The 142,470-nt window shown below is 43.2% G+C and overlaps 5 protein-coding genes across 6 annotated transcripts; 3 read left to right on the top strand and 2 right to left on the bottom strand.

Annotated features, from left to right (window-relative positions):
• Window positions 1-11,163: 11,163 nt before the first annotated feature.
• LGI2 (leucine rich repeat LGI family member 2) lies at window positions 11,164-22,426 on the bottom strand (the record flags this gene model as incomplete). Its single annotated transcript, XM_081332758.1, has 8 exons — window positions 22,236-22,426; window positions 20,833-20,904; window positions 19,174-19,245; window positions 17,566-17,637; window positions 16,260-16,331; window positions 15,284-15,453; window positions 12,855-13,019; window positions 11,164-11,981 (listed from the first exon to the last, which is right to left on the bottom strand). The coding sequence occupies exons 1-8, from the start codon at window positions 22,418-22,420 to the stop codon at window positions 11,164-11,166; spliced, it is 1,626 nt and encodes a 541-aa protein (XP_081188884.1). The 5' UTR covers window positions 22,421-22,426.
• Window positions 22,427-34,187: 11,761 nt separating this feature from the next.
• On the bottom strand, window positions 34,188-58,060 carry SEPSECS (Sep (O-phosphoserine) tRNA:Sec (selenocysteine) tRNA synthase). Its single transcript, XM_081332485.1, has 11 exons — window positions 57,904-58,060; window positions 56,432-56,586; window positions 53,040-53,158; window positions 51,677-51,835; window positions 51,038-51,191; window positions 45,338-45,440; window positions 44,875-45,004; window positions 43,305-43,396; window positions 39,589-39,682; window positions 38,073-38,163; window positions 34,188-36,323 (listed from the first exon to the last, which is right to left on the bottom strand). Exons 1-11 carry the CDS (start codon window positions 58,015-58,017, stop codon window positions 36,053-36,055), a joined length of 1,482 nt encoding a protein of 493 aa, XP_081188611.1. The 5' UTR covers window positions 58,018-58,060; the 3' UTR covers window positions 34,188-36,052.
• Window positions 58,061-66,607: 8,547 nt separating this feature from the next.
• On the top strand, window positions 66,608-83,597 carry PI4K2B (phosphatidylinositol 4-kinase type 2 beta). The gene is made up of 10 exons (XM_081332487.1): window positions 66,608-66,966; window positions 67,130-67,287; window positions 73,273-73,473; window positions 74,527-74,658; window positions 75,647-75,800; window positions 77,175-77,242; window positions 77,589-77,688; window positions 80,709-80,842; window positions 81,110-81,169; window positions 81,580-83,597. The coding sequence occupies exons 1-10, from the start codon at window positions 66,693-66,695 to the stop codon at window positions 81,751-81,753; spliced, it is 1,455 nt and encodes a 484-aa protein (XP_081188613.1). The 5' UTR covers window positions 66,608-66,692; the 3' UTR covers window positions 81,754-83,597.
• Window positions 83,598-85,335: 1,738 nt separating this feature from the next.
• ZCCHC4 (zinc finger CCHC-type containing 4) lies at window positions 85,336-100,983 on the top strand. Its single transcript, XM_081332486.1, has 13 exons — window positions 85,336-85,503; window positions 87,388-87,506; window positions 88,631-88,713; window positions 90,247-90,522; window positions 91,597-91,677; window positions 92,120-92,192; window positions 93,752-93,902; window positions 95,093-95,193; window positions 95,372-95,493; window positions 96,680-96,755; window positions 98,435-98,486; window positions 99,055-99,199; window positions 100,185-100,983. Exons 1-13 carry the CDS (start codon window positions 85,419-85,421, stop codon window positions 100,288-100,290), a joined length of 1,470 nt encoding a protein of 489 aa, XP_081188612.1. The 5' UTR covers window positions 85,336-85,418; the 3' UTR covers window positions 100,291-100,983.
• A 2,677-nt stretch (window positions 100,984-103,660) lies between these two features.
• On the top strand, window positions 103,661-140,404 carry ANAPC4 (anaphase promoting complex subunit 4). 2 transcript variants are annotated; one of them, XM_081332791.1, is made up of 29 exons: window positions 103,667-104,010; window positions 104,867-104,991; window positions 105,896-106,001; window positions 107,806-107,938; window positions 111,185-111,259; window positions 112,218-112,244; window positions 113,127-113,171; window positions 115,241-115,325; window positions 117,277-117,387; window positions 118,758-118,841; window positions 120,570-120,656; window positions 122,023-122,087; window positions 122,190-122,232; window positions 122,316-122,392; window positions 125,566-125,666; window positions 125,749-125,800; window positions 126,037-126,092; window positions 127,439-127,485; window positions 128,737-128,793; window positions 129,530-129,586; window positions 130,719-130,812; window positions 132,684-132,781; window positions 134,398-134,459; window positions 135,763-135,801; window positions 135,888-135,989; window positions 136,706-136,783; window positions 137,432-137,602; window positions 137,913-138,036; window positions 139,593-140,404. In XM_081332791.1, exons 2-29 carry the CDS (start codon window positions 104,884-104,886, stop codon window positions 139,740-139,742), a joined length of 2,334 nt encoding a protein of 777 aa, XP_081188917.1. In that variant the 5' UTR covers window positions 103,667-104,010; window positions 104,867-104,883; the 3' UTR covers window positions 139,743-140,404. The 2 variants fall into 2 exon arrangements, with proteins under 2 accessions (XP_081188918.1, XP_081188917.1); XM_081332792.1 differs by lacking the exon at window positions 137,913-138,036 and having other exon boundaries at window positions 103,661-104,010.
• Window positions 140,405-142,470: the final 2,066 nt, after the last annotated feature.

The raw sequence follows: 142,470 nt of genomic DNA, 5'->3' as shown, positions 1-142,470 counted from the left end.
AAATATTAAAAGGAGATTAAATAGTTGCCCGTTAAAACAATTAATATACTACATTTATAACAACCCCAAAAATACAACAATAAAAATACACACACATACACACACACATATATATACATATATATATACACACACATATATACACATACATACACATACACACACACATATACATATATACATATACACAGACAGACACACACACACACACAGACAGACTGGTCTAGTAGACCTTGGTTTTTAACTGCTATATTGTAGTTCTACTATCATAATCACTTTTGCCTTGCAGCCCCAGCCTAGGACCGTTAAGCAGGCTCAAGTCGCAGCTGCGATCCACTACAAATTGGAATTTCTTTTTGCTGACAAAGAGTTAAAGATTTTAAATGGGAGACTAGAATAGCTATTTCAGGCTTATTATATCCTTAGGATATCTGTGTATCTTTAAAAAATATTTTAAAATAAATAATGCTATGGAAACGCTAATTTTATTCCCTGTTTTAAAACTAGTGCCAAATCTCTCTATTTCCAACGTGCAGCGTTTGTCAGATTTGTGTCCTCTAGGGTCCCCCAAGTAATTTTTTGTGTGTAGGAATGTGCGCTCCTTTTTTAAAGCCCGTTAAGCAATTGCATTTATCCCTGTGACTATAAGGAATTGAGGGGAGGCTTGGGCTTAATGAGCATCCTGCACAGTCTATAATTAGGGAAGCAAAATGACTTGTGCAGCTGCGTGACGATCAGCTGTGATTGTGCAAAATGGCTCCCTTGCTGACGCTGTTCCACGCAGGGCGTCCTTCCTTGATTCCTCCTCCTCTAGTTCCTTTCTTTCGTCTGGTCCCTTAGTGGCTTTAAGGGATAAATCAGTATCTTGGCTTTCAGAATAGAATATGGAAAGAATAGAATAGAATAGAATAGAATAGAATAGAATAGAATAGAATAGAATAGAATAGAATAGAATAGAATAGAATAGAATAGAATAGAATAGAATATAGGAATGAAGAATAGAATAGAATAGAATAGAATAGAATAGAATAGAATAGAATAGAATAGAATAGAATAGAATAGAATAGAAGAATATAGGAATGAAGAATAGAATAGAATAGAATAGAATAGAATAGAATAGAATAGAATAGAATAGAATAGAATAGAATAGAATAGAATAGAGGAATGAAGAATAGAATAGAATAGAATAGAATAGAATAGAATAGAATAGAATAGAATAGAATAGAATAGAATAGAATAGAATAGAATAGAATAGAATAGAATAGAATAGAATAGAATAGAATGGAATGGAATGGAATGGAATGGAATGGAATAGGAGTAAATAGAATAGAATAGAATAGAATAGAATAGAATAGAATAGAATAGAATAGAATAGAATAGAATGGAATGGAATGGAATGGAATGGAATGGAATGGAATGGAATAGGAGTAAATAGAATAGAATAGAATAGAATAGAATAGAATAGAATAGAATAGAATAGAAGCTGGAAGGGACCTCAGAGGTCTTCTAGTCCAGCCCCCTACTCAAGCAGGAGACCCTATACTACTTCTGACAGATGGCTATCCAGTCTCTTCTTTTATATATATTTTTTCTAGTTTTACAGTCAAATACTTAATAGACAACATCTTCCATTAGTAATTCAGTGGTCTATATTAACGTCTTCAGTCTAGATCCAATATTAGACCATCAAATGTTTCCTCTCTTTTTCCGGTAGTACCTCTTTTCCTCCTCTTTTCCCCTCTCTCTTTCTCTCCCCTGTCTTCCTCCCTCTCTCTTTCTCCTCCTCTCTTCCCCTCTCCCCTTTTCTCCCCCTTCCTCTCCCTCCCTCCCACTCTCTCTCTCTTCCTCTCCCCCTCTTATTGCAGAAAGGATAGAATGGTCTTGTTTGTACTGCCAATATCTGTTTTTCCCTTGCTTGGGTTAGCTTTTCCTTCTGTGCATTTCCGCAGCCTCCTGTTTGTGATTCTACATCTGTCAGGACCAGGTGCAACGCTAGAGACCCAGTTGTTGTTTGCCGACAACACGCTGTACACACAGGTTTCAAGTCTATAGGTGTCAGCTCCTCTTTCGTCAGCACCCAGCTCCCCCTGCTGGTCTCTCCTGGAACTGCCCTTCCTGCCTTAGCGTTAAGGGCTGTCTTCCGCTGCTCATAAAAAACACAGACCGCTTCTATCTAAACCACCTCATTTGACCTCTTTTTTTCCCCTTGCGTCCAGGTGAAACTTTGTCCCAAGTCATTTTTCCTGAGTCAAGTTATTTTTCCTCAAGTTTGACCTCGCCAGAAGTACCGGTGGCTAAGTTTGCACAACATGCATTTTTGGATAATACAGGAATAATATTGCAGTATGATTATTATATTCATCAATCGGAAGAGCAGCACTGGAAGGGACCTCGGAGGTCTTCTAGTCCAACCCCCTGCTCAAGCAGGAGATCCTCTACCATTTCAGACAAGTGGCTGTCCAGTTCTCGTCTTAAAAGCCTCCAGTGAGGCTTCTGGTGGCAAGCGGTTCGACTGGCTAACGGGAAAGCAAAGTCAATAGCGAAGCCAGATCCACTTAACAACCATTATTACTAATTTAAGAACTGCAGGGATTCACTTCACAGCTGTGGCAAGGAAAGGTCGCAAAATGGGGGTGGGAGGGGGAGAAATCATTTAACAAATGTCTCACTTAGCAACAGAAATTTGGGGGTCCAATGTGGTCATAACTTGAGGATCACCCGTTCTGCATTATTTCTGCTCTCACTTTTCTCTGCATGCCTGGCTCTTTAGCTGTCTTTTGCCAAGAACTCGTCCCTTTTTCACGTCCTCGTGGATACCCTACTTCTTTTTGGTAGATGAAATTCTGATGTTACCTTTGGCCAACGAGCGACGTCCTGTCGGATTTCAAGCTTAGGAGTCGAAATTCATGCCGGCTATAAGATGAACTGCCTGTTACAGAGAAGAAGGGCTGCATTTAAAAAGCATATGCTTGCTAAAGTCAAAATATCTGTAGCCAGCAAGCGCTAACTTTAGATTTGTGCGAGATTGCCAAGGCTTAATTGGAAGGTTTGGGATTACAAAACGGGCTATCATCACAATTAGTGAGTGGAGGACTTTCTACCCCGTCATCTCCGCTGACCAATTTTCCCCTGGACGTTTAAAATCAGGAGTGCATTGATAATAGCAGATGGCGAGTGTTTTATTAGCCGCTGACCTCACATTCTCCACAACAAACTCCAGAGATGGCCAAATGGCACCTGCCAATAAAAATGACTCAGACAGTAGAGCTACATCCACAAAAATTGAAACGGCCACGTGGATGAAATAAAGGCTGGTTTTTCACACAATCCGGTAATAATCTCCCGGCGGAAAATAGAAATCAGCGCAAATCAACAAATGATACCAACTGTCCTCAAAGCCTTTCCAGAGTGACCTTCGGAGATTCATGCTGACAGTAATAGAGGGGGGAAAAGAGAATTTGTAGAAAAGTGCAAAACTTAACTGGAAAGATGCTGAAAGGAAAAAAAAAAAGAACAGCTGAGTTCATATTTTCTGGAGGACCTGCCTGGAATCAAATGGCACCTAATGTGGAGGTTAAAACTAGAGAAGGATGTCTGATCAAGTTAGACTCGGCTCCTGGAAATTTCATGGATATTTCCATATAGTTTTCTTAGCAACAGTACAGAAATGGTTTGTGGTACTTCCCCCCCCCACCCCCAATGATACGTAAGTGTGTGTGTTTTAACTCTGCAGTTTCGTTGACAGCTCCAGGATTCTCCATCCAACTCCTAACAAGATCCAAATTTGCCCCACTTTTTGAAGCCATCCACGGTCAACAAGATTCTACCGTTTAATTGGGCAATAAGAGATTTAGGACCCCGGTGATTTTCACAACACCTAAGAGGTTAATTTGAAGCTTATATATACTTGCCCTCAAAATTAAAAAAATACTCCAGCTGCCATTTTGTTTCAGGCAAGATTTGAGCCATGTGGTTAGCCAAGTTGTGAATTTTTGCCTTGCATCTCCTTTGTAGAAGAATGGAGTGGAAGGGAAGGGAAGGGAGGAGAGGATAACAAAGTTGGGAGGGAATAGAATAGAATTACAGGATGGAATAGAATAGAATAGAATAGAATAGAATAGAATAGAATAGAATAGAATAGAATAGAATAGAATAGAATAAGAAGAGAGAATAGAATAGAATAGAATAGAATAGAATAGAATAGAATAGAATAGAATAGAATAGAATAGAATAGAATAGAATAGAATAGAATAATAATGGGATGGGATGGGATGGGATAAAACAGAGCAGAGCAGAACAGAACAGAACAGAATAGAATAGAATATAACAGAACAATAATGGGATGGGATGGGATGGGATGGGATAGAATGGAATAGGAATAGGAATAGGAATAGAATAGAACAATAATTTTGTTGTCACTTTGAATGTACACTAATTCTATTCTATTCCATTCTGCTCTGTTCTGTTCTTTTCTGTTCTGTTCCGTTCTCTTCTGCTCTGCTCCACTCGAGTCTACTCTACTTCCTGTTCTGTTCCATTCCACTCCACTCCACACTCTACTCTACTCTACTCTACTCTACCCTACCCTACCCTATCCTATCCTATCCTAAATCAGTGGAATACAAGAAGTGAGTTGTATGGGGTTATCATCACCTACTGCTAAGAACTGATCACTACAGAAAGGAAGGAAAGATTAAGCATTTGGTTGTCTGAAATCCAAAGGACACCCAAAGTCCATGGTTTGAAAGCCGTAGATCTCTGCTGACCTCATTCCCATTGTTTTTGTGAGTTTTCTCCTCTCTCCTAGACTCTAAATTATTGAAAGCAGGTACATGGAGACCTGCCAAAGCTTGGAGAGATCATTGCCAAAAACCCCTGGAAGTGCTCTTCCCCACCCCACCCCTCCTGAAAAAAGGATAGTAGTGTGCTTTTTAGACTTCTCCAGAATCTTTGGCTGGCTGTGGCCAGAATTCAGGTTTTCAAATGTTCCCAAATAAATTAGCGAGCGCTTGTTTGGGATAGAACATTGTGGAAAGCAACAACAACAAAATCCACACACCCCCGGACATCTAAACAGAAGACATGATGTTATATAAGACCAATAAATCAAATTATCTTCAGCTCTAATGAGGGCAGGAGGAAATAATGGCCCTTTAGACAAAAAAATTGTACTTGTTTAACAAAACGGCTCTCCCTCTTTTTCCAACCCATGCTCCCTGCATCTGTTGTCGGGGAGGTAGGGTCCATGGAATATCCGAAGACCCCATGGGCAGATTCCAACTAAGATCGTTTGGCTGTTCATTTATGGCTCTTCTGTCCCAAATAATTAAACTTCATTATTGTGGGATACAACCGAGGATCAAGGAGAGAAGCAACCTAGAACCAAGGAGAAACTTCCTGGCAGTGACAACAATTAACCAGTGGAACGACTTGCCTCCAGATGTTGTGGGTGCTCCATCACTGCAGGTTCTCAAGAAGAAATTGGACAGCCAATTTGTTTGGAATGGTATAGGGCAGGGGTAGGCAACCTCGGCTCTTTTATGACTCATGGACTTGCCTACCCCTGGTAGTGTCTCCTGTTTGAGCATGGGGTTGGACTAGAAGACCTCCAAGGTCCCTTCCAACTCTGTTATTCTGCATTCTATTCTGTGTCACTTTGGGGATAGGGGTGGTGAGAGATGGACAGCTCACTTGGATAGGGGTGGAGTTTATTTTTCATTAACTCACTACAGATAACAATCTGGTGACTGTATATAAGTTCCATTAAGTAGGCGTGTCCCAGTAGAAAGACACTGGTCCAAATGAGATCAACAGAACATTACAGTTGATTAATCTGACATCTGCCTGATGAAAAAGATTGCTCAAAGCTTGCCTTTACACCTAGAGTCTGGAGGAAAGGGAAAGGATTCCTCTTAGAGAGCAATTTTCTTGAAACAAGAAACTCGGCATCAGATCCAAGACCTCTTTTCTCTCTTTTTTTTTGCTGCTGTATGCATCTTTATATCTGTGATGTTTGTGTATATGAACACACACACATACACAGTATATCAGAATAACAGAGTTAGAAGGGACCTGGGGGTCTTCTAGTCCAACCCCCTGCTCAAGCAGGAAACCCCACACCATTTCAGGCAAATGGCTGTCCAGTCTCTTCTTCAAAACCCTCCAGTGATGGAGCACCTACAATTTCCAAAGACAAGGAGTTCTACCAATTGATTGTTCTCACTGTCAGGAAATTCCTCCTTAATTCCAGGTTGTTTCTCTCCTTGATGAGTTTCCATCTGTTGTTTCTTGTCCTGCCTTCCGGTGCTTTGGAGAATAGCTTGACTTCCTCTTCTTTGGGGCAGCCCCTGAGATACTGGAAGGCTGCTATCCTGTCCCCCCCTCGTCCTTCTCTTCATTAAACTAGACATCCCCAATTCCAGCAACTGTTCTTCATGTTCTAACCTCCAGTCCCTTAATCATCTTTGTTGCTCTTCTCTGCACTCTTTCCAGAGTCTCAACCTCTTTTTTACATCGTGGTGACCAAAACTGGATGCAGGATTCCAAGTGTGGCCTTACCAAGGCATTGTAAATAATCATGTTCAATAATAATTTTCATTAAACTAGACATACCCAATCCCAGCAACCATTCTGGGTTTTAGCCTCCAGTCCCCCTAATCATCTTTGTTATTCTTTTTTTGCACTCTTGCCAGATCCAACCAAGTCTACAATTTACATTTATATTACTAGTACTAAAATATTTCACTGCTACCATCTTCAAAGAATTGAAGCGTATTGCCTTAAAATATATGCCTCACAAAGGATTCAATGCTTTTGTTCCCTTACCGTAAGGGACATTCTGTTCCCTTTCTGTAAATAAGATCTCCTGGTTCCGACAGATGGAACTCTTCAAAGAACTTTGAGGCATTGTTTACCTTCAAGAATCTTTATTCGAGTAGCATAACATCGGCACTTACATAATCGAAGCCAAAAACTGAATCCCCCCCTCCCCTGGGCACATAGTATCAAAGCACAATTCCCTCCCCCAGTTAACAGTCATAAATCACATTCCCCAATTAGCTTGAAGCCCGGACTTCCCCTCCAGTTCTCCAGCCCAATTCTTCATCAGCACTGGTTCCAATAACCTTGATTCTCATGCTAAGCTCATTGTTGTTATGTCTAGCTGAACTCTCATTCATATCCCCCCCCCCAGCATCATCTAACTCTAAAAGCGAAAAAGATGGCTACATTTCCATCTGTTGTCAATGCAAAAACATCCGATGTTGGCAGCGCTTGACATCAGAAACACTTAAAAGTCAACCAAATCTATCATGGGATGGCCTTTTGAGTTTTGACTAGGATTTGTGGAGCATGGCAGTATAATCACTTGTGTGGAATCGTAGACTCGGTTGGACCCATGAGGCCATTGACGCCAAGCCCTGATTCAGGACAGACATCCTGATGGCTGCTTAGTCTCTTATTGAACACATGGGAACCCACCAAGTCATGGGTTTTATTGTTAAACTAGGTTCCTTTCTGTCTTTCAATGAGAATAGTTAGAAATCTTCCTGCATTGGAAAGTTGTGTAAGGATACCAAACGTGAAGAGGTATTGAGGGAGATCATGTCTAAGAAACAGAGCTGACATCTCCTGAACTTTTCCAATGAGAGGCCAACATTTGGACTGCAGGGAAAACAATCAATTGAATGTCATTTGTGAAGATTCCTGTCCCATTCCCAGTTCTTCCAAGTCTCTGTCATTTCATAGCTTTGTCTCTGGACCATTATCAACCTGCCAGAACATCCCCCTGCAACTAAATCTGGAGAGTGAACTCTTTAACTCCTGGATTCTTGCGGTAGAGGAAGCTATCCAAGTATCTGAGCTGGTATTTTGAGTCCCAGTTCCCGCCCAACAACTTGTGTGGTACCTTCAGTATTGCTCCACAGGACAGCTACATTATATAGCTTTAACGGAAGCCAGCGATGCTTGTCAAGATGAATGTATCACGTTGTTGTTTTTTTAGCCAGCCATGCCAAAGTCTTCTCGTCCTGCAAAAGCCAGCCCAGTTTTGATCAATCATGGTCATGGCTTGCGTTCTGCCATCTGTAACGTTTCTTGCTTGAAATCTGCCTCCTGAATCACGGTTGAGCATCGTTTTTGGCGCTAACCCAACAGTGACCTACTGCTAATGTTTTAGTGCTTCGTTTAACATCAAGTTGCAAGCTTTTCAACAGTAGGTCTCAGATGGACAGAGGTAAGCAAGGCGACATATTATATAACAGAGGGTTGAGAAGGACAGGAGATGGGGACCACTGTAAGAGATGCTTCCTTAAGTCCAAAGTTGGTTATACTATTCTTGGGAATAAAGAAGGAACTGAGAAGGCTTCAGGCTAAGGAGAAAATATGTTTTGGTGCTCAGCAGCGCAACGTTATTTTGCTGGCACTATGGGCAGGAGCGTAGAATTGCTTGATGGGCCGCTGTTAACAAAGAGGAAGCAGGATGCCTGCGGAGACTAGGTGGATTTTGGAAAATAAGACAACATTGTGTTGCAAAGACCACAAAACTGAATTCTGTGTGGATAAGCATCACTCGTTCTGTTTTTTGGGACTTAAAAAGAGAGACTTTTTTTTAAACAACAACAACAACCTCAGATTGATGCAGATGTGTGTAACCCAAGAATTGTCTTAAGCTCAGACAGTACAAAGCACATAAGATATTGTATTTATTTTGGTAATGCATTTTAGACTATATATTTATTATTGTAAAGCCTTTTAAGGATGGGTCTGGACAAGTTAATATGCTATCATTATCGTTGATAATGTTCATAATAAGGATTCATTTTCTGTTTGGAAATACATGAGTTGGTAAAAAATAATTGATCGGGTCATTTCAAAAAAATTATAATAGGTGTCAGGACCCACCCCAATCCACGTCTTAGGAAAACAAAAACTCTTGGAATCAGTTCTAGTCCAAAAGGAATTTTTACTAGGACATGCTTGGTTGTGGAAATACAAGACAGGATTTGGTATTGTTTTACAGAATGAAACTTTATAAAGAGTTCCCAGTTCAACCCCCCTTCCCTCAACCCCATTTGGTCAGCCCCCCATCATGTACTTCGTGTCATCCCTTTCGTGGGGAAAAAAGGAACTTTGAATCTTTATGGTTATTGCCTTCTTCCTCTCCAGAATTAAAAGAAGACACAGGCCAGATGCCTTCTTCTCTAACCCTCCCTTTTGTTCCCCCAGTTCAAAAGGTTTCCCTTGGTCTTTGAAATAACCTAAGGCAGGCTGAATCCACATCCGCTCCTCCTTCCTCGGGAGATGGCAGAATCCATGGGGGGGAATAATGTTTTAAACATACATTTATGAATGTGATATAAATGGATTCTGACAATAGGCTTCTGTCCTACCAAATCCTCAAATGTCACAAAGCTCTGAATTTTATTGTTCTAATGCAATAAAAGCAATCAGCGGCTTTTTTTTCTTTTCTCTTTTGCAACCATCACGTCTGCCACATTTGCATTTGTGCGAGTCAATCTTTCAAGGTTGCGGTGAATAAAATAGGTATGCAACCTGGAAAAAACAACAACACCCAATTGACCAATTACACACACACACACAAAATATCCAAAAGATAGGACCGTGTGTAATTTATGCATAAATCAATTTAAAACATCAAAGAGATTTGGAAAATTAATGCGATTCCATTGCTTAACAGAGTCAAGCTGGATCTCTGCATCCAATTCAGGAAAAGCCGTTTCCATCGACAGACCTAAGTGCTGAAAATAATTGAAATCAATTAGAAGGCAACCAATTCGCTTCCATCATTCAAATCAACTTTTGGATCAATCCACCTGATCTGCAAATTCAACTCAATCAAATCGCCTTCAAATCCATTCTCTGCGTCAGATATTTATTTATTTATCGTTGTCAATGCGCAGTTTTGGAAAGAGAGGAAGGATGAGTTTCAGTCAAAGGGCTATTATTTCCCAGGTCTTTTAGAGGAATGCGTACATCTTGATCACTGTGATCAAAATGATAAACCATGAATTTAAGCTTGCCTGTATCTAACACTCAGGTAAAGAGAACAGGGTACAAAATATTTGGGAGAAGGAAAGGCAGAATGCACGGCTGTCACGTCAGATGTCTGTTTTTTTGCTGCCAGTATGAAAGAGGGGTTCGTCTTCAGCAGCTATAAACCTCTGATAAAATCTAATTTAGCAATCGATCTTACCGTATTTCTTTTGATGGACTATTGAATGCAAGTCTCTTATCTACTAGCTAACTGGGGGAGAACATTTAATTAATGGAGCACGAGTCTTCTTCCTTCCTTCCTTCCTTCCTCCTCCTCCTCCTCTTGTTCTTCCTTTTTTCTTGCTCTTCGACCCGTTTCTCCTTCTCCTTCTTCTCCTGCTCTTCTTCCTTCCTTTTTTCTCCTCCTCCTCTCCTCTCCTCTTTCCCCTTCCCCCTCCTCCTCCTCCTCCTTCCCACTTCCCCTTCCCCCCCTCCCTCCCCTTTTTACCAATCCCTTTTGATTGGCCATTCAAAAGAGGTATCAGCACCTTTCTCCAAACCGGAATGTAGGAAGGCCACCTAGCGATTCCCCCACCCTTTAATTTCCCAGCGTCCAGAAGCAGAACTACTTCATCCCGTTGAGAGAGGTTTTGTGGGCGGGCTTTCTCATCCCGACGCTAACAGTTGCAAATCCCAAATCAGCAGACGGAACTGCTTTCAACCTAAAAGTCCTGAAGAAGAGAAAAACAATCTCCCCCCCCCCTTTTCTTCCCCCTAGCACAGTCACGACTGCAGCTTTTCCTCTTCGTTTGGTTTCATCCGGTGCTCATCCCACTTTCTCAGCCGTTCCACTTCCTCCTTTTCTCACTTCTGCGTCACTTTTAAAATTAATGCCTTGCGCGCTGTCTTTGAGCAAGGACAGGCTTTAAAAATGCCTCTCTTCAAGGTTGAAATTGGCACGGCATGCACTTAACCAAGTTAATGCATTCCCTGATTAAATAGGCAAACTTCTAAAAAGTTCCAAAACAAAACAAAACAAAACGAAAAACCTTGCTGAATAATGCCACGGATACTGTCTAGCTATCAAAAGTGAATAATAACCTGTCCTTTCTCTTTTGCTCTCCGGGGGAAAGGCATCATCCTACACGAGTTCCCGCGCTGACCGCTGCTTCATAAACTCAGGTCCACAACGATGTGTTCAAATATTTGCGTGTGGCCTTTGAAACTGGAGGCAAAGAAAAAATCTCGCCTATCCGTTGACACAGCGGTGAAGGAGCGAGGCGCCTGCACGTAGATCTCCTTAAAAATTTGGAAGAGGTTTTTCTCGGCATCCCACTGGAATATCTGGGAGAAGGTGTAGTCACTCCCCATAGCAAGGTAATGGTGGCTCTTAAAGGAGAAAGGCTGCAGGATCATGGCCCCGCGGGAAGGGAGAGCTTGGATCTCCACAAACTGTTTGCTGTTCCATTTCATGACTCGTGAGTCGCCAATAAATCTGGTGAGTGTGATATAGAGGCTGTTCTGTATCCGGAAACTTTTCACCGCCAACACGTCTTCCATGTTGGGAATCTCACCGTGTGGGAGAAACTTTCTGGAATTCTTGTTCCACTGGAGGATAATAGGGATCTGCGAGCGACTGGAGAGGATCAAATGAGATTTCCCATCGATGTCCACAAACTCCGCATCTGTGTCCCGGAACCACTCGTGGAGCGACTGGTAGGAGTAGAAGCCTTTGTTGTTCCATTTATAAACGGTGGTCAGGCCGGCTTTCGAACTATCGGCAATGATGAAGAAAGTTTCGCTCTCTATCTGAAAGAGTTCGATGTCATTCGGTTTGGAGATGCGGGAAACTTCGATATCCTGGAACTTGACAAATTTGGTCCAGCTTTCCTCGTACTTATAAATGTGGGATCCGCCGAAGAGCTGGGCCACCACCACAAAGACCTGATCGTCAATCAAGATGGCCTTGCAACCCACAATGGACTGGCCTGTTGACTCAAACAGAGGAATAATGTTAGCAAAGTACACACCGCACCTACTCATTCCAAAGGTGCTTTACTTCACGAGGGAACCCGACTTTGTTTTTCTTTTGACGATGTTTTGCTTCTCATCCCAGAAGCTTCTTCAGCTCTGACTGGGTGGTGGGGGATGAATTTTAATTTTAATTTGCTCCCCTGTTCCACCTGAATTTCCTGAGAGACCCCCTGTTCTGTCCCAGCCTACGTGAGTCCTTACTATGCTCACAAGGAGAAACCCCTCTTCCAACAAGCAGGCAGGAACGCAAGAAAAACCAACCCCTTTTATTCTCACAGACCTGAGTCAATGTCCAAGGTAAACAAACACAGTTCACAGAAACTCCATCCTCAACACAAACGGCGGCCTTCAGCAACCAGCACCTCCTACATCTTCCCTTTTATTATTCAGCCCAGGCGTGGCTTCCTAATGCCTTCTCCTTTGCCTTTGGAGCCACCCCATTGCATTCCTCTGTCCTACTCGCTTCTCTTGCCTGCGCTTTCATGCTTCCTGGATTTGTCCCAACTGTGCCTCATCACTGTCCAACTCAGGCTCCCAGCGCAGCTGTGTCTCAGCCTGAGCGCGAGTAGAGGGGCCAGGCTTCTCGTCCGACTATAAGTCTTGGAGCTCCTCAGAGCCTTCCTCTGACTCTGATGTCACTCCAGGCCCCTCCTCCTCCTCTGATTCCTCAGACTCAGCTGCCGGATCCACTGGCTGGCGAGGAATCCCAACACCCCCTAAGAGGGCAACTTTTCCAAATCCTCAAAACAACCTTCCCAGAATGAGAACATCCACCCCATAACCCCAAAGTAAGCATTTGCACTTAAGACGGAGGCATTTGGTTTTACCAGTGATGTTGTCGTAACTCCTGAAGTTCTTCTCAATGTGGTCCCATTCTAGCACCATGCAGTTTTCCATATTGGGTTGTGCGATGGCAACATAGACATCATTGTTAGAGTTGAATGTGTCAATCGACACTGATTGATAGGGCAAAATCTGATGGACAACAAAATCTGTAATCATATTTAATTGAAAACAGACATGTTACCATGGAACTCGGCAGGATACAGGAAGTTGTTGATCGCTTATTGGAAACAGTGGCGAATATCTGTAGCTTGGGTGGAGGATGAGGGTGAAAATTGGGTCTCTGAGCTAGTTGTGGGTTGGTTAGGGGTAGGCAACCTTGGTTCTTTTATGACTCATGGACTTCAACTCCCAGAATTCCTGAGCCAGCGACGCTGAGGGAAAAGGGAGAGGTTTCCAAGCTGAGCCATGCCGGCTCAGGAATTCTGGGAGTTGAAGTCCACGAGTCATAAAAGAGCCAAGGTTGCCTAGCCCTGTTCTAGTATAAAGACCAAATCGTCTGCAAATGCTTGTAATTTATATTTTTCACTTTTTATCTCCAATCCTTTCATTTCTGAATCTTGCCTAAGTTAATTCACACCCTCCAATGACCCTGATCTCCCATCACAAGACCCATCACCAGCCTCTCTCTGATGACTCGCACCTGACCCATCACAAGACCCTCAGTTAACCCACCCACACCCGAGGCCCTTACAAAACAGAAGAACACAGACACCCCCTAAACTCCACTGAAGGGGTTACCTAGCCTGGGAACGAAATATTCAGAAACCAACCCACAAGCTCGGAGAACGAACGTTCACCCTCAGCTTATTGGAAATACCTAGCTGGGGAAGCTAACCCTGACTATATATCTATATCTATATCTATATCTATATCTATCTATATCTATATCTATATCTATATCTATATCTATATCTATATCTATATCTATATCTATATATCTATGTCTCTAATCTATCTGTCTCTATCATCTCTATATGTATATGTTTGTGTGTGTATACACACACACACACACACCTTTCTCTATCTTATCTCTGTAATACCTAATCTATCTATATCTATCTCTAATCTATATCTATCATATCTATATCTATATATTTATATCTATATCTATATCTATATCTGTATATCTATATGTATGTCTGTATATCTATATAGATGTACACACACATCTCTATCATCTATCTATCTAATCTATATCTATATTTATATCTATCTGTATATCTATCTATATATCTATCTCTATATCTATCTATATGTACACACACATCTCTATCATCTAATCTATATCTGTCTAATCTATCTCTATCTCTATCTATCTCTATCTATATTTATATCTGTATATATATATATATATATATAGTCATGCCGGCCACATGACCACGGAGATGTCCTCGGACAAGCGCTGGCTCTTCGGCTTTGAAATGGAGATGAGCACCGGCCCCTAGAGTCGGAAATGACTAGCACGCATGTGCGGGGGAACCTTTACCTTTACCTTTACTATATATCTACATGTATATCTGTGTCTATCTATATCATCTATCTCTCTCTATATATCTGTATCTATATATCTATATCTATGCACACACACATATCTATCCATCCATCCATCCATCCATCCATCTATCCATCCACCGTACACATTCATTCAGATTCTCCATTCCTAGCTCACGTTGCCTCTTGGGTAATCCAAGGACCAGTCCCACGGAGAAAGGTTTTTCCATGGACCAGAGTGGGGAATGGTTTTGTATGCAGCCTACATCCCATGGATGGGGCTTTGCTTGTTTGCGTGGACCGGCTTCTGGCATGCCACGGACGGATGTCGGTCCACGGACCAGGGGTTGAGGACCCCTGCTATAATCCACATGTTATGGTGGGGGATTCTGAACTAGTCCGTGGTGAAAACAATTAACAACCAAACGTGCCATTTATTTTATGCTCTCCTTAAAAGATGCTTAAAGAGAGCCACTTAACAGAATGACAGAGTTGGAAGGAACCTCAAAGGTCTTCTAGTCCTGCTCAAACAGGAGAAACTATTTCATTCTGGACAAATGGCTGTCCAATCTCTTCTTTAAAAAAGCCTCCAGTGATGGAGCACCCACAACCTCTAGAGGCAAGGAGTTCCACTGGCTGATTGTTCTCACTGTTAGGAAGTTTCTCCTTAGTTCCAGATTGGCTCTCTTTTCAACAACCTTCCACCCATTTGCTTCTTGTCCTACCCTCCATGCTTTGGAAAACAAGTCAATCACCTCTTCATCTCATCCTTTTGATTACTTTTGATCAGTAGTCCCGTGAAGAATGTGACAATTTAAAACGATAGCGCATTTACTACCGTGCCCAAAATACAAAAGAGCCTCGTGGAAAGTCAAATGTTCATGGCGACAAAATTGCAAAAGTCTCCTTTCCCAAATACCTGTTGTGGTGCATTCATCGTCAAAGCTCAAGGCGTCATTTAATTTCTTGTCTTGAAATTCTGCCGGGCCAACACACAGGACTTCGGAAACGGTGGAGTTTGTCATCTTTAACCACAAAAACAGCCACTTGGCTTTGCAGTCGCACTCAAACTTGTTACCCCTCAAATCTCTGAGAACACATTAAAAATAAAAGCAATTTTCTGGCAAAGGGGTTGCAATCCAACGTCAACAAATCCTTGTAAGTTTTCGCTTAGAAATACGGAAACAGCGGAGATTTTACAGTGGACAAGAAATGAGAAGTAACAGAAAGGGATCTTTAAAGATGAGGCATTGAAAGATGTTGTTTGCCGATGAACCTTAATTAACGAAAGTGCTTTCTGTTGTGGATGTTATTTATTTGCCACAAGAAGGCAACCCCCCCCACACACACCAAATTAATCATTCAAGCTGATTAGACTGAGAAAGGATTTTCAAGGAGAAATAAAACAGAATACAGACAGCCTTGACTTACGACGATAATTCAGCCCAGAATTTATGTTGTTAACTGAGTTTTGCCCCATTTTATAACCTGTCTTGGCCCAGTTCGTTACGTGAATTGCTGCAGTTGTAAAGTTAGCAACAACAGCAATGGCTTCCTCATTGATTTTGCTTGTTGGAAAGTCGCTAAAGGGTGATCACGATCCAGGGATACTGCGACCGTCATAAATATGAACCAGTTGCCAAGCATCCGAATTCTGATCACAGGACCGTGGGGATGATACGGTACATTCTAGCATTATTGATATATTTCAAATAAGTACATTCGTCAAAGGAAAAGCATTCAAATCAAGCACAGACTCAGCCAATGAATGAGAACAGACAAGCTCCTTGTTATCCCCATTTTCAAGTCCAAACAGCTAAAATAAAAATTCTGAATGCTGAGATCAGGGTTAAAAATCCACAAAACAACAAAACCACGGATTGCAATTTACTTACAGTTCGATCAGAGAATCTAAATCGCTGAAGATGTCCCTTGGCAAAGCTTTAATCTGGTTATTGGCGAGAGAGCTGGAAAAAAGCAAAGTTAGTCGTTGCAATAATTTTGAAAACCATTGAGGCCATGTAGACAAGACGCTGAATTCAGTCATGCTTGCAGGGCTATTATTATTAACGAGAACCATTCGCAGGTTCTCCATTCCGTGTTGACGTAGAAAATAAGAAAATTTATGGACAAAATTAATAACAACTTTTAAAGTGGATAGAAATCCCAAACATTTCAGCAAGGCCTGACACTAGGAATCCATTGGGATATTTTTTTTTAAATGAACATCCGCATATTATCTTACACAGCGTGCCTTGACTCATAAATCTTTGATGTATTTTCATTAGTCCTTCAGCTATCCAATCTTTAACAGATAACTAATTTATGAGGGATCCGATGGAAACACTGCCCAAGAGATCATAAAAACCTTTTAATTCGCTTAGACCCGTCGCTCCAGTTCAAAACTGATTAGCTTAAGACTAGACGGGGCTGGCTAGGCATATTATTACAGTAAGGGGGAAAATGTCAATAAGCACTACAAAACCCATCTTGGAAATGCCGATGAGGAGCTGTGAGGGGCAGAGAGCTCAAGCCTGACTTAAGGGCCTTCCAAAACCTGACTCCAAACAGAGAAAGTTTATGGTCCGTCTGAGTTTGACACGTAAAATCTAGACGTTGCTGGTTGGTTCTCAGCTCAGTATTCCATGCACTAACCCAGCCCAGGTAATACAGGTGAAGTCCTCGCATTACGACCAAAACTGAGCCCCAAATGTATGCGGCTAAGTCATGGGTTGGCCACCTTGGCTCTTTTATGACTCGTGGACTTCAACTCCCAGAATTCCTGAGCCAGCGTGGGGGAAACTTTGGCTCCTTCATGACTCATGGACTTCAACTCCATTCCTGAGCCAGCATGGAACAATGGCCCCCTCATGACTCGTGGACTTCAACTCCCAGAATTCCTGAGCCAGCCACGCTGGTTCGTATTTATGACAGTCGCAGTGTCCCCGGGGTCACACGATCCCCTTCTGACCATCAAAGTCAAGGGGGGGGGAGGAAGACCATCATAAATGTGAACCAGTTGACAAGCATATCTGAGTTTTGATCCCGTGACCGTGGGGAAACTGCGAGGGTCATTAAGCGTGAAACACGGTCATAAGTTGCTTTTTTTTCACTTCGAACGGTCATCAAACTGCACGTGGACGTAACAGCGTGTTCAGTTTTAAGCAAGAAATAAATTAGCTTAAAAAAACAACAACTCACAGATGAGTCAAGTCTCGCAGACCACGAAAAGCGTTCCTTGAAATGGTTTCAATTTTATTCCCTTCAATAAATCTAGGCAAAAAGAGGGATGAAGAGGCATAAAGAGAAGAGGTTAGAGGGGGGGGGGGGGAGAAAAAAAAACCCTACCAAAATTGCAGGACGCTCAAGAGCAAAAAACGGAAAGTGTCAAGAATTACTGACTCTTTAGATAGATAAAGGCAGGGCTTTTTTTGTCATAGAACGCTCAGAACGGAGTTCCGGCACCTTTTTTGGATGGAACCTTGTAGGGTAGGCAAGGCGGGTTGTATGACGTGTGTGAGTTCTGGCACCTTTTTCTTTTACAAAAAAGCACTGGGTAAAGGAGATAAGGTAGCTTTTATTGTCTTTTTTTGTTGTTTACTGTGGGCACCCTGGCCCGCATTAAAAATGAAATTCTGTTGCCTGCTCTCAAAACGAAGCGTATACCTACCCATAGACCTAGATAATGCGCACATGCACACGTCATATACATATACCTAGGGCAGCACAATGTAAAGGATATGTGTATATAATGTATGTTCTTATTTGTATTTTTTACTTGTGTGTAGTGTGCACTGTGGACAGCATTTAATTTCATTGTGAGTTACATAATGATAATAAAGATATTCTATTCTATTCTATTCTATTCTATTCTATTCTATTCTATTCTATTCTTCGTTCCTTCTATTCTATTCTATTCTATTCTTCTATTCTATTCTATTCTATTCTATTCTATTCTATTCTATTCTATTCTATTCTATTCTATTTTATACTTCTATTCTATTCTATTCCATTCTATTCTATTCTATTCTTCGTTCCTTCTATTCTATTCTATTCTATTCTATTCTATTCTATTCTATTCTATTCTATTCTATTCTATTCTATTCTATTCTTCTATTCTATTCTATACTTCTATTCTATTCTATTTTATACTTCTATTCTATTCTATTCTATTCTATTCAATTCTATTCTATTCTATTCTATTCTATTCTATTCTATTCTATTCTATTCTATTCTATTCTATTCTATTCTATTCTATTCTATTCTATTCTAATTCTATTCTCTATTATCTATTCTCCTCTTCACCTGTTCTATTCTATTCTAATTCTATTCTACTCTACTCTATTATTCTATTTCTATTCTACACACACACACGCACACAGTTTGTGCAAACGGATTGCGTGTACATCCCGTTGCCTGCTGCTTGCATGAGTGAAGATGCACACAAGCACGTGTTCACCTGCCACTTCCATGGCCCGGTTCCGAATGGCTGAAAGCCCGGTAGAGGGCCAGGGAATGGGAAGACCTGGATTAGAAGGTCCTATCTTTGCTCTCTCTCTCTCTCTCTTTCACACACACATACACACACGCACATGCACCAGAACATCTGCAGATGTGAAGCATCAGGATGTTGGGGTTGCAAAGATGCAGCACCCGCCCTCTTGCCAGCAACAAATTTCAGTAGGAGGCAGAATTTGTGGCGTGGCACGAGTAGCAATCAAGCAGAAATGTTTTCTGTCGCTAATGATCCCAAATAAAACCTTCGCTCTTTTAAGTCTTCACGCGATGTAGTAAAAGCAGGCGACTTACAGGTACTCCAGATGAAAAAGCCCACTGAAGGCGTCGTCCCTTATGACGGTAAACGAGTTAGAATTCAGCAGCCTTAAAAAAAAAGAAAGGGGGGGGGGAAATGCAGATCTCAAGTTTAAAAAGAAAACACACTTACATCACTGTAGGTGGTCCTCAACTTACCACCACAGTGGAGCCCAAACTTTCTGAGAACATCGTGAAGTGAGTTTTGCCCCATTTAATGTCCTTTCTTGCCACAGTTATTAAGGGAACCTCTGCAGTTGATAAGTTAATAACCTGGTTGTCCCAAAGGGCCTTTTTTTCAGGAGGCAACTAGACTTTGTTTTTCTTCGAAGAGGTTTCGCTTCTCATCCCAGAAGCTTCTTCAGCTCTGACTGGAGGGTGGGGAAGGGAAGGATTTATACTCCTTGCAGACAGCTGGTCATTTGTCTCCTTTTAGAGAGGCGTTGAGGCCGCTTGGAGGTGTGTCTGTGTCCTCAGGGTCACCCGAGTGGTGCAAATGGGTGTGGAATACAGTCTTAAGAATCCCCACACCCATTTGCACCACTCAGGTGACCCTGAGGACACAGACACACCTCCAAGCGGCCTCAACGACTCTCTAAAAAGGAGGCAAATGACCAGCTGTCTGCAAGGAGTATAAATCCTTCCATTCCCCACCCTCCAGTCAGAAGCTGAAGAAGCTTCTGGGATGAGAAGCGAAAGGTCTTCAAAGAAAACAACGAAAGTCCAGTGGCCTCTTGAAAAAGCACCTTTGAGACAACCAGGTCCTGGATAATTGAGAATCTCTCTAGACATTTAGTAACCTGGTTCTTAAGTGAAACCGGCTCCCCCATTGACTTTGCTTGTCAGAAGGTCGCAAAAGGGGATCACGTGACCTTGAGGCAGTGCCTCCGACGTAAGCACGAGTCAGTTGGCAAGCGTCTGAGTTTTGATCACGTTTTGATCATCGGTATGCTGCCAAGGGTCGTAACCGTGAACAACAGTCATAAACTCACTCTTTGAGTGCCGTTGTAACTTCGGTCACTAAAGAAACTCTTGTAAGTCGAGGAAAAATCTGTACAGTTAGCGTGGTCTGTTAGTAATCAATCCTTTTTTTCTTTTGGTATAGGACCTATTTTGGACTCCTGTTCTTTGATTAGAGAAGCTTCCACAACTTGGGATTTTTGCAGCTATGAAGGACAGCTGCTGCCAGAATTCTCTTTGGACTCGGCCCGCGGCTGAGCTTCCGAAGAATTTTGGGACTTCTAGAACCAAAATATCCGAAGTTGGCACCAAAGGCTGTGCTGGAACGTGACAAAAAGGATTAGCAAGATCAGGAAAGTCTTTTGAGATATAAAAAGCAGACCGTGACTCATCTCTATTATCTTAATACAGGTATAAATTTCTGTTGCCAAGGGAGACATTTGTTAAGGGCGCTTTGCTCCATTTTATGACTTTTCTCGCCACAGTTTGTTAAGTGAATCCCTGCTGTTATCTACCTACCTACCTACCTACCTACCTACCTACCTATCTATCTATCTATCTATCTATCTATCTATCTATCTGGGGGAGGAAAATATACAAACATATATATCCCTAAGGACGGAATTGTTCTTCTAAATCTTTCCCATCCTGCTGTGAAGAGAACAGCCCAAACGTATCCACCTTCTTAATACTTACAGCAACTGCAAGGAAGGCAAGTGAGAAAACATTTTCTCTTTTATTTCGGAAAAAGTTCCATTGACCAGGCTCCTAGAAAGAGACAGTAGGAGAGAAAAATCAGTAGGAGCCCAACTCAATACTTGTTACAGTAACATCCCCAGCCTGGTGCCTCCAGATAGTGGGATAATAAGAGTCGGAAGGGACCTCAGAGGTCTTCTAGCCCGACCCCCTGCTCAGGCAGGAAACCCTATACCATTTCAGACAAATGGTTGTTCAATCTCTTCTTGAAAACCTCCAGTGTTCACAGCTTCTGGAAGCGAGCAGTTCCACTGGTTAATTGTTCTGACTGTCAGGAAGTTTCTCCTTAGTTCCGGGGTTGCTTCTCTCCTTGGTGAGTTTCCATCCGTGGCTTCTTGTCCTGCCTTCAGGCGCTTTGGAGAAGAGCTTGACTCCCTCTTCTTTGGGGCAGCCCCTGAGATACTGGAACGCTGCTAGTCCTTCCTTTCCCTAGACTGGCCATACCCAATTCCTGCAACTGGTTTTCATATGTTTTAGCCTCCAGTTCCCTGATCCTCTTCGTTGCTCTTCTCTGCACTCTTTCTAGAGTCTCAACATCCTTTTTATTATCGTGGCGACCAAAACTGGATTCCAAGCGTGGCCTTACCAAGACCTTATAGATGTCTGAGTGACCATTTCCATCACCAGCAGTTATCCTTGGGAAGGATGGGACTTGTCCTCCAATGCAGGACACTCTCCCTTGCTCCCCTCTCCCTTTACTGAGACCCTGCCCCTTCCATTCTACCCAACATCCGGATGTACATTTCCTATTAAGGCCACGGGCTATCTTCCAGAATCCCATGTCACCATCTCCGCTCTTTTTCCCCAAAATCTCAACATCTTTTCTGTAATGTGGTGACCAAAGCCGGACGCAGTATTCCAGGTGTGGCCACACTGAGGCTTCATAAAGCGGTACCAATGCTTCCCCTGATTTTGATCCCGTGCCTCTGTTTACGCAACCCAGGATTAGGCGGGGGGGGGGTGTTTTTTTTGGCTTAGAACTTCTTAAGCTAAAGTTTCTCGCTTCGAAGGGGACTTTTTAATTTTAAAATAGGGAAGCATTTTAACGCCACTGGCCTTTGGGACCAGGCACGAATTCTCCTGGAGCCGCCCCATCCCCTGAGGAAGATGGAAAGCCTTTTGGAGCCAAAGAATCTAGGGGACCCAATCCTGCTGGCTCCTCTTCCTCGCCTCCCCACCCGCGAATGGCTGGCTGGCGGGTGGGTGCAAAACGCTATCCCCTCTTTGCAGCCCCTGCCTCGCCCTCTCTTCATTCCCCACGCGGGGGTAGGGGGTGTGTGCAAAGTTGCCGGCCTTCCTTTGCAGCCCCTGCCTCGCCTCCGCCTCGCCCGCCTGCCACTTACAAGGAGCTGATGTCTCCGGGGAGGCTCCGCGGCACGCCGGCCGACCCCACGCAGATGACGGACTCCTTGGTGCAGCTGCAAGTGGCCGGGCAGCGGAGCAGCTTCCTCAGCTGGGCGCGCTGCACCAGGCACGCCGCCCCCGCCAGCAGCAGCAGCCGCGGCCAGAAGGAGCCCCCGCCGGCCATGGTGCCCTCTTGGCAGCCTCCTCCTCCTCCTCTTCCTCCTCCTCCTTCTCTGCTTCGGGTTGAGCGAGGCTGCAGCCGCCGGTGCTGCGGTGCTGGTAGTTGCTGCGAGCGGCGCGCGAGCCAGGCAGCATGCTGCAAAGGGGGCTCGCCCGAGCCGCTCCCAGCTCGCGCTCTCCTGGCTCGCGCTATTCGCTGCTGCTGCGGCGGCGAGACCAGCAGCCGCGAGACGCTCTTGCCAAAGGCTTTGCAGCTGCTTCCAGCTGCTGGGGCTGTTGCGGCGGCGCGGCCGCCTCCCCGCCTTGGCTTTTCCGCCTCCCGCCGGTTCCCCCTCCCTCCCGAATTATTCAGCTCTTTCTCCAAGGCTCCGCGGAAAGAGCCCCTTGGCTTGCCAGGGGAAGGGGCGGTGCCTACCTGCCTGCCTGGGTGTTTTTTTTTTTAACCCGAGTCCAACCGGGCGAGGGAGGCTGGGCCGAGCAAGGGATGGTGGAAATGAGAATCGAGCAGCATAACTTGGGTGCCACCCCACCCCCACACCCCCCGTTTTGTTGTGCATCTGCAGGGTTGAGAATGGGGTGAGGACATCTGGGAGGGAAAGAATAGAATAGAATAGAATAGAATAGAATAGAATAGAATAGAATAGAATAGAATAGAACAGAAATTAGGAAATGGGAATAGAATAGAATAGAATAGAATAGAATAGAATAGAATAGAATAGAATAGAATAGAATAGAATAGAATAGAATAGAATAGAATAGAATAGAATAGAATAGAATAGAAATTAGGAAATGGGAATAGAATAGAATAGAATAGAATAGAATAGAATAGAATAGAATAGAATAGAATAGAATAGAATAGAATAGAATTAAGGAATAGCTATGCTGGCTGAGGAATTCTGGGAGCTGAAGTCCCCAAGTCTTAAAGTTGTCAAGGTTGCAGACCCCTGGATTAGGCGACCCTTGGCAATACCCTACTGGGCTTCCCCCCACCTCTGCCCATTCCTAGTTGATGGAATCAGGAATAGGGCAATGCCCACAATGTTAAACGATTTATTCCGTTTTTATATGGCAGGAGCTGAGACAATTCCTGGCAGTTGGTGTCCGAATGTATGAAGCTGAAAGCAATACGCCAAGGTGAGATCACATCACACTTGAAAATGCTCTGAGCCTATTGACAGGAGGAGACAGCTAAAATTAAACAAAAAAAGTGGGGGGGGGAGTGCCATTTGGAATGAATGCAAGTGGATCCCTCTCGGTTTAGAGCTACTGGATCTGATGAGACAAAACAGATCCTATATTAGAGCACATGGATCAAAGGGCATTAGGGTTTGGGCTGAGACCAAAGTAGGACCTCAATGGACCTCCTCATCTTGCTCTTTCTTTCTTTCTTTCTTTCTTTCTTTCTTTCTTTCTTTCTTTCTTTCTTTCTTTCTTTCTTTCTTTCTTTCTTTCTTTCTTTCTTTTTCTTTCTTTCTTTCTTTCTTTCTTTCTTTTTCTTTTCCTTCCTTCCTTCCTTCCTTCCTTCCTTCCTTCCGTCCTTCCTTCCTTCCTTTCTTGTGCAGAAAAGTAGAATCTCAATGCTTTCTTTCTTTCTCTTTCTTTCTTTCTTTCTTTCTTTCTTTCTTTCTTTCTTTCTCTTTCTTTCTTTCTTTCTTTCTTTTTCTTCTTTCTTTCTTTCTTTCTTTCTTTTTTCTTTCGTTCCTTCCTTCCTTCCTTCCTTCCTGCCTTCCTATCTTTCTTCCTTCCTTCCTTCCTTCCTTCCTTCCTTCCTTCCTTCCTTCCTTCCTTCCTTCCTTCCTTCCTTCCTTCCTTCCTTGTCCAGAAACGTAGAATCTCAATGTCCTCTTCTTGCTGTTAATTTCTTTTCTTTTTCTTTCTTTCTTTTTCTCTCTCTCTTTCTTTTCCTTCCTTCCTTCCTTCCTTCCTTCCTTCCTTCCTTCCTTCCTCCCTCCCTCCCTCCCTCCCTCCCTCCCTTGTCCAGAAAAGTAGGATCTCCATGTCCTCTTTTTGCGGTTAATTTCTTTCTTTCTTTCTTTGTTTTTAAGTGGCATGTTACATTCTGAATGCGATTCAGAAAGTCCTTGTCGTACAACCACAACTGACCCCCAAATTTCTATTGCCAAGCAAGACAGTTGGACGATTGCATCGTTTCTTCTCCCACCACGTGCGTGCGGGTCACTTTTTAGCCATTAAACCCTTCTCTCCTCAACTCATTCCGTGTTTACTGTTTACACTTAAGGACAGTCTCTTGTCCTCCGTGAAAAACAGCTTTCTCTCTCTCTCTCTCTCTCTGTGCGCCCGGGGTGTTCCTCTCTTCTCAAAAGAAGACTTACTCTAGGTAAGAAAAAATGCTTTTAGATAAATTGGTACCAACAGCAGCAAGCGCTAATACAAAGTTTTGGAAACAGAAAAATGAATACACTAATTGGCAACTCTGAAATAGATAAGAGTTGTCTTCGTGTGGATTTTGAATTTTCTTCTCCTTACAACAAAAGCTTCCTTCCTTCCTTCCTTCCTTCCTTCCTTCCTTCCTTCCTTCCTTCCTTCCTTCCTTCCTTCCTTCCTTCCTTCGTCTCTCTCTCTCCCTCCCTCCCTCTCTCCCTTCCTTCCTTCCTTCCCTCTCTCCCTCCTCATCTAACCAAATTTTGTATGCGTCCAAATTTCCACCATTTGCTTTCCATTTTACACAGTTACCATTAAGCTGCATATTTAAAGGTGGAGACCTAAAAGCCTCCTTGCAGTGTAAAGGCATTGCTCTACGTTGTTGTTGCCATGTGAATAATAAATAACTAATGATGCAACGTAGTTTAAGGAAGAGAAAAAATAAATAACAGGATGACAAGGCAGTTTACAAAAGCGATGGCTTGCTTTATTTCACTTTCTTTGAGAGGTTAATTGACCTTTTCCCAAGCAAACAAGTTAATTTTCCCATCTCTGCTAGCTCCCATCATCTGCACCAACCATTTCTCTATTCTGGGTCTTTCTAAAAGTCTCCATTTCTGAATAGTCTTGCAGCGTTCATCATATATAAAAATAATCTTCCATGATGTCTTCTAAAAAGGTAAAGGTTCCCCCGCACATGCGTGCTAGTCGTTTCCAACTCTAGGGGCCGGTGCTCATCTCCGTTTCAAAGCCGAAGAGCCAGTGCTTGTCCGAAGACGTCTCCGTGGTCATGTGGCTAGACGCCAAAGGCGCACAGAACGCCATTACCTTCCCACTGGAGTGGTCCCTATTTTTCTACTTGCATTTTTACGTGCTTTCGAACTGCTAGGTTGGCAGAAGCTGGGACGAGTAACAGGCGCTCACTCTGTTACGCAGCACTCGGGATTCGACCCGCCAAACTGCCGACCTTCTGATCGACAAGCTCAGCGTCCTAACCCACTGAGCCACCATGTCCCTATGATGTCTTCTAGTTGTCCATTAATCCCAACAAGAACAACAGAAGTTCTGCTTTCAGTTGACTCTCTATACCACTATAACCCCCGTTGCCATGGATTGAACTGGGCAAAAATGGTGCACCAGTTGCATGGCTGGAAAACCATCCAGTGACCAGTTTTGGGACTTCGATCCTGTAGTCATAGCTACCATCTTGACTTTTCTGACCTTCGCCTCCCAGGGATCTCCCCGAAGACACGTTCAAGGGTAAAAATTCAAAGCCAAAAGACCTGCTGGGTATTCGCGTGTGGACTTTAATGACTCATCGTTATCGCAAGCCGAGGGGAATGTTTTAATTTCCAGCTCATTTGCGCTGGAGATGTTTAAGAATATTCTTTATCCTCTAAAATGACGAAAACGTGACCTTGCCATAATTATGAGTCGCTTTAATCCACATGCAAGAACGCACGACATTACCGTAATCCAGATAAAGCTGTTTACTTTTATCAATAAATCAATTACGGTCTCATTTATTTATTTATTTTTAGCCGAGAGGGGAATGTTTTCAGTACAAGACTTTCTGAACCCAAATCCACTTAACATTTTCCCAAGAAATGCCGAAAGGCAAAATAAGAAATTATATAAGAATTATATCTTGACGAACAGACGGTTTAAAAATACAGGACGGGATGGAGCAGAAGCTTAACTTGGAAGCTCTTGTGGTTTTATGTTATGAAAGGAAAGTATGTTAACAGGAGTTAAATATTCTGGCGCAGATGTCTGGATTAACAGGGATATCTGGGTAGCCCTTGACTTAAGTTACAACACCAAGTTACAACACCACTGAAAAAAGTGATTTATGATCATTTTTCACACTTACGACCGTTGTACCCTCCCCACGGTCATATTTGACTCATATTTGCGACGGTCGCAGTGTCCTGGGATCACGTGATCCCCTTTTGCAAACTTCTGACGCGCAAAGTCAAGGGGAAAAGCCAGTGTTTCACTTAATGAGCCATGCTACCAACTTCTTAACTGCAGTGATTCACTTAGCAACTGTGGTGAGAATGGTCGTTAAGTGGGGCAAAACTCACTGAACAAATTGTCTCGCTTGGCAACATAAATTTTTGGCCTCGGTTGTGGTCGTAAGTCAAGGACGGCCTGTACAAGTGTTTTCAATGATTTGAGATCTAATTATCTTCACAGGATTTCTGATAGAACATTCCTATTTCAAGTACTCTGCCCAGGAAGATCAAAATGGCTCCCTACATTTTGTAACTGGAAAAAGGAGATCAAAACTATTTTTTCACTCTCCAAATAGAAGGCCCTCAGTTGGGATAATGGTGGATGGAGATATGGTCTATTTCACCTTGATTTTATTAGATTGTTGTGGCTCTATGCTTTGACTATTTTTATCATTCTAAGCCACCTACAGTCGAACTTGTGGGCAGTAGGAAAACGTGAATGAATAAACGAACGAACGAACGAATGATTCAGCTGTTTATGAAGGAACTTTATTATGACACAATTAGATAAATATAGACTACTGTTTTCCATGTAGCTCTTTTTATTTAACTTTTCAATAGTGCTAAAAAAAAGACGCTAAAAATAACGGGGGCAAGCATTGATAGCTTTAACATTTTACCAATGATAGAAATGGGTAATTTTAGTTTCTGGACTTACTCAGAATTTCCCCTCACAGCCAAATGGGTTTCTTCAACTGTGAAAGTTTGCTTTGATTTATCGTTTTCCCACTTCCTGTCATTCTGCTTTCACAGATGCTTTCACATCTTTGCTACGTTAGTATGAGAGTAATAAAGAAATAAATACTTACCAACCCTGATTTTCAAAATAGTAAAATAAGGAATATTCAGAGTCAATAAAGGAGAATATTTGTATCTCGGGGTTGAAATGAGGGCTCTTTGCTGCTCTCTGAGCTTGGTGGTTTTCTTGCAGACGTTTCATGACCCAACTAGGGAACAATATCAGTGCTAGAAGGGAGGGGGGTTTGCAGAGAGGAGGAGGAGGAGGAGGAGGAGGAAGACTATGGGGTCCTTGATGCTCTCTGAGCTTGGTGGCTTTCTTGCAGACGTTTCATTACCCAACTAGGTAACATCATCAGTGCTAGAAGGAAGTGGGGTTTGTGGAGACGAGGAGGAGGAGGAGGAGGAGGAGGAGGAGGAAGACGACTATGGGGTCCTTGATGCTCTCTGAGCTGGGTGGTTTTCTTGCAGACGTTTCATTACCCAAACTAGGTAACATCATCAGTGCTAGAAGGAAGTGGGGTTTGCAGAGAGGAGGAGGAGGAAGAGGAAGACTGTGGGGTCCTTGATGCTCTCTGAGCTTGCTTGTTTTCTTGCAGACATTTCATTACCCAAAGTAGGTAATATTTCTGTGCTTGTCTGACTAGGACTGATGCTACCTAGTTTGGTTAATGAAACGTCTGCAGGAATATTCAAAATATTTTAAAATATTCCGAACGTGCAGCTTTAAAAACACTTCCTATCATAACCTCATCATAACTGAATGTTTGTTTTCTGCTGAATGCTTTTATTTGGAGGGGGGAAAAACACCATTTTTAAATTCAAAGGATAATGTGCAAATGTTTGTTAAAGTCTAAAAACGTGCTATATTTTAAAAGAAGACGTTGTCCCACATTCCCCCTCCCTTTTACAGGCTGTCCTCGACTTACGATTGGGGGTTTCGAAATTTCAGCGGCAGTGGAAAAAGGGACTCACGAGCCATTTCCACACTCACGACCGTCGCAGCTTCCCCCGTGGTCACGTGATCAAAATTCAGACCCTTGGAAACTGACTCGTATTTATGACGGTCACTGTGTCCCGGGGTTGTGACCATCCCCTCCGGCTTCCGACAAGCAAAATCAAGGGGAGGGGAGAGGGGAAGGCGGATCCGTTTAGCAACCCCGCGATTCCCTTAACAAGCGCAGTGATTTGCTTAACAACCATGGCGGGGGGGAAAAAACGCCACAAAATGGGGCAAAACCCATTTATCAGCCGTCTTCCTGGCTGTCGTCATACGTGTGAAAACCGGTCACGTCGCTTTTTTCCAGGCTGTGTGGTTAAGTTGGAACCGTCACTGAATGTTTGTAAATCAAGGACTGTCGGTATTAGGGGAAGGCCCCAGGCCTCCTGAAGTGTGGGGACCAAAATCCGTGGGAATCGGGATGGCTCAAATGCAGTCCTTGATGACAGCTAACCTCAATTTCTTTCTGCACAAGCACAGAGGCTCCAGAGTCTAATTTTGGCTCTTTGTAACAAAACCTGAGGGTTTCAAGGAAATTTAATTCAGTCAATAGTTCATTTCACACAGTGAGTTCACTGCCTCTCTCTCTTTCTCTCTCTCTTTCTCCTCTCTCTCTTTTTCTTTCTCTCTCTCTTTCTCTCTCTCTTTTTCTCCCTCTTTCTGTCTCTGTCTCTTTCTCTCTCCTTCCCTCTTTCTCCTTTCTCTCTCTTTCTCTTTTTCTCCCTCTTTCTCTCCCTTCTCTCTCTGTGTATCTCTCTTTTTCTCTTTCTTTCCCTGTCTTGCTTTCTTTCTCTTTCTCCCTCTTTCTCTTCTCTCTCTCTCTTTCTTTCCCTCTCTCCTCTCTCGCTTTTTCTTTCTTTCCCTCTCTTTTTCTCTCTTTCCCTCTCTCTCTCTCTTTCTCTCTCTCCCTCTCTTTTCTCTCTTTCTCTGTCTCTCTTCCTTTCTCTCTCTCTCTCTCTCTCTCTCTGTCTGTCTCTGTCCCCCCCTCTCTCTTTCTCTCTCTCTTTCAGATTTGGTTGCCGGGTAAATTCTAAGCTGGAGAAGCTAATTTGTATTCTACACTCCGAGTCCTGGCGATCAGGAGCAAAATACAGCTAAGGGAACCGCACAGATGAAATACGGCACGCAGGAGGGGCAGCTATTTATAGAAACAAAAATATCAGCATTTTCCAGACATTTACACAAAGCAATTTTAGAGAAAAAGCCACGCTGGTGCACTTTTATTTGCCTCCCTTGCAGCCACGCAAGATCCAGGAAGAGAGAACACAGATGGGGGGAAAAGATCTCCTGAGAAGGCAGATGGAAGATTGATGACCAATTTGCCCTTTTGAAAACTTCTTGGTACTAATAATAATGGGGGGGGGGAAAGCCTCACTCTTTTTTTAGACATTTTTTAAAAAAGGGCTGAACTTGCTAAAACGTATAAAGAACGTTTGCAGGAATTGGGTATGTCCAGTTTAATGAAGAGAAGAACCAGGGGTGACATGATAGCAGTCCTCTAGTATTTCAGGGGCTGCCCCAAAGAAGAGGGAGTCAAGCTATTCTCCAAGGCACCAGAAGGCAGGACAAGAAGCCACGGATGGAAACTGAACAAAGAGAGAAGCAACCTGGAATTAAGGAGGAATTTCCTAACAGAACAATTAACCAGTGGAACAGCTTGCCACTAGAAGATGTGGGTGCTCCATCACTGGAGGCTTTTAAGAAGTGACTGGACAGCCATTTGTCTGAAATGATGTAGGGTCTCCTGCCTGAGCAGGGGGGTTGGACTACAAGACCTCCAAGGTCCCTTCCAACTGTTAATTCTGTTATTCTGTACCTTAGGATGTAGGTTCACCTCAATAGCAACATTTGGCCTACTATAGGAGAAAAGATTTGCACATCCTCCTTCAGCTCAACTTACCTCACGTGGTCATCCTGTTCTTCACTGGGTCCACCTCACCCCGTCCAAACGGACGGTTCACCACCACGGCTTTGAAAGCGGAAAAGGGCAACTTGATCCAACTCGGAACAGCTCTGTGAACTGGCAACTTCCCAAACGGGCAATTTGCTAAGTTTGTAGAAAAAAGAAGGAGAAGTCTATTTTAGTATGTATTTATTCACCGTCCCTATTAATCGTAGGCTTGGACGGGGTTCAGCCGAGGGGAGATGCCAAGGAAACGATAATATCCAAGAAAATCAAGACGGAGGCACGTGAAATCATGCAGACAATGATGGACACTTAAAGGGAGCAAAAAAGCCGGGGGGGGGGGAGAAATAGGAAACGTGTTTGCATTTTTTGTTTTCCAGAAGGTGAAAAGCAATAAGGAAGGTGAGGAAGGCCCTTTTTACAGGATGGAGCTACTATGAAGAAGTCCAGTTGCTTTTTCTAAGTTCTTTGAACCTTAAAAGGCAGGAACTTATAGCAGTGTTACTTTTACTAGTCTTTTACATATTGCACTTATATTCTAAGTCCCAATAGAAAACAGCTAAGTAAAGCATTTAGTAAGGGACGTGGTGGCTCAGTGGGTTAGGACGCTGAGCTTGTCGATCAGAAGGTCGGCAGTTTGGCGGGTCGAATCCCGAGTGCCGCGTAACAGAGTGAGTGCCTGTTACTCGTCCCAGCTTCTGCCCACCTAGCAGTTGGAAAGCACGTAAAAATGCAAGTAGAAAAATAGGGACCACTACAGTGGGAAGGTAACAGCGTTCCGTGCGCCTTTGGCGTCTAGTCATGCCAGCCACATGACCACGGAGACGTCCTCGGACAAGCGCTGGCTCTTCGGCTTTGAAACGGAGATGAGCACCGGCCCCGAGAGTTGGAAACGACTAGCACGCATGTGCGGGGGAACCTTTACCTTTACCTTTACCTAAAGCATTTAGTACACATTTCCTGGCTAGAAGTGTGTCTTAAGAACGGGGTGAAAAAAAATAACGATCCTATCTAGGGGAAATGGGTGCTGTGGTCATCGTACTAAATTTATCAGCCTTCTCTTTATTAAATTGTTCCACAAAGTGTATTACTTTGTTATTTCAAGTATTGACCTATCACTTCTTCCTATTACATATCCAGGAGTTGAATCTTTAAAATAGTTAAGAAGCAATTGGGTAAAATAATGAACCTGCAATATAACACAATAACTAGAGTTGGAAGGGGCCTTGGAGGTCTTCTAGTCTGCCCCCCCTGCTCAGGCAGGAAACCCTATAATATTCCAGACGAGTGGCTGTCCAATCTCTTCTTGCAAACCTCCAGTGATGGAGCATACACAACTTCTGGAGGCAGGTTGTTCCACCGGTTGATTGCTCTCCTGGTTAGGAAATTTCTCCTTAGTTCTAAGTTGCTTTTCTCTCCTTGATAAGGTTTTATTCAGTGCTTTGGAAAATAGTTTGACCCCCTCATCTTTGTAGGAGGCCCTCAAATAAAAAGGAGTAGGGGTGACATGACAGCAGTCTTCCAGTATCTCAGGGGTTGCCCCAAAGAAGAGGGAGCCAAGCTCTTCTCCAAAGCACCTGAAGGCAGGAGAAGAAGCAATGGATGGAAACTCATCGAGGAGAGAAGCAACCTGGAATTAAGGAGAAATTTTCTGACAGAATAATTAACCAGTGGAACTCCTTGCCTCCAGAAGTTGTAGGTGCTCCAACACTGGAAGATTTTAAGAAGAGACTGGACAGCCACTTGTCTGAAATGGTATAGGGCCGTGGTGGCGAACTTATGGCACGCGTGCCACGGGTGGCATGCACAGTCCTCTCTGGGCACGCGCGCCGTCGCCCCAGTCCTAGGCCTTCAGCTGGGTTTTATAAAAGCTTTTCACTTTAGGCCTCCGCCGGCATGTGCAAAAAAAAAAAGTTCAATAAATCAATCAATTTCAACTTCTCGTAGAAAAAAAAAAGATCTCACAAAGTTGGAATTGATTGAATTTTTTAGTCCCACCCAGTCTGTCGTTACCACTGCAGACACGCCCACCCAATGGGCCACACCCAATAGACCATGCCCACCCAATGGGCCACGCCCACCTGGCACCTGATGATACATAAGTGAGTTTTTGGTTGCGTTTGGGCACTCGGTCTCTAAAAGGTTTACCATCACTGGTATAGGGTTTCCTGCCTGAGCAGGGGGTTGGACTAGAAGACCTCCAAGGTCCCTTCCAGCTTTATTATTGTTATTTGTTGTTGTTATTATTACATGTGGCATAATGATCCCTGGCCATTAAATAATATTTAAACCAGGGGTGGGTCTAAACTTAGCAACTTAAAAACCTGAGGACTTCAACTCCCAGAATTCCGGGAGTTGACGTCCACAAGTCTTAAATTAAAAGTTGCCGAAATTGGATACCCCCGATCTAAAGGAAAAGCAACGGTACAGTTTTGTTTGCAAGCTCGGAGGAACGTGACGTTTAAATGACTAATGCTGCACATTTTGATCAGTCGTGATCGGGATCCAATAAATCACCTAAGGACAAATCATTGGGAAACAGGTTTGTTGTTTTTTTTGAGTTCGGCTAATTTTGAGCTTTCGTTGCTTCCCAAAACGTTCTCTAGACCGCGTTGGTAGAAGGCTGCAAAATTTGCAAGCAGGGGAATGCTACTCTCATTTCCTCAGAAGCAGACATTGTTGAAAAGTAGGGCAGAAGTGTGCAGAGGAAGGAGAACGCACAGCAATTCCAAGCAAGATAAAGTGAAGAAAACAAACTGCTGAGGCAATGCAGATCGTTGGGTAAGCATCTGTGCAACCAGCTTTTTTTTTTTCTTCTTCCAAAAACTGCTGATTGTACAGTACGGAGCAATCGGTCTGCCCAGGTTTAGCTGCAGTGCCAACCTTTTCCACTTAACTGCTCTTTTGCTTCCCTTAATATAAATCTGATTGCTGCGTTTTATATTCTGTCAATGTTCTGTGCTGCAGCAATGCAGGGAGAGAGAAAAAAAACCCACTGAAAACTATGCATCTAATAAAGGAGAATATTTGTAGCTTGGGGTTGAAGTTGAGGGGTCCTTGCTGCTCTCTGACCTTGTTTTCTTGCAGACGTTTCAAGACCCAAACTAGGTAACATCATCAGTGCTAGAAGGGAGGGGGGTTTGCAGAGAGGGGGAGGAGGAGGAGGACTGTGGGGTCCTTGGTGGTCTCTAAGCTTGGTTGTTTTCTTGGAGACGTTTCATGACCCAGACTAGGTAACATCATCAGTGCTAGAAGGGAGTGGGATTTGCAGAGAGGAGGAGGAGGAGGAGGAGGAGGAGGAGGAGGAGGAATGGATCCTTGGTGTTCTCTCGGCTTGTTTTGTTGCAGACATTTCATTACCCAAACTAGGTAACATCATCAGTGCTAGAAGGGAGGGAGGTTTGCAGAGAGGAGGAGGAGGAGGAGGAGAACGACTATGACTATGGGGTCCTTGTCAATTTTTTCAGTTGCGTTGTAACTTTGAACAGTCAACTGCTGTAAGTTGAGAACTACCTGTTCTCCATTTCATAAACCTGGAGCCTATCACGGAAGCATTCTGTCTAATCTACACTGCAGGCCACGGCATGACCCACCTACGGTATTAATTAAAGGGTTCCAGAAGGTCAACGTATGAGCAAGATCAAGTCCCCAACAAAATACAAATCCACTCAAGTGAGAATAGCACGGGCGCACGTCCCACAAAACACGCAAAAACCAAAGGTAAATTAATTTTAATTTATTTCAGGATCATCGGAAGAGAAGCCAAAGCTAAAACCGACAAGGTTCAGCCGAGACGGGCCTCGTGCAAAGCAAGCAGTGTTAAATCAAGTCGAGCAGCCTTAACGTTAACAAACGAAGGGATCCTTCCGTACCCAGAATAATCTTGCATAGTGTTTGATAAGTTCTATTTTTGGTTCTCTGCGAAAGAGGTAAAAAACCCCATAAATTAGAATTTGCTTTCTGGATAGTTTAAGGACGAGTTAGAGGAACGTAAATATGACTCAATGATTTTGGTGACGTGGAGGCTTTCATGAGACAGGCTCTTGACATTCCATGCAGAAGGGGTCTCAAAATAAATGACACGTGAAGGACTACATCAAAGTTTGGAACAAAAGATATAGCTCCCTCACCCCTGAGAACGGTTTTGTGATTGTGGCACTGCTGACAGGACTACTTCATTTATTTACCAGTGACTGTTAACAGCAGTCTCACATGTAATTCATTTACACAGGAAGCCTGCTTTTACCGAGTAGGCTCAAGCAAGGGTTAATAGTCTATTAAGGCAAGGAGGTACACGTGAACCCTCTCTCTCGTTTTTCCTATGGGTAGTAAGGCTTTTATAGCCGTTTGGATTCAGTTCCCAGAAAGCGGGGACACATACAGAACCAGCGGGCTTGAATGTTGGGGAAAGACGCGGCTGCTTTAATGAGTTGCCAGTCAATGCTGTGTTTGCACCCCTGACATGCCAAAGTATCTTCCTGGAACTGAATCTAAAATATTGGTTAGAACCTAAATATTTTGCTTTGCCTCTTCCAAGGGAAAATTAGAATTTGAGCAGACAGGCACTCCTGCCTTCCACGTGTTGAAACGTTGTGATTTTGCACTGGCAGCCATTGCCAATGATGTGCGTTGTGCCAATAGAAATTAATTTATTTATTTTGCACGCAAAGCACTTTGTATCTTTTTTTTTTTAATCTCAAATACACCTCCCATTCCAGAGAAGATCATGACGACTGGCAATTCGATGTAAGGTTTAGCGTGCCGGTCTCTATCCAGAGACAAAGAATGGTGGCTTTGAAGGGAAGGACAAATCCAGACCAATATCACGATGAGCTACTGCTAAGATCTGGAACCCTGTACAGAAAAGAAACACCATTAAAAAAAAGCTCCTTTTTTGATAAAAGGGATATGGGAATCCGAGACTCTCATCTGCACGCAGTTTTTACGAAGAGGTTCTTCAGAAGAAGAAATGCACAACGCCCGGACGACAAACTCTTTTCAAAGGAGAGAATTTAATTCACCCTGAGAAAAAATGGCTCTGGAATTAAGTCTCAAAGGCTACGCGTAGCCGGTTAATTCGAATTCAGTTTGTCTGCAGGCACTTCTTTCTGGAGAAGACATACGATTTAAAAGTTCTGCAGAACTTTCAAGCCTGCCTGGATTCTGGCGGCCACCATATTCGGTCCTAATAAAGGCACTCTCCCAACGACAAGAATTTACAACAAACTCCTTTGAAAAGTAGCAGATAAAACACGCAGAGCAGCAGCAGTGGTTGAGCAGCTACCCCAATGAACGAATTGAAATTCTTATTTATCTGTCCTCGTGACGTAGGACTGTCAAAATTCCTTTCTGAAAATTTTAGACGATCAACTCGGCTGTCAGCAATTCAACGGGGAATTAAATTTGGATTTAAATTTAAATGCCCTTTCGGACATATACACCCAAGTAAGTGAGCATCACGATCTCTTTATTCGTTCCAATGGGAAAAAATATGTCTCTGGCAGGAGAATGCCCTGAGGTCATTGACATCGGATTATTTTTCTATTTTTTAAAAAAAAGATCATTCTAAGCTGGAAATAATTTTTGGATAATCTAAGGCTGGATGTCTCCTCCTTCTATGCTGCATTTTTCCATCTCGGGATGAATATCTACGTTCGGCCCTGGTCCATCTTGCTGCTTCTTCCCTTTTCTTAGAGCCTTCAGGCATTTGTCGAGCCTTTTCACAAACGCCTGAACATCTTCCGTCTTCATCCCAATGGCCGAGGCAGCGTTGAGGTATGAACAGTGATACTGGTCCGTGTGGGCCATAAAACCTTGGAAAGTATAGCCACTCACGGTTTGCAGAGACCCAGGGGAAACCACCCTGCAAGGGAAGGAACAGGAGTCAAAAACATGTTTCTAGGACAACTTGACTTGGAAGAACCGAAAGGTTAATTCTAGAAATCCAAGGAAATCTAAATCCGCCAAGGGTGTCATTTTCTGTGGAAGTGCCCAAACGGACGCTCCTTTAATAACCAGTAGGACTTGCTTCTGCATAAAAATAAAAATATAAAAGAATAAAAAACAGTGGTTGAGCCGTATACAGGTAGTCCTCATCTTAGCACCCTAATGGGGTCTGCCCATCACGGTCGTAAGTTGTGGTGATTTAAGTGACCGACTTCATTTTTACGGATTTTTTTTGTGTGTGTGGCTTTCGGCAAAACTATTGTAAAATGGGGTCATGTGACCGCCGGACACTGAAAGCGGTTGTGAACGGGGGCTAGTTGCTGAGAAACCGACATGGAGTCATGTGATGGGGGGGGGAACTGTTGGAACTGGGTCATATGGACCTCCAAGGAGGTCGGTCGTAATTTCGGTCATAAATCAAGGACTCTCTGTATGCTCTGTTTGACAGCATCTGCGTATCTTTGGGATCAATTCAGAGAATACGTTCTCTGACACCATGAGATGTGGATGGATGGGTAGAGATGGACAGACAGACAGACAGACAGACAGATAGATAGGATGGATGTAAATATATATGCCTGATGACATTTGCAGAATGTTTGGTGCTGTGCATTAACTGGATTTATTTTATTTTTTAAATTCCATTTATATCCCGCCCTTCTCTGAAGACTCAGGGCGGCTTACAAGCTTATTTACAACAAGAATAATAATAATGTTGGAAGGCACCTTGGAGGTCATCTAGTCCAACCCCCTGCTCAGGCAGGAAACCCTATGCCATTTCAGACAAATTGCTGCCCAATCTCTTCTTATTTATTTGACCATTTAAAGCAGGGGTCTCCAATATTTATTTATTTGTTTGTTTGACCATTTAGAGCAGGGGTCTCCAATATTTGTTTGTTTGACCATTTAAAGCAGGGGTCTCCAATATTTATGTATTTATCTGACCATTTAAAGCAGGGGTCTCCAATATTTATGTATTTATCTGACCATTTAAAGCAGGGGTCTCCAATATTTATGTATTTATCTGACCATTTAAAGCAGGGGTCTCCAATATTTATGTATTTATCTGACCATTTAAAGCAGGGGTCTCCAATATTTGTTTGTTTGACCATTTAAAGCAGGGGTCTCCAATATTTATTTATCTGACCATTTAAAGCAGGGGTCTCCAATATTTATTTGTTTGTTTGTTTATTTGACCATATAAAACAGGGGTTTCCAGTCCCCAGGCCGTGGTCCCGGTGCAAGTGGCAAGGCGAGTGTGCATGTACGTGCAGATTTCCATTTACGCGAGTAGCGGGCACTTGCGCAAATAAAGAGTGGCACGTGTACGTGTGCCTGCTCGTCTGCCACTCACACAGAACCATCCCTTCTCCCCCCCCATCTCCCCCGCTCCACCGAGCTGGAAAGATCGGGGGCCGCTGATGTAAAGGCTGCTTATTATCCTGTGACTTTTCTCCCAATTGCAATCCGCCGTGCACACGGCGTAAGGCAAACAAATGACGTACGAATAAATACCGTAGAGATTTTAAGATGGCAAAATTTTAAGAAAAACTCAAGGGCCGCAAGAGTTAAAAGGCCCCTGGATTTTTACAAAAAACGCTCCGGGGCACAAGCCGGTCTAGGCACCGAGATATTCCGGAATCGAAACGTTGTTAAATGGACTGACCTTGCTCCAGAAACTTGTCTGGTGAAAAGCATCGATCCGAGCTGGGTGACGGCTTCGGGGTTTTGTTCGTCTAGTTGTCCCAGTGACATGGCTGAAAATGCAAACACAAAACACAAAAACACAGGTGTCGTGTGTGTGTGTGTGTGTGTGTGTGTGTGCGTGTGTCTAGCAACACCCCACACCTTTCTCCTTTTGAATCTCAAGCGCTCCACTGAACGTCAGAAAAAAAATATGTCTTTTTTTTCATTTTGCACAAAAAGAGGCAAGCGCAATAGATTTCTTTTTCTTTTTTAAAGGGGAAAAAAAAAGATGCAATATTTCAGGCACGTTGTGGCCGCTGCAGATATTAACTCTGCCGTTGTCTCAACCGATAATTAAGAGCTCAAGAGTCAGCAGCACAGCCTTATGTCCTTACGTTATTTTTCTCTTTTATTCTTTCCAGAAGGAAAAAAAAAAAGTGGATTTTCACTCGCTCTCTTAGCAAAACTCCCAAAGGATTTTGATGCCAGCCGTTTAACCCTTAAAAGATCACCAACAACCGCTTTGAAATCCCCACTCTAACAGAATTGGAAGGGACCCTTGGAGGTCATCTAGTCCAACCCCCTGCTCAGGCAGGAAACCCTATACCATTTCAGCCCAACGGCTGTCCAGTCTTTTCTAAAAAACTTCCAGTGTTGGAACATTTGCAGCTTCTGGAGGCAGGTAGTTCCACTGGTTAATTGTTCTAACCGTCGGGGAATTTTTTCCTTCATTCTAGGCTGAGTTCTTTTTTCGATAGGCTCCCATCCGTTACTTCTTGTTCTGAGAGGGAGTGGCGATGCACGGTGTCACATTTCGTGCAGACCCTCTTCGAAGTGAACTCTTCACCCTGGACAGGCTGAGTAGCAATCAGCTGGCAGATAAATGAATGGCGCGTTTATCACTCGGATCAGACCATGGCTGATCTGTGACTGGGCTGTGCTCACAGCTGCACTGGGAAAGTGTCAGCAAATGGTGTGAAAAGTGGCCTTGCAGGATCTGGTGCAAAGGCAACAGCTGCGATACCTGAGCTGGAATGAAGCTACCACAGACACGGTTTCTCCTGCATAACTGCAAATGTGTAACAGAACAACAAGAGTTGGAAAGGCACCTTAGAGGTCTTCTAGTCCAACCCCCTGCTCAGGCAGGAGACCCTAGGCCGTGTCAAGACAAATGAAGGTCCAGTCCCTTCTCAAAAACCTCCAGGGATGGAGAACCTACAGCTTCTGGTGGCAAGCTGTTCCACTGGCTAATTGTCCTCAACTGTCAGGAACTTTCTCCTTAATTCCAGGTTGCTTCTCTCCTCGATGAGTTTCCATCCGCGGTTTCTTGTCCTGCCCTCTGGTGCTTTGGGGAATAGGTGGACCCCCTCTTCCTTTGGGCAGCCCCTCAAATATCTCTCTCTCTCTCACACACGCACACACACACCCCATACAGTGATTTGGGAGGGAAAGTCAGCAACTCGTTTATGCATTTCATTCCAGGAAGCAAGCCTTACCTAGAGAGATAGGATTGTGCGGTGTATCCAACAATCGTTCGTTGAACCTTTCTGCTAATTTTTTCACCTCCGTTGAAAGGTAAGAAAACATTTCCTAAAAAAAAAAAGAAAAGGGGAAACAAGCTGTTTAGAGTCATGCTAATCTCTGCTGAAAGCTCCAGATCTTAAAGAGTTGCATGTCAAACGTTGCCAGACAAATAGGCTGTCCAGTCTCTTCTTTAAAACTTCCAGTGATGGAGCATTCACAGCTTGTTCCACTGGTTAATTGTCAGGAAGTTTCTCCTTAGTTCTAGGTTGCTTCTCTCCTTGATGAGTTTCCATCCGTGGCTTCTTGTCCTGCCTTCAGGTGGTTTGCAGAATAGCTTGACTCCCTCTTCCTTGGGGCCACCCCTGAGATACTGGAACGCTGCTATCATGTCCCCCCTCATCCTTCTCTTCATTAAACTAGACATTCCCAATTCCAGCAATCGTTCCTTATATGTTTTAGCCTCCAGTCCCCCCTACTCATCTTCGTTGCTCTTCTCTGCACTCTTTCCAGAGTCTCATTTATGCTTCCATGCACCATCGTTTCTCTATTTTGGGAATGCAGAGGGGTCCGGACAAAACCCAGAAGCATTCTTTAGAAATCTAAGGAAGGCTGAAGTTGTTTCTTTGCGGACCACCAGCTTCAGTTTTTTTTTAAAAAAAATAGGTTTTAATGGAAAAAGCTGGTTTGCAAGGGACTGAGGGAGATTTCCACAGCCCCGCTGAAGTATAAATCAAGGGAAAGAGTGCTCTGAATTTGTGCCTTTTGCTCAGCACGATAAAACAATGGAAAAATGAAGCAAACAGCTCTTACTCGTTAGAGGATATACATTTAACTCCCCCCCCCACACACACACTATAATAATCTTCCTAGCTAAGCAATTTGCTGTATAATAAATTAAGGGTTCTTTACACTAAGTAGTATTTCCTCGGGAATTTATGACGATGCGAAGCGCAAGTCTTCCTTTAAAAATTCTCAACTGAATTCCATTGATTTTTCTACATCGCCCACCCCATATTTAAGCCCGACACAAAAAAAATATTAAACAGGGAAATATTAAACAGGTTATTTGTTCCCTGCTAGAATGTCAGCTTGAATTTCTAAAGGGGCGAGTTAGTAAATAATAATAATAATAATAATAATAATAATAATAATAATAATAATAATAATAATAATAATAATAATAATAATAAAACAGTTAAGCTGTAAATTAAGCAAGTCCAGTAAGAAAGCTGGAGCCCAAAGCGAGCTAGATTTCTTTTAGCCTCCAACATCTGAGTTTGAACTACAGGTAGCCCTTGACTTATGACCACAATTTGTGTTGTTAAGTGAAGACATTTGTTCAGGGAGTTTGGCCCCATTTTACGACCCTCCTTGCTTGTTCTTAAGTGACACCGGTTGTTAAGTGAATCTGGCTTCCCCATTGACTTTGCTTCTCGGAAGGTCGCAAAAAAAGGGGATCACGTGATTACCACCCCCCCCGGGACATGGCGACTGTCATAAATAGGAGTCAGATGCCAAGCGTCTGAATTTTGATCACATGGGGATGCCACAATGGTCATATGTCATATGAAAAATGATCATAAGTCACTTTTTTCAGGGCCGTTATAACCTGGAACGGTCGCTAAACAAATTGTGGAAAGTCGAGAACCAGCTGTATATTACCAATGCGAGGATTAAAGAAGAAAAACATTGCCTTAGTGGGGGGGGGAAAAAAGTCTTTCCTCCATTCTCCACCACCAATATGTATATGGAACCAAAATAGAGCACTATAAATAGATTTTCCTGAGAACATCATAGCTGTGGCTTAGCATAAGGTAATAAAACAGGGCATTAAATTTTATCCTTCTGGAACAGGCCAAAATACATCCCAGAAAAGAAAGTATGTGTGTGGGGGTGGGGGTGGGGGAGGGAAGTGTTATTACGTCTTATATCTTCAGCATATTTAATAGCAATAGAGCTGCGACATTTCGAAAACTGAATTTAGACTAATAATAAAGTTGGAAGGGACCTTGGAGGTCATCTAGTCCAACCCCCTGCTCAGGCAGGAAACCCTATACCATTTCAGACAAATGGCTGTCCAGTCTCTTCTTAAAAACTTCCAGTGTTGAAGCATTCACCGCTTCTGGAGGCAGGTTGTTCCACTGGTTAATTGTTCCAACTGTCAGGAAGTTTCTCCTTAGTTCCAGGTTGCTTCTCTCCTCGATGAGTTTCCATCCTTCGTTTCTTGTCATGCCTTCTGGAGCTTTGGAGAATAAATTGACACCCACCCACCCTCTTCTTTGGGGCAGCCCCTCAAATACTAGAACACGACTATCGGATCTTCTTTTCCTTAAACCAAACATACCCAAGTTAAGGAAACAATGCTACCGTTTTTCCTCCTACGAATCAGATGGGCTCCTGGTTCCGAAGGCACGGCCATTTTGTTTCTGCCTCGCCGGGTAAAATAGCACCAACCTTGCATAAAGGGGTTCAGAACTAAAAACGCACACGTTGCGCGATTCAATCGATCAAGTAACGGAATCTGAGAAAGGCTGCGACATTAACGAAGGCTCGAGAGCCAGAAAAATCTGCCTGCGGAGTTTGGGTGGCTACCATGGTTTTTAACCTCCCTACAGAATTTGTTTTTTTTTTAAATTTCATTTTGCAGTTTCGCCGACGCTCCAAAATGGAAGCTCTAGCTTTTCAAAAACCAAAGCGTTTTTTTTTCTTTCTTGCAACTTCATCCCTCTTAACATTCCTTCGGAATCAATGTATACATTCGGCAGACTCAAGGAGCGGAATGCAATTGTCTGGCTTAGCAACGGAAATTTTGGCCTCAGTTGAAGTTGTTAAGTTGAGGGCTACCTGCAGAAGATCATTTTTTTAAGGGATGGTCTTCAGGGAGTCACATTGTCTTGATCTTACTCCCCAGCATAAAGGAGGCACCTGAATTTTGGTCACCAAGATGTAAAAAAGATGTTGAGACTCTGGAAAGAGGGCAGAGAAGAGCAACAAAGATGATCAGGGGACTGGAGGGTAAAACTTACAAGGAACGGTTGCTGGAATTGGGTATGTCTAGTTTAATGAAGAGAAGGACAAGGGGGGACATGATAAGCAGTCTTCCACTATCTCAGGGGCTGCCACAAAGAAGAGGGAGTCAAGCAGTTCTCCAAAGCGCCCGAAGGCAGGACAAGAAGCAACGGATGGAAACTAGTCAAGGAGAGAAGCAACCTGGAACTAAGGAGAAATTTCCTGACAGTGAGAACAATTAACCAGTGGAACAACCTGCCTCCAGAAGCTGTGAATGCTCCAACACTGGACATTTTTAAGAAGAGAATGGACAGCCATTTGTCTGGAATGGTATAGCGTTTCCTGCCTGAGCAGGGGGTTGGACTAGATGACCTCCGAGGTACCTTCCAACTATTATTATTATTATTATTATTATTATTATTAATTATTATTATTATTATTATTATTATTATTATTATTATTATTATTATTATTATTATTATTATTATTATTATTATTATTATTATTATTATTATTATTATTATTATTATTACATGCCAGAGACTAAGATTCGTTCGGACTTCGATTGTCACTAGCCAAAACATTAGAACCAGATTTCAGAGAGTCAACTGAAACTCTTGCAAATGTCTCTTAGTGTGTGAAAACTCCAATCCCAGATCCATTAATCCAGAATTGCTACCTTTCTTTCTTGTAGCAGGTGCCGGTATCCTTTCGCGCCCAAACTCAGCAGCGTGATGAGCACATCTAACGAAGGAGAAGCCGAGGCTCTTCCTAGAGAGAGAAAGAGAGAGAGAGAGAGAGAGAGACAGAGAGAGAAAGAAAAATCATATCTGCTCTTATTGTGCGGAAAAAACAACAAAAAAAAACAAAAACAAAACAAAAACCTGTCTGGGGATATGGTGGGTTTTTTTAAACACTAATTTCCACTCTTAAAAAAATATCTGCGGACCGGCCAAAGGTAGACGACTTGCCTCACATCCTATTTGATTGGTCCCTGTATAAGAGACAGGCATCTTGGCCTATACACTAAATCAGGGTTAGGCAACCTCGGCTCTTTTATGACTCGTGGACTTCAACTCCCAGAATTCCTGAGCCAGCGTGGCTCAGCTTGGAAACCTCTCCCTTTCCCCTCAGCGTGGCTGGCTCAGGAATTCTGGGAGTTGAAGTCCACGAGTCATAAAAGAGCCAAGGTTGCCTCCCCCTGCACTAAATGAATGACCCATTGGGATCCCCATATCAAAACAATTTACCTTACCTTACCTTATGTCCGGCCAGAATCTGAAAATAACATTTAACACAGCTCAGTACTTAGGCTAAATGGTCCCGCTGAGATCTGCATATGTGGGACTGATTGGGGTAGATTGCAGGGGTGACACCGAAATATAATTTCATCGTATTTCATCTGTATCTTAAATTATTGTATTCTATTCCAATTTCGTTTTAAATTGTATTTTATCTAATTCCATTTTAAATCGCTTTTATCAACTTTTGGCAATAAGTGGTTTCTGGAACTTTGGTATGGCCCAAGGGTTAAGTGGAATTTTCCTCCAATGGGATTTTCCCATGTATTTTACCAGGAAAGATAGATAGAGCAGGCTAGAAAAGTCAGTGCCCTCCTAACCATACCCAAGCACTCCGAGTTTGTTGGCAATGTCCATTTTGCTCCATGAGTTCATGGTGACCTAACCCTAAACCTAAGTGGAATTTTCCTCCTATGGGATTTTCCCATGTATTTTACCAGGAAATGTAGACAGGGCAGGCTAGAAAAGTCAGCGCCCTCCTAACCATACCCAAGCACTCCGAGTTTGTTGGCAATGTCCATTTTGCTCCATGAGATCATGGTGACCTAACCCTAAACCTAAGTGGAATTTTCCTCCTATGGGATTTTCCCATGTATTTTACCAGGAAAGATAGATAGAGCAGGCTAGAAAAGTCAGTGCCCTCCTAACCATACCCAAGCACTCCGAGTTTGTTGGCAATGTCCATTTTGCTCCATGAGTTCATGGTGACCTAACCCTAAACCTAAGTGGAATTTTCCTCCTATGGGATTTTCCCATGTATTTTACCAGGAAACATAGACAGGGCAGGCTAGAAAAGTCGGTGCCCTCCTAACCACACCCAAGCACTCCGAGTTTGTTGGCGATGTCCATTTTCCTCTCCGAGTTCATGGTGACCTAACCCTAACTCTAATCAATCAATCAATAAATACCTTTAAAAAAATACATCAATTAAAAAAAAACACGACCTACCTGGATACATTTTGCTGATTTCCTGTATGAAGGAGTCACTGAAGCCAGCAATTATAGCCCCGCCGACTGGAACCATAAAATTTTTGTCCAAGCTTTGTACAAAAGCATCTATCCGGCCTCTTCGGGAGCCCTAAAAAAAAAAAAAGACAAAAATCGCAAAAAAAACCAAAACAAAACCAAAAACAAACCAACAACCCCAGGAAGTTGTTGTAAAGTTGGGTTCGCACAATGCAATAATCTCGTGTGCGTATCCGGCTTGGGCTTCCTCCATTATATCGATCCGCGAAACCCAACATCAGCAGTTCATTCTTTTTCTGCCTCGAACAAAAAACCCAGAAGTGGTTTCCAAGCAGAATCAAAACTGCATTTTCTCCAACTGAAAGTCAGGTTTTTTTGTCATTTCTGCTGGCTCCCTCGCTTCCCCCACCCCCATTTTCCTTCCGTGGCGGGGAGCTACCCTTACCTGCTGAATGAGGTGCATGCATTTGGAAGACTGTACTCCGTACGCGTTGTTGACAATGTGCGGGATGCCGTACTTTGTGCACATCTCAGCCAGTTCCTCCAATCTGCGAAAAACCAAAACGCAGGTTTAAAAAAAAAAAAGTCAGAACTGGGAAAAAAATCATCTATGATTTTTTTTTTTACCACAAACACATGATAAACAAAAACATTTTGAAACAGGGCATTATATCCGAACCAAGGGGAATGAAGACTCACTTGAATTTGAAGAGTCGCATGAAATAACTATTTTAAGTGAATTATGGAAAGCAGTTTAAAGGTGGGTGTTCACAAGAGGATATAAACCAGAGGTGGGGAACCTTGGCTCTTTTATGACTCGGGGACTTCAACTCCCAGAATTCCTGAGCCAGCAACTCCAGAATTCTGGGAGTTGAAGTCCACGAGTCATAAAAGAGCCAAGGTTGCCTACCACTGAAGGCTTACTAGAATTTAAACTCTGATCAGATCAGCTTCTCAACTTTTCTGAGGTACTTGATTATAAATCTAACACAGGTAGTCTTTGACTTTCAACAGTCCACTTAGCGACAACGGCGTGGGAAAAAGCAACTTACGACTCTTTCTCACCCTTATGACCGTCGTCCCCATCTCCACGCTCAAAATTCAAACACTTAGCAACTGACTCATATTTATGACGACCGCAGTGTCCCGGGGTTTACACACTTACAACTGAAAGTAAGATTTAAACCAGATAAAAAACAAAGAGTCATGGGTTTGACTCTGTTAAAAATGATCTGGGAAAATCTCACCGTGTGGCAGTGAGGAACGTATTTTCGCTAAGCTCTATAAAACGTTACTGAAATTGAATTTGGAAAGTGAACGTGCAAAAGCATTGTACGATTCAGTGGGTAAGGAATTTCAGATATAAATGTTATGCTTGAACCGTGGGGGAATATATGGACGAGAGGATTAAAATGCACATTCAATTACAATTTAAAAGAACACTTCTACAAGATGATGTATCGCTGGCATTTTACACCAGACAAGTTATCCAGAAATGTTATAAAGCTATTTCGAATGAATCTTGGAAATGCAAATGTAAAGAAAGGACTTATCATTTATGGTGGAGATACATTAAGGCAAAGAAATATTGGAGTAGGATTCATATTCTAAAACAGATGGATTTTTAAAGGGAATACAAAGATAAAGCCAGCAAATTTTCTTTTGGGTTTAATGGAAAAAGACTTGGGGGAAAAAAAAATTGGAACTTTGATGTTATGCATGTTGAATAAAATAAATAAATAAATAAATAAATAAATAAATAAATAAATAAATAAATAAATAAATAAATAAGATTATTTTATGCACAGAAATGGAAGGATGCTTCAATCCCCACAATGGATGAATGGCTGCAAACGTTGATGGGAGTTTAGCAGAGATGGCCAAATTGACTGCTTTGATTAAAGAAAAAAAACACTACACAATTACTTTTGTTACTACTTGGAAACCGTTTCTGGACTTTGTGCTCAAGGTGGGAAGAAAAAAAAAAGAAACTTTGATTTTGGTTTTTACTGATTAGACAGTTTTGTTGTTATAGAAATGGCTAGTTTATACTATTATGTAAAAGTAAAATGTTGAGTTTTACGTTATCTTATTCTACTGCACGAAAGGGAATCAGAAACCAACGCCTTTTCTTCCTTTGCTCTCTTCTTTCCTACACTTCTACTTTCTCCTTTTTCCCCCTCCTTTAATTTTCCTATTATTTGCTTTTGCATTTTATATTATAAATTAATAGGTAAAGGTAAAGGTTCCCCCGCACATGCGTGCTAGTCGTTTCCGACTCTAGGGGCCGGTGCTCATCTCCGTTTCAAAGCCGAAGAGCCGGCGCTTGTCCGAGGACGTCTCCGTGGTCATGTGGCCGGCATGACTAGACGCCAAAGGCGCACGGAACGCCATTACCTTCCCACCGTAGTGGTCCCTATTTTTCTACTTGCATTTTTATGTGCTTTCGAACTGCTAGGTTGGCAGAAGCTGGGACGCGTAACAGGCAAGTAACTCTGTTACGCGGCACTCGGGATTCGACCCGCCAAACTGCCGACCTTCTGATCGACAAGCTCAGCGTCCTAACCCACTGAGCCACCACGTCCCTTATAAATTAATAACAACCGTTAAAAAAATAGCTTAGAGTAGCCAGACTCATTTAGATAAAGGGGACAAAAATTACTGGGACAGTTAATTTTTATTTGAGAATAGACGGACACCAATGCTAAGCTTTCCAGGGGAAAACGCATGCAATAACTGGAGATACCATAGTAGCAATAAACTACCACATATTTAAACCTAAAAATGACAATTTGATTGCTAAATTATACCTGGAACGTCCTGTATAGGTAGGTCAAATGTCTAAAAATTGCTACCAAGTATTTCAACCTAGAAAATGACAATTTTGATTGCTAAATTACACCTGGAACGTCCTGGGTAGGTAGATCCAATGTCTAAAAATTACTACCAAGTATTTAAACCTAACTTGGGGATGCGGTGGCTCAGTGGGTTAGGACGCTGAGCTTGTCGATCAGAAGGTCGGCAGTTTGGCGGGTCAAATCCCGGGTGCCGCGTAGCAAAGTGAGCGCCTGTTACTCGTCCCAGATTCTGCCAACCTAGCAGTTCGAAAGCACGTAAAAATGCAAGTAGAAAAATAGGGACCACTACGGTGGGAAGGTAACAGCATTCCGTGCACGTTTGGCATCTAGTCATGCCGGCCACGTGACCACAGAGACGTCCTCAGACAAGCGCTGGCTCTTCGGCTTTGAAACAGAGATGAGCACCGGCCACTAGAGTCGGAAACGACTAGCACGCATGTGCGGGGGAACCTTTACCTTTTTATTTAAACCTAAAAATGACAATTTGATTGCTTAGTTACACCTGGAACCTCCTATATTGGTAGGTCAAATGTCTAAAAATTACGTCGGCGGCATGACTAATAAAGTCTTATTAATATCACTCTACAGTGTGGAAACTAAAGTCTCTCCTTGTGCTTCTAACCACAGGATTGCAAAGATGCCTATTTGCACGCCAGAAAAATTCTTTCCTGAACATTTTTTTAAGCAACGTCTCCTTGAAAGACAATTTAACCTTAACAATTAAAAGTAGAAACGTTCTCATTATGCTGCGCAATTGATTTGCTTAGTCACCGGCTCAGCTTCCTTGCACAAATCACCGACAAAATTAGAATATAATTCACCCTTGAAAAGAGAGGCAGGGGTCAAGACTCTTTTATCTACGGCATTTTGCTAGGTGCAGTTTCTCTTTTTATTTCAAAATACCGGTAACTGTCGCTGGCATCAAAGGCGTGCAGAATGGGTTTGGATGCAGCTGATATAAAATTAAAACAAAACAAAAAAACCCCATGGAGATCTTAAAAACTATTGCTGAATTAACTACTAACCCCTTGGAATAAAAGTGGAATTTCTTATGCGTGTTCCCAATGAGAAGAATAAAGAGGTAGCTGGAGGAACAATTCGATGAGGCTGCTTATCCACAAATAGCTTTGAGGGCAGTTAAGGTGAGCTGCATCTTACTTTTAGATCTTCAGGACAGGCACTTTTTAGACTTCCCTTCCTCCAAATTTATTTATTTTTTATTTATTTTAATTCCATTTATATCCCTCCCTTCTCCGAAGACTCAGGGCGGCTTACAAGCCATAACAGCACAGGTAAGTCCTCGACTTAACGGCGGTTTGTTGAGGGGCCATTCAAAGTTACAACGGCACTGAAGAATGTGACTCAGGACCGGGTTTTTTTTCACGCGACCGTCGCAGCGCCCCCCCCAGGCTCACATGATCAAAATTCAGAGGCTTGGCAACTGGTGTGTACTTGTGACGGTTGCAGCATCTGGGGAGGGGGGTGTGACGTGATCCCCTTTTGCGACCTCCTGACAAGCAAAGTCAATGGGGGGGGAAAAGCCAGATTCACTTAACGGCCGGGTGACTAATTTAACAACTGCAGTGATTCACTTAAGAACTGTGGCAAGTGAGGTCGTAAAATGGGGGGGGAAACGCACTCAACAAATGTCTCGCTTAATGACATACATTTTGGGCCCAGGCAGTTGAGGACTAGAAACAAAGTTGGCAGGGTCCTCTGACAGGTGCCTTGCTTCCTTTATGTCATAGTCCCCTCATAATTTTGGTTTTATTTTTTTTTCCTAATCATAAGAATATATTTTAAGAGTCTCTTTTTAAAGTGCTGTTGTCACTTCAAAATGGTCACTCAGCAAAGGGTTGTTAAGCTGAGGACTCTCTATACTCTGGGCCGTTCTCTCCTCCCACCAGGCCCCTGTAGAATCCAATCCCACGTTTGAGTAACCTGTCCTACTCCGATTTGAATCAATCCTTGTTTTTTTCCAGCATTTAGGATCAGCCTGTTGGAGAGCAGCCAACAAAGGCCAAAGTCCCTCCTTGCCTCGTGCCTCTCCAATTGTGAAACTCAGCTAGAGTTAATATGTTAATATGTTACTTATTTATGTTATAAATAACATATATTTATGTTACTTATATGTAAGGGTGTAGATCTATACATATATTCTATATACTATGTTTAAATGTGTGTTATGTATGTGTACGCTTTGAGAGCAAGCAACTAAATTTCATTTTTAAGGTGTGCCGTTGTGCCCACAGTAAAAAATGACAATAAAGGTTTATCTCTCTCTCTCTCTCTCTCTCTCTCTCTGTATCTATCTATCCATCCCTCCCTCCCTATCTAGTTTTCTCTCTCTCTCTCTCTCTCTCTCTCTCTCTCTCTCTATCTATCTATCTATCTATCTATATATATATATATATATTACACATATGTATATATCTATCTATCTATCTTGTGGCTTGCACAAGCACACGAGTGGGACCTCGTCGAAACGTCACCAAGACACCCTCAATCTTACACGGGAAAAGACCTGAATACGCCAAGACCTACATACCTGTATCCGTGAAAATCTACGTGTGTGTGTGTGTATGTGTGTGTATATATATATATATATATATATATATATATATATATATATATATATATATATATATAAAACAGGCGCTCACTCCGCTACGCGGCACTCGACCCGCCAAACTGCCGACCTTCTGATCAACAAGCTCAGCGTCCTAACCCACTGAGCCACCGCGTCCCTATATATATATATATATATATATATATATATATATATATATATATATATATATATATATATATATATATATATATATATATGGCTCAAAAAATAAAGGGAACAGAAAATAAGACATCCTACTATTAAATACAGTACATTGTGTTGTTTAAGTGTTCCCTTTATTTTTTTGAGCAGTGTGTGTGTATATATATAGAGAGAGAGAGAGAAAGAGAGAGAGAGAGAGATAACTAGATAGAGAGGGAGGGATGGATAGATAGATAGAGATAAACCTTTATTGTCATTTTTTACTGTGGGCACAACGGCACACATTAAAAATGAAATTTAGTTGCTTGCTCTCAAAGCATACACATACATAACACACATTTAAACATACTATATACAATAGATGTATATATGTCTGTATCTCTCTATATCTATCTATCTGTATCTGTATCTGTCTGCGTCTGTCTGTCTGTCTCTCTCTCTCTCATTGCCAGCAGCTTCACCATCTCCTTCAATCTCTTAATGCCACCCAACATTTACCTGGGGATTTATTTACCTGTCAGGTACCCTTGGAGCAAAGCAGGAGGTAGTAGAATGAACGCAGAGAATATTATCAGCTCCAAGATCCAGGATTTTACCTTCCACTGCCCGGAGATCGGTACGTAGCTCATCTCCTTCTAAAACATTTTCTATCACCACAGGCTCAAAACCTGGTCCAGGCCAACAAAAAGAACGAACGAACGAACGAATGAATGAGTGGGCCTCCAGGATCCTTCCGCAATTTAGTTCTTTTACCTGCAAAACCCTCCCTTCCACTTCACTGGTTGTTACTTTTTTAAGGGGTGGTGGTGTTTCTATTTGTGTACGACGGCAGCCCGTTTGGAAATGTAAGCTTATCGATGTATCTCGCTAAGCGAGACAGTTGTTAAGTGAGTTTCGCCCCTTTTTATAACCTTTCTTACTACAGTTGTAAAGTGAATCGATTTCACTGTTAAGCTGGCAGCCCGCTCGTTAAGTGAAAATGACTTCCCCCACTGACTTTGCTTATCCGAAGGTCGTCAAAGGGGACCACGTAACCCCTCCAGGGCACTGCAACTGTCATAAGTACATGCCAGTTGCCAAGCCTTTGAATTTAGATCACGTGAGCCTGGTGGTGGTGGGGGTGTGTGCCGCAGCCGTGGTCACTGGGACGTACCTGCAGTCACCATTGATTTGAAGCAGGATTTCTGATCTATCCGAGGCCAGATGATGTATCTTGCCTTCGGCCTCCTGTGCCGAAGGGTTAAGAAACATAAAGTGAGGCTCATGCCTGTTGCCATGGGAACCACAAAGCAGCTACTGGTGGCCTTGACCCCTGCAAGGGAATGAGAATTCATATCTAAACTGTTAAGAAAAGATAATAATATTTGCAGCTCAGGGTTAAAAGGAGGGGCCCTTGATGCTCGCTGAGCTTGCTTGTTTTCTCGCAGACGTTTCATGACCCAACTAGGTAACATCATCAGTGCTAGAAGGGAGTGCGGTTTCTGGAGAGATTAGGAGGAGGAGGAGCAGGAGCAGGAGGAGGAGGAGGAGGAGGAGGAGAAGAATTGTGGGGTCTCTGGTGCTCTCTGAGCTGGGTGGTCTCCTTGCAGACATTTCATGACCCAACTAGGTAACATCATCAGTGCTAGAAGGGAGTGTGGTTTCTGGAGAGATTAGGAGGAGGAGGAGGAGGAGGAGGAGGAGGAGAATTGTGGGGTCTCTGGTGCTCTCTGAGCTGGGTGGTTTCCTTGCAGACGTTTCCTGACCCAACTAGGCAACATCATCAGTGCTAGAAGGGAGGGGAGTTTGCAAAGAGGAGTCGTCTTCCTTGGTGCTCTCTGAGCTGGGGGGCTTTCTTGCAGATGTTTCATGACCCAAGAGGCAACCCCCGCCCCCCCCCCAGCCCCAAAAGGGAACCAAAAAGACCCGGGCACCTCTCCAATCAGCACCCAGGTCAGTATAGGTTACCTCCAAGCTTAACATCAGGCCAACAATCAAATAAAGGCCACCCCAATCAAGAAACTGCCAAAGAAGTCAACAGCAAACAGCCCAACCAAAGAACCAACAAGACCATTATCCCCACCGACACTGACAGGGCAAGCCACCAGAATATAAGCTGAGAGCAAACTGCAGCCTTTATCAGCACTGACGATGTGACCTAGTTGGGTCATGAAACGTCTGCAAGGAAACAAGCAAGCTCAGACAGCACCAAGGACCCCACAGTCCTTTAATTCCTCCTTCCCCCTTTCTGCAAACCCACCTCCCTTCTGGCACTGATGATGTGACCTAGTTGGGTCATGAAACGTCTGCAAGGAAACAAGCAAACTCGGAGAGCACTAAGGATCCCAAAGTCATCATTCTCCTCCTCCTCCTCCTCCTCCTCCTCTCTGCAAACCCCCCTCCCTTCTAGCACTGATGGTGTTACTTACTTTGGGTCATGAAACGTCTGCAAGGAAACCACCAAGCTCAGTGAGCACCAAGGGCCCCTCAAAAGAGGGAGATGCATTCGATGCAAGAAAACTTTGTTCCATACTTACCAGCCAGCTTCAAAACATCCAAGACCACTGAATTGGTCAGTTTGTTCAAGAGACTGGAGCCTGCCGCTTTAGGTTGGACCGCCGCTATGTCTCCTGACCTTCCAATTCCGTGAATCAATCTGGAAATCAGGCAGAATATTGGCGAAAATATGAAGGATTTAAAACTGGAAAGACCCAAGGAGCAGATGAAACCTTCCCGATAAAGGAGTAGTTCCTCTGGGATGAAATTGTAGGGAAGAACTAGAATCGATTCTGGTAGAATTCTACTGGATTTTTATTTATTTATTTGAAACATCTATATAGCTGACCCCTCTTAGATTGAACTCTGGTTTGGGCTATCTAGGTGAGTGTCACGGTTCCGACAGATGAAACTCTTCAAAGAACTTCGAGACATTATTTACCTTAAAGAATCTTTATTTGAGTAGCATAGCATTAGCACTAACACAATCGAAGCCAAAAACTGAGTTGACGTGTTAATACCACTTTACAATGCCTTGGTAAGGCCACATGTGGAATACTGCATCCAGTTTTGGTCACCACAATGTAAAAAAGATGTTGAGATTCTGGAAAGAGTGCAGAGAAGAGCAACAAAGATGATTAAGGGACTGGAGGGTAAAACATATTAAAAAATGGTTGCTGGAATTGAGTATGTGTAGTTTAACGAAGAGAAGAGTGAGGGGTGACATGATAGCACTGTTGCAGTATCTCAGGGGCTGCCCCAAAGAAGAGGGAGTCAAGCTATTGTCCAAAGCACCTGAAGGCAGGACAAGAAGCAACGGATGGAAACTAGTCAAGGAGAGAAGCAACCTGGAACTAAGGAGAAATTTCCTGACAGTGAGAACAATTGATCAGTGGAACAACCTGCCTCCAGAAGCGGTGAATGCTCCAACACTGGAAGTTTTTAAAAAGAGACTGGACAGCCATTTGTCTCAAATGGTATAGCGTTTCCTGCTTGAGCAGGGGGTTGGACTAGATGACCTCCAAGGTACCTTCCAACTTTACTACTACTACTATTACTATTATTATAGCACGCCAGAAACTAAGATTCGTTTGAAATTCGATTGTCACTAGCGCAAACATTTTCCAAACTGATCTGTTTTGTACCCGGAGCCCATCGTGTTGTATCACTGCTTTTGTTCCACAGACAAACTTTGTTAAAATCAAACCACTTGTGCCCGAATCATAGTTAACAATAGTTTGACAACAGTATGTAATATTGAGAAGGGCACAAGGCAAGGCTGTCCGCTATCGCCCTTGTTATTTATATTAACATTAGAGATATTATTGGTTAAGATTCGGAATTCGGAAAAAATTAAGGGGATACAAGTTGGAGATCAGGATTACAGATTGAGAGCATTTGCAGATGATCTGGTTGTTACAGTGACCCAGCCAGAGAACTCTGTTGTGGACCTGATGGAGATAATAACACAATATGGGAAGGTTTCTGGATTTAAAGTAAATATACAGAAAACTAAAATTTTGGTTAGAAATATGACAGTTTCGCAGAAGGCTCTCCTAGAAGGATTAACTGGATTTGAGATTGTTAAAAGGGTTAAATATTTGGGGGTGATTTTGTCGCCCTCTAATACAAAGCTATATAAAAATAATTATGAAAAGTTATGGGGGAAAATTCAAAAAGAACTGGAGAGTTGGGAAAAATTGCAATTGTCTTTGTTGGGACGGATTGCAGCAGTGAAAATGAATGTCCTGCCCAAATTTTTATTCTTATTTCAAATGATACCGATTCTTAAGAAAGACTCTAACTTGGAGGAATGGCAGCGTGGTATCAATAAATTTGTGTGGGCAGGGAAAAAGCCACGAGTTAAACTTAAGATTATGCAGGATACTCGTGAGAGAGGTGGCCTTAAAATGCCTAATTTTAAATTATATTATGAAGCTGCTGCACTAGTAGGAATAAGTGATTGGATTAATTTGACACAATCGAGGTTATTAAATCTTGAGGGCCATGATCTGTTGTTTGGCTGGCATGCATATTTGGTGTATGATAAGAAGGTAGATACTGTGTTTAGGATGCATATTTTAAGACAGGCATTGCTGAGAGTTTGGAAGAAGTATAGACATAAGCTAAGCAGCAAGATACCATTGTGGGCAATCCCAAAACACGCAATAGAAAATATACATGCTGGTTTCAAACATGATGAGACTACTTACAAGGAAATTTTAAGTTTGGAAAGGAATATTTGGTGCTTGAAATCATATAGTTCCTTGCGAGAAGAGAAGGTTGTTCAGACTTGGTTTCAATATATTCAGTTACAGGCCAGGTGGAAAGAAGACCAAAAAAATGGATTTGCAACGACTGATGAAAATTTGATAAAGCAAATTAGAAATCAAGGACCAGCACATATTAAACGGATATATCTTGCATTGATAGAGATCGATTCAGAAACAGAGCTTGTTAAGGATTGTATGATAAAATGGGCCCAAAACATTCAGGAAGTTATTACAATGGACACGTGGGAAAAGATCTGGGTGAGGAATGTAAAATTCACTCAAGCTCAAAGTTTAAGAGAGAACTTTTACAAAATGTTTTATAGATGGCATCTAGATCCTAAAAAGCTTGCAAGTATGTATCCGAATTATCAGCCTAAATGTTGGAGGTATGGTGATGAAGAGGCAACATATTTTCACATATGGTGGACATGTAAAAAGGTCAAGGCTTTTTGGATAAAAGTCTGGTGGAATATGCAGAAGATTTTTAAACGGAGGATAAAGTTTTGTCCGCAATTTTTTTTGTTGGGAATAATTGTTGACGCTACAGTTGTGGACTCTAAGTTGATGTTGAATTTAGTTACGGCAGCAAGACTTTTGATAGGTCAATATTGGAAGAAAGAGGAACTGCCGACTATACAAGAGTGGATTTTAAAGGTTTCCGACTTGGCAGAGATGGCGAAGATTTCGGCCTATTTGAAAGATTACTCGCAAGAACATTATATTATGGAATGGAGAAAATGGATTGAGTTTATCCAGAATAAGTATAGGGTCAAGAAGTTTTATCTAGCATTTGAATAAGTCTTCTTTCGTTTTCTTTTTTCTTTTTTTATTTTGTCTTCTATATATATTTAATAATGCTAAGTTTTGTTTGATCCTATATAAGTTAGAGAGTGAGGGATTTTAGAATTTATAGTTGTTAGTATATGGTTGTTTATGATTGCTTTTTTATATATATATACCTTGTATTTAGCTCTGGGAAGTCCGGGGGGGGAGGGGGGTTAGGGGGAGGTGGGGGGGAGGAGGGAGGGGGGGAGGGGGGGGAAGGGGGGAGGTAGGGAGGGGAGGAGGGAGGGGGAAGGGGGTTTTATAAAGGAAAACTGTATTTTTAAAACTTTTCAATAAAAAAAAAAAATCAAACCACTTGAAAAAGACACCTTTACCTGTAATGTCTCCGAGCCACCATTTGGGATGCAACTCGTCCTTCTCGTTCACCTACACCGCAATTGCCCAGGAAATTATTGCTGTCCATAATGGCAAGTTCGTGAAGAAAAAGTTCAATTGTGCTTTCGTCCCATCCATCTTCAGGACATTTGCCCTTTAGGAAAAAAAACAAAACAGCACAATATAATATAATATAAATGAGGTATGCAAAAGTATATGATCTTTTCTTCTCTCTGACCAGGATCCTGACAATTTCTTTCCAGGCTGCTCAATTTGGTGCTATTATTTCTTGTATCTGCCCAACCTGCTGTTGAAGTTTAGCAAACATTTTGGTGGTTGCCACTGCTTTTGTCGTGCAGTTATTGTATGTAAATGTATGTCATTTTACTGCAATATTTTTAAGCTTTATTCATAGGAACAAGCCTATTAAGAAGCAATAATAGTGGAGCAGGGGGTTGGACTAGAAGATCTCGGCGTTCCCTTCCAGCTCTATCATTCTGTTAAATGTCTACATGTGTTTTACTGTCCTGACCCAAAGACCTAGTAAAGGTTTGACTGCTTATATAGCTAAACCAAGCTAAAATATGGAAAATCTAAATTTTAACGGTAGCTGGGCTGTTAATTTTAAAACAATAAGTGTTCATTGCAAAGTGCTAAAAAGCGATCTGTTCTTTTTATCCTTTTATAAGATATAGGAAAATAGATCGGTTTTGTTAAAAGAGATAATCAGGTATACCGGCTGAAATAAGACGTAAAGCAGAGTTACAATTTGGTCCCTGTGAGTTATTATATCAGCTGCCGTGGTCTAGTAAATATATATTATTTCAAAATTTCATTTTGATGTATGCCGATTGGTGTACATTCAAAGTGACAATAAAGTTATCATCATCATTATCTCAATCCGTAAGAACGGGCTTCGTTCCTTTCAATAGGTCAAAAGCCAGCCAGCTTACGATTTAGGATTTCGTGGACTCAAGCCCAGCAGACTGGGTTAAATCATAGCTACTTCCCAAGGGTGTCTAGAAAACCAAAAGGTGACAATAAAAATCTGACACCCCGAGGGTCTCCTGGTGGCCTCCCATCCAAGAACCAACGGGCCCAGACTAGGAGCTAAAGCAGAGGTGGGGATCCATGGCTCCTTTGATGACTTGTGGACTTCAACTCCCAGAATTCCTTGAGCCAGCAGGGGTGGGGAACCATGGTCTTTCCATGACTTGTGGACTTCAACTCCCATAATTCCTTGAGCCAGCATGGGGAGGGAGGAGAGAAAAAAAAACTACAGCTCCATTATGACTTGTGGACTTCAACTCCCAGAATTCCTCAGCCAGCCATGCTAGAGCAAACGCAGCGCCTGGATCCAAGCCCCGCCCGCCCTCCCACGGGAGGGGGCGTGCCTAACCAGTCCCCGGGGCGGGGCTTCCTCTGAAACCCCGCCTCCTCCCTCTTTCCCAACCACCCGGGCGAACGCTACCTGCTCCAGCAGCGTCCGCACGCGCAGCTCGTGGGCGCGTCGGCCTTGCGATCCCTGCCGCACGTAGGCCGCGTTCACCAGCCTCTCGCCGGCCTGGAAGTTCTCCGCGTTCATGATTGGCGACGGGCGAGCGGCAGCGGGGAGGCGGGGCTCGAGCGAGGCCCGCGCGCAGGCGCACTTAAACCTCTGGCGGGTAACTCCGCCCGCCCGAGCCACACCGCGACGCAGCGTGGAGGCGGCGCGCGCGCCCTCTACAGGCTAGGAGGAGGAAGCTCAGCGGCGGTCCAATTTGATTGATTAGTGCTGGGATGGGAGACCACTAGGCGATCCTCAGGCTGGAGGCCTGATTGGGAAGTGGGGGAGAAAAAAAAAATCCTATAAAAAGGCAATGACGAGCCGCTAGAAACCAGTGCATGCCTCCAAGAAAAAGAGTTGTACTTTCTTTCTTCTGTCCCTTTAAAAAAAAATATCTGCCTTCTGCAGAGGTATCTGTGTCAAACTGCAGGTAGGCCCAAATATGCTGGCATTAGGCATGTGTATCCACGCACCTGGTACAAGTGCAGCAGCTGGGGCTTTTGCATAATGTGCTGGGATGGGAGACCACTAGGCGATCCTCAGGCTGGAGGCCTGATTGGGATGTAGAGGAGGGGGGGGGAATCCATAAAAAGGCAGTGACAAACCACTAGGGACCAGTGGATGCCTCTAAAAAAAGGAGTTGAACTTTAAAAAAAAAGATCTGCCTTCTACAGAGGTATCCGTGTCAAACCGCAGTTATACCCAAATGACAACAAATGCTAGGAAGGTCACAGAGCTCTTTCTTGGGCTAAACATCACTAAGATGTAGAGGGAGAAGAAAGCATAAAAATAAAAATAGGGGCTTCACCTTGCCTTTGTGAGGCATATAAACTGGAACCCGGTGGGGATGATTTACAAGCTGAGCATCCAGTCTTGGTGGGTTCCGTTGTTTAATACAATGCAACAAAAAGTATTGGTTGTTCTATAGTGCACCCAGATTGTTGGGGGCCATAGGCTGACTGTAAATTGCTTAGAAAGAGAGGGCTGTCAATCACCGTGAAGCAGTATATGAGTCTAAGGGCTATTGCTTCCTTCCTTCCTTCCCTGTACAATGGTTAGAATGCAGAATTGCAGGCAAACTCTGCTACAGCCAGCAGTTCTATCCCTCCATCCTTCTGAGGTTGGTAAAATGAGGACCCCAGGTCTTGGTTCTGACAGATGAAACTCTTCAGAGGCATTGTTTACCTTAAAGAATCATTTATTTCAGAGACAAAGTATCGGCACTACATAGTTGAAACCAGAAACTAAATTCCCCTCCCCTGGATGCAAAGTAACAAAGTACAATTCCCACCTCCAATAAACAGTCATAAATCAGATTCCCCAATTAGCTTGAACCTTGGGCTTTCTCCCCAGCCGGCCAAATCGGTTCCGGGCCCAACGTCCTTGGGTTTCCACGGCTGAGTTATTATTGTTATGACTAGCTGGACTCTCATCCACATTCCCCCTCCCAGCAGCGACTAATTCTAAAAGCAATAGAGAAAATGGCTGCATTTCCATCTGTTGTCAAAGCGAGAACATCCGATGTTAGCAGCGTTGACACCTGGATTGCTGGGGGCAACAGGCTGACTCTGTAAACCGCTTAGAGAGGGCTGTAAATCACTGGGAGGTGGCATATAAGTGCTATTGCTATACAGTATCTGCCCCCCCCCTTGAATTGATAAGAACATGGACACTGATTGGAAATGCTCACCTTTAGAGTTGATGCAGAAAGGTCATACTGTATAAACGATTGTAAATCTTTAACAAATGTGTAGGAATTTTCCCCCCACCTTGATTCTACTTTGGTATATAGTCCTGTCCAGTGCTTTTTTTTGTAAAAAAAAAAAAAGGTGCCAGAACTCACATATGTCAGACAACCTTCCTTGCCTACCCTACAAGGTTCCATCCAAAAAAGGTGCCGGAACTCTGTTCTGGGTGTTCAATGACAAAAAAAAGCCCTGGTCCTGTCTATTGTTTTTATTTTTTATTTTTATTTTAATCCCATTTATATCCCGCCCTTCTCCGAAGACTCAGGGCGGCTTACAATCTAAGCACAAATCAAATGTGCTTAGCAATAGCCTTCATTCTATGTATATGCCTGCTTATTAGGGCTTTCGCCCTAATTTAACTGTATGCTGGTGAATTAAAAATTAAGGCTGATAAAAGAGTGGAAGAGTGTCTATATTTTACAAACGGAAGAGGGCGCCAATTTATAAGACAAAAATTTGTTTCCATTATATATTGTAAAATGCTATTTCTCCGACTGCCGCCTGAATGAGGGAGCAGCACCTGATACAACCACACAGGTAAAAAGATAATGTTAGCCTGAAATGCATTGGAAATCCATGCATAAACAGTATAAATCTATATTAATAACATAAAATTAACGAAACCTAGGATTTCTATGTTGTTTTTATCAGCAGAGCCTCTTAACTTAAAAGTGGGAGAAGGGATTCGGCGTTTTTATTGGCAAGTATATTAAAAATTCATGTTGGCTCCATGGGCCCTTTAAGAGAAGGCAGTTGGGCACAGTTGAATCCCACAGTTTTCTTTCCAAAGGACTAAAGGTGTGCAAAACATTTCATCACGAAATATTCTCCCTTGAAACAAGATAGGCAAGAAATTTGGGAAGTGCCCTTCTGAGGTCAAGCCATTTCAAGCTTGGGACCATTTCTCCGGGACTAACAACCCGTTTTAATGGCGCTCGTTTTATTCTGCTTAGCTTGGCATGAAAGCCAGGGGAGCTTATGCAGGACCATCAGGCAGCTGGAATGCGACCCGTGGACAATTCACTTTATTTATATTTTTATTATTCACTTTAACTATTAGAAGAGGCAACCAGATATTCTTTTCAGGATACAGGAGTTGGAAGGGACCTCGGAGATCTTCTAGTCCAACCCCCCCCCCCCTTGCTCAAGCAGGAGATCCTATTGTACCATTCCAGACAAAACGGCTGTCCAATCTCTTCTTGAAAACCTTGAGTGATGGAGCGCCCACAACTTCTGGAGGCAACTTCTGTTCCACTGGTTAGGACCTTGGAGGTCTTCCAGTCCAATCCCCCCTGTTCAAGCAGGAGACCCTGGCTGAGACAGTTTTGGACAGGTTGACCCCCCCCCCCGGTTTCTCTCTGTGACATTTTCAACCTTGACTTACTCAGCGTATTGATTGGGAAAGAGGAAGGGCCTTTGTGCATTCGTGCATTTACTCAAGGACTGCTGAAGGACTTCCCCATTCATAATGGAAAAGAGGGCTGCAGTGGTTTCCGGTGCTTTATATTGGAGCGATGTACCTACAAAAGGCATTACAGGAAATCCTCGGCTTACAACTGATCATTGAGCAACCTCAATGGCACTGAAAAAAATGACTTTATGACCCTGGTTCAGAGTTACGACCTTTGCAGCATCCCCGTGGTCATGCGAGCAAAATTCAGGCGCTTGGCAAGGTACCAAGGTCACGTGATCTCCCCATTGTGACACACACACACACACACACACACACAAGCAAAGTCACTGGGGGAAGCCAGTGTCCCTTAACTATCACCTTACTAACTGATCGAGGGCGGTGATTCCCTTAACAACTGTTGCAGGAGAGGACGTCAAACAGGGCAAATGACTCGCTTAACAGATATTTTGGGCTCCATTATGCTCATAAGTTGAGAACTACTTGAAAGGCAGGAAAAGAAGCAACGGATGAAAACTGACCAAGGAGAGAAGCAACCTGGAATTAAGGAGAAATTTCCTGACAGTTAGAACAATTAACTAGTAGAACAACCTGCCTCCAAAAGCTGTGAATACTCCCAATACTGGGAGTTTTTAAGAAGAGACTGGACAGCCATTTGTCTGGAATGGTACAGGGTTTCCTGCCTGAGCAGGGGGTCGGACTAGATGATCTCCAAGCTCCCTTCCAACTTTATTATTATTACTACCCCCTAATGTCCTATCAAGGGACACGGTGGCTCAGTGGGTTAGGATGCTGAGCTTGTCGATCAGTTTGGCGGGTCGAATCCTGAGTGCCGCGTTACAGAGTGAGCGCATGTCATCCCAGCTTCTGCTAACCTAGCAGTTCGAAAGCACGTAAAAATGCAAGTAGAAAAATAGGGACCGCTCCGGTGGGAAGGTAACAGCGTTCCGTGCGCCTTTGGCGTCTAGTCATGCCGGCCACATGACCACGGAGACGTCCTTGGACAAGCGCTGGCTCTTCGGCTTTGAAACGGAGATGAGCACCGGCCCCTAGAGTCGGAAACGACTAGCACGCGTGTGCGGGGGAACCTTTACCTTTACCTAATGTCCTATCTGTCTTTCTTATACCAGGGGGGGGGGTCTTCCACCTTGGCCGGGCTGAGGAATTCAGGGAATTGAAGTACACAAGTCATAAAAGGGCCAAGTTGGAAGCCCCCTGTTCTTATACAGACCCATAAACAAATCCGGATTTCGGTTTCGGATAGAGACTTTTTGTCATATTGGAAGCCACCAAGACTGAATAGCCAACCTGTAAATCATCCCCCCCCTTCATGGATTACTGCCTTGTCGTGGCGAAGGGGCTTGCGTAATTCAATGAAGCTATGGGCTATGCCGTGCAGGGCCACCCAAGACGGACAGGTCATAGCAGAGAGTTCTGACAAAATGTGATCCACTGGAGAAGGAAATGGCAACCCACTCCAGTATCTTTGCCATGAAAACCCTATGGACAGTACCAAAAGGCAAAACGATATGACGCTGGAAGATGAGCCCCTCAGGTCGGAAGGCGTCCAATATGCTACTGGGGAAGAGCAGAGGGCTAGTACTAGTAGCGCCAGAAAGAATGAAGCGACTGGGCCAAAGCCGAAAGGACGCTCAGCTGTGGATGTGTCTGGTGGTGAAAGGAAAGTCCGATGCTGTAAAGATTTTTTCTCCATAGGAACCTGGAATGTAAGATCCATGAATCAAGGAAAGCTGGACGTGGTCAAACAAGAGATGACAAGACTGAACATTGACATCTTAGGTATCAGCGAACTAAAATGGACAGGAATGGGTGAATTTAATTCAGATGACCATCAGGTATACTACTGCGGGCAAGAATCCCTCAGAAGAAATGGAGTAGCCTTCATAGTCAATAAAAGAGTAGGAAAAGCAATACTGGGATACAATCCTCAAAATGACAGAATGATCTCAGTTCGAATCCAAGGCAAACCATTCAATATCACAGTAGTCCAAGTCTATGCCCCAACCACCGGTGCTGAAGAGGATGAAATTGACCGGTTCTATGAAGCCCTACAGCACCTTATAGAACTAACACCAAAAAATGATGTCCTTATCATCATGGGGGATTGGAATGCTAAAGTAGGAAGCCAAAAGATAACCGGAATAACAGGCAAGTTTGGCCTTGGAGTACAAAATGAAGCAGGGCACAGGCTGATAGAATTTTGTCAAGAGAATACGATGGTCATAGCAAACACCCTTTTCCAACAACCCAAGAGACGGCTCTACACATGGACATCACCAGACGGTCAACACAGAAATCAGATTGACTATGTACTCTGCAGCCAAAGATGGAGAAGCTCTATACAGTCAATAAAAACAAGACCAGGAGCTGACTGTGGCTCAGACCATGAGCTTCTCCTTGCAAAGTTTAGGCTTAAACTGAAGAAAGTAGGGAAAAGCACTAGGCCAGTCAGGTATGAATTAAATCATATCCCTGTTGAATATACAGTAGAGGTGACAAATAGATTTAAGGAATTAGATCTGATAGACAGGGTGCCTGAAGAACTATGGACAGAGGTTCGCAACATTGTACAAGAGGTAGCAACCAAAACCATCCCAAAGAAAAAGAAATGCAAGAAAGCAAAATGGCTGTCTGAGGAAGCTTTGCAAATAGCTGAGGAAAGGAGGGAAGCAAAAGGCAAGGGAGAAAAAGAAAGATACGCCCAATTGAATGCAGAATTCCAGAGAATAGCTAGAAGAGATAAGAATGACTTCTTAAATGAACAGTGCAAAGAAATAGAAGAAAACAATAGAATAGGGAGGACCAGAGATCTTTTCAAGAAAACTGGAGAGATGAAGGGAACGTTCAATGCAAAAATGGGCATGATAAAGGACCAAAATGGCAGGGACCTAACAGAGGCAGAAGAGATTAAGAAGAGATGGCAAAATTACACAGAAGAACTATACAAGAATGAGCTTAACGTACCTGATAATCACAATGAGGTGGTCACTGACCTCGAGCCAGACATCCTAGAATGTGAAGTGAAGTGGGCCTTAGAAAAGCTGAGCAACAACAAAGCTAGTGGAGGTGACAGTATTCCAGCTGAGCTATTCAAAATCTTAAAAGACGATGCAGTAAAAGTGCTACACTCAATTTGCCAGCAAATTTGGAAAACTCAACAGTGGCCACAGGATTGGAAAAGATCAGTTTACATTCCAATTCCAAAGAAAGGCAGTGCCAAAGAATGTTCAAACTATCGCACCATTGCACTCATTTCTCATGCTAGTAAAGTTATGCTTAAAATCCTACAAGCTAGACTCCAGCAGTATGTGGATCGAGAACTACCAGAAGTACAGGCAGGATTTCGAAGAGGCAGAGGAACTAGAGATCAAATTGCCAACATACGCTGGATCATGGAAAAAGCTAGAGAGTTCCAGAAAAACACCTACTTCTGCTTCATTGACTATGCTAAAGCCTTTGATTGTGTGGATCATAACAAACTGTGGCAAGTTCTTAAAGAGATGGGAGTACCAGAACATCTTATTTGTCTCTTGAGAAACCTATATGCGGGCCAAGAAGCAACAGTGAGAACTGGACACGGAACCACTGATTGGTTCAAAATTGGGAAAGGAGTCCGGCAAGGCTGTATACTGTCGCCTTGCCTATTTAACTTATATGCAGAGCACATCATGAGAAAGGCAGGGCTAGATGAATCAAAAGTTGGAATTAAGATTGCTGGAAGAAATATCAACAACCTAAGATATGCAGATGATACCACTCTAATGGCAGAAAGTGAAGAGGAACTGAAGAGTCTCTTGTTGCGAGTGAAGAAGGAGAGTGCAAAAGTTGGGTTGAAACTAAACATTAAGAAAACTAAGATCATGGCATCCGGCCCTCTTAATTCCTGGCAAATAGATGGGGAAGAAATGGAGGTAGTGACAGATTTTATTTTCCTGGGCTCCAAGATCACTGCAGATGGGGACTGTAGTCAAGAAATTAAAAGACGCTTGCTCCTAGGGAGGAAAGCCATGGCAAATCTAGACAGCACACTAAAAAGCAGAGACATCACCCTGTCAACAAAAGTGCGTATAGTCAAGGCTATGGTCTTCCCAGTTGCAATGTATGGCAGTGAAAGTTGGACCATAAGAAAGGCTGAGCGCAAAAGAATTGAGGCCTTTGAACTCTGGTGCTGGAGAAGACTCCTGCGAGTCCCTTGGACTGCAAGGCGATCAAACCGGTCAGTCCTAGAGGAGATCAACCCTGACTGCTCTTTAGAAGGCCAGATCCTGAAGCTAAAACTCAAATACTTTGGCCACCTAATGAGGAGGAAGGACTCACTGGAGAAGAGCCTAATGCTGGGAAAGATTGAGGGCAATAGAAGAAGGGGACGACAGAGAATGAGGTGGCTGGATGGAGTCACTGAAGCAGTAGGCGTGAGCTTAACTGGACTCCAGAAGATGGTAGAGGACAGGAAGGCCTGGAGGAACATTGTCCATAGGGTCGCGATGGGTCGGACACGACTTCGCAACTAACAACAACAAAAAATCATCCCCACTGGGTTCCAGTTTATATGCCTTACAAAGACAAGGAGAAGCCCCTATTTTTTTTTTTTTGCTTTCTTCTCCCTCTACATCCTCAATGTATTGAAGAAAGAACTGGGTACATACTTCCATACGTGGTGGTCCTGTAGTAAATCACAAAGATTTTGGAAAATGATTTGGACATGGCTGAAAGAAATATTAAGACAAGAAGTTGAGTTTAGTCCAGAATTTTTCTTATTGGGCATAACAAAAGAGAAATACCCTAAAGACAATTGTATCTGATGATTCACATTATTACAGCAGCAAGAATGTCATTTGCTCAAAACTGGAAAAGGAATGAAATCCCAGTATTAAATGAGGTAATTAGGAAAATTTGGGAATGCGCAGAAATGGATAAATTAACTCTGGAATTTAAAAATAAAGATCAATCAGATTACTACAGAATTTGGAATAAATTTTATCTTTGGTGGGAACAAAAGGAAGGTCTCTATTAGGTCTTACAGACTGGTTCATTGTTAAGTATTGTATTATACTTGACTGATTTGTATCTTAAGTGTATTTAAGTGTATTTTAGGTGTATATATATATATATATATGAATATTATAGACAAGAAGGTTTGTCAGTCCGTTTGTACCGTGTCCAATGTTTTTAAATAATAAATTTAATAAAATATATTAAAAAAAGAAAGAAAAACAAACAAAACCCTCACTTTCTAACACGCCACGCATCGGCCGCACGTTCCCACGACAGCGCTGGACCCCCCTCCTCACTTCCCTTTATATATAATCTAGATGCGGGGGGGGGGAGGGAAAAAGGTTAAGGGCGGAGCGGGCAGCGAAGCCCCGCCCCCTCTCCTTGGCCCCGCCCAGGGCCCTGACGTCCCACGCGCCGGGCTCTCGCTCCGCGCAGGCGCGCCATCACCCCAGCCTGTTTCCCCCCCCGAGCGGCGCGCATGCGCCCTCAGTCCCCCCGGCGCCGGAGCCCGAGAGCGGCCGTTGCCTCGGCGATCCCTCATGGCCGAAGCCGGCCCGGTGTTCTCCCCGGAGGCGGAGGAAGAGGAAGAGGCCGACGAGGAGCTCCTGCAGCTGGAGACGGAGCCGCCGGTCCTGCTGCTTTCCGGGCGGGCGGCGCGGACCGCCCCCGGCGGAGCCGTCCGCCTCCCCGCCGGCCGGGACCCGTCGGAGGCGGCCAGTGAGGAGGACCCGGAGGGCGACGGCGAGGAGTCGGAGCCGTTGCTGGGCGCGGCGGCGGCGGCGGGCCGGGGCCGGCGGACCCGTGAGGGGACAGGTGAGCGGCGGTGTGGTTGACGGGTGAGCGCGCCTGCGCAGTGGCCGGAGGGGGCGTGGCCACGGCTGGGTCTCCCTGGGAGGGGCAGGTAGAGGCGGTCCCCGACTTACGGCAGCCCGCTTAGTGACGGTTGGGCGCTGAAGCACTGTGGCCATCCGCGCAGGGCGTGGCGGAGGCGTGGCGGAGATGAGCTTCTCCCTGGACGACCCCGAGTTTGCGGAAATCATGCAGCAAGCCGAGCAAGCCATGGAAAGCGGAGTCTTCCCGGAAAGGATCTCCCAGGGCTCCAGCGGAAGCTACTTCGTCAAGGACTCGAAGAGAGTGAGTTGCCCCGTGGCGCCGGGTGTTTCGGCTCTGGGATGGGGTGAGAAGTTGCCGGAACGGGTCCGGTGGAAACGTTTTTTTTATTTTTAATCCCATTTATATCCCGCCCTTCTCCGAAGACTTAGGGCAGCCTACAATCTAAGCACAAATCAATATGCTTAGCAATAGCCTTCATTCTATGTGTATGCCTGCTTATTAGGGCTTTCACACACACACCCCCAAGCGGCATTATTACAAAGTCAGCTTAATTGCCCCCAACAATCTGGGTCCTCATTTTACCTACCTCAGAAGGATGGAAGGCTGAGTCAACCTTGAGCCTGGTGGGACGCGAACCTGCACTAATTGCAGGCAGCTGGTGTTTGGCGTGGTGCAGGTTGAGCGTGCATATCTGCAGGCAGTGATGATGATGATGACGACGACAACGAAAACAACAGGAGGATGGATGGAGGAATGAACCTTTATTGTCAAAGTACAACCATGTATACACTGAGATTGGCTGAGCCTCCCGTCGTGCCCCCACCCCCCAAAAGAGCCTTGGTGGAGCAGTGGGCTAAGGCCTCCTTAAGTAACACCAGCTGCCTGCAATTAGTGCAGGTTCGAGTCCCACCAGGCTCAAGGTTGACTCAGCCTTCCATCCTTCCGAGGTAGGTAAAATGAGGACCCAGATTGTTGGGGGCAATAAGCTGACTTTGTAATAATGCCGCTTGGGGGGGGGAAGCCCTAATAAGCAGGCATATACATAGAATGAAGGCTATTGCTAAGCACATTGATTTGTGCTTCTTAGATTGTAAGCCGCCCTGAGTCTTCGGAGAAGGGCGGGATATAAATGGGATTAAAAAAACAAAACAAACAAACTTACAGTGACACAAACCCTCCATCTTATTACACCATGTGAACTGATTGCACCACACACCGGCCTTGCAAGTCAATTATGCATAAAGTTTATACAAATTATTTCCCGTTCAAAAGCCTAACAGCCCACGGATAAAAGCTGTTCTTCAGCCTGTTGGTGCGGCTGGCTATACTCCTGTATCTCCTACCCAATGGTAGGAGAGTAAAGAGGTACCGTCCAGGGTATGAGTCATCCCTGAGAATTTTCCTCACTCTTCCAAGGCAGTGGGCCCTGGCGATGCCATCCGGTGGTGTCAGGGGACAGCCCCCATGTCTTGTGCTGTGCTTACCACCCTCTGTAATGCCTTCCTATCCGCGGCTGTCAGACCAGCATACCCAAACCACAATACCATACGAGAGGACGCTCTCTATAGTAGACAGGTAAAAGAGGGTCATAAGCCGTTGATGATGATGATGATGGAAGGGACCTTGGAGGTCATCTAATGAATGAACCTTTATTGTCAAAGTACAACCACATATACATTGAGATTGGCTGAGGCTCCCTTCGTGCCCCCACCCCCAACTCATAGTGACAACAAACCCTCCATCTTGTTACACCAGGTGAGCTAATAGCACAACACACCAACCTCCTGCTCAGGCAGGAAAACCTGTACCATTTCGGACACACGATACATGATACCAGAGTGTGTGCAGCACTTCCTACCGCAGCATCTTGCTAGCGGGACTGCTAAGCAGATTTGAGCAATTCTGTGGTTTGTTGAACATTGTGTACCTTTCAGCATCCCCTCCTTCATTCTCTTCCAATATGCGGTAGCCAGCAGTTTTTGCATTTGTTTTATGATTTTCTATTCGGAAAATAACAAATACACAGTCCTACTTTATGCATAATGCTATAAACAGCGTGGACAGAGGGAACCTGGACTTTTTAAGCATGGTTAACTAATGTACCCTTTTTTTGTTGGGTACATACGGAGTTTACTGGGTCAACATTTCTTTGGTTAATACTATATGGAAAAAGTTCGTGACCAATTTTAAGAAAAGCCTCCTTTTTGTCCTATAACAGTTCTCTTGCTTTATAAATAAAGGGTCAGGATTCTTTAACCAGACTGAGGATTTATTTTCCATGATGTGTTTCAAAAGGTCCTGTTTGTAATCTGTACGGATATGTGGTTGCTAAGACTTGGAGCCAACTTAATGGCACAATTTATAAGTGTGTGCGTGCACACACAGTTTCCAACTTTGGATTCATAATACTTATTGATTTCCAATGCTCAAAGTATCTGACCAACACAGTCGGATATTTGGGAGATATTATCTAAAAGAAGTTAGGTTAGAAAAAGCTGAAAGGCCAAGTTTCATGGTTTTTAGTACTTTTGAGATATGAATTGGAAAAACCTTTGTAACCTGAAATGATTGCAAGTTGCTTAAAGGAGATGCCCCCAGCCTTTTGGGCATCAAGGACCGGTTCCGTGGAAAGAGGTTTTTCCACGGACCGGAGGGTGTGTGGTTTTGTGTGCTGCCTGCATCCCGCGGATGGGGCTTTGCTTGTTTGTGCGGACCGGTTACTGGCATGCCACGGCCCGGTACCGGTCCACAGACCGGGGGGGTTGGGGACCCCTGACTTAAAGGACACCAATCCATAAGAGCATTGTATCTTTTTCCTGGGAAGCCGAATTGCTGTTTTGTTCTGGATCTGCCTACAGATCCTAAGGTAAAGGATCTAGCGTGCGTGCTCGTCGTTTCCGACTCTAGGGGCTGGTGCTCATCTCCGTTTCAAAGCCGAAGAGCCAGCGCTTGTCCGAGGACGTCTCCGTGGTCATGTGGCTGGCATGACTAGATGCCAAAGGCGCACGGAACGCTGTTACCTTCCCACCGTAGTGGTCCCTATTTTTCTACTTGCATTTTTACGTGCTTTCGAACTGCTAGGTTGGCAGAAGCTGGGACGAGTAACAGGCGCTCACTCTGTTACGCGGCACTCGGGATTCGACCCGCCAAACTGCCGACCTTCTGATCGACAAGCTCAGCGTCCTAGCCCACTGAGCCACTGCGTCCCTTCTACAGATCCTATTAAATAGTAAAATGTGGGTCGTAACTATCTTTTGTGTTGATATAATGTATCACTACCTGCATTAGAGGAGCCTTTGCCTTGCTCAACAATTTCTGAATCAAATAAAATTAAGGATGTAAGACTGCTTTATAGACAAGGAAAGTAAAGTTCATAAATACTTGAAATATATGTGACACACAGTGACGTTAGATGCAAGGACATTAGTATCAAATACAATACGTTTTTTAGTAGGCTACTTCCTTAAAGTAGCCCCATGCTAAAATAGTTCTACAGCAGCCTTCCATTCACAATTACTGCTATTTAGCCTCTTCCCCTAGGTTTTTGCAGTAATACCCTTCTTCAATATGGACCGGGCAAGTAATTGAATATGACTAAACAGGTTAAGATTCATAGGAGACGAAAGAAAGAGGAAATAAGGGGACTAAATTGGAAGTAATTGTGTATAATGAATTCTGGCATGAAAACAAATGCTGCCACTGTCTGCTCCAAAGCCAGTTGCTAATGAAATCATTTCATTTGCAACTGGGCCTCGTAGTCTCCAATTTCAGATAACTCAATGGTTGCCGTCGTATCCATGCAACCCCATTTTAAATTTCAAATCAACGTCTCCACCTTCTCAAGGCCATTTATTATTAAAGAAGACAAATTGGTCCACGATTTTTATACAGGCTTGGCTTGTTTCTGTCTCTGGCTTCACATCAGCCATCAATTGGCACTAAAAGCTTTATGCTGCAACAGCATAACTGGTAAAACCTGCTCTTTGTTTATTGCGAGTTGCCATGTACCTCTCAACTTCAGCCCATTAGTTTTTTTATTTTTATCTGCCTGCTTTTCATACGGCAAAGTATACATCTTAACTTTAAAGGTTAAGGTAAAGGTTCCCCTGCACATGCGCGCTAGTCGTTTCCGACTCTAGGGGCCGGTGCTCATCTCCGTTTCAAAGCCAAAGAGCCAGCGCTTGTCCGAGGACGTCTCCGTGGTCATGTGGCCGGCATGACTAGACGCCAAAGGCGCACGGAACGCTGTTCCCTTCCCACCGGAGCGGTCCCTATTTTTCTACTTGCATTTTTTACGTGCTTTCGAACTGCTAGGTTGGCAGAAGCTGGGATGAGTAACAGGCGCTCACTCTGTTACGCGGCACTCGGGATTCGACCCGCCAAACTGCCGACCTTCTGATCGACAAGCTCAGCGTCCTAACCCACTGAGCCACACCGCGTCCCATTCTTAACTTTAGGGACACTATTAGAGTCAATGTTATAGTATATTTGGAGAATACGCAATGATTGCATTGCATTGAAGGGCAAGTAAAACTCTGTCAGAGGTAAGTAATAGTTTATTGTGTGTCTGGTCTTTTTTTTATTATATTTTTATTTTCATTGCAGTGAGAGTCAAAAACATTGCTCCTTTTATTGCTCTTTCATGTTGAAAGTCAGGACTTAACAGTAGCTGCATTGTCCTCTCCTCTTTCCATCTGAGATGAATGGCAGTCCCAAAACAACAGCATCATATTGCATTTTTGATTTATTTTTGGAATGCTATTTATTCCGCTAATGGACATTGTATAAATAAAATATGCTTGATTGTGATTATGGTTTAAATACCAGCATGTATTTGTTTGGGAAGATGGAGTTGCAAAGATAGGAACCCTTTATATTTTGATGCTTGACCTGTAATGAAATTTTGAATTTATGTAACTTTTAACGTCTCGGGGCAAATGTTTTTGATGCTTCGCCGTGGTCTATTCAGCTTTAAAAAAAAAAGAATCTGTGGGTATAATACTTGAGTTGAGAAAATACTGCATTTGTACGAGGCCATTTTGTGGGATCCATTGGGGCCTTGGATAAAAGCCAGTAATACAGCTTCTACGTTACTGAGTTCTTCTACTTTACCTATAATAGCCTTTTAGATCATAGATGTAGAACAGCCGTGTCCCTTAGCCTGCGGATTGTATTCACTTAACGTTACAGGCAGTCCTCAACTTTCAGCCACAGTGGAGCCCACAATTTCCGTTTGCAAAGTTGAGACGTTGGTTAAGTGAGTGTGGCCCCGTTTTACGACCTTTCTCGCCCCATTTGTGAAGTGAATCACTGCAGTTGTTAAGTTGGTTACACAGGTGTTAAGGGAAGCTGGCTTCCCCATTGTTTCTCCTTGTCCTAATGTCACAATTGCCGAGTGAATTTTGATCGTGTGACCTTGGGGATGCCGACATTGTCGTAAGTGTGAAGTCGCTTTTTCCCGTGCCGTTGTAACTCGGAACAGTCACTCAGTGAACTGTCGTGACACCGAGTGACATTGAACTTTAGCTAACCAGGTAGCTTTAGACAACCAAGGCCAGGAAAGCTTATCTTCCAAGCCAGTTTTTGTCTAGTGGAAATTGAGGAGCCGAGTTCTAGTCCCGCCTTAGGCAGGAAAGCCAACGGGATGACTTCGGGGCCAATCGTTCCCTCTCAGCCCAACTCACTTCACAGAGTTAATGTCGTGAGGAGAATAGGAGAAAGGAGAGTTAGGTATCTTTGCTACCTTGAGCAATTTATAAAACTAACAAAGGCAGGGTGAAAAAATTAAAAATATGTGTTTTTCTAAACTATTTTTATTTATGTGTATGGAGATTCTCTGTCATCCTGGTCATGATTGATCCAAAAGTGCTTTTTCTGGAGGCAACTGGACTTTCTTGTTTTTCTTTGAAGAGGTTTCGCTTCTCATCCCAGAAGCTTCTTCAGCTCTGACTGAATGGTGGGGAAGGGAAGGATTTATACTCCTTGCAGACCGCTGGTCCTTTTGCCTTCTTTTAAAGCAGGGGCCTTCAAACTTGGCCCTTTTATGACTTGTGGACTTCAACTCCCAGAATTCCTCAGCCAGCCACGTGAGCTGAGGAATTCTGGATATTGAAGTCCACAAGTCATAAAAGGGCCAAGTTTGAAGGCCCCTGTCTTAGAGAATCGATGAGGTCCCTTGGAGGTTTGTCTGTGTCCTCAGGGTCTGTATACCACTAGCAAACGAGCGCAGACTTTTCTGATTCCTCACGATTCCTTATTCGTTCTTCCTTTCTTTTTCTCCTTTAGAAAAGCATCGGAGTATTTAAACCCAAATCCGAAGAGCCTTACGGTCATCTAAATCCAAAATGGACCAAATATTTCCACAAAATCTGCTGCCCTTGCTGTTTTGGCAGGGGTTGCCTTGTTCCTAATCAGGGCTATCTCTCCGAAGCGGGTGCCTATCTGGTGGACAGTAAACTAGGATTAGGAGTGGTACCCAAAACAAAGGTAAGAGTGGTTTGCAACATCAGTTGAGCCTGAAGAAAAGCATTTCTGGTTAAAACTGTAAAAAAACATAAAAATAAATGTCGAATAAAACCTTTGAAACTAATTTTCAGGCTGGGAAAATAAGTTTTGACTTTTGGAGTTCACTAGCTAGGACGCTGGTCTCGTAAGGCAAAAAAAAATTAGCTCAGGTAACTGCTTCTTTCCTTTTTTTGGCCTGCGGGTCCAATTGTAGTTTTCTGAGCATTTTATCGATAACGCTGTTATAGATACGGAGCTGCCAACATCGCTCTTAACCATGCAGGTTTCAGGGTGAATCCAGCCAATCATTTTTTTTTTACCCCCCTTACCATACCCTTTTTTTTTCACTCCTCCTTTTTTGCAGTAGCTTTCAAATTTTGACTACTTGCAATTTTGTGGTCGTAACTCTCCGAAACCCGCCTAATAAAAACATCGCTGGAACACAAGGCAGGCAACTATAGAAGAAGCAGCTCCAATGAAATCGCCTCCGTTGATTCTCCTCTGAACCCTTGGATGGGAGGAAGGGAGGGAGATGAACATTTTTACCTTGGTTTATTGCTAGAAACGGAGTTCTCGACTTATGACCACAATCGAGCCCAAAAATTTCCGTTCCTAAGTGAAACATTGGCTGAGTTTTGCCCCATTTTACGACCTTTCTTCCCACCGTTGCTAAGTGAGTCGTTGCAGTGGTGAAATTAGCGACACGGTTGTTAAGTGAATCCGGATTCCACGCTGATTTTGCTTGTCAGAAGGTCGCGAAAGGGGATCACGTGACTTCCCCCCCCTCCTCCGGGACATTGCGAATCGGTCGCCAAGTGCCTGATTGCGTGACTGCGGGGGTGCTGTGTGTGAAAAACGGCCGGAGGTCAGTTTTTTCTCTGTGCCGTCGTAACTTTGAGCAGTCACGAAATGAACTGTTGCAAGTCGAGGACCGCCTGGGTAGCTTGATAAAGAGGTGGGTGTAGTGAGGGCAGTGTCAGAATTAAAATGCCAAATTTTAATTCATTACAATGTCAAATTATTCTGTGTTCTAAGGTTGTCGGCTTCGTTAGCGAGACGTTCAACTATAGTGCAATCGATCGTGCCAAATCCAGAGGCAAGAAATACGCTTTGGAAAAAGTGCCTAAAGTGGGCAAAAAATTTCACCGAATTGGACTACCTCCTAAGGTAGGTTTTCCTTGGCCATCCTGGAAACATTCCTCACTTTGGTTGCATTCATGGGGTGTCTGTGTGTGGTTGTTTCCTTCTATTCCTCTTCTGGGGTAATTTGTAAGTAATAAAGTATAAATAATAAGAAAAAGTTTAAATTCTGATGTAACGCTAAAGACGGAAAAGGTTTGTTTACCCCGTCAAGGAACGGTGAAGTTATTTCCTCGGTAGAATTTTTTTTTTTTTTTACCGAAGAAATACAAGAAAACACAGACAAAAGTCAGTCCCGTTCGTTAAAAGCCCTGGAGATAATTCCTGGTGCATCAAAGGACTTTGAGGCCTTTGATTCTTAAATTAGTTTTATTCATTGATAACATAAAATGTGAAAATACAAAAGCAAACAGCAAAAAGGGAAAAGAGAAAAGGTGTGACGAAAGGGAGGGGAAGAGAAAAGAGAGGCATTGACTCCTGACTGTTGCAGTAAAATCAGACATTAAAATCAAATCTCAACTTTTTACCTTTCTAGAGTAGCAAGCGCTGGCCATTTCTGCATCTGCAGGTCAGTCTAATCGGTAAAACCCAAAATCGTGACGTCATTTTTATTTGCACCTCAAGGCCTTTGATTCTTGACTTGCAGTTTCAGATTAAAAACACTTGTTGAAAGGCATTCTCAAGCCAACTGCAGTTTTGATGCTTAAAAATGGTATCTTCCTTCCCAATAATTGTTTTATTTATTTATTTAGTCATTCATTCATTTTATTTTATTTTATTTATACATATACACATATGTATCACTCACACACGCACTGTGTGTGCGTGTGTTATATATATGTGTGTGTGTGTGATGTGATTATATATACACACACATACATACACACACATATGCTCATGGCTGCACTTAGGGAGGGCCTTTGCTGTAGTATTTTTCTTGGCTTTCACATATAAAGAGCACTTTGCACGCTTTACGTGTTCAGGTCCGTTTCACAAGCTTCCTTTCCGCCCACAGGTTGGCTCCTTTCAGCTCTTCGTGGAAGGGTACCAAGAGGCCGACCATTGGCTCAGGAAATTTGAAGGTGACCCCTTGCCCGAGAACACGAGGAAACAGTTCCAGTCACAGTTTGAAAAACTGGTTGTGCTTGATTATGTTATCAGAAATACTGGTGTGTAATCGTTGTTTTTTCCCCCCCCTTAACTTTTTCTTCGGTTATGAGATTATCCTTGAATTCTTGTCAGAGTCGAGCAGAGGAAAATGGGCTAGAAAAGTGACCTTGTTCTTTAAGGCTTAGAGCAGGGGTCCCCAACCCCCCCCCCCGGGTCGTGGACCGGTACCGGGCCGTGGCATGCCAGCAACCGTTCCGCACAAACAAGCGTAGCATCCCACCCGTGGGATGCAGGCAGCACACAAAACCAGGCCCCCTCCGGTCCGCGGAAGAACCTCTCCCCACGGAAGCGGTCCCTGGTGCCCAAAAGGTTGGGGGACCTCTGGAGTAGATGGTATCTATGAACGATCGCTACCTTTAGGAAAAGACCATGGTAGATTAATAGAGATAATCCTCGACTTACAGCAATCCATTTAGCGACCGTTCACAGTTACAACGGCACTGAAAAAGGTGGCTTGGTGGGACCATTTTTCACACTTGCCGACCGTTGCAGCATCCCCCGGGGGTCACGTGATCAAAATTCAAAATTGGACTACTGATTCATAATTATGACGGTTGCAGTGCTCCAAGGGATCATCTGATCCTCTATTGGGACCTTCTGACAAGCAAAGTCTGTGGAGAAGCCAGATTCACTTAACAACCGGGGACTAACTTAAGAACTGCAGTGATTCACTTGACCCCTGGGGTGTGTGTGTGTGTGTGTGTGTGTGTGTCTGTCTGTCTGTCTGTCTCTCTCTCTCTCTCTCTCACACACACACACACAGAGGTTGCCTGATTTTAAAATGTTTTAACACCAGTTAATCAAGATAATTGTGAAACTAGGATGCCACAAAGCACCATCCTCATCAAAGCTCTAAAAAGCATTTTTTTTAAAAAAATAAAAGTTGGGTAGGCAGCTCCAGTTCGGAGTTGTGCTCAAACTGCTTGAGGCCAAGACCAAGCAAACATCGCACGTAATATTCCGGGGGAGAATGGCGGTTTGTGGGTTCCGTTGAACTAGTTTGCCTTCTGAGGAATGGGTGTTCTGTGATGATCCCTGCCCAACAGAGCAGCTAGTTTTGAGAATACCCATAATATGCTTACCAAAATTCCGTCCGCCCCCAAAAGGCAGAAGATCTCCAAAGGAAACGTATAGAATAGCTTGTGGTTCAAGGCGTGAAGCATCCAGAATTGTTCTCCTCCTGCAATTCGTTTAAAATAACAGGCCCGGCTCTTTAAATATTACAAGCTGAACTCTACTGTATTAAATACTAAATATTACAAGCTGAATTAAATATTACAAGCTGAACTCTACTGTATTACATTACAGTGGCAGATTTTACTGCAGCACCCTTGCGTTTCATTTAATTGTGATTCTCCCTAATTTCTTTGAAGACAGAGGCAACGATAATTGGTTAGTCAAGTACGAAAAGCAGAGCGACGGGACGGATCTTCCTGATAAGGTAGGACATAAGCCTCCTCTTCTGTTTCAATCACGGGGATACCGTATGATCAATAAGTGATGTGATTTGTGTTCAGGTTGACGTAGCTATCCGATTGTGGATTTTATAAAGGAATTCTTTCTCATCCCGTGTTCTTATGGAATAAGATGGAATTAAATAATGTCTGATGCTTCCTCAATTATCAATTTTATACACTCGTGCTAGATGAGCGACAAATAGTAAATGGAAAAGAATTGCATGGCATATACCGCGCAGGCTTAATATCCTGTTCAAATATTAGTTTTGGGGGTTTTTTTTGTGTTAAATGGGTACGCCTTGATTTGTTTTTTAAATTGCTTTCCAATAGGAGATCCAGTGGATTAATGAAAAGGAGCCTATTATTAAAATTGCAGCAATTGATAATGGCCTTGCTTTTCCTTTCAAGCATCCCGATGAGTGGAGAGCCTGTGAGTCTTTGAATTTTTCTAGATAAGAACGCATGAGATTGCAAGGATTATTATTAGTAGATTTTATTATCTCTACAGATGGAACAATAGCGTGAAGTTAAGGCGCTGGCCTAGAAACCAGGAAATTGTGAGTTCTAGTCCTGCCTTAGGCACGATAGCCAGCTTGGTGACTTTCAGTCATTCTTCCTCATCCACACCACCTCACTGGGTGATTGTGGTGGGGAAAAAGAAGAGGAGGAAAAACTATTATGTATGTTTGCCAGCTTGAATTACTTATAAAGTAAAAAACATCAGATAGCAATAGCCATAGCCCTTAGACTTATATACCGCTTCACAGTGCTCTACGGCCCTCTCTGAGCCGTTTGCAGAGTCAGCATATTTGCCCCCAACAATCCGGGTCCTCATTTTACTGACCTCAGAAGGCTGAGTCAACTTTGAACCGGTCAGGATCGAACCCCTGGCAGTCGGCAGAGTTAGCCTGCATTGCTGCATTCTAACCGCTGCGCCCCCAAAATAATTAATAATATCCACCTAACAGACAAAAGGCTGGCATTCGTGCTTTTCTTTTCAAGTTGTTAACTTCACGCGAACAGAAATTACTGATGGGATTTTGTATTGCAAAGACCCTGTAAAGCTTCTGTATAGCTTTCAAAGTGGTCCAGATTGGCTATACCTAATTATACACTATACATAATGGACAATTATGCACTTTGTGTGTGTTTATTTTGCAAAAGTGCCACGTTTGGCAACGTTAACTGGTCTCGTGTGAACGACGTTTCATTTAAGTTGGGCCGAGGACAGCTTCATGGGCTAGAACGCTCAGACTTTAAGGAATTCCTGAGGCCAAGATTGCTAAGATTCTGCTTCTGATTTTTTTTCTCATTAGATAAAAATGTGCTTGAGACACGTAGCCCTCGACTTTATTTATTTATTTATTTAAATTCCATTTATTTAAATTCCATTTATATCCCGCCCTTCTCCGAAGACTCAGGGCGGCTTACAAGCTTAGCAGTAGCCTTCATTCTATGTATATGCCTGCTTATTAGGGCTTTCATACACCCCCCAAGCGGCATTATTACAAAGTCAGCTTAATTGCCCCCAACAATCTGGGTCCTCATTTTACCTACCTCGGAAGGATGGAAGGCTGAGTCAACCTTACAACCACAATTGGGATGGGGACTTCTGTTGCTAAGTGAGGCAGCCATTAAGCAAATCTCGCGGCTTCTTTTTGCTGTGGTTGCTAAGCAAATCAATGCAGCTTATTTGGAAAGGCTTCCCTTCAGACTAGACAGTCACCTGACTAAGATGGTGTAGGTTCTCCTGCTTGAGCAGGGGGCTGGACTAGATGACCTCCAGGGTCCCTTCCAGCTTCTATTCTATTGCTATTCTATTGCTATTCTATTCTATTCTATTCTATTCTATTCTATTCTATTCTATTCTATTCTATTCTATTCTATTCTATTCTATTCTATTCTTATTCTATTCTTATTCCATTCTTATTCCATTCTTATTCCATTCCACATTCTATTCTTTGCTATTGCTAATTCCATTCCATTCTCTGCTATTGCTAATTCTATTCTATTCTATTCTATTCTATTCTATTCTATTCTATTCTATTCTATTCTATTCTATTCTATTCTATTCTATTCTATTCTATTCTTATTCCATTCTTATTCCATTCTTATTCTTATTCCATTCCACATTCTATTCTTTGCTATTGCTAATTCCATTCCATTCTTTGCTATTGCTAATTCTATTCTATTCTATTCTATTCTATTCTATTCTATTCTATTCTATTCTATTCTATTCTATTCTATTCTATTCTAATTCCATTCCACTTTCTATTCTTTGCTATTGCTAATTCCATTCCATTCTTTGCTATTGCTTATTCTATTCTATTCTATTCTATTCTATTCTATTCTATTCTATTCTATTCTATTCTATTCTATTCTATTCTATTCTATTCTATTCTATTCTATTCCATTCCATTCCATTCCATTCCATTCCATTCCATTCCATTCTTATTCCATTCTTATTCCATTCTTATTCTTATTCCATTCCACATTCTATTTTTTGCTATTGCTAATTCCATTCCATTCTTTGCTGTTGCTAATTCTATTCTATTCTATTCTATTCTATTCTATTCTATTCTATTCTATTCTATTCTATTCTATTCTATTCTATTCTATTCTATTCTATTCTATTCTATTCTATTCTATTCTATTCTTATTCCATTCTTATTCTTATTCCATTCCACATTCTATTCTTTGCTATTGCTAATTCCATTCCATTCTTTGCTATTGCTAATTCTATTCTATTCTATTCTATTCTATTCTATTCTATTCTATTCTATTCTATTCTATTCTATTCTATTCTATTCTATTCTATTCTATTCTAATTCCATTCCACTTTCTATTCTTTGCTATTGCTAATTCCATTCCATTCTTTGCTATTGCTTATTCTATTCTATTCTATTCTATTCTATTCTATTCTATTCTATTCTATTCTATTCTATTCTATTCTATTCTATTCTATTCTATTCTATTCTATTCTATTCCATTCCATTCCATTCCATTCCATTCCATTCCATTCCATTCCATTCTTATTCCATTCTTATTCTTATTCCATTCCACATTCTATTTTTTGCTAGTGCTAATTCCATTCCATTCTTTGCTGTTGCTAATTCTATTCTATTCTATTCTATTCTATTCTATTCTATTCTATTCTATTCTATTCTATTCTATTCTATTCTATTCTATTCTATTCTATTCTATTCTATTCTATTCTATTCTCCTAATCCTAATCTTGTAATTCTATTCTATTCTATTCTATTCTATTCTATTCTATTCTATTCTATTCTATTCTATTCTATTCTATTCTATTCTATTCTATTCTATTCTATTCTATTCTATTCTATTCTATTCTATTCTATTCTATTCTTATTCCATTCCATATTCCATATTCCATATTCCATATTCCTATTCACCTCCCTCTTTTTGTCTCTTTCCCCCCTCTCTCAGATCCTTTCCACTGGGCTTGGCTTCCACAAGCAAAGGTCCCCTTTTCTCAAGAGACAAGGGACTTGATACTGCCTCGTATTTCTGACATGAATTTTGTACAGGATCTCTGTGAAGACCTTTATGAACTCTTTAAGGTAATTTCAAAAGTAACTTTGGGCAAATACCGTTTAAAGTAGCACGGCAAAGGGCAGATTATGTTGTCCCCGTAACGTAATCGGTCGTTCTAAGCGGGAAATGCGGTGAAATGTCAAAAGGAGGAAAGTTAGCGGGGCTTTTCGCAAGATTACTTGAATGGTTTGGTATAATTTCTTCCTTATTATTTTAAGTCTGGTTATTTATAGGTGGGTCTTGATTTGAATTTTGAAGGTTTCTCAAATCAGTTTATTTTTCTTCCAATACAGACTGACAAAGGGTTTGACAAAGCCACGTTTGAGAACCAAATGTCAGTGATGAGAGGACAGGTAAGGGGATTTTTCTCTTGGGCGATGGGTTTTAAATTCGTATTATTATTATTATTTTGCATCATGTATAGTTGTAGCAGTTGCTTTTAAGTTTGGTGTAGAATCCAGGTTCCCCCCCCCTTTCTGGAAAAGAAAGTTAATCTTTCCTAAAATTAGGAGGGTGCAATTTATTCTTACTTCTACACCCCTTTGAAGGTCTGCCTTGGCAGGTCAGCGTGCCTGGCGGAGGAATTCTGGGAGTTGAAGTCCAGAAGTCATAAAAAAGGGCCAAGTTTGAAGACCCCCCCCCCTGCCCTAGAGAAATACATGGCAGGATCTCTCTTTAGGCCCGACGGTTTCCGCTAGCACTAGGGCTAAGCTAAAGTAGTTTTTTTTCTATCTCAGCATCGTTCCTTTTTCAATCTTTGCAGATACTTAATCTTACTCAGGCCTTAAAGGACGGGAAAAGCCCCCTCCAGCTGGTCCAGATGGCCCGGGTGATTGTGGAGAGGAGCCAGGGTGGGACTCAAGGGAGGGTCGTCCACTTGAGCAACGCCTTCACCCAGACTTTTCACAGCCGGAAGCCTTTTTTCTCCTCCTGGTAAAAGACAAGGGAAGACCTTCGCTTTAAGCCAGACGTTCCACTACTACTACGTAAAGATTTCCGAATGTTTTTTTCCCCCCTGTCATCCCCACCCCCCCCACCCCAAAATGCTGGGCTGCCAAAACCTCAGAAAGTTTTTTTTTATATATTGAATGTAACTCAAGTTTATAGTTTATTTAAAATCGTGAACCTTTTCACATCAGGGAGACGAGCTTGTCCTAAAACTGTATATTTTTATAGACGATGTTCGATGTTTTCTGTTAATTTAGTTTGGAAAGGGGGGGGGCGCGGGGGAATAAAAGTTTACAGATGCCAAAGACTACTTTTCACTCAATTGGGGGGTGGGGGTGGGGGAAACCACATTCTGTTGCCTACAATATCAGAAATGATAGTCTAATTTTTATAGATACAAGGATTGAAATGCCTGGCCTTTTACTCCATTACACAGTTGTCTTTCCGTCATATATGTAATCTACTATACAGGACCAATAACACGCCCCCTCTGCGTTCAAGGGCTTGGAGGTGGATTAAATACATGTTGGTAGTCCAGAGGAAACATATTGTCATTGTCGTTCTTACAGTTTCTTTGCATTGAAGTGCAGGCAGTTCTAAGTTGGCGTTAGCACACACTCCACTGTGTATTGTTTGATTTGGGAAAGGAGTAAGTAAGGGTTTATTTCAGTGAGTCCACCCCACAGTTGCACGCGTAATTTATTGCACAGCCCCTCTCTGCGTTTATAGATTTGAGCTCCATCTGTACAAAAAGCAGGAAAAAAAAAGAATTTACAAATGTGTGTTTTTTTTCTTTGGGTTGGGGGGGGGGGGTTCCACAGTTTTCGGAATCCGGTTCCAAGTTATCATTCCTTTTCAGCGTCTTTGTTTTCTGGATACAAAAATTGAGCCAGTTACAGATGACTTTGTTGATGCTTGAAAATATCCTTTGGAAGGAAATAAAAGACACCTTTAACATTGTTTTACTTAGTGCCAAGAAGTAACATATTCCAAGAATTGTTGATTTTTCTGGACCAAGAACTGGAGGAGAGAAATGCTACAAAAACCTGGGTTGTTGTTATTATTTTCTGAGATGATACATATTGATAAATGTATGCTTGGGTCTTGTGATTTTTTTTTTTTTGTCAGGGCGATGAATTGGGGAAATACTGTATTTTGTTAGAGCAACATTTCTGCTGCGATTTTGTCATAGTGTTGGGGTTTTGAAACTTTTACCACAGCCAATGAAATTGACTAACTTGAAACCAAAGTAGACAGTTTACCGGTATGTTAGTGCCTCTTCCTGACACCCATATCTTGGTCTTGAGGAGATAAAAAAACTTGCAAATCAGGAAAAAAAATGCTTTTAATCATTTTGTTGTCAGGCAATTCCTCAGCAGTTCTAAACTTTGAATTTGGCTTTAGCTGATCAATTGCAAGAATAATAATCGGAGTAACTTTACACTTGCCAGGAATTTAGTAAAACTTGTTTTAAATTTCAAGGTTTGAAGCTCAAAACGTCTGTGTCAATAATAGGGGATTTTTTGGGTTAAACGTTGTGCTTTCTCAGAAATGCTGTATCTTTAACTGCAGAGCAATACCCTTGGCGTCCTTGCATTGCTGTTTCCTTAATATCTCAGAGTTTGTTAAACCAATGTAGCCTGTTGGGGTAATTTACTTGACCTCCTAAAAATGTATAAGCCTTAATATTGAAAATTTACTGTATTGCGGGGGTTTATAAATTTGTTCTGATTTCAGTTTTTTTAATCACTTCCTGCAAATTTAAAAAGCAAAGAGAATTCACTTGACTTTCTCAAAACAATAAAGACCACGGTCTGCGCTGCTGCAGCTCTGCGACAATTGTCCGGTTACATTTAATCTGTTGTTTGGAGAAAAACATCTAGAACAGAGAATCTTTCCTTTGTTAAGATGAGGTCCATTTTACCTAGTTGTGGTATTTCTTCTCATGCTGCTGTCTTCAGGGTTCCTAGCACTCGGCATAACAAGACAAACACAATTTTAGCCAGCCCGATTGTTTTATCATTAAAGTGAATGGTTTCAAAGAAAAATCTCGCGTTTCTGATCTTTTAACGCTACCCAGAAAAGCCAAGAGGAAGTTTGAAAAGATCAGCAAACCAAATAGTAGTGTGCTTTCCTGGGAAATGATTGAAAAACTGACTCCCAGGCACTTGCTCCTGTACGCAATTTTGAGTTTTTACAGATTGCAACGTATTGGGTCATTTCCTAATAGTTTGCATATAAAGACTGGCTTAAAAAAGAGAGCCCGGTCGTCGTCGTCCTCCTCCGTCTCCTCCTCCTGGGTAATTTTTTGGTGCAGTGGTGAAGCTGCTGGCTCAGAGACCAGGAGACGGTGAATTCTAGTCCTGCCTTAGGCGCGAAAGCCGGCCTTGACTGACTTTGAGCCGCTCATTCTTTCTCAACCCAATTCATTTTGCAGATTGGTGGTTAGGAGGAAAGAGCATCTTCAGTTACTTACATTGCAATAAAAGGCGGGACAATCAAATACAGATTGGCATTGTCTTATCCTCCCAATTAACTGAGAGAAGACTCACAGGTGGTCCTCAACTTACGGCCATTTTTCACACTTGCGACTGCTGGTCCAAATTCAGATGCTTGGCGCTGGAACTCGTATTTATGACGGTTGCAGTGTCCCAGGGTGGGGCGTGGGAGTTCCCGTTCTCTTCTTTGCGTGGCCTTTTGACAAGCCAAGAAAAAAGGGAAGCCAGATTCACGTAGCAACCGGGTTACTAACTTAACAACGGTGGCAAGGAAGGTCGTAAACCGGGACAAAATTCCCTTAACCGCTGTCTCACCGGGCAACAGAGATTTGGGGGCTCAGTTGTCATACATTGAGGACTTCCTGCCCTCAGCGGAGCTCACGGGCAGCCATTGAAACCCCTGGCAAAGCTGTAAAAAAAAAGTCTCTCTTTACGAGATGCGCGAGTTAATTCACGGATAATCCAGAATAGATTCAAGGATTCATGTGACTTTGGAAGCCCGCGTCTTGTCCTTGCTGAAAGACACCTTTTCTGCAGCTCGGCCTCGGTAGCTTGAAGATGGGTGGACTTCAGCTCCCAGAATTCCCTAGCCGGTGTGGCACAGTTGGCTGGGGGAATTCTGGGAGTTGAAGTCCACCCATCTCAAAGCTGCCAAGCTGGAAAAACGCTGACATGGCCTGTTTTCAGGACCAAAGAGCAAATAAATCTTTTAACTCAGTGTTACTCAAATCTTAGCGATTTTTAAGAGGTCTGGACTTCAACTCCCAGAATTCCCCAGCCAGCCTAGCTGGCTGGAGGAATTCTGGGAGTTGAAGTCCAGACCTCTTAAAAAAGTTGCTAAGGTTGAGAAACACTGCCTTAAACTGATCTGGCAGGCCTATAAAACAAGCCCCTGCCATTTCCTTAAATGCCAGCAGGATATTCAGAGAAATTGGGAAAAAAAGGAACAGCGTCTTTTTCCCTTTCGAAGTCAGATGACGCGGCCTCGCCTTTCAGCGCCTCAAATCTGGCCGGAGGCTTCTATCATTCAAAAGTCTAGGGAAACCGGAAGGGGCGGGGCGAGGCGGCCGCGAAAGCCCGACGGGCGGCTTCCTAGAGATAGGAAAAGGCGAGAGGGCTTCCTGTGCGTGGCCTGGAGGAAGGGCGCTTCGTCGCGATGGAGGCCGCCTCGGAGCCGGCCGGGGTGACGGCGGTGGTTGGAGGCGATTCCCCCGCAGCCCCGGCGCCCGAGTGCCCGCACGGTGAGCTTCTTGCTGGGAGGGTCGAGCCCGGGTGGGTCGGTTGCCTTCCTGTCCCCCCCTTTCCCCCCTTGCACAACAACCCTGCGAGGTAGGCAAGGGAGAGCTTGGGATGGACCCTCAATGGCTTAAAGTTTGTGTGTGTGTGTTTGTGTGTGTGTGTGTGTGTGTTCCTTTGCTTGCTCACCCCATATTTCCTTTTATTTGATGGACAGTTTGCACCCTGTGTTTGTTTTTTTATTTTCTGTGTGTGTGTGTGTGTGTGTGTGTGTTGCTTTGCTTCCTCAGCCACATTTCCTTTTATTTGATGGACAGTTTGCACCGTGTTAGTTTTTGTATGTCTCTCTCTCTCTCTCTGTGTGTCTGTGTCTCTGTGTGTGTTTCTTCCTTTGCTTGCTCACCCCATATTTCCTTTTATTTGATGGACAGTTTGCATTCTGTATGTATGTTTGTGTATTTGTGTGTGTGTGTTGCTTTGCTTGATCACCCACATTTCCTTTTATTTGATGGACAGTTTGCACGCTGTGTTTGTGTGTTTGTGTATGTTTATGTGTTGCTTTGCTTGCTCACCCACATTTCCTTTTATTTGATGGACAGTTTGCATTCTGTATGTATGTTTGTGTATTTGTGTGTGTGTGTTGCTTTGCTTGATCACCCACATTTCCTTTTATTTGATGGACAGTTTGCACCGTGTTAGTTTTTGTATGTCTCTGTGTGTGTGTGTCTGTGTCTGTGTCTCTGTGTGTGTTTGTTCCTTTGCTTGCTCACCCCATATTTTCTTTTATTTGGACAGTTTGCACACTGTGTTTGTATGTTTGTGTGTATGTTGCTTTGCTTGCTCACCCACCTTTCTACTTATCTGGTGGACAGTTTGCATTCTGTATTTAGGTTTGTGTATTTGTGTGTGTATGTTGCTTTGCTTGATCACCCATTTCCTTTTGTCTGATGGCCAGTTTGCATCCTATGCGTGTGTGTCTTTGTGTGCATATATGTGTGTGTTTTTTCCTTTGCTTGCTCACCCACATTTCTTTTTATTTGATGCCTTATTAACTCACCGCGCAGGGAAGCCCTTGCAGAGCAACTGTGGTTGGATAAGTTTCTCTTATTGTCTGCAGGCAGTGCTCCACTTAGCAATAGTTCGTTTAGTGACGGCTCGAAGTGACAGCGGCACTGAAAAAATGGGATTTAGGACCCTTTTTTCACACGGACCGTTGCAGCGTTCCCCCAGGGTCACGTGATTTATATTTACAGAGGCTTGGCAACTGACTCGCATTTATGACAGTCGCAGTGTCCCCCCCCGGGGTCACGTGATCCCCTTTTGCGACCTTCTGACAAGCAAAGTCAAGTGGGGGGGGGGAACCAGCTTCGCTTCTCAGCCATGTTACTCATTTAACACTTGCAGGGATCCACTGAACAACTGTGGCAAGGAAGGTCGTAAAATGGGGCCCAACTCACCTAACAGATGTCTCACTTAGCCAGCGAAACATTGGGCTCCGTTGTGGTCACTAAATGAACTGTTATAAGTCGAGGACCACCTGTACCCGAATTTTGATCCCGTGACCGCGAGCAGGCTACAAGGGTGTGAAAAACGATCGTAAGTCACACTTTTTTCAGGGCTGTCGTAACTAACTTCGAACTAAGTGAACGGTCGTAAGTCGAGGATGCCATGTACCCTGGTGGTTCTGTGTGTCCTCAAACGCCTTTTCAAAGCACCGACTGAAACGGGAGCTAATTGAGAAGTTCCCTTGTTTCTTGCTCCTTTGGAAACAAGGTTATTAGGAATTATTCCAAATATCCGAGTGGAGTAAATAAACAAATTACTCGTCCAACCAATTGCAATCATTTTATGGTTTCCATTTCCCCATTATTATTTTTTTACTTTGTTAGGTCCCACCGTTTTGTTTTCGAGGATTCTCCCAGGGACAGAAAAGGCAAGAAGATTTTACGCTTGTTCTGCGTGCAGAGAGAGAAAAGACTGCAATTTTTTCCAATGGGAAGATGAAAAGGTGAGTCACAGCAAGAGACGTTACAACAGCATTACTCTCCCCTTTGCTTTTCAAGGGATGATCCGTCTTCTCCTTATGGACTCGTCTTGCGGGGGAGGAATTACTCCTGCACGTAAATGGCTGTTTTTGAAATTTGCAGGTTTCAAACACTTGGATGGGAATGGGATCTTTTTTTTTAAAAAAATAAATGTATAAATTTCTGGTGATTCTGATAGAAAACCGAATGTCGGAGAAGGCAGGCAAAAGTCTAAAGGCGAGCATATATTGTTTAAAAATAAAACAAAGGTAATTTCCTACAGTATTAGTTGTTCCAAAATAAAGGGAGGGAGGAAATATACACATACACATACGCATATAAATAACACATACGGACGCACACATAAGAGCTTTAAGTTAGAAGATTTTTTTTTTTTACTTTCTGAACCAGAAATTCAGAGAGAGAAAAAAAGAACTTACATTTGGCGGAAATCTTGAAAACTATACTCAGGTCGTCCTGAATTTATGAGCACGATTGAGTCCAACATTTCTGTTGCTAAGTGAGGCATTTGTGAGTTTTGCCCCAGGTTACAACCTCCGTTGCCACATTTCTTAAGTGAATCATCGCAGTTATTAAGTTAGAATAATAATAATAATAAACCTTTATTGTCAAAGTACAACATGTGTACATTGAGATTAGCTGAGCCTCCCCCCGTGCTCTCTCCCCCCAACACACAGTGACTACAAACCCTCCATCCCACCACACTATGTGAACCAACTACACCACACACCGGTCTCCCAAGTCAATCCTGCATAAGATTATGTCCCGTTTAAAAGCCTTTAGAAACATGGTCGTTAAGGGAATCCAGACTCTCCCCCTTGACTTTGCTTGTCAGAAGGTCGCAAAAGGGGATTGCATGACCCCTTTGGGGACATTGCGGCCATCGTAAATATGAGTCACTTGCCATATTGATCACGTGACCCAGGGGAGGGTACAACGGTTGTAAAGGTGAAAAATCGTAAGTCACTTTTTTTCAGGGCTGTTGTAACTTTGAACGGTCGCTAAATGAGCTGTTGGAAGGCGAGTAGTAGTTCTGTAGTAGTTCTTTCTCATTCTTTCATTTTTTCCCCCTCTACATCTTCCTTAGATATCAGAAGCCCGTCTTTCAGCCCGGGAAAAATACAATCAGAGTCGTCGGCCGTCTAAAACTCATTCGGACAATGTAAAAAGGTAAATCGTCTGGGTTGAAATGCTTACTTTGTTTTCCTTACTCGGTTGACAATTAAATATGTTTTCACTGGTTACCTGAAACAGATATTCAAGTTCCTGTAGTAAATGGGACAGGATCATTCCTTAAAAACGATATTCAAGTTCCTGTAGCAAACGGCACTGGATCATTCCTTAAAAACTAAGAATGAAAAGGGAATTTGATCACCTCTGTGTTGTAAAAGGTGGAATAATGAAACCGGAATTCATCGTGTGGGGTTGAACGCTCTCCAAGGTGGATTATTTCCTTGCAGAAGTTCATTTCCCAACATGAGTGAGTAGCTACCACATCTAAACAGACGACAAACCTCACACTCAACTCACCCTGACGATGTTACCTAGTTGGGTAATGAAATGTCTGCAAGGAAAGAATTGTTTTAAAAAATACATTTTTTTTTTTTACATAATCACCTTAATATTTGGTAAACATGTCTGGGTTTATATTTAAAAAACAATAACAATTAGATTCTATAATTCTATGGTCCACATAATAACTTTGCTTGGATGTTCTCCCAAATGTGTTCTCTTTTGCCAACCTTGGATTAATACAATTATTATTTGGATAAATAAGAATGAAATACAGACGTTTTTCTAATATTTCTGCAAATAATAACCACGTTGATATAAAGCTTCTTTTCTAACTGATCATCTTGATTGCCTTATCGTAGATCCTGTTTAAAATTCTTATTTAAATTTGTTTTCCCCATAATATTCAAAACATTCTTACTGGTTAAGATTTTCATTACACTTAAGTATTTTAAGTCTTTTTCCTCATACAGGCTATCCCAACACTTTTACATTTCTCATATCTTAAAAAAAGAGGGAAAAAATCGAAAAGAAAAAGAAATAAGAAGATAGTATGCAACTTAAAATACATATCTCTCTTAGACTAATGTACATTTATATCCAGAATTTATCTCTTGTTTTTTAACCATATTCAAGCATATTCAAGCAACCTATTAAATGGAACATTTAATAAATCCAACGTTGTAGATCTAATCACAACGTTTTTATCCATTCGAAGTTTTCTCAAGATCAGTTTTACTTAAACATCTAAAACATTTCCTTTATATATAAACCATGAACGTGGATTCGTGGTGTGGGGTTGAATACTTGGTGCTCTCCACAATGGATTATTTGCTTGCCGAAGTTCATTTCTCAACATCATGAGTGAGTAGCTGCTACATCTAAACAGATGACAAACTCCACACTCACTCATCCTGATGATGGTACCTAGTAGGGTAATGAAATGTCTGCAAGAAAACAACCGTGCTTGAAGAGCTTCAAAAACTCCTTAACTGAACCTTGAGCTACAGATCCTCTTCCTATTGGAAGCAGATATTTTGGGGAGGACAAAGGGAAGGGCTACTGCAGTACCATAAGTGGAAGACAAACCGTTGCCCCCCCAATTTGAAATCTGAGTGGGTGGGCGCTTCAATTAAAGTGGGTGGGCGCTTCAAGGCAATGCCGTTACACCAGTGACTTTTCTGCCCTTAGGTACAAGGAGTTCATTGCTCTAGCTCTACCGAAAAGGAGGTTTTGTCAGGAATGTCAAGAGCTCCTGCTGCCATCGGAATGGGAAAGACACTCTGGCCATCCAGTACTCACTGATATCTCGGCTGCCCAGCTAGGAAGACCTAGCCAGCTCCTCACTGCTCTGGAGAACAAGAAGACGAACGCCCAGTACCTCTTCACCGACCGAAGTTGCCACTTCCTCTTGGATCTTCTCGTTGCGCAAGGTTTCCAAAGGGTGCTTTGTGTGGGCACGCCAAGGTGAGCCCTTAGTGTCCTCAACACAGTGGACCTTAACTGAGGGATGGCCTTTAGCCTTTGGCCTTGAATAAACATGGGGCCAAAGTTACAGAATATAGAATAATAAGAGTTGGAAGGGACCTTGGAGGTCTTCTAGTCCAACCCCCTGCTCAAGCAGGAGACCTTGTACTATTCCAGATCAATGGTGGCCCAATCTCTTTTTTTTTTAAAAAAAAGCTCCAGTGTTGGAGCACCTACAGCTTCTAGAAGCAAGCTGTTCCACTGGTTAATTTTTCTCTCAACAAAAATTGTTCTCTCGCTGTCACGAAATTCCTCTTTAATTCTGGGTTCCATTACCTTATTCCTATTCCTATTTCTATTCCTATTCCTATTCCTATTTCTATTCTATTTCTATTCTATTCTATTCTATTCTATTCTATTCTATTCTATTCTATTCTATTCTATTCTATTCTATTCTATTCTATTCTATTCTATTATTATCTTCATTATTCTATTTTATTCTATTCTATCTTCATTATTCTATTCTATTCTATTCTATTCTATTCTATTCTATTCTATTCTATTCTATTCTATTCTATTCTATTCTATGCTATTCTATTCTATTCTATTCTATGCTATGCTATGCTATGCTATGCTATTCTATTCTATTCTATTCTATTCTATTCTATTCTATTCTATTCTATTCTATTCTATTCTATTCTCTATTCTATTCTATTCTATTCTATTCTATTCTATTCTATTCTATTCTATCCCATAATTCTATTCTATTCTATTCTGTTCTGTTCTATTCTATTCTATTCTATTCTATTCTATTCTATTCTGTTTCTATTCTGTTTCTATTCTATTCTATTCTATTCTATTCTATTCTATTCTATTCTTTATTCTATTTTATTCTATTCTATCTTCATTATTCTATTCTATATTCTAATATCTATTCCATTCCATTCCATCCCATCCCATCCCATCCTATTCTATATTCTAATAACCTCTTCTCTTCTCTTCTCTTCTCTTCTCTTCTCTTCTCTTCTCTTCTCTTCTCTTCTCTTCTCTTCTCTTCTCTTCATAATTTTTCAGGCTTCACGAACTGATCAAATTGGAAGCGTCACCCAAAGGGAAGATCACAATGAAGAGTCTTTTGCTCGATATTGACTTCAGGTAGGGTTTTATTAATGGATAACTCTCTCCTCTGTTCCCCGGGAGTTCTTTCTCTTTCCAACAGCCGCTTTATTTCCATGCCTCTCCACTGTGTCATCCCTGTGCAGATAGTTCGCAACCTACAATCACAGAGAGGCAAAGGAAGAGAAAAAAGAAAGAAGGAAGAGGAAAAAAGGGAAGGGGAATAGGAAGGAAGGAAAGATAAGGAGAGGGGGAAGGATGGAAGGGAGGGAGGGAGGAAGATAAGAAAGGAAGGAAGGAGGGAAGTAAAAAAGATAAGGAAAGGAAAGTCGGATGGACAGACTTTTAGGAAACTTTGGAGTAGCCGACTGTCAAGGGAGAAAGGGAACTGAGATTTCTGTCTGCTGAGTTCAGCTGATCGTCCGTCTATACTTTGCTGATATCTCATTTGCAAGCCTAATAAGAAACAATTTCTTTGCAGGTATTCTCAGTTCTACCCCCAGGAGGAATTTTGTCACTATAACATGTTTAACCATTATTTCTTTGCTGGAGAGGTAAGTGCCACTCAAGTCCTAGGCACATTTCATCCTAGTAGCCAAGCCTAGTGTAATGGGAGTGGGTTTTTCAGGGAGTCCCTGAACCCCTTTATACGACACGGCTTGTCATTATACCATTGCCCTGATGAAGTTGCAGGTGTCGGCTCATACGGTGTAGTAAAGCTAACGACCCTCGGTTGCATAAACGGAGGCAGGGAATCGAAAGCAGGTGAAGTATTAGTAGCGCTTCCTAAAGCCCTAGTAAGGCCACACCTGGAATGCCAGCATCCAGTTTTGCTCACCACAAATGACAAAAAAAAAGATTTTATTTATTTATTTATTTTATTATATTTGTATACCGCCCTTCTCCCGAAGGACTCAGGGCGGTGAACAGGGCAATACACGTTAAAAAACAAGAATACAAAAGTTAAAAAAAAGATTAAACAAGATGCCTGAAAACTATAACAATAAGTTAAGTTAAAATACATAAAAAACAATAAAACCCAAACCCATCACCCATCAGGCCAGGCCGGCTTGTTCGAACAGGTAAGTCTTTAGATCGCGCCGGAAGGAGCGAAGGTCGGGCGCCATCCGGAGCTCAACCGGAAGATGATTCCATTAATCCGGCGCGCCCACCTGCCTCCTCTGCTCAAAGATGTTGGGACTTTGGGAAAAAAAAGTGCAAAGAAGAACAACTAAGATGGTTAAGGGCCCGGAGACTCAAACATGTGAAGAACGGTTGCAGGAATTGGATAAGGCCAGTCAAGAGAAAAGAAGGACTGGTGGGGTGGGGGACATGATAGCAGTATTCCAGTATTTCAAGGGCTGCCACAAAGAAGTATGTGTGTGTGGGGTGGTGGTGGTTCAACTTGTTTTCCAAAGCGCCTGAAGGCAAGACAGAAAAAACAACAACAATGGGTGAAAATAATAAAGGACGGGAATTAAGGAGAAACTTCCTAACAGTGAGAACAATTAACCAGTGGAACGGCTTGCCACCAAAAGTTGTGGGTGCATCATCTCTGGAGGTTTTAAGAAGCCACCTGTCCGAAATGGTCTAGTCCAGGGGTGTCAAACTCAATTTCATTGAGGGCCGCATCAGCATTGCAGTTGCCCTCAAGGGGCCGGGTGGGTATGGCCAGGGTGGGCGTGGCCTACTGGGTGGGCATGGCTAGAGTGGGTGTGGCCTACTGGGTGGGCGTGGCCAGCTCTACATTGTTCGCATCGAGGGTGCCTATGGGGGCCTGGGCAGGAGTGGGACAGATCTGAGGGTCTCTGGCAGAAGGAGGGTCTCTGGGCCAGGGCCAAGGCAGTGGGGGCCGTTCCCTCACTGTTTCCAGGATGGATTCGCGGGCCGCATGAAACCACTTTGCGGGCCGGATCTGGCCCCCGGGCCTTGTGTTTGACATGTCTGGTCTAGGGTCTCCTGCTTGAGCAGTGGGCTGGACTAGAAGACCTCCAAGGTCCCTTCCAGCTCCATTCTGAAGATAATCTAGCTAGCTGGGCGATACCTTTAAAAGAGTAAAATTTGCAAGAGACAAGATCTCCAGGACTCCAGGCTTCTCTTGCCTCTCTTGCAGGCTGCTTCCCGTGTATGCGAGGAATTCTTGCAGGAAGACCAAGGGAGGCAGGTGGTCCTGGTGGCCGATCCCCCCTTTGGGGGCTTGGTGGAGGCGTTGGCTTCTAGCTTCCAAAAACTGATGGCCATGTGGAGTTCAGTAGGAGGCGCAGGTAACTATGTCCGAGATGCTTACGAGCCAGAAAGAGGACTGTGGAAATATCTACGGACTCCTCACATCCTGCAGGTAAACTGCTTTAGCTTCTCAGGATGACGTTATGAAGCAGGGGTCTTCCAACTTGTCTCTTTGATCGACTTGTGGACTTCAACTCCCAGAATTCCTCTGGCTGAGGAATTCTGGGAGTTGAAGTCCACAAGTCATCAAAGAGACAAGTTGGAAGACCCCTGCTATAGAGCTCTGTAGGCCAAAACAATCAGACATAAAGGGAGCTCTTTCCATCCCACCGTCACTTTGCTGAACAGCTAATTCCCTCTCTCGTTTTCTCATTCTTTTCCTCACCTCCTCATCTTTCCTACTATCTTTTCCTGTTGGTTTCTTACGATTTATCAGCTGTTTGCAAATTACGATCAATGGTTGTAGGCAGCTATGATTTATAACCTATGACCTTTTACTTTGCTGTTTGTATGTACACTCTGAGCATGTGCACTGGAGACAAATTCCTTGTTCTGTTCTGTTCTACTCTACTCATATTCCTATTCTGTTCTGTTCTATTCACTATTCTATTCTTATTCTATTCTATTCTTATTCTATTCTATTCTTCTATTCTATTCTATTCTATTCTATTCTATTCTATTCTATTCTATTCTATTCTATTCTATTCTATTCTATTCTATTCTATTCTATTCTATTCTATTCTATTCTATTCTATTCTATTCTATTCTATTCTATTCTCCATTCCATTCCATTCCATTCCATTCCATTCCATTCTTCTTATTTTAATCTTAGTCTGTTCTGTTCTATTATCTCCTATTCTATCTCTTCTTACTCCACTCCACTCCATTCTTCATTCCTCTAGTGTAGTCTAGTCTAGTTGACAAGCTTAGATTTTGACACGATCTAGGAAAGGATCACAGCTTTAACGGCTATCTTCCACTGAGAATGTATTTAAAGCTTTTCAACTATCATGCCACAGTTCGGAGCGGGCTGCAAAGTTTCATTTGCAGAATAGATCATTTTAGCCCTAAACTGTTTGCAAAGGCAATAAAAGTATTTGCTGTGTTCCGTGCAGAATTATATTTATATAAATTTATATCTATTTTCATATCATGTGTATATCTATTTTATATCTATTTTTATATATAAGTATTTTTTTAAAAATACGGTGAATATTTTGCTCATTAGGTTCTGCCAGCAAAGAGTTACCTATCCTTTGGATATTTCCGTATTTTTTTGAGTCCCGCATCCTTGAATCTTTTCCAAGCTTCACCATGTTGGATTATCAGGTAAGGACAAAGAGTCCTCCACAGAAATCTGCCAACCTTTTGCGCGCCAACTTCTTTATGACTTCTAGAATCTGTCAATTTCCGAGTATAAATGGCTTTCCTTTGCTTGGCATGCCAAACTACACTGGAAGATTTAACAACCTACCTTTCGTTAACTGTTCCTGCTTTCATTTTTTAGGTTGATTATGACAATCACGCGCTATACAAGCATGGGAAAAGAGGCCGCAAACAGTCCCCAGTTCGTATTTTTACTAACATGTCACCAAGTTCAATAGTTCTTCCAGCAGAAGAAGGCTACAGGTAAACTCTGTGTTGAGTTGAATGGAATAGAGAAATAGAATATGGGATGGGATGGGATGGGATGGGATGGGATGGGATGGGATGGGATGGGATGGGATGGGATGGGATGGGATGGGATAGGATAGGATACAATAGAATATATGGTATGGAATGGGAAGGAATAGGAGAGGAGAGGAGAGGATAGAAAATGGAATGGAATAGAGTAGAGTAGAATGGAATAGAATAGAATAGAATAGAAAATTTAGAATAGAATAGAATAGAAAATTTAGAATAGAATAGAATAGAATATATGGAATAGAATAGAATAGAATATATGGAATAGAATAGAATAGAATATATGGAACAGAATAGAAAAGAATAGAGTAAGAATAGAATAGAATAGAATAGAATAGAATAGAATAGAATATATGGAATAGAATAGAATATATGGAATAGAATAGAATAGAATAGAATAGAATAGAATAGAAAATATGGAATGGAATAGAAAATATGGAATGGAATGGAATAGAATAGAATAGAAAATATGGAATGGAATAGAATAGAATAGAATAGAATATATGGAATAGAATAGAATAGAATAGAATAGAATATATGGAATAGAATAGAATAGAATAGAAAATATGGAATGGAATAGAAAATATGGAATGGAATAGAATAGAATAGAAAATATGGAATGGAATGGGATAGAATAGAATAGAATAGAATATATGGAATAGAATAGAATAGAATAGAATAGAATATATGGAATAGAATAGAAAAGAATAGAGTAAGAATAAGAATAAGAAGAATAGAATAGAATAGAATATATGGAATAGAATAGAATAGAATAGAAAATATGGAATGGAATAGAAAATATGGAATGGAATAGAATAGAATAGAAAATATGGAATGGAATGGGATAGAATAGAATAGAATAGAATAATAGAGTTTGAAGGGACCTTGGAGGTCTTCTAGTCCAACCCCTGCTCATTTCAAACAAATGGTTGCCCAGTCTCTTTTTAAAAATTAAAATTAAATTAAAAATGTTCAATGTTAGAATAACTTCTGGGTAGAACGATTTTTTTTTTAAAAAAACATCGTTACCCACAAAACCAGCTGACGTGGCTTACCAAGCCTCTGTTTAGTCAGGACTAGCTGCATCTCTCTTTTTTTTGCGAAACCTTCTCCTTGCTTTCTCTCCGTCAAGGTTTTGCCCCGTCTGCCAGCGATACGTCAGCGCCCAGAACCAGCACTGCGACATCTGCAGTTCCTGCCCTTCCAAAGTGAGTAGGTCCTTCAGCGGATCGCCTGGCGATCCTCCTCAACTCAGTTCCGCTGCCTTCAGCGGCTAGGAGCAAGGTGGGAATTCAGACGTCAGGATGCAGAATACCCTACACCACGGCTACAACCTGTAGCATCTGAAGATGTCGGCGGGATGCCTGGCTTCCATTTTGCTGGGGGGGGGAAAGCAAGGAGAGCTTTGTTGGAAAGTTACAGCTCGCAGTTAGGAAGAGGCAGCTGCGTGAAAAGCGGATCTCCCCAAGGAGAATCTATTATTATTATTATTATTATTATTATTATTATTATTATTATTATTATTATTATTATTATTATTAATTATTATTATTAATTTAATTTGTATTATTTAATTAGTCCTCTTTAATTAAAGAAGAAAGCTTGAGGCCCCATCAACTATCGGTAAGAATTATCCCACTTAATATTGAATGCCACACTGAGGTCACAATTAACACGCAGCCTGAGGGTGAGTTAGCATTCATGAACTGCAGGTAATCCTCGACTTAGGACCCCAGTGGAGCCCAACGTTTTTGTTGCTAAGCGACAGTTGTGAGGTGAATTTTGCCTCGTTTTACGACCTTCCTCGCTGCGGTTGTTAAATTAGCAACACGGTTGTTAATTGAATCCGGCTTTAACCCGTTGACTTGGCTTATGGGAAGGTCGCAAAAGGGGATCTTCCGGGGCACTGCAACCGTCCGAAGTACACGCCAGTTGCCGAGCCTCTAAATTTTGATCATGTGACCTGGGGGGAATCCTACAATGGTCGTAAGTGTGGAAAACGGTCACAAGCCCCTTTTTTCCCCAGTGCCGTTGTAACTCTGGAGGGTCGCTAAATGAACTGTTGTAAGTCAAAGGCTGCCTGCATAGTAAAAGGGGACAGTTGTCATGGAAGGACTGCAAGAAGAACCTAAAAAATCCTTCGGGTTTGAATTTATTTATTTTTTTCAAATTCTATTTCGATTAAACATTTTTCAAACATCAAATGCGAAACCCGGGCTTTGTGTTTTTAAAAATAAGGGAACGAAAGAATAAAAGAATCAAGTAGAATATAGGAAGTAAAAATGGGATCTGCAGTCATGGAAGTGGATCTTTGAATTTGGAAAGCAGGTGGTCCTCAATAGCAGGGGGTTGGACTAGATGACCTCCAAGTTCCCTTCCAACTATTATTATTATTATTATTATTATTATTATTATTATTATTATTATTATTATTATTATTATTATTATTATTATTTTAGTGACTGAAGTTGCAATGGCACTGAAAAAAGCGACTTAGGACAGTTTTTCACACTTAACGACCACTGCAGCACCCCGTGGTCACGTGATCAAAATCCAGAAGCTCGGCAACTGGCATGTACTTACGACGGTTGCAATGTCCCGGGGTCACGTGATCCCCTTTTGCGACCTTCCGACAAGCCAAGTCAATAGGAAGGTGAAGATTCGCTTAACGGCCGTGTGACTAGCTTAACGAGCGCAGTGATCCACTTAACAGTCGTGGCAAGGAAGGTCATCAAATGGGGCAGAACTCACTCAACAAGTGTCTTGATTAGCAAGACCAATTTGGAGCTCAGTTGTGTAATAATTTGATTGTAAATGATGCTTTTTCCCCCTCCCCCTTTTAATCCGGATCAAAGTTAATCTTTTTTTTTCTTCTTCCCTGCAACAGGATGGCAGACGCTGGATTCATTGTAACCTTTGCAAAAAATGTGTAAAGCCCTGTAAGTTTTTTTTTTGTTTGTTTATTTGAAATGACATCTTTTTCAGTTTGGGATCAGGGGAATGCAAGATCAAGCGGCTGTTAAAAAAAAAGTTTTAATGTTTTGCTTCGTTTGGGGCAAGCTGACTCCACCTTTAGCTTTTAGCCGCAAAACAGACACCCTTTCACTGAGATCAAAGGGTATCTTCTTAGGAAACGTTGCCTCCTTTTGATCCTGGTTCGTGATGCTTTCCAAAGAGTCTGGGAACAGCAACAAGGATTGTCGGTTTTGGCTCTGCGGCTTTGTTGTTAGCTGCCCTGAGTCCTTCGGGAGATAGGGCGGCATACAAGTCCCATAATAATTAAATTAAATTTTCCTGCAACCTTTTATTGCAGATTCTCGCAAAACTTTTTAAGAACATCGTTCAATACAGTCCCACTAAGGCCCCGGTTTTTTTTTATACAAACCTTGTAATTTTAAGACTTGTGGACTTCAGCTCCCAAAATTTGCTGGTTTGGTTTTTGTGGACGAAACAATTCAAAAACGTTTCAGGCTGCTTTTCATGAATTGTTCCTTTGTGTGTTTGCAGCCTGGGTTCACTGTGTCACCTGCACGCGCTGTGCTCTTCCCAGTCACCCTTGCAAAGAAGCTCGTTCGGGGTGCTTTGTTTGTGGAGAAGCCAACCACAAACGCACCACGTGTCCAAATCGGCAGAGGATCTGCAGAGCTGACCGGTAAGTTGGGGGCTAGGAATTCGTTGGCCTGCTGACCTGGCAAAAATGAGATCGGCTGGTTTGGGCTCTTCATTGGTTGGATCCTTGTTGCTCTCTGAGCTTGGTCGTTTTCTCGCAGACGTTTCGTGACCCAACTAGGTAACCTCATCATTGCTAGAAGGGTGTGGGGTTTGTGGAAAGGAGGAGGAGGAGGAGGAGGAGGAGGAGGAGGAGGAGGAGGAGAACTATGGGGTCCTTGATGCTCTCTGAGCTTGGTTATTCTCTCGCAGTCATTTCGTGACCCAACTAGGTAACATCATCAGTGCTAGAAGGAAGTGGGGTTTGTGGAGAGGAGGAGGAAGACTATGGGGTCCTTGGTGGTCTCTGAGCTTGCTTGTTTTCTCGCAGACGTTTTGTGACCCAACTAGCTAACATCATCAGTGCTAGAAGGGAGTGTGGGGTTTGCCCTCTGTAATCAGTGGGAGCCCTGTCAGCATGGAAGGAGGTGCTTGATGAGGCTATTTTTTTTATTGTGGGGTCCTTGGTGCTCTCTGACCTTGGTTATTTTCTTGCAGACGTTTCATTACCCCACTAGGTAACATCATCAGTGTGCTGGTGATGTTACCTAGTTTGGCCATGAAACGTCGCGACAGAAAACCACCAAGCTCGGAGAGCACCCAGGACCCCACCGTTCAATCCAGAGCTACAAATATATTCTCTTCTGTCCCTGACTCTTCATTGTGTAACCATGGTGTAAATCACTATGCCTGGGTTAACACACGTTAAACCCAAACCGGACAGCCACATTAATTACGGCTTAACATTCTGGGTAAACCAGATGATTGAGTTTCGGGTAGATATTTTTGCCTGTTGGAAAGCTTCTATATTTCCAAATTCCAGATTCCTAATTTCATCACCTGTTTAATTCATTTAATGCCATTTTCCCCATTTCTTTCATCAATTGCTGTTGTTGTTTTTTCCCCCCCTCTCTCGACTTCTTCCGCAGAGATAGCCAAAGGGCCAAACAGAAAAAGAAGAAATTGAAGAAGTTTGTTACGGACACAACATGTTGGAGAAAGGCAAAAGCTGCGAGGAAAAGAAAAAACAAATAATAATTAAAAAAAAACATTTCAGTGCTTATAGCATTCCTTTATTTACTATTGTCCCATTCTTAATCTGGGTATTAAAAAATGTCGTTGGATTAACAGAAAAGGGGCAATTAGGTCTGTGTTGTTAGAAACAGCCAAATATGTCTTTGGGCTCATACAGATGAGTCCCTGACTTACAACATTCAGTGACCATTCAAAGTCACAACAGCACTGGAAATAGTGACTTATGAGCGTTTTTCACAGTTACCTCCGTTGCAGCACGTCCAGTGGTCATCGTGATCAAAATTCAGACGCTTGGCAACTGACTCATACTTATGACGGCTGCAGCGTCCCCCGGGGTCATGCGATCCCCTTTTGCGACCGTCTGACAAGCAAAGTCCACGGTGGAAGCTGGATCGATTTAACACCCGTGTTACTCCTTTAAGAACTGCAACGATTTCACTTAACAAAAGTAGCGAGGAAAGTCGTAAAACTCACTTAACAAATGCCTCGCTTAGCGACATAAACTTTGGACTCAGTTGTGGTTAGCAGATTACAGTTTTGACTGCCCTGTCGTGGGCTCTGTTTTGACTTTTCAGACCGTAACCGTGGATTGTCTTAACTAATTGCACGGGTGGGGTGTGTGTGTGTCCGAAAGGGAGGTGTGTGCCCTGCTGGCACGTTTTATGGCTGTGATTAAACCTCTTTGTGCGTTTTTGTTAGCCTCTGCATTCTGACACAAGGTCCCACACTGTTCTTTCAGCTGGGAACTGAAGAAGACAAATGTGTGTATCTCAGCTTCGCCAAGGCCAGGAAGTTGGGGGGGGGTTTTGTTTTTTGTTGTTTGTTTTGCAGTTGGGGAAGGAGTGTGCATTTTGCACATTTTAACACGTTTGACAACTTCCTCCAAAGGCCATTGGCCGTTGGCCTACACACTTTTGGAAACGACGAAATCTTTGATTGATGACACCCAATTTTCCGAGTTGCACACTGTGAAGGCTGCTGTGTCGGGACTGGTTCCTCCACTAGGTGGCAGAAGTAGACCATTTTTTGGACTCTTGTTTGCTGCCACCTAGTGGTAACCCAGCCTAGATACCCCTCCCCTAAAAACCAGCGGGGGTTCTGCAGACTTAAAACGTGTATTGTGCAATCTGACCTGATCCTCTTTGCGTGACTTGCGTATCTCAGTCCAGTGTTAACTGGCTCAAATATAACTGGGGGTTCTGGATGTAGAAAAAGACCCCGGGCCCCAAAAGACCAGTTGAGGAAGGTCTACAGAGGTTCTCCGTCATCCAGATCATGGTTGTCAAAAAGGTGCTTTTCCAGGAGGCCACTGGACTTTCTTGTTTTTCTTTGAAGACCTTTCGCTTCTCATCCCAGAAGCTTCTTCGGCTCTGACTGGACGGTGGGGAATGGAAGTATTTATACTCCTTGCAGACAGCTAGACATTTGCCTCCTTTGAGAGTGTCGTTGAGGTCACTTGGAGGTTTTTCTGTGTCCTCAGGATCCAGGTGGCCTCAAGGACTCTCTAAAAGGAGAGGGCCTCCTCAGGGTGCCACCGGTCAAAGAATGCCGACTGGTGGCCCCCAGGGGGAGGGCGTTCTCTGTGGGCACGCCGGATTTATGGAACCATCTTCCGGTTGAGCTCCGGACGGCGCCCGACCTTTGCTCCTTCCAGTGCGATCTCAAAACCTACCTTTTCGAACAAGCTGGCCTGGCCTGATGGGATGGGGTTGGGTTTTATTAATGTGTTTTAACCTACTTTTAATGTGTTTTAACTTATTCGTGGGCATCTTGTTTAATCGTTTTTAATTTTTGTATCTTGTTTTTGATATGTATTGCCCTGTTCACCGCCCTGAGTCCTTCGGGAGAAGGGCGGTATACAAATTTAATAAATAAATAAATAAATAAATAAATAAATAAATAAATAAATAAATAAATAAATGACCAGCTGTCTGAAAGGAGTATAAATACTTCCCTTCCCCACCATCCAGTCAGAGCCGAAGAAGCTTCTGGGATGAGAAGCGAAAGGTCTTCAAAGAAAAACAAGGAAGTCCAGTGGCCGCCTGAAAATAAACCCCTTTGGGACCAGTGGAGGAACATGCAGGAAATGGCACGTTTGACAGCTGTTTCCCTGCTAGCTGGGCCAAAGGAGAAAGTGAAAGGTTCGGCCAACTTCCTTGCGAGGGCCCAGCTCCAAAATCTGGAATCTGGTGGGATGTTTTCAGGCAGGCCCGTTTTATTCCAAGCTCTTAAGCTTTTGAGTCTGAAAAGGTTCTCCAGAAATAACGACACAGTCAAGGAAGGTCAACCCCCAGGTTGAATCAGTGGAACCGTCACTATGGGGGTTTTCAAGAAGAGAATTTGTCCGGAATTGTGTAGGGCCTCTTGTGTAGAGCAGGGGGGGGGTTGGACTAGAAGACCTCCAAGGTCCCTTCCAACTCTTTATTAATTCTGTTAATTAATCAGGGCAACAGCTTGCCTCCGGACGTCGTGAATGCTCTCCATCACTGGAGGTTTTCAAGAAGAGAACGGACAGCCGTTTATCTGGGATTATATAGGGCAGAGGTCCCCAACCTTTTGGGCACCAGGGACCCGTTCGGCGGGGCAAGATTTTTCCGCGGACCGGAGGGTGCCTGGTTGGTTTTGAGTGCTGCCTGCATCCCGCGGATGGGATGCTTCACTTGTTTGTGCCGATTGGTTGCTGGCATGCCGCGGCCCGTGAGATGGAGACCCCTGATATAGGGCCTTCTGCTTAAGGAGGGGGTTGGACTAGGTGACCTCCAGGGTCCCTTCCAACCCTATTATTCCATCTTCCGTATTCCGGGTTGGAGGAGGAGGAGGAGGAGGAAGGAGGAAGAAGAAGGAGGAGGAAAAAGAAGACTACAAAGAAGGAGGAGGAAGAAAGGAGGAAGAGGAAGAGGAGGAAGAAAGGAGGAAGAGGAAGGAGGAGGAAGATGGGGGAAGAGGAAGGAGGAAGAAAAAGGAGGAGGAGGAGGAAGAAGGGAGGAGGGGAAGAAAGGAAGGAGGAGGAAGAAGTGGAAGGAGGAAGAGGAGGAAGAGGAAGAAGAGGGAGGAGGAAGAAAGGAGGAGGAGGAAGGAGGAGGAAGGGAGGAGGGGAAGAAAGGAAGGAAGAGGAGGAAGCGGAAGGAGGAGGAAAAAAAGGAGGAGGAAGAAGTGGAAGGAGGAAGAGGAGGAAGAGGAAGAAGAGGGAGGAGGAAGAAAGGAGGAGGAGGAAGGAGGAGGAGGAGGAGGAGGAAGGGAGGAGGGGAAGAAAGGAAGGAGGAGGAGGAAGCGGAAGGAGGAGGAAAAAAAGGAGGAGGAAGAAGTGGAAGGAGGAAGAGGAGGAAGAGGAAGAAGAGGGAGGAGGAAGAAAGGAGGAGGAGGAAGGAGGAGGAGGAGGAGGAGGAAGGGAGGAGGGGAAGAAAGGAAGGAGGAGGAGGAAGCGGAAGGAGGAGGAAGAAGTGGAAGGAGGAAGAGGAGGAAGAGGAAGAAGAGGGAGGAGGAAGAAAGGAGGAGGAGGAAGGAGGAGGAGGAGGAAAGGAGGAGGGGAAGAAAGGGAGGAGGAGGAAGCGGAAGCAGGAAGAGGAGGAAGAAGGAGAAACCAACCAACCAACCAGCAAACCGAAGCCGGCCCGCCTCCCCTCCTTTCGCCCGGGAAGGGCCGGGCTTGCCGAGGCCGCTTCCGGAGCCAGGGGCGGCGGCGCAGAGGCGGCCGGAGGAGGAGCGGGGAGGGCCGGCCAGGTGCGCCCCGCCGCTTGGGGTCCCCCGGGAGGGGAGGGGGGTCTTCGGGGCGAGCCAAAGCCCCCCCCGCCCCCCAATTCTGGTTTCGCAAAGAGGCTCCCCGCGGCTGGGAGGAAGGGGGGCTGCTTTGAATGGAGGAGGGGGGTCTTCTTCCTCTTCTTCCTCTCCTCCTCCTCCTCTTCCTCCTTCTTCCTCTACTTTCTCCTCTTCCTCTTCCTCCTGCTCCTTACAAAGCTACCATTGAAGTCAGCTCCTCTTCTTCCTCCTCCTCCTCTTCCTCCTCCTCCTCCTCTTCCTCCTTCTTCCTCCTCCTCCTCTTCCTCCTCCTTCTTCCTCCTCCTCCTCCTCTTCCTCCTCCTTCTCTGCCTGTTCCTTGTAAAGCTGCCATTGAAGTCATCTCCTCCTCCTCCTCCTCTTCCTCCTTCTTCCTCCTCCTCCTCTTCCTCCTCCTTCCTCCTCCTCCTCCTCCTCCTCTTCCTCCTTCTTCCTCCTCCTCCTCTTCCTCCTCCTTCTCTGCCTGTTCCTTGCAAAACTGCCATTGAAGTCAGCTCCTCTTCCTCCTCCTCCTCCTCCTCTTCCTCCTTCTTCCTCCTCCTCCTCTTCCTCCTCCTTCTCTGCCTGTTCCTTGCAAAGCTGCCATTGAAGTCATCTCCTCCTCCTCCTCCTCCTCCTCCTCCTCCTCCTCCTCAGGGCATTTTGTGAGTTGGTGATTTGTATGTCATTCTCCAACATTTTATGCCATCTCTTGTTTTGTGCCCGGCACTCAATCAGTCGCTGCCCAGAGTGAGCTCCCTTCAGTCAGATTCACTTAAGTCTCAGCTAATCCTCATTGTGGTTTATACATTTTGGTCTCCAGGTCCCGGTGCCCCCACCATGCCAGCTTTCCGGCAAGTTGGAGAGAAGCAGCTTCCTCAGGAAGTCATTTTTATGGCCTGGTCTCCCAAGAGGGACCTGATTGCCTTGGCCAACAAAGTGGGAGAGGTAAGTGGGGGGTGGTCCTATGTAAAGTGGGACCCAGGGGTGGTAGGGCCCCCGAAAAACTTGGGACCGTCTGACAATCTTCTCCAAGAGAAGACCTTGCAGTTGTGAAACTGTTGGTCTGGATCAGGCCTTTTTATGACTTGTGGACTTCAACTCCCAGAATTCTGGCTGCCTCAGGAATCCTGGGAGTTGAAGTCCATGGAAAAGGACCGTGGTTCCCCACCCCTGCTGGCTCAGGGATTCTGGGAGTTGAAGTCCATGGAAAAGGACCTTGGTTCTTCACCCCTGCTAGCTCAGGGATTCTGGGAGTTGAAGTCCATGGAAAAGGACCGTGGTTCCCCACCCCTGCTGCCTCAGGGATTCTGGGAGTTGAAGTCCATGGAAAAGGACCTTGGTTCTTCACCCCTGCTAGCTCAGGGATTCTGGGAGTTGAAGTCCATGGAAAAGGACCGTGGTTCCCCACCCCTGCTGCCTCAGGGATTCTGGGAGTTGAAGTCCATGGAAAAGGACCGTGGTTCCCCACCCCTGCTGGCTCAGGGATCCTGGGAGTTGAAGTCCATGGAAAAGGACCGTGGTTCCCCACCCCTGCTGCCTCAAGGATTCTGGGAGTTGAGGTCCACAAGTTATAAAAGGGCCGTGGTTCCCCACCCCTGCTGCCTCAAGGATTCTGGGAGTTGAGGTCCACAAGTTATAAAAGGGCCGTGGTTCCCCACCCTTGATCTGGATGATTCTTTCTTACTTGGTTCCAGCAGTTCTTGCACGAAAAGTTGTGCAAATCCATTTCCGATTTGCTTGCTGCGGCAGATGCTTTAGGAACCAGGCCAGGCAGTAGGAATAACCTGGGGGTTTTTCACTTTCCTTCTGAAGATGGACGTGACTTAATTTCCCCCCTCTCTTCTCTTAGGTGTTGCTTCACCGCCTGGCAAACTTCCAGCGCGTCTGGAGTCTGCCCCCGAATGAAAGCACGGGCAAGGAAGTATCCGCTCTGGCCTGGAGGCCAGACGGCAAAAGTAATAAATAAAACTTTTATATGAAAAATTCACTTCTGAAATGCATGTGGGAGAATTCTTACACGGCAGACCGGAAGGAAAGCGTTATGCATTTTGGGGAAAAAAATATATATATCCTGCATCCTGCTACAGTTTCCCATCTTGTCCAACAAGCTTTGCTGAAAAGCTTTTCGAAAATTTCCCGCTTCCAATAAATAATGTACTTGTGTTATAGCAGTAGGTTTTGTGTGTGTGTGTGTGTGTGTGTGTGTATGCATGCGTATGCAGGTCGTCCTTGACTTACAACAATTCTTTTAGTGACTGTTCAGAGTCACGACAGCACAACAGAGAGAAGCAACCTAGAACCAAGGAGAAATGTCCTGACATGGAGGACAATTAACCAGTGGAACGGCTTGCCACCAGAAGTTGTGGCTGATCCCACGCCAACAAGAGCCTTGTGTCTGAAACGGGACAGGTAGTCCTCAACAGATGACCACAATTGAGCTCAAAATTTCTGTTGCTAAGCTAGACGGCTGTCCAGGGACTTTTGCCTCCTCATACAGTCTTCCTTGCCACAATTGTTAAGTTAGTAACACAGTTGTTAAGGGGGATCTGGCTTCCCCATCAGCTTTGCTTGTCAAAAGTCGCAGTAGATGATCACCTGACCCTGGGATACTTCCAACCGTCATAAGTGTGAGTCAGTTGCCAAGCCTCTGAATTTTGTTCACAGGACCGTGGTGCGGTTGTAAGTGTGCAGTCGTAAGCGTGAAAAATGGTCATAAATCACTTTTTGAGTGCCGTTGTAACTTTGAACAGTCAGTAAGTGAACTGTTGTAAGCCGAGGACTACCTGCTTGTGCAGCGGGTTGGACTAGAAGACCTCTGAGGTCCCTTCCAACTCTGGTGTTGCTATTCTGTTACTCTTGTTATTCTTCCTTACTACCTCTTTCCGGTATCCTAGTATATTGGATGTGGTGTGTTGGATATTTGCTAACAGTTATGAACAATTGTAACTTTAGCCATAACGTTTATGACAAGAACATCTTCCACAAACTGATGATGATGATAAACAACAACAACACTCAATTTGAGTGTTCAGTTGACTTGAGTTTCATGTTTTATGAATACAAGTTTTATACTAAATAATAATAATAAAGTTGGAAGGGACCTTGGAGGTCATCTAGTCCAACCCACTGCTCAAGCAGCAAACCCTGTACCAATTCAGACAAATGGTTGTCCAGTCTCTTCTTAAAAACTTCCAGTGTTGGAGCATTCACAACTTCTGGAGGCAGGTTGTTCCACTGGTTAATCGTTCTCACAGTCAGGAAGTTTCTCCTTAGTTCCAGGTTGCTTCTCTCCTTGACTAGTTTTCATCTGTTGCTTCTTGTCCTGCTTTCGGGTGCTTTGGAGAATAGCTTGACTCCCTCTTCTTTGGGGCGGCCCCTGAGACATTGGAACGCTGCTATCATGTCCTTCTCTTCATTAAACTAGACCTACCCAATTCCAGCAACCTTTGCTTATATGTTTTAGCCTCCAGTCCCCCCTAATCCTCTTTGTTGCTCTTCTCTGCACTCTTTCCAGACTCTCAACACCTTTTTTACATCGTGGCGACCAAAACTGGATGCAGTTACTCCAAGTGTGGCCTTCTTTTTCAAAACGATATCGTCAAACCCCTTCCATGCGCCTTATTACCAAAGCCTACTTTTCCTCTCCTCTCCTCTTTCCTCCTCCACACTTCTGCTTTCTCATCCAGATGGATCCCAGACCTTTAAAGGAAGCGTCTTCCACGCATTGTGTGTTTTAATCCCCTCCAATTGCTTTTGCAGTTCTGGCTTTTGGGCTTGCCGATACGAAGAAAGTGATTCTGTGTGACGTGGAGAAGCCGGAGAGTTTGCATTCTTTTTCGGTCAGCGTCCCTCTTACCTTCATGTACTGGATGGAAGTTACGGAGGAAAACAGGTGAGTTGAAGGTCAGGATTTGTCCGCTGCCTTTGTGGTTTTGCCCAGCTGACTGACTGGACAAGAACGATTAAAATGGAGGACCTTTTCATCCCTTGAGGTAAAAGTTGATTTCAGCCCTGTTCTTCAACCCTTCCTGTATTTAAAAGAAAAGTCCCAAGGTTACAATTAGAATTGGCAAATATCTGGACCGCCGTCCTGTGCCTCAGGGTCACTAACCCACAATTGAGGGATGTGTCTTTGGTCTCCCGACTGCTCCAGTTTTTTATCCAGATAGTCCTTGACTTACGACAGTTTGTTTAGTGACCATTTGAAGTTACAAGGGCAGTGAAAAAAGAGACTTACGACCATTTTTCACATCGATGACCGTTGCAGCGTCTCGGTGGACAAGTGATTTACATTCGGCCGCTTTTGCAACTGACTCCCATTTATGACGGTCGCAGTGTCCCGAGGTCACGTGATCATCTTTTGCAACCTTCTTGTTATGATTCAGGGTCAGCCTGTGGGTTCGGCAGTTGGGTCGGACGATTCAGAGGAGGAGGAGGAGGGGGGTGTTGGAGAGGTTGCTGAGGGGGTTGGAGAGCTTGCTGATGAGAGCCCTCAGCCAGGCCCCTCCCACCTGGTCACGACGCAGACCCAGCTGTGTGAGCCTGACAGCGTGGATGAAGATGACCCACAGCTGGCCCTGTTCAAGGACGCCCGACGCAGGAGGCAGTCAATCAGGAGTAAACAGAGGAAGGCAATGGGGCACCTCGGAAGGAGGCAGAGAGAAGCCACGCCCTGAACTGTATAAAAGGGGAATGCGTGGGAGGGCTGGTTTGCTGAAGGCAACCGTTTGAATAGCTCCTGTTTCATGGTTTGTGTCTTGTTTTTGCTCTGTTTTATGTTAATAAATTTGGCAGGCTTAGTTCCAGCCTCTTGCCCTTTGTAAAGGGGTTGTCCCTGCCTTTTCTGCAGGGCTGGTAGTAGGCTGGTACAGAACACTTCTGACCAGCAAAGTCCATGGGGGGGAAGCCAGTTTCACTTAACGACCGGGTTGCCAGTTGAACAACTGCAGTGATTCACTTAACTAACTGTGGCGAGAAGGTGGGGGCAAAACTCACTTCATAAATTTCTCCCTTGGCAACATCCATTTTGGGCTCAGTTGAGGCCTACCTGTATTTTCCACTCTTGATTAACTTACCTAAAATGTAGCTTGTGAGGAAATTGATCAAACCTAACGAGCTGAAGAGCAAAACTCATATCCAGTTGGAATGGTTGTTTCAAGCGTTCAGTTGTGTCCAGCTCTTGTCAACTTTGTAGACGAGCGTTCTCTAAGCTAAGCTTCCTTCTGTGGTTGGATTTTCATTTTTGTATCCCTTGTGAGGTGGATGTTAGACTGGGTAGGACTTCTAGGTGTGTAGTGATGTTTTATCATTTGCACTCCAAGCAAAGATGCTGAAAAGGAACATCGGCAGCATCAACTTGTTTGATTATCTGCGGAGATCCTCCGTCATCCGGGTCATGGTGGTCCCAAAAGTGCTTTTTTTCAGGAGGCAACTGAACTTCCTTGTTTTTCTTTGAAGACCTTTCGCTTCTCACCCAAGAAGCTTCTTCGGCTCTGTCTGTATGGTGGGGAACGGGAGGATTTATACTCCTTGCAGACGGCTGGTCATTTGCATCCTTTTAGAGAGTCATTGAGGCCACTTGGAGGTTTAACTGTTTCCTCAGTTGTCCCAAAGGGGCTTTTTCAAGAGGCAACTGGATGTCCTTGTTTTTCTTTGAAGATGTTTCACTTCTCATCCCAGAAGCTTCTCCAGCTCTGATTGGATGGTGGGAAATGGAAAGATTTATACTACTTGCAGGCAGCTGGTCATTTGCCTCCTTTTAGAGAGTCGTTGAGGCCACTTGGAGGTTTGTCTGTGCCCTCTTGGTCACCCGAGTGGTGCAAATGGGTGTGGAGCCTTCTTGGAAGTGCTGAAAGGACCGTGTTCTAGACTGGAGATAGAGGATGTCCTGGCCCTCCCCCTCTTTTGAGAGAGGGCTCAATGACTCTGTCAAATAGTGCAAATGACCAGCTGTCTGCAAGGAGTATAAATCTTTCCATTCCCCCACCATCCGGCCAGAGCAGAAGAAGAAACAAAACATCTTCGAAGAAAAACAAGCACCTTTGGTATAACTTGTTCAATTAATCTGAAGAGGCATGACGTGTTTTTAAAATAACTGTTGAGTTCAATCGCCTTGGGCCTTTGGAACAGCCCAATGTCTCCTTTGCTCGCCCCTCTTTCTTGTTCCACCAGCCAGTCCTGGCATCGTAGACTTCTCCAATAAATTTGCACGCATGACATGGCCAAAGTAAATCGGACGTAGCCTTGTGTTTTCGCCTGCTAGTGAACTGTCGGGGTTTTATATAATTTAGCATCTCTCTGTTAGTTCCTCTGGCTTGTCCACGGTATGCACAATAATTTATGCCAGCACCACAGTTCAAAGAGGTCAGTTTTTCTTCAGCCATTCTTAGCCTCCAACATCACTATAGAGAAAACTACTGCTCTAGGTAGCCTGGTTTTTTTGGGTATTTGTATCAATATCTCAGGGACGCGGTGGCTCAGTGGGTTAGGACGCTGAGCTTGTCGATCAGAAGGTCGGCAGTTTGGCGGGTCGAATCCCGAGTGCCGCGTAGCAGAGTGAGCACCTGTTACTCGTCCCAGCTTCTGCCAACCTAGCAGTTCGAAAGCACATAAAAATGCAAGTAGAAAAATAGGGACCACTCCGGTGGGAAGGTAACAGCGTTCCGTGCGCCTTTGGTGTCTAGTCATGTCGGCCACATGGCCACGGAGACGTCCTCGGACAAGCGCTGGCTCTTCGGCTTTGAAACGGAGACGAGCACCGGCCCCTAGAGTCGGAAACGACTAGCACGCGTGCGCGGGGGAACCTTTACCTTTACCTTTATCAATATCTCTGCTTTTCCGGATCTTATTTACGTTAACCATGGCGGTGCAGCCTAAGGTTTTATCCTGTGTTTGATTACAGGAGCAGAACTGCCGTCGTGAAGAATCCAGCTGCAATATGGATAATAATTTAGATCCGAATTTCTATTCATTATTTTGCAATCAGCCTTCAAAGTCGGCTGTTTTGGGATGGTTGTAACCTTAACACACCTAGAAAGAGAATCGTGTTGGGGGAGGGGCGGAAACAACTAAAGTTAATTTTATTTTTTACCAGGATCTTCCTGGAACTAAATGCAAGAATTGTTCTTTTTCCTTTCAGCGTTCTCATTTCGTTTTATAACGCCGAAGACGAATCTAGCCTTCTTCTTCCTAAGTTGCCGCCCTTGCCGAAGAAGTAAGTTGTCGGGAGGGGAGAGTGCGGTTGTGGTAGTGTGTATGCAGCCACCTTCACAAGCCTTTGATAGCTGAATGAAGCCATTTTTAGAACTGAAGGCTGTGAACAGACGCCCGAATTTGTGTCCTTGATTGTTGGCTGTTTTATGATTTTAGCTGTTTTTTTTTTAAATAGACCATGTCTTATGCAAGAAGTAAGCCTGTTGAGTAGAATGGGCTTACTCCTAGGCAGTGCAGAGGCTCTGAATGAACCTGGTTGAGTTAAATAGTGTTTCAGCCTTAGCAACAGTTTATGAAAATCCATGTTGGTTTCACTGGTACAATGATAGTCAGAGATGTTTTTGGACCATACCATTCTTGGAGCACAGTTTCATGATTATAGGTCCAAGTTTGGAAGATTCATTTTTTGGAAATCTCCAGATTACCTTAGAATGGAATTGTCCAGAAGAAGTTTTGGTTTAATCCAGAGCAGGAATAGAATTAATAGACCATGTCTTATGCAAGAAGTAAGCCTGTTGAGTAGAATGGGCTTACTCCTAGGCAGTGCAGAGGCTCTGAATAAACCTGGTTGAGTTAAATAGTGTTTCAGCCTTAGCAACAGTTTATGAAAATCCATGTTGGTTTCACTGGAACAATGATAGTCAGAGATGTTTTTAGACCATACCATTCTTGGAGCACAGTTTCATGATTATAGGTCAAGTTTGGAAGATTCATTTTTTGGAAATCTCCAGATTACCTTAGAATAGAATTGTCCAGAAGAAGTTTTGGTTTAATCCAGAGCAGGAATAGAATTAATAAACGATAATGCTACTTGTATGTTGTGTTTTAATAACTGCAGGGAACAGGATGATGTTTTATCTATCCATCCATTCATCTCTCCCTCCCTCGTTTAATTAACTAACCATTTGCACCATTCCTGAATCTGCTTCTGTTTCTTTCTCTCCCTTTTGTTAATGCAGCTACAGCACCACGTCAAAGATTTTCAGGTAAAACTCACCTTCTGTTTGTTTATTCCTGAGAATCTGGAGAACAGGACACGTTTCTTTTAACTGGTCTTTTTTTTTTGTTTACTAGTTTCTAATATAAAACCCAAAATAGTGAAAAAGTAAGGGAGAGAGAAGAGAAGGGAAAAATGTAGAGAAAGGAAGAAAAGGCTTTGATTTTTGACTCCCTTTGGTGTAGTGCAGGGGTAGGCAACCTCGGCTCTTTTATGACTAGTGGACTTCAACTCCCAGAATTCCTGAGCCAGCCAAGCTGAGGGGAAAGGGAGAGGTTTCCAAGCTGAGCCATGCTGGTTCAGGAATTCTGGGAGTTGAAGTCCACAAGTCATGAAGGGGCCATAGTTTCCCCATGGTGGCTCAGGAATTCTGGGAGTTGAAGTCCATGAGTCATAAAAGAGCCGAGGTTGCCTACCCCTGGTGTAGTGGAATAAGATAATAGCATCAAACCTCAATTTTTATTTTTATTTTTACTTTTACATAGTAGTACAAACTAGCCATTTCTGTAACAACAGACCAATCTAGCTGGTAAAACTCAAAATCAAAGTTTCATTTCCCCCCCCCCCACCTCGAGCACAAAGTCCAGAAACGGTTTCCAAGTAGAAACAAAAGTAATTGTGTTTCCCCCCCCTTTAATCAAAGCAGTCTATTTAGCCCTCTCTGCTAACTCCGTCAACTTTTCAATCATTCATCCATTGTGGAAATCAAAGCGTCCTTCCATTTTTGTGCATAAAGTAATCTTGCTGCCGTCAACGTATCTAACATCCAAGATCCATTTTTTCCCCTCCCCAAGTATTTATCCATTAAACACAAAAGAAAAGTTTCTGGTTTTCGCTTCTTTTAACTGATCTTGACTATATTATGTTTTAGTGAAGAAAAATCCGATGAAATTATGAAACTCATGGGCGATGTCAGGTAACCGTGCTTTTTGATTATTTCCCCAAGGGAAAAAAAATTAGATTCTGATTGTGGCTGTCGAATTGTTGAAAGCCAGCAAGTTTTGTTTAGGAAGGGAATAAAACCACCTACAAATTCTCTTTCAGGGGGTCTCTTCCTTTGTGGGTTTGGACTAGAAACGTAGGCTGGGTAGGACTTCTGAGTGTGTAGTAAAAATTGATCATTTGCACTCCAAGCCAAGATGCTGAAAAGGGACACCGGTAGCAGTTAGGTTGATTAACTTAAAGTGGCATGACCCATTTTAAAATAACCGTTGAGTTAAAAATCACTGGGCATTTTGAACAGCAAGTTTTAAGGAGATTGGTCAAAGCTGCTGCTTTTTTTCAACTCTGTGAGTATTTCTCCATCCTTTCTGGTGCAAACTGGACCCCAAAGATCTTTGTCCTATCAAAAATGCGCCAATGATGTATTCCAGTAAAGGAGTATATTGGTAGTTCAGGGTCGAAATGATATGTCCTTGGTGCTCTCTGAGCTTGGTGGCTTTCTTGCAGATGTTTCATTACCCATGAAATTCAATGGTGAAAAAAGTAAGGTTCTGCATTTAGGCAGGAAAAATCAAATGCATAGGTATAGTATAGGTGGTGCCTTGCTCAATAGTAGTAACTGTGAGAGGGATCTCGGAGTCCTAGTAGACAATCCCTTAAATAGGAGCCAGCCAGCCCTGTGCTGCAGCTGCCAAAAAAGCCAACACAGTCCTAGGCTGCATTAACAGAGGGATAGAATCAAGATCATGTGAAGTACTAATACCACTTTACAATGCTTTGGTAAGGCCACACCTGGAATACTGCATCCAGTTTTGGTCACCACGATGTAAAAAAAGATGTCGAGACTCTTTCTAGAGTACAGAGAAGAGCAACAAAGATGATTGGGGGACTGGAGGCTAAAACATATAGGGAACGGTTGCTGGAATTGGGTATGTGTAGTCGAATGAAGAGAAGGGTGAGGGGTGACATGATAGCAGTCTTCCAATAACTCAGGGGCTGCCACAAAGAAGAGGGAGCCAAGCTATTCTCCAAAGCACCTGAAAGCAGGACAAGAAGCAACAGATGGAAACTAGTCAAGGAGAGAAGCAACCTAGAACTAAGGAGAAACTTCCTGACAGTTAGAACAATTAACCAGTGGAACAACCTGCCTCCAGAAGCGGTGGATGCTCCAACACTGGAGATTTTTAAGAAGAGACTGGACAGCCATTTGCCTGAAATGGTATAGGGTTTCCTGCCTGAGCAGGGGTTGGACTAGATGACCTCCAAGGTCCCTTCCAAATTATTATTATTACTACTACTACTACTACTACTACTATTATTATTATTATTATTATTATTATTATTATTATTATTATTATTATTATTATTATTATTATTATTATCTAGGTAACATCATCAGTGCTAGAAAGGGGGGGAGGGGTTGCAGAGAGGAGGAGGAGGAGGAGGAGGAGGAGGAGGAGGAGAAGGAAAAGGTCTGTGGGGTCCTTGGTGTTCTCTGAGCTTGTTTGTTTTCTTGCAGACATTTCATTACCCAACGCGGTGGCATCATCATTGCTAGACACTGTTATTCCCCTCAACATTATCTGCAAGACAGATATTAAATCTCATTTTTTCCCCTTTTCATTGCTGCTGGGAACTTGTTCTAAAGCTGTTGATCTTGGTCTTCCAAATGGCTTGGCCTGCTTTTTGTCTAGAAAATCCACAGTAGATTTGAGTTGAGCGCATCTCTTGGCGACATGACAGACTCTCCCTATCGTAACCTTGGCAGCAGCACAGGGGGTTTTATTAGCTTAACCGCGGGCACTGATTCACTGAAGAGAAACATTGTAAAATGGGGCAAAGCTCGCTTCACAAATGTCTCACTTAGCGACAGATTAAATTTTGTCATAAGTTGAGAACCACCTGTGTACACGTCTCCAGAGAGGGCTAACACAGATCTTTTTGCTAACCAGACTGCATCCATGATTGCCTTCTTTCTCTGTCTCCTTCTCTTTCTTTCTCTCTCTTTTTTTTTGTTTTTACAAAAAATCCTTTTCTGTGTAGGCTTAATGCCCTCGTTCTGGGAGGCGTCGATGGCTTTATTGAGATCTATGCTTACGGAATGTACAAGATTGCCACCATAACGGGGGTACGTGGTTCCTTTCACTTTCAGACTTGTTCAGCAGGGGGGAGGGGCGAGAGGGGGTAAGTAAAAAACGTTCTTCCCTTCAGAATCCCCAAGATGCTTTTCCAAAAGTCAGCTGGCCTTTCTTGGTCCTTTTTTTCCCCCCTTGAAAACATTTCGCTTCTCATCTTGAGAAGATTCTTCCGTTCTTCAGAAGAGAAGGGTTCTTCTTCAGAACGGAAGAAGCTTCTCGGGTGAGAAGTGAAACGTTTTCAAGGAAACTGTCTTGAAGGTTTAATAAACTTCCGAACTGAAGAAGCTTCTCGGGTGAGAAGTGAAAATATTTTGAAGATTTAATAAACTTTGAAAGTGAAGAAGCTTCTTGGGTGAGAAGCGAAATGTTTTCAAAGAAGCATTTTGAAGCTCTAATCAACATCTGAACTGAGGAAGCTACTTGGGTGAGAAGCGAAATGTTTTCAAGAAAGCTGTTTTGAAGGTTTAATAAACTACTGAACTGAAGAAGCTTCTCGGGTGAGAAGTGAAAATATTTTGAAGATTTAATAGACTTTGAAACTGAAGAAGCTTCTTGGGTGAGAAGCGAAACGTTTTCAAAGAAGCATTTTGAAGCTCTAATCAACATCTGAACTGAGGAAGCTACTTGGGTGAGAAGCGAAATGTTTTCAAGAAAACTATTCTGAAGCTCTAATAAAGTCTGAACTGAGGAAGCTTCTTGGGTGAGAAGCAAAATGTTTTCAAGAAAACTATCCTGAAGCTCTAATAAAGTCTGAACTGAGGAAGCTTCTTGGGTGAGAAGCAAAATGTTTTCAAGGAAAAAAAAACCATCCAAGACAGCCCAGTTGACTTTTGGGAAAGCATCTTTAGGACAACCCTGATCTGGATGATGGAAAATCTCCACAGACAGCTTCCCTCAGAGCTTTGCTTGGCAGCCGGATTCTTTATTAGATCTTCAAAATGGTTTCCTGCTTCCTTCCCAGCTGAAAAGACAGAGGAGGGACAACGTCTTGACAATTTCACACTCATTAAATTGTTGGATTGGCATCCTGCTCTAAGCAATCTTTTCCCTTTCCCACGTCGCAAGTTTTAGATCCAGCTGGAGAATAGTTTATTTTGCCTCTTTAATGTATTGGATAAAAATGCCCGGTTAGTGTTTCTTTTATTATTATTTTTTTTAATATAAATGGATTCAGTCACTCTAAAGCGAAACCCTGCAGGAGCCGTGGCAATAAAACCCTTCAAAATCACCGTATTGTTCAGTTGAAACGAGATTCTTTACAGCCAATATATCGAGCAATTGCGATGTGAGTTTCAGTGAAGGATAAACTCGCCGTTTATGAACTGATTACAGGCAGTCCTCAACTTAACAGCTATTTGTTTAGTGACCATTCAAAGTTACCACAGTACTGAAAAAAAGGCACTGGTGACCCCTTTTTCACACTTACGACCGTTGCAGCGTCCCCAGGGTCACGTGATCAAAATTATCAGAGGCTGAGCAACTGGCATGTACTTACGACTGTTGCAACGTCCCAGGGGGTCAAGACCTTCCGACAAGCAAACTCGGTAGGGAAGCCGGATTCACTTAACAGCCGTGTTGCTAACTTAACCCCTGCAGTGACTCACCTAACAACGGTGGCAAGGAAGGTCCTAGATTGGGGCCAAATTCGTTTAAAAATATCTCGCTTGGCAACCTTAAATTTGGGCTCTGTTGTTATGTTCGTAAGTTGAGGACTATCTGTAGCCCCCTAAACACAGCAGAATAGACAATAAAGAGGGAAATAAAGAACCGCAGGTTTGTCGCCCATGATTAAAACTACCAAGTTTTGATCACCGATGATGAATTGCACTAATGACTAAGAGAAGAGAAGAGAGACGAAGAAATTCAACAGCTTGCACTTGTGAACGGTTTTTAACCATGAAGAAAATGTGGTTTATCGTTTTTGCCACCCTCTTGTTCCAGGTGAGAGGTTCCTGCCTGGCCTTGTGCTTGTCGAGTGACTTGAAGTCGCTTTCAGTTGTGACAGAAGTAGACACCGGTCCGGGCGGAGATCCGGAAATAACCTACTTCCAGGTGAGCAGGACGCTCGGGCGCTTCCACCTGAACGGTCATTTGATTTCTCACGGAAGCTATCAAGAATTTTCCAGGTCTTATTTAGATGAGACCGTCTGTCTGTCTATATCATCTATATCATCTATGATCCATCCATATCTATCTATCTATCTATCTATCTCTACCCATCTATCCATCCATCCATCCATCCATCTATATCTATCATCCATCCATCTCTCTCTCTGTCATCTATCATCCATCCTTCTATTCATATCTATCTATCTATCTGTATATTAATTATTATTATTAATTTAATTTCTATACCGCCCTTCTCCCGAAGGACTCAGGGCGGTATATATCTACCATCCATATCTATCTATCTATCTATCTATCTATCTATCTATCTATCTATCTATCTATCTATCTATCTATCTATCTATCTACCTATCTATCTATCTATCTCTATCATCCATCCATCTCTCTCTCTCTCTCTATCTGTCATCATCCATCCAGCCATCCATCCATCCATCCATTCTATCTATCTATCTATCTATCTATCTATCTATCTATCTATCTATCTATCTATCTATCTATCTATCTATCTATCTATCTATCTATCTATCTATCTATCTATATCATCCATACATCTCTCTCTCTCTATCTGTCATCATCCATCCATCCATTCATTATATCTATCTATCTATCTATCTATCTATCTATCTATCTATCTATCTATCTATCTATCTATCTATCTATCTAGGCTACAGATATAACAGAGCTAGTTTGGTGTTTCATTAAGGCATCTGGCTACAACTGGGAGAGTGAGTTCTAGTCCTGCCTTAGGCATGAAGCCAGTTGGGTAGGCCAGTCACTTTCTATCAGCCCAAAGAAGGAGGCAATGACAAACCACTTCTGAAAAACCTTGCCCAGAAAACAGCAAAGACTTGTCCAAGTAGTCTTCAAGAACTGGACCTTGGATTGAATATAAGGGAAAAATAAAAGAGTAAAAGACTCTTACAGGGCTGATTATCTCCTCCTCTCCTATTTTCCCCAGAACAACAACCTTGTGAGGTAGGGTGGTCTGAGAGAGACTGGCGGGACCAAAGTCACCCAGCTGGCTTTCACGGCTAACGTGGGACTTGAACTCTCAGCCTCCCAATTTTGAGTCTGGTGTCTTAACCACGAGATCAAATTGACTCTCTCTTATTGAGCCCAAACGCTAGTATTACGAGAAGGCAAATTCATCTAACCATTATTCCCCTCGTTTAAAAATCTGAATTACATTCCCACTTAAAAAAAGAAGCTTTAACTTCTTGATTTGTGCTCTAGTGCTGCAGTTAGTAGAGGGCGTATATGATATTGTCGGATTACAAACTGGCTCTCTAATTTAGCTGGATACCAGCCTGCTCTCAACCTATTTACCAGAAGTGACTCGAATGGCCCGAAAATTTACACACATTTCAACTCTCCTGCAGGTACGGTAATAAAAATCTCATACCTTTGCATGTTGTACCGACCAAAAGATATTCTATACGGGAGGGGGTGCACTTTATTAGTCACTTTAGTGAACTTTCGCTAAAAAAAATGGTTCCTTTTTACCATAATACAGGTGATCCTCAACTTATGAACCCAATTGAGCCCAAAGTTTCTGTCACTAAGTGAGACATTTGTTAAGTGAGCTGTGCCCCATTTTACGACCTTGCTTGCCACAATTGGTAAGTTAGTAACTCGGTTGTTAAGTGAATCTGGCTTCCCTATTGGCTTTGCTTGTTAAAAAGGTCGCAAAAGGGTATCATGTGACCTTGAGACACAGTGATGGTCATAAGTATGAAGCAGTCGCTGAGCCTCTGAATTTTGATCACCCGATCACAGGGATGCTGCAAAGGTCGTAAGTGTGAAAAATGGTCTGAAGTCATTTTTTTGTGCCATTGTAACTTTGAATGGTCACTAAATGAATTATTGTAGGTTGAGGACTTACCTGTACAGGGTTGGAATGCTTTTGCAATAAATGCCATGTCGAGGCCATAATTTAAGAGCTAACCAGCTGATGTAATGTAAGATGTAATGATGGGAATGACTCAGCAAGGTCTGTGTCCCTTTAAGAGCCAGCAGAGTCTGTGTCTCTTTAAGAGCCTTTGTATAAAAGGGAAGGTTCAGTTGCTGTGCTTGCTCTCTTCCATTTTCCTGCTGTAACTGCGGTGTGTTGGATCTTGCTGTATTAGCACATGTATGTATTTTGTTCCTAGTGCATATTGTAGATAGGTAAAGGTAAAGGTTCCCCCGCACATGTGTGCTAGTCATTTCCAACTCTAGGGGCTGGTGCTCATCTCCGTTTCAAAGCCGAAGAGCCAGTGCTTGTCCGAGGACGTCTCCGTGGTCATGTGGCCAGCATGACTAGACGCCAAAGGCACACGGAACGCCGTTACCTTCCCACCGGAGTGGTCCCTATTTTTCTACTTGCATTTTTACGTGCTTTCGAACTGCTAGGTTGGCAGAAGCTGGGACGAGTAACAGGCGCTCACTCTGTTACGCGGCACTCGGGATTCAACCTGCCAAACTGCCGATCTTCTGATCGACAAGCTCAGCGTCCTAACCCACTGAGCCACCGCGTCCCTTCTATATTGTAAATAGTGTAAGATAAATCACCATTTAATACAAACCACTGCTTACTGTCTTTACTCCTGGGTTATCTCAGCGCAATAAGACTGTGTACGCTCTGACATGCCACTGTATAAGCTTTACAGTGTTTTTGAGTCAGCAATGCAATGTGAGCATTCAATATTTCTTATCCGTTATAGAGATATTATGATGAGTTTGGTATGATAAAGCCAGTCTCAGCAGGGGGTTTAATGTAATGTCTAATTCTTTTATCCTGTTATAGCTCTGTGTGCTGTTTTGTTTTTTTACCCCTTTGAAAAAAGGGAAAGCTACACAGAATGGGATTATAAGGAAATGTACAATTTATGCCTTTCCCCACTAATATTTGATGATTGAGTATTAAAGAAAAAGAAGGTACAAAATATTTTCAAACACGGAACTTGTTTTATCAATGGCTGGAGTAAGACCTTAACTTGTATTACTAGGCAAAACAAATCAAGCCAGACAAAACATTGTTCATTAAGCACTAATGAGATGTAATAATGGAAAATCAATAAAATATTTTTTTTTTTAAAAATGATGGTTTTTCTCCTATTTGCGAACAGTACATCAAGCTTTCACTGAGTTGCATGTGTGAAGCCTGGGAAGAAATATTGATGCAAATGGATTCGCGATTAACCAAGTTTGTGCAGGTATGGTGCAAAAACGATTCCCTCCAATTATTATTTTAATCCTGCATTACCCAGTACACTTTTTAATACAAATAGGCCTGGATTTAAACAGTTCATTTAGTGAATTGTTACAAGGGCACTGGAAAAACTGACTTACGACCGTTTTTCACACGGCCGTTGCAGCGTCCCCATGATCACGTGATCAAAATTCAGACCCTTGGCAACTGACTTGTAACTTATGACGGTCACAGCGTCTCAGAGTCATGATCCAGTTCTGACCGTTGTAAGTCAAGGATTACCTGTATTTTATTAAAATCTTATGCTAGCAATCTCCCCTCTAAGGTGACCTATCCATGCGATCTTCCAGGATTCTTCTGAAGTTGTCAATCAAGTCCGCTAGATTGAGATTTCCTGATATTTTCCATCCTGGTCAGGTCTGACCGTCTTGGCTATTGGGAGTTCAGCTGTGAATAATAATGGAAACTTCATAGGCAAGACAGGAAAGGAATAAAATTCAGAGATAACTGGCGCCTGGTGCGCCAGTTGCGACCCTATCTGGACCGAGATGCCCTACGCACAGTCACTCATGCGCTCGTGACCTCCCGTTTAGACTACTGCAACGCTCTCTACATGGGGCTGCCCTTGAGGACCACTCGGAGGCTTCAGCTGGTGCAGAATGCAGCTGCGCGAGTTGTGATGGGGGTCTCCCGATACTCCCATGTAAGACCTCTTCTCCGCGAGCTGCATTGGCTCCCGGTTCCCCTCCGGGTGAGATTCAAGGTGCTGGTGATGACCTATAAAGCCCTAAATGGCATGGGCCCGGATTATCTAAGGGAACACCTGCTGCCATCATCAAGTTCCCTTCGTCCAGTGCGCTCCCACAGGGAGGGTCTTCTCAGGGTACCACCGGTAAGAGATTGCCGGCGGACAACACCCAGGGATAGGGCCTTCTCAGTGGGTGCGCCTGCCCTGTGGAACCAGCTGCCCGTGGAGCTCAGGACTGCCCCCGACCTCCGTTCATTCCGCTGGGACCTGAAGACCTGGCTCTTCAAGCTCTCTGGCCCAGGCTGAGAATTGTAATTTTAACCGGGGTTTTTATTTGTTCAGGGATGGATATAATTTTTTTTAACTGTTTTTTAACTTTTGTATTTTTCGTTTTAATCACCCTGTAAAACGCCCTGAGTCCTTCGGGAAAGGGCGGTATAGAAATATAATAAAATAAATAAATAAAATAAAATAATATTTAGATGGTGACTCAGCCTGCTCTTTCTTGCCTATAAACCTTCAGATCTGCCTTCTCTATAAAAAAAACCCATCCTGCCTTTTTCTTGTGGTGATTGAAGTGCCTGGGTGGAACAATCTCTGTTTGTTTGTGTTTTTTTTTAAGGAGAAGAATACCACCACATCTGTGCAAGATGAATTTATGGAGTTACTTTTGTGGGGCAAAGCAAGGTGAGTCTTCAAACCCTGTCCAGATTTTGACTCTTCTTCCAACAGGAAAAAAAAATGAATCTGTGTTCCTTTTTTCCCCCTCCCCCCTTCTTCTCCCCAAAGTATTGAACTTCAGGCACTGCTGATGAATCAGCTAACAGTAAAGGTAGGCCAGCTTATGTAGTGTGAAATTATTGTGGTTTGTGTTGGTTTGCCAAGCTTGACAAAAGGTGCGATTTTTCCCCGCAGGGTTTGAAAAAACTTGGCCAGTCCATGGAATCTTCCTATTCCAGTATTCAAAAGCTTGTGATAAGTCACTTGCAGAGGTAAAAATTCAGGAGCTGCATTGATTTAGATAACGTTTGTGATGTGTGTTTTTTTTAAAAAAAAAAACTTGGAGTGTTCTCAATATTATTATTTGCTCTTTTCTCAATTATGGCTCTAAGCCAGGGGTAGGCAACCTCGGCTCTTTTATGACTCATGGACTTCAACTCCCAGAATTCCTGAGCCAGCCTGGCTCAGCTTGGAAACCTCTCCCTTTCCCCTCAGCATGGCTGGCTCAGGAATTCTGGGAGTTGAAGTCCACAAGTCATAAAGCGGCCTAGGCCAGGAGTAGGCAACCTCGGCTCTTTTATGACTCATGGACTTCAACTCCCAGAATTCCTGAGCCAGCCTGGCTCAGCTTGGAAACCTCTCCCTTTCCCCTCAGCATAGCTGACTCAGGAATTCTGGGAGTTGAAGTCCATGAGTCATAAAAGAGCCGAGGTTGCCTACCCCTGCTCTAAGCCAAGGTTTCCCAACTTGGGCAACTTCAACTCCCAGAATCCCCCAGCCATCCACTTCAAACACGTTCCTCTCTTTCTCACTTTCTTCTTCTGTTAAAAGGAGGAAAAAAAGTTTTGAACGTTGCAGCCGGACGAGGAATTCCTTGACCAGATTAAATTGATGAATAATGATTTGTGTCAAAAAATAATAATAATAATTACACTCCATCAGAATAGAGGGCTCAGTAACGCAACAAAACCAAAAGGAAGGAAGGAAGGAGAGGAAGAGGGGAGGAAGAAGAAAAGGGGAAAGGGAAAGGAGGAAAAAAAGGAAAGAATGAAGAGGAAGAAGCATTAGAGGGGAGAGGGAAAAACGAAGGAGAGGAGAGGAGGAGGAAGGGAAAGGCAAGGAGGAAGAAAAAAAAGGAAGGGAAAGGAAAGGAAAGGAAAAGGCAAAGTGAGGAAGAAGGAAAAGAGGGAAGGGAAAGGGAGGAAGGATGGAAGGAAGGAAGGAAAAGAGGAGAGGGGAGGAGAAGGGAGGGGGAGGAAGAAGGGAAAGGAAAGGAGGAAGAAATCAAAAGAAAGATGAAAGAAAGAAAAAGAAAAGCGAAGACCATTCCATTTTGGTTTGTTTTCTCAGTCTGTCAGAGAAAGCCCAGGAGGAGAAAAAAAAACATATCCACAATTTATTTATTTATTTATTATTTGGATTTATATACCGCCCCTCTCCCGAAGGACTCGGGGCGGTGTACAGGGCAATTAAAACACTATATACAACACATAATATACAAAAATTAAAATAAATTAAACCAAGTAGCCCTAAACAATAAAACACGTTCTTAAAATTTAAAATCTAAAATCCCAATCCCTCAGTCCAGGCCGGCAAGTTCAAATATTTCATTTCATTTCATTTCATTTATTGGATTTTTTATACCGCCCTTCTCCCGAAGGACTCAGGGCGGTGAACAGGGCATATAAATAGAAATACAAAAGTTAAAAAAGATTAAATAAATTGCCCAGTTAAAACAATCAATAATAAAAAACCCATAAAAACCCTGACATTCCCCTATCAGGCCAGGCCAGCTTGTTCGAATAAATGGGTCTTTAGCCCGCGCCGGAAGGAGCGGAGATCCGGTGCCATCCGGAGCTCCACCGGCAGCTGATTCCATAAAGCCGGGGCGCCCACCGAGAAGGCCCTCCCCCTGGGGGCCACCAGCCGACATTCTCTGACCGGAGGCACCCTGAGGAGGCCCTCTCTGTGGGAACGCACAGGGCAGAGGGGAGTCGACGCCGGCAGCAGGTGGTCCCCGAGGTATTCCGGACCCATGCCATGTAAGGACTTAAAAACCATCACCAAAACCTTGAACCTCACCCGGAAGACAACTGGTAGCCAATGCAGCTCGCGGAGCAAAGGTGTAACATGGGAGTACCGGGAAACTCCCAAGACAACTCTCGCGGCCGCATTCTGTACCAGTTGGAGCCTCCGAGTGGTCTTCAAGGGAAGCCCCATGTAGAGAGCATTGCAGTAGTCCAGACGAGAGGTCACGAGCGCATGAGTGACCGTGCACAGGGCATCCCGGTCCAGATAGGGCTGCAACTGACGCACCAGGCGAACCTGGGCGAAAGCCCCCCTAGTCACGGCTACTATATGATCTTCTAGAGTAAGCCGTGAGTCTAGGAGGACTCCCAAGTTGTGAGCCCTATCCACGGGGGGTAAAAACTCACCCCCCATAGAAAGAGATGGAACATTTTGAATGTCCCGGGATGCCGGGATGCACAGCCACTCAGTCTTGTCGGGGTTGAGCTGAAGTCTGTTCCTCCCCATCCAGACCCGAACCGCCTCCAGGCAACGGGACATCACAGCGAGGGCATCACTGGGGTGGTTTGGGGTAGAAATAAAAAGTTGGGTATCATCAGCGTATTGATGATACCCAACTCCAAAACCACGAATGATCTCGCCCAGCGGTTTCATGTAGATGTTGAACAGGAGAGGCGAGAGGACCGATCCCTGAGGAACTCCACAAGCGAGAGCCCTTGGGGTCGACCTCTGCCCCCCTGCCAACACCGACTGCGAGCGTCCCAGGAGATAGGAGGAGAACCACTGAAAAACTGTGCCTCCCACTCCCAATCCCCTGAGACGTCGCAGCAGGATACCATGGTCGATGGTATCGAAAGCCGCCGAGAGGTCTAATAGGACTAGGACAGAGGAATGTCCTCTGTCCCGGGCCCTCCAGAGATCATTCACCAGCGCGACCAATGCCGTCTCCGTGCTGTACCCGGGCCTGAAGCCCGATTGGGACGGGTCGAGATAATCCGCTTCATCCAGAACCAGAGGAAGTTGATGCGCCACCACACTCTCAACAACCTTCGCAAGAAAGCGAAGGTTGGAGACAGGACGAAAGTTGTTCAATACAGCTGGGTCCAAGGCAGGCTTCTTGAGGAGAGGTCTCACCACCGCCTCCTTCAAGACGGCGGGGAAATTACCCTCACTCAAAGAAGCAGATATAACTGCCTGGAACCAGCCTCGTGTCCTCTCCCTGGCTGCATAAGCCAGCCAGGAAGGGCACGGGTCCAATAAACATGTGGAGGAGCTCAACCTCCCCATAATAGCCAAGTCTTCAATTGTGTGTGTTTGTGTGTGTTTGTGTTCTTCCCTTTTACGCCTTGCTTTCGGTCCCCTGAGGGAATCTTCCTTTCCACCTCTGCTCACGGGCTTCCCCGCTTTGCTTTGGCAGCGGCTCGGAGGCCTTGCTCTACCACTTCAGCGAGCTGAAAGGCATGGCTCTGTGGAAGCAGAAGTACGAGTCCCTCGGGCTGGATGCGTCGGGAATAGAAGGTGATCGCAGGGTTTCTCGCTGGTTGGATGGGCAGAGCGCCTTCAGCCGGCCTTTATTTCACGCTTACTCTCCATTTTCCAGAAGCCATCACGGCGGTGGGCTCCTTCATTCTGAAAGCCAACGAACTTCTCCAGTAAGTAATCGAAAGGATTGGCAGACCCCCTCAGTCCTACAGAGAGTGGTGAGGACAGCGAGAAGATCGTGGGTGTTCAGGAGGCAGCTTACAAGCGCTCAGATGTGCTCGGAGCTCAAAGCATTGTTAGACACACACACACACACACACACACACACACACACACACACACAGAGCTCACTCCACGGCCGTGGGGGAATCCCCCTTACATTAAAGAATCCCTTTTGTTTCCCCAGAGTTATAGACAGCAGCATGAAAAATTTCAAGGCTTTTTTCCGTTGGCTTTATGTAGGTAAGAAAAACGCTCCTAATTCTAAATACTTCTCTCTCTCTCTCTATCATCTCTCTCTCTCTCTCTCTCTCTCTCTCTCTCTCTCTCTCTCTCTCTCTCTCTCTCTCTCTCTCTCTCTCTCTCTCTCTCTCTCTCTCTCTCTCTCTCTCTCTCTCTCTCTCTCTCTTTCCCCTAGCCTTTTCTCTCTCTGTTTGGACTCTTAAAAAGCTGTCTTCAAAGCAAGCGCTGCCTAGCTCTCTTAGACTGACTAAGTTAATCTGAGTTAATGGTGGTTTGTGCCAACGAGAAGGCAGTGATTTAGTCTGAAATGGTATATGCTTTCCTGCCTGAGCAGGGGGTTGGATTAGATGACCTCCAAGGTCCCTTCCAACTACTACTACTACTACTACTACTACTTCTTCTTCTTCTTCTTCTTCTTCTTCTTCTTCTTCTTCTTCTTCTTCTTCTTCTTATTATTATTATTATTATTATTATTATTATTATTATTATTATTATTTTTATTATTATTTACACTGTAAAGTGGTAATAATAATTATTATTTATAGCTGTAAAGTGGTCTTTACAGCTTCCCTTTCAGTTCAGTTACCAATTATAATGACTCAGCTTCCTCTGTGTATGTGGATGGAAAGGCGATATTATTTGGGAAATCTTTGTGCTGCCTGAGCTGGGCTGTGTGCTTGCAAACATATTGTTTATCCAACTGATAACATCAGTAGTGCACAGGAGTGTGGGTTATGTTGTCTGTTTGTATCGGTCAATCAGAATAGTGCTGGAAGGGACCTTGGAGGTCTTCTAGTCCAACCCCCTGCTCAAGCAGGAGATCCTAGACTATTTCAATCAATCAATCAATCAATCAATGAATCAATCAATCAATCAGAATAGCGCTGGAAGGGACCTTGGAGGTCTTCTAGTCCAGCCCCCTGCTCAAGCAGGAGACCCTTGACCATTTCATATATAGTTGCTACTCCCTAACATAGTCCTCAATTCGTCACCGTTCTTTTAGGGCGGTTCAAAGTTACAACGGACACTGAAAAAAGTGACTTATCACCGTTTTTCACACTTACGACCGTTGCCTCATCTTCAGCGTCTCCCTGAATTAAATTTGGGGCACTTGGCAACTGGTTCCTGCTGATGAAATTTGCCTTGTCTCGAGGTCATTTGATTCCCCTTTTGTAATCTGACCAGCAAAATCAAAGAACACAATTCACCTCACAACTGCTGTGATTTCCTTTAACAACTGTGGCAAGGAAAGTCGTAAAAAGGGGGGGGGGCAAAGCCGCCTTCTTTAGCAAAGGAAAATTTAGGGTCCCCATTGTGGGTCATACCGCTTTTGTTTTATTTCTCAGCCATGCTGCGGATGTCAGAGGATCATGTTCCTCCTGAACTGAACAAGGTAATCGTCATGTTGTCGGTTTTACGTGCACAGATGATAGGCTTCTAATATTTCCTGTCCACCAACAGCCATAGCAACAGCTTTCAGACTTATATACCGCTTCACAGTGCTTCCCGGCCCTCTCTAAGCTTTTTACAGAGTCAGCCTCCTGCCCTCAACAATCTCGGTCCCTCATTTTACCATCCTCAGAAGGATGGAAGTCTGAATTAATCTTGAGCCGGTCAGGATCGAACTGCTGGCAGAGTCAGCCTGCAATACAGTGTTTTAACCATTGCGCCACCAAGGAAGCAAGGAAGGAAGATAGTAGCATTTAAGACTTACTGTATATATCAATTCACAGTGCTTTATAGCCCTCTTTAAGCGGTTTACAGAATCAGCATTTTGCCCCCCTACAATCTGGGTCCTCATTTTACTGACCTCGGAATGATGGAAGGCTGAGTCAACCTTTGAGCTGGTCAGGATCGAACTCCTGGCAGTGACCAGTGTGTTAGCCTCCAATGCTGCCTTCTAACCACTGCTCTTCAAGACAATTTTCAGTCTATTATTTGGGATCTGGAGAGCTTCGGGACATTGTATGTTGAATTTGTCATTGGAATGTTTTCTCTCAGGAACCTTTAATGAGGGACACACAATCTTCCTAAACCCCTTGATGGAATTACAAAAACAACAACAAAACCACACCAAAAAACCCCACATTGCATTTGATAACATTCCTTCCTTAGACGAGAAACGTTGTGACTTGGACAGTTTTCAGGACTTTATTTCTGGATGCAAAGATAAGATAAGCTAAATTGTCATTTTTTTAATAGTGTGGGCACAATGGCACACTTTAAAAATGATAGATAGATAGATATAGATAAGATAGTGATGACAGATAATAGACAGACAGATAGACATAGATAGATAGACAGATAGAGAGATATATAGATATAGATGATAGATAATATAGTAGGCCAACTATTCTTAGAAAATGATTCTATGTTTTCCTCATCTTAAAAGCCGACTTTGTTTCAATACAAAAGCAGTCAAAAGGATTTTAGGATTAGCTTAATGATGTTTTTGTACGTTTCCTTTTCAAAATATTATTGCTTTACTGCTTTGGTTTTTTTTCTCTGTCCAAGTTATTTAAAAGGTCATCCTGGCGGTTTGTCGGTTTGCAGAATTGTGACAGCCGTTGTGCTGCATTTTGTGTAGATGTGCGAAATGTAAATTTGTGGTTGTAATGATTTGTTATATTTCTTTTTCTCAAAGATGACTCAGAAAGACATTACTTTTGTGGCTGATTTTCTCACGGAGCACTTCAATGAAGTAAGCTTACTTTTATTTATTTTACCTTACTATTTTATTTATTTTATTTTTATTATTTTGTTTTATTTTATTATTTTATATTTTATTTTACTATTTTATTCTTTTACTTTATTCTATATTTTATTTTATTTTATTCTATTTTATTTACTTTACTATTTTATTTTATTTATTTTATTTGTTATTCTTTTATTTTATTTTATATTACTGTTTTATTTACTATTTTATTACTATTTTATTATTTTTTTATCTTACTTTACTATTTGATTATTTTATTTTATTTTATTATTTTATTTTATTCTTCATTTTATTTGTTTGCAGATATTTTCCTTTCAAAAGAGCATGTTCAGGTCATCCTGACGTAGCTAAACATTCATTTATGCCACTTGCCTTAAAGCAACTTTTTTTGACGATGCAGCAACTTTAGCAGCTTTAAAACCTATGGACTTAAACTCCCACAATTCCTCAGCCAGCATGGCTGGCTGGGGAATTCTGGGAGTCGAAGTCCACACGTGTTAAAGTTGCCAAGATTGGCACGCCCTGCTATGTAGGATGGTTAAAACCGAAATAAAAAAAGGCATGGTATATATATATACATTGCATTTGTTGACTGGGCACTAAACCGACTTTCCAGTCAAGTATTGACCGGTGATTCGAGGCTCGCCCATTTCTCAGAATTTAAAAATAAAACAATGGCCTCTCAGTTCCCCTTAAGCCATCTTTCCTGTTTGCTTTCTAGGCCCCTGAGCTCTACAGTCGTAAAGGGAAATACTTCAATGTGGAAAGAGTTGGGCAGGTAAGGTGCCGCCATTTTGTTTTTTGAGGGACGGTCTGTCTGGGCCATGGAAGTCCTCGAGAAACGAAGAGTTGGCCAGCCTGAGTCCCGACAAGAGATCTAGGCAGGTCCCCGACTTAACAATCACAGTTGAGCCCAAAATGTATGTGGTTAACTGAGAAACTCGTTAAGTGAGGTTTGCCCCATTTTACGACCTTCCCTGCCGCAGTTGTTAAGTGAATCGCTGCAGTTGTTAAAGTTGGCAGCCTGGTTGTCAAGTGAATCTGGCTTCCCCCATTGACTTCGCTTGTCGGAAGGTCGCAAAAAGGGGTTCACGTGACCCCCCCGGGACACTATGACCGCCATGACTGAATCACCTTGACTTACAACACTTTGTTTAGTGACTGTTCAAAGTTACGACGGCCCTGAAAAATGTGACATACGACCGTTTTTCATGCTTCCCAACCTCTGCAACCTCCCCGTGATCAGGTGATTCGAAAACCAAAGGCTAGGCAACCGACTCGTGTTTGTGACGGTTGCTGTGATCTCTCGGTGGGAAAGCCAGGTTCGCTTAACAACCCTGCGGCAAGAGCGGTCATAAAATGGGGCAAACCACACTTGCTTAGCCACAGAAATTCTGGGGTCAGCTGTGGCCGTAAGCCGAGGACAACCTGCAGATAGATTTGCACGTATGCCTTCTGGAACTTGGCTAAGTGGCTTTTGTGAATGCGACGACACTCGGAGAAAAGTTGCGGGTTCCTCCCGAATGAGCAGTGCCTATCGAAGCATAAAATGTGTCACTTAATGAACAACTCTTAAGTCACAAGGCACTGTAACTGCTGGTTTCACGGACCAAAGGTTTATAACCATTTCTGATAAATTGTTCCACTCTGCAAAGATAACAGACTGGTTGGAGGAAAGCTGTGATAAACAGATTTAAAAGTGAGCAATAAACCACTTTTCAAAGGATTTGCAACCAAATGACTAGACATCTTAACCGGTTTTCTGGTTCCCGGTTGAAAAGAAGAGGAAAATCAGATCTAAATATTTTATTTTATTTGATTGCAAACTGAGAGGAAAAAAACCTGCAGTCCTGGCATGTTTTTTTGCCCCCCCCACCCCCGCATACTTATTAAAACCGTTCTCATTTCAGTATTTAAAAGATGAAGACGATGATCTTGTATCTCCGCCTAATACCGATGGAAACCAGTGGTTTAATTTCCTTCAAAATAGCAACAGCCTTAAAGGTACAGCCTGATTTTTCATACGAGATCACTGACCACGGCCAAAGCAAAAGCAAGTTGTGTGTCCTTTGGAGATGGTGTTTGGGTTCCAGGATGTCGAGATGTGAAGGCCTTAGGAGATGGGTTAGCTGATCCTTTGGTCCTCCTGCTCTCTTGGGCCTTCATAAACCATTATTCAGTGTCTTGCATTTTGGAACGAGAGTAAATAAATCTGGATTGTACTTTTTCCTCCCCACATTTCAAGGGCTACCGTGCTCCTCCCATTCGCCTTCCCAAGGTTAACATTTTGCAATGTTTCATTTACTCTTCAAAGAGCTCAGCTGCTTCTTGCTGTTCTCTGAACGACTTATAAAATTATAAGAGCTTCAACCAGGAATTAATTCAGCGAATCCTTCAATTGGTTTCACTCAGCACCGGGTGCAGTGGTCAAAGCTACCTCTCGGATAGATTACTGCAATGCTCTCTACATGGGGCTGCCCTTGAAGACCACCCGGAGGCTTCAGCTAGTGCAGAATGCAGCCGCGCGGGTAGTGATGGGAGCATCCCGATACTCCCATATTACACCCCTCCTGCGTGAGCTGCATTGGCTACCTTTTGTCTTCCGGGCGAGATTTAAGGTGCTGGTACTCACCTTTAAAGCCCTACATGGCTTAGGCCCGGGATACTTGCAGGACCGTCTGCCACCGGGGACGACTTCCCATCGCCCAGTGCGCTCGCACAGAGAGGGCCTCCTCAGGGTGCCGTCGGCCAGACAATGTCGGCTGGCGACCCCCAGGGGGAGGGCCTTCTCTGTGGGAGCACCAGCCCTTTGGAACCAGCTTCCCCTTGAGCTTCGGATGGCCCCGGACCTCCGGTCCTTTCGCCGCGACTTCAAAACTTTTCCATCAGGCTGACCTGGATTGATGATGGGTTTTTAAATATGTTTTAATTTTTAACTGTAGTTAATTTATTTTGGGGCTGTTATTTAATTCGTTTTTTAATTTTTGTATTGTTGTTTTTTATTGTTGTAAGCCGCCCTGAGTCCTTTGGGAGATAGGGCGGCATATAAGTCCCAAAAATAAATAAATAAATAAATAAAGCAGCAGTGAGAGTTTTGTTATCGGCAATTCTGATTTTTTTAGAGAAAAAAAGTTACACAGGACACCATGCCTTAAGTGGCATTTTCCTCCAATGGGATTTTCCCATGTATTTTACCAGGAAACATAGATAGGGCAGCCTAGAAAAGTCAGTGTCCTCCTAACCATACCCAAGCACTCTGAGTTTGTTAGCAATGTCCATTTTGCTCTATGAGTTCATGGTGACCTAACCCTAACCCTAAGTGGAATTTTCCACCAATGGGATTTTCCCATGTATTTTACTAGGAAACATAGATAGGGCAGCCTAGAAAAGTCAGTGCCCTCCTAACTATACCCAAGCACTCCCGAGTTTGTTAGCAATGTCCATTTCGCTCTCCGAGTTCATGGTGACCTAACCCTAAGCCTGCTTAGAACAAGTAAATTAAATTTAATATTCTGTTGCTGGCATAAGAAAAGCTGCTTCTGTTCGTGGGAGGAATTGAGCCATATTTTTGTCAGCCAAACCCCTGCTTGTGGGAGGCACTTTTAATAAATAAATGAATTCCATAACCTGCCTCTGAGTTATTGTACATTCTGACCCATTATGCAACTGAGATTAATTCTGAAAGGGAAACTACTCTCTCGTGGTACCTGTAGTTTGACACCCCTGATCTACAACGTTACACAGCTCAGTTTTGCTCAGGTTCACACACTGGTTGTCTTCCATAAAGTATCTAATAATAGAAAACGTGTTATTAAAAATGAAACCTTTTCTTGCCTGTCTCGATAATTTGCCTTTTTTTTTAAAATGTTGCTTAGAAAGCCCGCTGCTGTTTCCATACTACCCTCAAAAATCGCTGCATTTTGTAAAGAGGAGAATGGAAGAAATCATTGATCAGTGTCTGCAAAAACCAGCTGTGAGTCTTTAGAGGTCTGTCAGATTTGGGTCCGGCAAGGCATTAAATTGATCTCAGCTTGTTTAAATATAGATCATTTTATTATTATGGTCCAAGACCAAGGAGATTAAAAAAAAGTTTCTCATACACAAGGAATTACATCTGCCCTATTGGAACGACATGGTGCCATATTATGATGATTTTATTAGGATTTTGCTTTCGCTAAATATTTTATTTCATATATTGTATTATCCACATAATTATCCATCTGTCTGTCTATGTCTGTCTATATCTATATCTATATCTATATCTATATCTATATCTATATCTATATCTATATCTATCTATCTATCTATCTATCTATCTATCTATCTATATCTTTCTATCATCTATCTCATCTATATCTATATATCTATCACTCAAATCATCTATGTATCTATCTTGATATCTATTATTATTATTATTAATTTTTTATTATTAATTTTATTTATATACCGCCCTTCTCCCGAAGGACTCTCCCGAAGGACTAGAGTATATCTTTCTATCATTTATCTCTATATCTCTATCTCTGTATCTTTCTATCATCTATATCTCTATCTATCATCTATCTCATCTATATGTATCACTCAATCATCTGTCTATCTGTGTATCTCTCTCTCTCTCAATCTATCTATCTGCTTTACTTAAAAACATGCTTTTTATTAGTGTTGTATATCAGTGATTGCCTGACCTCCGTAAGTGCCATACACTAAATGTATAATAAACACGGAAGGAAAGAAGAATTCATGAAAGAAGTTGTGAAATTCGAAATAGAGCCGCAGAATTGGGCTTAAATCTATGCGTCACCTGCAATCCATTTGATTACTTCTAAGCATAGGCCCAGATATATATCTCTAAGAAATATCCAGATTTGATCAAAGGAGAGTGGTGTAAAAATGAGACAAATCCAGCCAGGAAGTAATTTAAAGGTGGTGCTGTTAATAAGTGCTGGGAATTCTTAGACAAGGAACAGCATAAATAAAATACTTGCCACTGGCCCTCAGAGATAAGGACAGGGTAGAAACACCTGAAAAATCTTCCTTGCGTTACTTTGAAAGGAAGCTGAGGAAACCTCAGATTTAGGAAAAGTAATGCCCAGTTCCATTTTTTTTTAAAAAAAATTATCCCCAGTTCTAGCAGATTCCACAAAAGTATTAGCAGGATTTTTCCTTCGTTCCTTCAGGTAAGGCCATTCTTACGAAAGAGGCTCACATCATCACACAAACACATCATCATTACCGATCTATAAAATTAAGACAAGATGAACATAAATTTAACTGTCCCATCCAGACTACTTCACTTGTAGTGAACTTAGCCATTATTTTAGTGGATGGGCTGGAAAGGAAATTTGTCCGTTGAATCAGAAGCCCACTAAATGGGGGGGGTCTGTTAAATCAGAGATTCATTGTAGATTTCTGACTTATTTAAATCCTTGAGAAGGAAGCCCTTACAACAATTAATAGGTGTTCCAGCCTCCTTTATTCCCACAGAGCCAGTTCTCTTATTACTAGGCCAGGGCTATTGTTCGTGCTGCTGCAAGTATTTCTTTTGATTACATATTTGTAGATTTATTTTTTTTTAATCGTTCTCTTCTCCAGGATGTGATCGGAAACACTGTCCATCAGGCGTTTTGCATGCCTTTGTATAGAGCCTCAAAAAGGTGGGCAATTTATTTTATTATGTTTTGCTTATTCCTCTTGCTTCAGTTCATGATCCTACTCAGTCCCATAAAGATCAAAGCACCTTTACAGATAATTCTTGACTTGCAACCATTAACCACTAATCATTACAACAGCACTAGGAACAAAAGTGTCTTACAACCATTTTTCATAGTACATACTACTGTCGTGTGAAAACAGTCATGTCACTTTTTCCCCCAACGTTGTTGTAACTTTGAACAGACTCTAAACAAACTGTTGTAAGTTGTAGCGAATCAGTTTTCTGTTTCTACCTAGCCCACACAGTGAGTATGTTATTTTGATGATTTCTCAGCCCCTTTTTCCTAAATATTTTACCGGGTTCAAAAACCTTGAGGTTCCTTAAGCCTACTGCCTTATGTGTACAAGTGGACTTGATCTGGCTGTATAAAAATCCCTACAGTATTTACTTTAATAATAATAATAATAATAATAATAATAATAATAATAATAATAATAATAATAATAAAGTTGGAAGGGACCTTGGAGGTCTTCTAGTCCAACCCCCTGTTTAGACAGGAAACCCTATACCATTTCAGACAAATGGCTGTCCAGTCTCTTCTTTAAAACGTCCAGTGTTGGAGCATTCACAACTTCTGGAGGCAGGTTGTTCCACTGGTTAATTGTCCTTGCTGTCAGGAAGTTTCTCCTTAGTTCCAGGTTGCTTCTCTCCTTGATGAGTTTCCATCCGTTGCTTCTTGTCTTGCCTTCAGGCACTTTGGAGAATAGCTTGACTCCCTCTTCTCTGGGGCAGCCCCTGAGATACTGGAACACTGCTATCATGTCCCCCCTGGTCCTTCTCTTCAATAAACTAAAGTAAAAGGTAAAGGTAAAGGTTCCCCCGCACATGCGTGCTAGTCGTTTCCGACTCTAGGGGCCGGTGCTCATCTCCGTTTCATAGCCAAAGAGCCAGCGTTTGTCCGAGGACATCTCCGTGGTCATGTGGCCGGCATGACTAGACACCAAAGGCGCACGGAACGCTGTTACCTTCCCACCGTAGTGGTCCCTATTTTTCTACTTGCATTTTTACGTGCTTTCGAACTGCTAGGTGGGCAGAAGCTGGGACGAGTAACAGGCGCTCACTCTGCTACGCGGCCCTTGGGATTCGACCTGCCAAACTGCCGACCTTCTGATCGACAAGCTCAGCGTCCTAACCCATTCCAGCAGCCGTTCCTTACATGTTTTAGCCTCCAGTCCCCCTTTAGTATACACAGTATGCGTAGGAAAACTCCACATCCTTTGCTAATTCTCTCTTTCCTGTTTCAGTGAGGACTCGGCCCCCCAGCTGCTTAAGTTGCCCTTTTTGTGAGTATGCGCGTGCTTTATTGCAGTCGGTTCGATACATCAGGGATGCTTCGTTGCTTGTAAAACAGTCGAAATTATTTTTGCAGGTGGCACGACAAGTCGTACAATTTGCATTACGTTTTATTCACCATGCTAGAGAACTCGGTTTCCAAACTCTACATATTGAGAAGGCACACCGACATATCAAGGTAACCGTAGCACTGAGCTACAGTTGTTTTCTTTTTTCCAAACACCATTCTGCCAAAAACGTCTTCAGAAAACCCTCCAATATCCGTTCTCTGTGTTTTTTCTTTTCTTTTTTCTTTGATAGATATTTTATTAAGTTTTTATAGTTACAATCTTGAGCGCTTAAGAAACGTGTTGTCTGGGTCCGCATATTTAGCATTGATAGTAACGCAACTTCCATTCCTACTCTCTGCCGCTCCGTTTTTCTAGCCATTTGTAAAAATTATCCCACGTTTGGAAATATTCCGTATCTTATTTCCCTTTCATTTTCAAGGTAAGCCTGTCCATTTCCACACCGTCCAATTTTTTTTTCCTAATTCTATCTTTATTTATTTATTTATTTATTTATTATTTAAACTTGTATACCGCCCTATTCCCGTAGGACTCAGGGCGGTCTACAGGGAAAAATTAAAAATACATACATACAAAGTTAAAATCGATTAAAACTAAAATTAAATTAAGTCCCTGAATTTAAACTAAAACCCCATATCTTCTTCCATTGGTGTTTCTTCATTTGTCCAATACTGTGCAAATGTTTTGTGTGTTTTTTTGTTTTTTCCCCTGATGTTTAGATCCGCTAATAACGGGAATGTTTTGTGTTTTGTTTTGGTTTTTTTTCCTGATGTTTAGATCCGCTAATAACGGGAATATTTTGTGTTTTTTTTTTCCTGATGTTTAGATCTGCTAATAACGGGCTGCTTGCTGTGGAGTTTGGGAATTTCCTGAACAAAAGTGTTCACGAAAGTAAGGAAACAAGGTCAGTCTATCATGGAAACCTTCCAAAATCCGACGAACTTATTTGAACGATTCGTTGAATTATAAAAAATGTTCGATTGTGGTGTGTTGGTTAATGAGGACTGACTCAGCTCCACAACCAAGGACTTAAAACTTGGCAAAAAAAAAATAAGAAGAAAAAAATAAGGTTAACATGTAGAAATGAATAGGTGGAGAAAAAAATATGACGTACACTAAACTATTTAGTGACCACTTGAAGTTACAAGATTCTTTCCTATTTTCGTGAGGACTCGACCCCCCCCTCCGTTGCTAAGTTGTTAAGTGAATTTTGCCCCCTTTTATGACCTTCCTTGCCCCGGTTGCTAAGCGAATCATTGCAGCTGTTAAAGGTAGTAACCTGGTTGTTAAGTGAAGCTGGCTTCCCCCCATTGATTTTGCTTGCCAGAAGGTGGCAAAGGGAGTCAGTCACGTGACCCCAGAACACGGCGACTGTCCTAAATATGAACCCGTTGTCAACTGGCTGAATTTTCAACCTTGGGAGATGCTGCAACGGTCGTAAGTGTGAAAAACGGTCCTAATTTGGGAACGGTCGCTAAACAAAGCCTCGCCATACTCTCCCCATCGGTATGTTTGTGTGTGAAACCCGATTGTTGATTTATTTGGAGTCCAGCTCCTACAGCTGTCTGGATGCCCATTTCTACGACAACGAAACCATCACGGTCATCCTGGTGGAAAATTCGGAACAGGAGGGGAAGGAGTGGATTTTGGCTCAGCTGCCTCTGTCCTCCATCTGCACGGAGCAGAGCCAGGGAATGGAGTTCAACTGGAATTCTGGTCAGAGGTGAGAGACAAAACGGGGATGCCATTTAGTCTTCAGGTTAACTGGCTGTTTGCTTATTTGAAAGGCCTCTGTACCTTTCCGGGCTGGTGAACCCAACCGGGGTGGGGGTGGGGGGTGGGGAAGAGGGGATGGTTTTGTGGGAGGGGCAAGTGCATGCTCAGACCGTTGCTTGCGTGAGCGGGGCTGAGAGCACCTGTGACGCTCGCAGACTGTTGTAAGTGGAGGACTGCCTGTGAGGTTACTGGGACATCTTTGGCAACGGGGGCCAACGGTGAACTTTCCTCTTATTTGGCTTTCGTCTGGATGCCAGGCTAGACCTGCAGCGTGACGGCATTCCTATTTGTACGGTCACCGCGGAGACTCAGTACAGGGTGCTGGAGAATATGAAGGCTCATTATGTCACCGTGAATGGTATCCGGAAAGTGTCTTGTGTGGTGAGTGTCATCTTCAAGGACGGCTTACTTGTCCGATGATACAAATGGGTTGTCCCCTCGATGGTTGGGTTGTCAGAAAGCAGAATGGGATAGCTTGGTGGGGCCAACCCACCATGACCAACTTGCCATGGCCAACTCACCATGGTCAACTCACCGTGGTCAAACCACTGTGGCCAACTCACCATGGTCAAACCACTGTGGCCAACTCGCCATGGTCAATTCGCCATGGCCAACTCACCATGGTCAACTCACAATGGCCAACTTGCCATGGCCAAGTCACTGTGGCCAACTCACCATGGCCAACTCACCATAGCCAACTTACTGTGGCCAACTCACAGTGGACAAGACTCTGTAGCCAACTCACTGCAGACAAACTCGCTGCTGAATTTGAAGTAATTAAAAGATTATTTCAGTTTTTGTCATTCCCCTTTCATTCTGTCCCTCCTTCGGCATCCTTCCTCTAATGCTTCTATTCCTCCATTTCTATGATATTAACTGTAACTCAGTTGTCCCGTCGCAAGTTCTCCCAGGTCTGTCAGGAAGCAATAAAATTTTCCCATCATCCTCAGGAGCATTGACTTTGTCAGGCGCTACTGGGGAGAAAGAATCCTTGACTTACGACTGCCTCATTTCTGTTGCTAAGCGAGACAGTTGTTAAGTGAGTTTTGCCGACATTTTGCAGACTGTCTTGGCACAGTTGTTAAGGGAATCACTACAGTGGTTAAGCTAGTAACACGGTTGTTAAGTGAATATGGCTTTCCCCCATTGACTTTGCTTGTCAGAAGGTCGCAAAAGGGGATCATGTGACCCCGGGACGCTGCGACTGTCATAAATATGAGTCAGTTGCCGAGCGTCTGAATTTCGATCACGTGACCAGGGGGATGCTGCAACGGTTGTAAGTGTGAAAAATGTCCATAAGTCACTTTCTTCAGCGCTGCTGTAACTTCAAATGGTCATTAAACTGTTTAAGTCAAGAACTTGCTTGCACCGGAGGAGAAATATGTCCGTCTTATTTATGAAGCCACCCACGGTTTATCTTATTTCATTAACACGAGATTTCGCTCCTTCTCTGTTTCTGTTTTGGAGCGCTTACTAATCTTTGTCTGTTTCATGCTGGTCCGTGGCAGAAATAAAAAACAAATCACAAAAACTGGACCGCTTCTGAACAACAAAGGCTGAAAAGCTTATTTCAGGAGACACACTGGTGGTCACCATCACTGGACCGACGACAATTCAGGAGACTGCTTTGTAAATAACCACTCTTAAGCTTCTCCTTTATCCGTGAAGAGAGTTGCAATTAGCCTGTTCCCAGAAAGGAGTTTAAAAAAAGAGAATAAATAGAAAGATCTCTGCTTTAACGCGCGGTTGGTTTTGAATGATATAAATAGCCCAGCGGACCATCTCATTCATCTCAATTTATCTTCCTTGTGGGGGAAAAATTGCTTTTAATTTTAGGGTGACAGCACCCAGCTTGGTGACATCTCTCCGTCTTAAGGACCGAATGTTCAGTTCTGAGGCAAATGCCTTTAACATTCAACTGTTCGTGTTTTTCCTAGCTAAGTTCAAACTTGAGGCACATCCGGGTGTTCGAAATGGATGAAGATGATGGAGAAGCTGAGGAGGAAGAAGAGGAGGAGGTCCCTCAGGCTGTTGGCCTACCTCAAGAAGAACTCAACCAGTCGACAGACACGGTTGAAGGGGAATAAGTGCACCTTGGTTCAGCTGAGCTGGCCGATGAGCTCCCACTAACCTTGGAAAGATGGAGAGAAATGTTCATTTCGGGGTCTTAGACATTGGTGAGAAGCACTGGGGAGGTGGTCCGTCCGTTGGAAGATGAAGTTATGGAAGAATTGTGTGCTTCTCCGTCTGTCCGGTTTGTACAACTCACATTCTGCCAACCTCCCTTTCTTGTGTTATGGCTCCACGGTCTGAATAACACAACTGGAAACAAACGAGTCTTCAGATATTCCTGCCAAGATGGTTCTGCTTTTGATATTCCCGCGGTTTCCTAAACTCCATTGCTTTTCTGGATTTCTAAAGGAGTGGCCTCTTTTAGATGTCACACTTTTGTCTTTACAGGAGGCATCTATGTGTCACTCTCCCAAGTTTGCCAGAGTAATGTGGAGAATGGCTGGGGAAGTTTCTTAAACCAGGGCTCTTCAAACTTGGCCCTTTTATGACTTGTGGTCTTCAGCTCCCAGAATTCCTCAGCCAGGCACACGTGCCTGGCTGAGGAATTCTGGGAGTTGAAGTCCACAAGTCATAAAAGGGCCAGGTTTGAAGACCCCTGTCTTTAACCATGACCACCATCACCCTTGGCGGTATTCAAAATGCGGTGTAAAGGAAAATAAAATAGATTATTTTGTGATTGTGCTTTTCGGTTGCGCTTTTCATTTCACAATCCCTGTCTCATCGACACGTCCATTGTCAAATTATTTTTCAGGTGCTTTAATCCAGAACAAATGTTCTTTTACAACTTTAGTGTTTGCCTGCTGCTGAAAAAGTAATCACCTGTCTCAAAGAATGTCATTTTACATAACTTCGGAGAAACTTCATCATTCAGTTTCTGGCAATGTCCAGCATTGTGTCAAGAATTATGAAGGGTGTGCGTGTGTGTTTTGTTTTACAGTTAAGGTTTGGAAGCATGAGGTGCCATTCAAACTAGAAAAATCTAGCAAGTTAAATTTAGGTTGGAAAACTACTTCAAGTGTGTGTCGAATACTAGTTAATGTTTGATTTCTAACCTATGGTGACTAATATTAATCAATCAGTACAATTTCTCCTGGAAATTCCAAACTAGCAAAAAAAAATAATGAACTGAATTTTTAAAGGAGCGCTCTTGGGACAAGATTAATTAATGTCAAAGAGTTCTTGATACAGAATTATAATCAGAATATAGTACATTTTCATGTAAGGTACAATTGGGCATAACAATGTAGATATTGAAATAGCTTTGTACCTACATGAACATCAAGACAATACATTTCAGTTGAGAATTTGGAAAAAAATTCAGAGAAGATCAACTAAGATGATCAAAGGCCTGGAGACAAACATACGAGGAACGGCTGCAGGACTTGGGTTTGGCTAGTCTAAAGAAAAGAAGAAATAGGGGTGACATGATAGCAGTATTCCAGTATTTGAGGGGCTGCTACAAAGAAGAGGGGGTCAAACTATTCTCCAAAGCACCTGAGGGCAGGACAAGAAACAATGGTTGGAAACTGAACAGAGAGAGAAGCAACCTGGGATTAAGGAGAAACTTCCTGATAGTGAGGACAATTAACCAGTGAAACAGCTTGCCTCCAGGAATCGGCGCTCCATCACTGGAAATTTTTAAGAATTACCTGTCTGAGATAGTATAGGTTCTGCTTGAGCAGGGGGCTGGACTAGAAGACATTCCATTCCATTCCATTCCATTCCATTCCATTCCATTCCATTCCATTCCATTCCATTCCATTCCATTCCATTCCATTCCATTCTATTCTATTCTATTCTATTCTATTCTATTCTATTCTATTCTATTCTATTCTATTCTATTCTATTCTATTCTATTCTATTCTATTCTATTCTATTCTATTATCTCAATATTATATAGGGATAGCCCTTTGGAGGCAGACCTGTAAGATACCATGTATTGAAGGACACTGAGAGGTCCAAAAGGATAAAAGACTTCTGCTTCCCAAAATAGGTCTATCAAGAAGAGCAACTAATGCTAATGCTATCTCTGCCCAGGTTGGAAACCAAATTCAAAAAGGGTCCAGGTCGTTTGCTTCATGTAGGTACTGTGGAACTGGTTATGTTAGAAATTCTGTATATATATAGCACCATAGATGAAACAAAGCGTACTGTCACCATGTGCTTTACTGCTTAACTGTTTTTTCTGTAACAGGAAACAGGATACTTAGAATAGAGCCAAACTTGTAAATACTGCCATCTACTGGCTGAATACAACTCTAGTTGTTGCACAAATATACATTCCAACAATGAATTCCAGTGGAAATGGAGAGTGAATGTAATCGTTTAAAACTCCTCTATCCAGGATTGGCTTCTTCAGAAGGGAACGTACTCCAGCCTACTTCAAGTTTGCCAGAACGTCTGTCTCTCTCTTAAGGAAGTAGTAATCCAAGTGTTTACCTTTCCTCAAAACAGATGTAGAAAAAGCTTGTGGCTCTAACTTAGGTTACTAGACTTCTAATTTATCAGAGTCATAAGATCATTACAGATTGAGTGAAATAAAAGTCCACTGGGCAATTTTGGACATCTGTTCCTGACCATGGTTCAACCTGGTCCACCATCTTGCTGCACAAGCTCCAGAAAGCAGATTTTTTTTTAAAAAAAACAACCCTCTATTATGCCATGTGTTTTAAAAAAATGTTTTCTCACTGCAAAGCCATCTTGTGAGTCTACAACTCAGTTTAAGAAGGAGAATTAGAAATC

This window comes from Vipera berus (assembly GCF_964194415.1).
Source record: "Vipera berus genome assembly, chromosome: 7".
Lineage (NCBI taxonomy): Eukaryota > Metazoa > Chordata > Lepidosauria > Squamata > Viperidae > Vipera > Vipera berus.
Note: the sequence above shows the minus strand (reverse complement) of the source record. Positions and strands in the feature narration are given on the sequence as shown.

Coding starts and splice junctions, on each gene's coding strand:
- ZCCHC4 (XM_081332486.1), top strand. CDS start 85,419: ATGGAGGCCGCCTCGGAGCCGGCCGGGGTGACGGCGGTGGTTGGAGGC. Junction 90,523..91,596: donor CTTTGTGTGGGCACGCCAAG/GTGAGCCCTTAG, acceptor ATAATTTTTCAG/GCTTCACGAACTGATCAAAT. Junction 99,200..100,184: donor AGGATCTGCAGAGCTGACCG/GTAAGTTGGGGG, acceptor CTTCTTCCGCAG/AGATAGCCAAAGGGCCAAAC.
- ANAPC4 (XM_081332791.1), top strand. CDS start 104,884: ATGCCAGCTTTCCGGCAAGTTGGAGAGAAGCAGCTTCCTCAGGAAGTC. Junction 115,326..117,276: donor AGATTGCCACCATAACGGGG/GTACGTGGTTCC, acceptor CTCTTGTTCCAG/GTGAGAGGTTCCTGCCTGGC. Junction 122,393..125,565: donor GTGATAAGTCACTTGCAGAG/GTAAAAATTCAG, acceptor TTGCTTTGGCAG/CGGCTCGGAGGCCTTGCTCT.
- PI4K2B (XM_081332487.1), top strand. CDS start 66,693: ATGGCCGAAGCCGGCCCGGTGTTCTCCCCGGAGGCGGAGGAAGAGGAA. Junction 77,689..80,708: donor TCCCGATGAGTGGAGAGCCT/GTGAGTCTTTGA, acceptor CCCCTCTCTCAG/ATCCTTTCCACTGGGCTTGG. Junction 80,843..81,109: donor ACCTTTATGAACTCTTTAAG/GTAATTTCAAAA, acceptor CTTCCAATACAG/ACTGACAAAGGGTTTGACAA.
- SEPSECS (XM_081332485.1), bottom strand. CDS start 58,017: ATGAACGCGGAGAACTTCCAGGCCGGCGAGAGGCTGGTGAACGCGGCC. Junction 45,005..45,337: donor GCATGCACCTCATTCAGCAG/GTAAGGGTAGCT, acceptor TTTTTTTTTTAG/GGCTCCCGAAGAGGCCGGAT. Junction 39,683..43,304: donor ACCTGCTACAAGAAAGAAAG/GTAGCAATTCTG, acceptor TTTTTTTTTTAG/GAAATGTTTTCTTACCTTTC.